Source organism: Amblyomma maculatum, chromosome 6 (genome assembly GCF_055883805.1).
Source record: "Amblyomma maculatum isolate TAMU_Amacu chromosome 6, ASM5588380v1, whole genome shotgun sequence".
In the NCBI taxonomy this organism is placed as follows: domain Eukaryota; kingdom Metazoa; phylum Arthropoda; class Arachnida; order Ixodida; family Ixodidae; genus Amblyomma; species Amblyomma maculatum.
The window spans coordinates 134,859,887-134,981,782 of record NC_139349.1 but is presented as its reverse complement, the minus strand read 5'-3'; the positions used below and the strand labels follow the sequence as shown (position 1 = coordinate 134,981,782).

The 121,896-nt window shown below is 45.6% G+C and overlaps 2 protein-coding genes across 2 annotated transcripts; one reads left to right on the top strand and one right to left on the bottom strand.

Annotated features, from left to right (window-relative positions):
* Positions 1-205: 205 nt before the first annotated feature.
* LOC146186811 (thiamine pyrophosphokinase 1) lies at positions 206-15,256 on the bottom strand. The gene is given in 9 exon segments (XM_084608117.1): positions 206-845; positions 2,327-2,438; positions 3,258-3,407; positions 6,893-6,994; positions 12,317-12,459; positions 12,776-12,856; positions 14,818-14,854; positions 14,856-14,900; positions 15,236-15,256. Coding segments are annotated over 9 exon segments (825 nt in total). The 3' UTR covers positions 206-711.
* Nrx-IV (neurexin-4) lies at positions 15,250-77,346 on the top strand. Its single transcript, XM_084607433.1, has 23 exons — positions 15,250-15,443; positions 16,941-17,030; positions 20,266-20,462; positions 23,053-23,194; positions 28,605-28,808; positions 29,709-29,878; positions 34,316-34,489; positions 36,150-36,308; positions 38,455-38,533; positions 41,027-41,164; positions 44,975-45,113; positions 47,761-47,867; positions 50,757-50,885; positions 53,435-53,638; positions 55,431-55,751; positions 57,997-58,167; positions 62,391-62,612; positions 63,608-63,844; positions 64,818-64,991; positions 67,868-68,001; positions 68,747-68,843; positions 72,409-72,678; positions 73,460-77,346. Exons 1-23 carry the CDS (start codon positions 15,380-15,382, stop codon positions 73,648-73,650), a joined length of 3,813 nt encoding a protein of 1,270 aa, XP_084463559.1. The 5' UTR covers positions 15,250-15,379; the 3' UTR covers positions 73,651-77,346.
* The last annotated feature ends 44,550 nt before the right edge of the window (positions 77,347-121,896 follow it).

Genomic DNA, 121,896 nt, shown 5'->3' with positions numbered 1-121,896 from the left:
GATTAAGCAAGGAGAAAAGGACATAACTGTTGAAAAGAAGCCGCAAGGGCAGTCAGCCAATGGAATCCATTAATGCTGTCACGCAATACCCTTAAGGGTAAAGCTTAAACACCCCCCTCCCCCCCCTTTCTGATTTTTTATATCATGTGCATTGGAACTACTGAATGTTCCATTAGCACAGACACTTTACCGCATTACGAACTACTCCACCACATTTTCAATGAAGTGCACCAAACAGTAAAAATATTCTTTACTTCAAAAAAGTCTAAAAACATGTCTACAAAAGATATATAAATTCTCTAAACTCTTCAACAATAGCAGCTTGCTATACTGTGTAAAACGAAAATGACGTCGCCGGTGAATGGGACATTCGTGCCTTACAGAATGCAACATCACTTTGAAATGCACTCTTTCTGGCACTCCATAGTCCAAACAAGAGGTCCATCAGTATTTACTGTCACTGCCTCTGAGCCATCAAAGGCGTTGGATGTGCTGACTAGCTTGCCAAATCCCATTGCAGAGTTGCTACCACATTTTCAATGAAGTGCACCAAACAGTAAAAATATTCTTTACTTCAAAAACGTCTAAAAACACGTCCACAAAAAATATATAAATTCTCTAAACTCTTCAACAATAGCAGCTTGCTATACTGTGTAAAACGAAAATGACGTCGCCGGTGAATGGGACATTCGTGCCTTACAGAGTGCAACATCACTTTGAAATGCACTCTTTGTGGCACTCCATAGTCCAAACAAGAGGTCCATCAGTATTTACTGTCACTGCCTCTGAGCCATCAAAGGCATTGGATGTGCTGATTAGCTTGCCAAATCCCATTGCGGAGTTGCCTGCATAAAAGGATGTCAACAACAAACGTGTGAAAGAATGGACGCATAAGACTAGTTTGGCATAGCTAACAGTAGATGACGGCACTAGTCATGAGCTCAGCTATCCACAGTTCGCACAGAGAGAGAGAAAAACAAAAGTCAACATAAGCTTAAATTAAATAAAGAAAGCAAATTTCTTGCACACTCATGCACATATACAACTAAAACAGTAATGAGTGACAACAAGTGTAACAAAGGCTCGCTATGAAGATGGTATCGTGGTCTTGTGTTTATATGAAATGCTTTAGTGTGGGCACTATAGCGAAATTGAACACTGAAAGCTATACAGCACAAGACCGATGCTGGTTGTGCTGCCTATCGTCGTTGCATTTGTGAAGCAGCAATGGGGCTAACCCATCTGCTTTCTGCTTGCCGTCAGCTTGCTGCTGCTGTTTGCTGGCTTTTTGCTCATACGTATACTGGAAAAACTTTACATAGTTGCACCTGCTCTCATAGGCAGGTTTTACGGAATTGAGTGATAACTGGATGTGTGCGCTAGTAATCTCGGTGGCTGATTTAGCCTTTCAAAACCCGATTATCTTTCCCAGCGTGCTGAAGAGTGCCACGTTTTATAGCATCCCAGCTCTCAAAATACGTTCAGCTGACAACTCAGCTGATAACAGTGGACTATTTTTCAGCAGAGTTCAGGAATGCTGCACAGACGACGTGAGATTTCATGACTTCATCAGCACAACAGAAAAAGACCCTTCTTTCCCTCTCATCTTCCTTCCTGCCCTCACAGCATGATTGTGTTTCTCTACTGAGAGGTAATGCCCATAATGAGACTTCCATTACCTCAAAACCAATTTTCCTTTTCAACTTCTCAGATTTTTTGTTTTTATTTGTGAATGTAACTAAGCTTGGCGTATGTATATGAGTGCTTAATGACATTATGGCAAAAAACAAAAGCCAGCTTAAGAATGTCTTCTACCTCTTCTGGTTACACAAACCATTAACCTCACATTTCAATAAACTGCTCAGCAATAAAATAAATTCAGTAACACTCACAAAAGTGTATTCATGCACATGAAAACGGCACATTATTGCATCTCCAATGACCGTTTAAAGAGGAAATGCAGGCATACCTGATAACAACAGCATAAAAATGTTTTGCTATTTTGTTTAGCTGATATGTTGATCTGGCCACATTTTTGTTGTTTGGTGCTTGACTCAAAAGTTTGCCTGACCAGACCGGGCGTCATAAAGTCCGGAAACAAAGTTTTTTATGATCATCATCGCCCAGTATTTTTTCTTGACACCTTTGTAGTTTGCGAGATTGTTCCCCTAGAACTTAAGGGCATGTTTATGCATGCACTGCAAACTTGAAGAGCATTTGATCTACTCTGTGGTTCAAAACTACTTCAACTAAGCATAGCCAACGCAAAGCTTTCAGCTGACAGCAGGCATTTCGGTCAGCTGTATGATCAGGAGACTAAACTTACCCAGGTTCCACTTGAGTCCTGTGGTTGTGACACTGTCACAAGGGGCCCCCAAGGGGATGAGACCACACCACGCTCCGGTCAGGTGAGGTGGGGTCAGAATGCGGTGCTGGCCCTGAACAATAGCAGCCATCATATATGTACACACACAGATTTCTTTTATCAACCAATCACGTCAACGTTTGCAGACTGTGCACCAAGCACAGTTTAACATACCACACAACAAAGCTTAATCATATTTAACAAGTCAAGTGCACGGGCATTGCAAATCCCACTAAGGTAATGCTACTAAGGTAACAGATGGTCAAACGTTACTACTTCATGTCAGGGTGGCTTGATCATGCCGTGGTATTTCAGAGTCCTTCCTAACATTACTCATTTTCTTGACTGTCTAAAAAAGTCAACCACTCTTCGAAAAACAATGTTTTCTCCACTGCATTATGTGCACAGTGACGGCTGTGATGTCCCTTGCCAGTCAAGTGACGTGGAAATAATATCTGTGAAGTTAACTATTTGTTTTTGAAAGCTACTAACCATTTCCTTAACTTTACTATTTGCATTAAGTGCCACAGCCATTGCTATGCTACTGCACTGCATCTACTATCATGTGCTACTCCCGAGGGGTGTGAGATAGAAGTAAGCAGGTGCTTTAGCATCTTGTGCAATTTTGTAATACACAGCAAGGATTCCAGACAATGCTTTCTACAAGTTCGCTAAAGCTTGTTCTTTTAGATGATTTTGGACAAAGTCAGATACGTATTTCGGGAAACTTTGAACAACTCTAAAATGGATATTACAAGCGAAATAAACAAATGGTGAAACTTCCTAAGTGATCTGAATAACATAGGTAAGCTGATAACATAACATAAATAACATAAGAGATAACTTAAGCTGGCATGTCCTAAGCAAAATGTGATCTAGAGATTTAGCACACCTTGCCGAGCAGCCAGGTGAGTGAGTTCTCCAAGAACAGGCAGACGGGTGTGCCGTCCAACAGCGGGAGGCTCTCATAAAGCGTGTTGAAAATAGACATCATGTGGTCAACCCGATCGAAACTGCTGCAGACAGCAAGTACCCAGTCGAGCTGCAACAAAAGGGGCCACAGTTAGCAACACCTTTTTGGATTAACCAGTGGAAACTGTGGATTAGAGGTTATACTGCTGCACACAGCAGCAGATGTTTAGGTTAATCTAGAGCGCACTGGGTTCTTCACAGTATGACATCACCAGCGAAGTTACGCTGAGCCTTCAATGTTGAGCAAAAAAGAAAGAAACATGCTGCAAGTGGGAGCTGGACACCCCCATCACCTTGGGGGGACTGCTCAGCTTATCAACTGTCAGTCCGCTAGCATCTCATAACTATGTATTTAGAATATGATACACTGTCACCGGGGTGGCGCAGTGGTTATGGCGCTCGACCACTGTTCCCAAGGATGCGGGATCGAATCCCGGCCTCGGTGGCTGCTTTTCGATGGAGGCAAAAAGCAAGATGCCCGTGTGCTGTGCGATGTCAGTGCATGTTAAAGAACCCCAGGTAGTCGAAATTTCCGGAGTCCTCCACTACGGCGTCCTCATAGCCTGAGCCGCTTTGGGACGTGAAACCCCACGAACCAACAAACCATGATACATTGTGTTGAAAAGGAGCTTTGCTAGATCTCTCGTTGAGCTCAATTTTTAGGATGTGCAACAAGAAAGAGCAAGGAAAACAAAGCGAAACTTCTTGGTGTCAGATGCATAGGTGTCGCTCCTCTCATAAGCACGAATAAAAACGCTGCCCACGCTAATCATTGCAACATACAGCACATACTGTAACTATAAGCCAACAATAAAGCGGGAAATTTTTTTAGGACAGTGGTTTATAAGATAAGTAATGCCACAAATATAGTCTCTCAAAAAGCGTTGTTCATAGCCTGAGTCGCTCTGGGACGTTAAACCCTACAAACCAAACCAAACCAAACCAAATATGAAAGTGCCCCTGAGCAGGAAAAGCCAACTATAGTTGAGTCTATATCCAATCACTGCGTATATAGAACAGCTATAACATCTCCAAAATCCCCCCAAAAAGTATAGCACAAATTTTCGCACTTATTAACTCGTATCTAGCGGAACATTCAATATGCCAAACTGTGCATCGTGCCCTTTTGTCATCAGTACCAGAGCTGTGAAACTGCTTGACGAGATGAATGTTGAATGAGTGTGGCTTTTGATCTCTTGACTCATTTTGCTTGCCAAATTGCTATGATGTGGTGAAGCCCTAAACTCTAGCGATAGCCCTCACCATGCATGCTACATTACCAAAGGCACTGCAGAAGAGAACTGTACGTTAAAAATAATTAGATTGTTTTGATTATAGTGTGCTGGTAACAAGAGTAGACATATTACAACAGGCAATGGATAGTTCCAAAGCATTGCCTCTGCAGCTTTGATGCAAAGGAGGTTAGGCCTATACTCCATCTCATAAGCTAAAGACCTACTCGGCGAAATGTGAGAGTGGGTTAAGTGTGCTCGCCTGTTTATGGTGCATACAGGTATAATGCAGGGGAAAGAGAGTATGAAAAGAAGCTGTTTACGTGCTACCAAACATTGAAGAACATTAGCACTTCTAGAATAGTATTTTGCATGATGTTTCACTGTCCCATCTGCCCTTTCAGTTCATGTAGTATGTGAATAGAAATGCAATGACAACTTTAGCCTAGTGGTGCAGTCCAGGTTTTAGAACAAAAGCCATTTTGACAACAACTTGACATGTTTCTTCAGGTCTATCAGTGGTAAACTTTGCCACCTGAAATAAAAACTAAAGCAAGTTAATCGCTCACAGATTTTGCTGTAAGTGAGATGAGACAAAGTGAAAAGCTTGATGTCCAATTTTTGACCCCTGAACACGTTGAAAAAAAAAAAAAAAAAAAAAAACTAACATGAAGAATTAACTACGAAGCGATAGTTCTAAAAGATTCCGCAGAAAAGCGGTATTCCCTGTGAGACTATTGCAGCAGTTTCTTTAGTGTACTGCTGGCAGACTCCTGCAGCAGAAGCTAGCTAGTCCCTCAGCAATTTAGCTCCACTATAATTTGTTAGTGCAGACGGGAGAAAGGGTATGCCACACTTGCAGCAATTGCCATAGAAAATGAATGGTGACCACAGATTCTGAACTGCATAAAAAAAAAAAAAATGAAATTTGTGGATAGCAAGGCCAAATCTCCACAAATAATAAAAAAAAAGAAGTGTAGCATATTTCTCGAATTATTTTTACTACACATTTTTAATTTTATATTTATGCTTCTTTTTAATTTTAAAAATGCTTTTTTCAGCAAGTTTGCAGAGTGAAATATTTCCACCGTGTCAGGCATAAAGTTAAACAAGGAAATTTGCAGCAATTGAAAGATCATTTAAATGACTACATTCTTGTATATGGTATAGCAAAACTATGGAGGTATTTAATTTAACAATAACTTTTTCCAAGACGCTTCAGAGTCCGTTGTGGTCCTGAAAGAGTTAACAAAAAACCTTCTCAACAAGCCTGCCAGGCCACAAGTCTACAAAATATGAGTTTCTCTGAAGACTACCAAACTATGCCAAGCCTGCACCACTAATATATAACAAAAAGATCAATTCAGTTCAGTCATTTCCGACTCTTCGTGACCATATAAACCATATCATGCCAAGCTTTCTGGTCTCCTATTATCTTTCATATATCACATAGATACACCTGCAATGCCTCAAGGATGCCATCTAACCATCAGGTTCACTGCCTACCCCTTCTCCTTCATCCCTCAATCTTTCTCAGCATCATAGTTTTCTCTAGAGACTCCTCTCTTTGCATCAGATGACCAAAATAGCAGAGTTTCAACTTTAGAATTTGACCTTCCAAAAGAGCAGTCAGGGAAAGTAAAAAAAAGGTACAGCCTCCCAATTTTTTAATTAGCGTACATGACAGCTGCCTTTTCTGTGCTTTGCTGAGTCCTGCTCAGACTTAACTTTATGCAGGTTAGCTCCTTTGTAACATGCCAGAGCACAGAAAAGGTGGCAGTTGCGCACGCTAGTTAAAGATTTGAGCAGCAGTACATTCAATCAGCACAGTCTCCACATCAGTATGTCAGAGTCCAGTGGCTAGCACGCCATACTCTCCACCATGACCAGCACCCAGAAACTAGACCAAATCTTACAAAAAAGGGTGTGACCGGACAACCAACATGATATATGTAGGCTCCAACGGCAGGCTGTCCTACTGCTTCCCTTCCTTTGCTGCCTGCCTTCCCACATAAAATTTGCTCCGATTCTCACTGCCACCGTACACATCATTATTTTGAATTAAGGCACTGATACACTGTTGGCATATGCTAAGGGTTCATATTCCAAGTTTGCGTCTTTATCGAAAGTGTCACTCTCTTCCCGACCTCAAGTCATCTAACTGGTGGAAACACTGGAACTGGATGTCACAACCACTTCTGGCTCCAACATTTCCACCAATCACATGACTTGAGGCTGGGGAGATAGCAACACTTTATATAATGATACAAACTAGGAATACAGACCCATGATGGGCCTAAATAAGCAAAGACGAGAGGCACACCTTCATGGGCGGAGCTTTTGAGCGTGCGTGCTCCCCAAGCACTGCCAGTGCTTTGGTGAAGTCCGTGTGATCTTGGTCTGGTGTGCGAACCACTTTGCTCCCCTGCAAAAACAGCAGATCATCCATGCACGAAAAAGAATGTAAAACTCTCTCAACTTGAACAGCCAGTTTATTCACACTAGCACTTCAGTTCCATCCACCGTTACTAGAACAACCTCGGTTTCACAGCTCCGCCCGGAGAGGTGTCCCCGGTGGCTGCCGTGAGAACTAACGGTGCTGCAGTCAACTCTTGCTCCTTGCTGGGCTCATCGTCTGCTACACGCGGTGCAGAAGCATGGAGTGGCTAGCACACGCGTAGCTTCTGCGTGCGGTCGTTGCACTCTACACGACTACAGTAAAATTATAACTACACTACGACATTTTTGGCTTCCAAGCCATGCATTACCTTGGAGAACACGTTACTGTAATGCAAAATTCATTATTAATGCCATGAAACAAATGTGACAGCGCTGTCGACTTGCTCGCCAGCACTGACGTTCCAGTAACGTTGAAAATGGGTAGTGTTGTCTGCTTTTTGGTTTCATTTCTTTTTATTACGCGATATTGTATGCAGCTCTTTCAGGCAAAAAGGCGTCACCATCACCGTAATCTAGAATTGAGAAAAAATATCCGAAAAATATGCACGTCAGTCTGTATTAAATTATGAGTAGCCATTCACTGTGCAGTGTTCAGTGTGGTGCTATGCAGTTTCGCTTGTTATTTAGCATCCACCTTCTCACCCACCTTCTCATCCAGTTTGAGTCTAGTTTGCAACAGGGATTCAAACTGTAGACATGTGTGCCTCCAATTCTGTGCCATCCACTGCAAACGTAGGGTGTGCGCTGAGAAGATGCTGTGTCTTTCCCCTAAAATCTAACCAAATAAACTTTTAACACTTTGCCAAACTATGCGCCAGCCTCTCGATGCCAAAATTGTCAGAATGAAGAGATGGCGTTAAAGGCGCTATTGCGTCCTCTCTCAAGACGAAGCTTAAGCATTCTCCTATACATAGCTTTTTATAACATCAGGCATCTTCATGCTGGCCTGCATGCTTTGCATCGAGGGGGGGGGGGGGGGGGGGGGGGGGGGCAACGGCGCCTATTAAAATGAATACTTGGAAGTCCGTCATTTCTTCGGGTCACTGAGAAACACTCTCGAGAACTATATAGAAGTTCTCACATCATGTAGTTCATGTAGCGAGGCTCTTTATTTCTTTGCTGGCACATGTTTCAAACGCAAAAGGCATTAGACCAAAGAGAAAACCCCACATAATCGCGCTACCCCGTCGTGTGTTTCGACAGCAACGTCGGAAGAGAACTTGCAAGATTCCAAGAGCCTCTCAGTGTACACGTGCGGACATAAGTGAAAAGAGCATGCTTTTCCGTTGTAATTACAATCGCACCTTCTGTATTGCAAATAAGAAAACATTATTTGTCCAAGTGAAAGCACACTGGCGTCTACTACCGGTTTGCTCGTACGACTGCTAGTTTTAATTACGTTATGCGTGAAAAATTTTAGAAGGAAATAGCGTGCTCCGTTTATTTTTGTTTTTACTGGTATGTAGCATAAATCGGACAGCTAAGCTGCACAAATGGATTTTGATCTGAACCATTTCAAGTGCGTTGCAATACCAGCAATTCGAAGGAAATTTTAATATTTTTGTTATGAGGAAACAGATGAGCAATGAGGGTGAGGAAATTTGCTTGTTGAGAAGACTTTTGTCATTAATGAGCGGTTAAGTGTCATGGCAATGGTTATAAGTTGTACATAAAGTTCTCATATGTGAATTGAGTATTGGTTACATACAAGCTCTTCTGAGGCAGGTCAGTGAAATGAAACTGTGTATGGGGGCTTGCAACTCTGAGCATAATGCTAAGAGAGGAGACAATATAAGAACTGCAAAGAATTCGACAAGCAAGATGATCACAAAAATTAAGACATCTTCAAAATTGAGTATGCGGCATAAAAAACGCATGCTGCGAGCTGCAGCAGCTGACAAGAGAAAGAAAAAAAGATCTCGCAGTTCAACGATAAGCAGCAAGAAAGCTCGGAAAAGGATCTAGATCGGTGCCTGTAAATTCTTTGGAACTTGTAATGGCTGGCACGTCAAGCGCCTGCCTGGACTGAGGTATGATGCCGAATGGCTTCTTAACTGCATGTTTGTGTGGCGGGCAAGCCCAAAAGTGTATAAGCTGAATGAGCTCAAGATGTGCTATCAACCAAGCATATGAGCTTCTAATTCATGCATTGAAGCGCATTCGCTGCAAATATGGTTTTTGTTGTTGAAGCAACACTTAATAACATGCAACAAAAGATTATCAGGGCAAGTTAGGAATGCTAATGCTCATTTCCCACCAAACACAATAAAGGACTATGCTTCCCACTCAAATATTTTCCAAAAGAAGTACTAGAGTGTTCTCCTCTGCATTGCTTGTAATCTCGCAATGTTTGCCTATATTTATAAAATCAAGTTCTGGTTGTTTGATGCCTTTCATTTGCATACGATTTTAGTGTTGTTGACAATATTTCATTTTTGCTCATTTTTTCTTGTTGCGATAATAAATACCTTGCATCCATGCAATTAACTTCTAACGCCCTTTCCGACGCTATAGACACCTTGAATATCGTGTTTTAAAACTGCAGTCCAGTGCTGGTTTGAAATTACATTAATTTCCCCTACAAGCAGTAAAATTCTGTCTTTGCTTCTTTTCTTTGTGTGCAAGGGGCGGAAGGAGGTATCAGACTAAGACTAGGAGCACAACTTGCTGTGATTACTCGCAATAAGTTTCTTGAATAGACTGGTGATTGTTCAGCTATTTCCTTTCGCAGTGTGCACGCCCATTCTCCCCGATTTTTCTTTCAGTAAACTCAATCAATAACTCTTCACATCCGACATTGTTTTGGATGACACAGCAACAAAACTTTTTTTTACATTTCTATGTGCGAGAGTGCTGATATGGAGCTATACCTATATATACCTATACCTGTATAGCTATACCTGTATGCCATAACTCAAACGTAAGACACCAAGAAAAGAGCTTCTGATTAGACGACGACAGAGGCCATTTATCGTAATCTTTGTTCACTACATTGTTTGACACGAGTAGCCAGACTTCATGCACTGCATGAACAGGATGCCCAGGCTAGCAGCTTTCTGCGTGTAATGGAGGCCATCTGCGCAGTGCAGCAGTAAACGTGACACCCACTTGGTTACCTTTCAAGTTTAGAATGCTCCTATGCATTGAAAATTTGACTGATTTGTTTGCATGACAGTCTCTATGCCCTGAAAGAAAACACTACAAAACACAGGCCAGGGAGTAAAGCAAGAAACAGTGCTTGTGAGCAAGCCAATGTCACACTTGTTTTACAGCATCAACAAGTTAATTTCTCACAACATAAACACATTCTAAAAGGCGTGGCTTGGAAGCCAAAGCTCGTAATGTAATTACAATCTTAATGCAGCCATGTAGAGTGAAACGGCAGCACGCAAAAGCTACGTGCGTGCTGGCCACTCCATGCTTCCACGCCATGTGTAGCAGAAGGCGCACCCGGCAAGGTGCAAGGGTTGACTGCAGCGCCGTTAGTGTTCGCAACGCCCACTGGAGCTGTGAGACTGAGTTTGTTCTAGTAACGTTGGTTCCATCAACATCAAGTGCTTTGGAAAAGTTCCCTCTAAAACTGAACTCAAAAAAATTTAAACGAAATTCTAAAAAAATTTGAGCAACCCTTTTAATTGAAATTACCAAGACTTGACTGTAATTTGAGGTTGCTAAAATCCCTGAAACTGATTGCTTGAAATCTACACTAGTGAAGAGTGAGCGAACTCAACCAAAGTCTACAAACTAATTTAACATGACAGCAATACTACACAGTAACCAATGCCATCCACATTTTGTGCTTTAGACGGGCAGGTAGTGACATATCAAAAAAAGAATAGCACCTATTACTATCTTGGTATAAAAGGGCCAAAGGACTGCTACAGGTACTACAGGTAAGTGGAACTGTAGTGCACCTGGGAGCATCATCTTGTAGCTAACCTATACAGCTCATTCGGATGAAAAGGTGTTGCTGCAGCCATTCTTTGAAATTTCGAATTTGAATATATCCGTTAAAAGATGCCTAGTTGGTAATGGCTTGCTGGAATCATTTTGAAAGCAGTAAAAAAACACGATACACGATGTCCCTTGTGTGCTGTGTTCTTTGTGTCCGTGTGTTTTTATCGCTAACAACATGATTCCAGAAATTTAATATGTTTGTCATTCAATAATTCGTATTCGATAAACAGATAATCGGAATGTTTCGAACATTAGAAAATTATTGAGTGCACCAACAATATTCAAATTCACTGCACTTTCATCGCAACGCTTGACCACGCGCGTGGACTGCACTGTGAAGCATCCGCAAAATGCCTCTCGAAGGTGGCATATGGGCGTCCACTTCTGTGACCACAGTATGATGATCCTATTTAGCCTGAAACTTTCACCTAAAAGGAATGTTGAAGGCTACACAGGACATCCCATGTGAACTAAAAGGAAATTGCCGCTGCCCAATAACTGATTCAGAAATGAGCGTTAAATATGTTCGCTATCGAATGGGAATGAACTGCGGCAGGTACAACAGATGTTTTTACACAAGTTATAATGCACCATGAATATCCTTTAATTGTTTGCTAACTTTTTAAAAGGTTGGTTACCGTTAGCATCGAACACATGGTATGTACGTACACTGCTTCAGCTGCACAGTTATCAATTTCAGCACTCCACTGACCCACACCTCAGCTAAATTTCCACCCAGATTCCTGCCCCCTCATCTGCAAGCTCTTTAGCACCGAATTTGCCTAAACACTGCATTCCCAAACACCTTACAGTTTCACTTGTGTCAAGTGAACAGCCTGCTTTGCCACACCTGTGGCTTTGTCGTAACAGTGGAGCATATTTTGTTAGAATGTCCAGTGTATTCTGAGGAATGTGCGCATTACGAACACCTCACAGAATTACTCGCTCAAGTGCGTCTAATACTTGAATGTGCTATGGGACGTAACCTTAGCGAACTTTAGCTTGCCATAGGCAGCAGAGATGCCACATAAACTTTGTATTTGGTTATTTAGGTGACATTTGACTACTAGACATACTCTAATCCTTTTGTACTTTTTATGGCCGTGCACACTCTATGTAGCGAGCTTTGTTAACCTATTCATAAGATACTGTACTTCAATTACCTGAATTTTTATTTATTTTACCTTTTACCATTTCTTGTACCTTTCTCCTTCTGTCTTTTCTCCCAAATTTACTTCCTATAGCACATTTAAATGCCAGCTAAATTCTCTTTTCTCCATTAAAGACCTTCTCTCTCTCTCAAGGCAAAAAAGGGCAAGCCCATACTCACTTTTGACTTGTAGTATTCAAGCGTCTCCTTGGATATTGAGTCAAAATCTCCAGTGATATAGTCAGGAATGAGCTCCTCAGCAGAGGCAGCCATGGCAGTGCGGAAACGGTCGGCTCCTCCATCGATGCAAATTTTCACTAAAGCTGATTAAGAAATGTATGAATCAACAAAACTATTTTCTTTGCTTCAATTAACACAAACATCTTAGAGGAAAAAGAAGCCTCCAAGGTTAAATGGTGGAAACAAATCTGAATGCCAAAATGCCTGCACCATTTGACAACGGTGTAAAAATGTTTTGAAAAGTTGTAACTTTGTTATTGTAACAGCTGTAACTTTTGAGTTACAGCCGCATGTCCTGCCAGTTACTATTATAACCATTATCAAAAGTGAAAGCTAGGCAGGCCAGTGAATCATTAATGGTAAAAAGTCCAAGAAAACTTTGCAAAAATGATGTATTACCTTTATTCCACACTCTCTTCAAGAATGAAGCAGTTTGGCAGCTTAGGGGCTGGTTCAGGACAACGACAGCATTTCGAGAATCTGCAAAGTGTGGCAGAAGCACATACAGACATATTCATCTCAACACTTCAAAATTTGGGACAGACACTTAAACTCTGCATTTAAGGATACTTTATCACATGCCAAAACCAATCATTCCTTAATTTGAGCCTCTATTACCTTAAAAAAAAAGATTTGGAGGACACATAAGTTTTGTCTTAAGTGTACTGCATTTTCATTCTGTGGATTTTTGGCACTGAGCAGAGACTGGCACAGCGTTTGGCAAAGTGTTAAACATCTTCAGTTGGTCTGACTTTTGAGGAAAGGAAGGTGTAGTGCCCGTCTCACTTCTAGGTGGATACCTACACCTACAATGAACGGCATACAATTGGAGGTACATATGCTGATGGTTTGAATCCCTATCAGAAACAAGCCGCTTTGAATAGTAGATAGATACTAAATGATACGCAAAAAGGTATAACACCATCCTGAACACTGCACAAAGTATGACTGCATCAGAATTCTTACATAAGATCTCGTGTGTATTTTCTCCGACACGTTTTTCTCAATTCTGGGGTACAATGGCGACTTTTTGACTGAATGAGCTCTATACACTATCGTGTAATACACTTTAGCATACCATGTTAAGCTACCCCACAATCCTATATGAAATTAGAATTCCGAGTTGGCAGCTCCTGCTAAATTGGCCATATCACGTTTTCGTGTGATGTCACACAACCTTATAACCCATCAGTGCCGAACTGCATGCCAGCTGCTAGCTACCGCCTGACGAGCTTGCTTGCAGTTGTCACAATTGTCCTTTCTTTGTTATTTTTCTTGCTCTTTGTGCGTGTGTCTATTATATTATTATTCTTCTGATTGAGGAAGAAGCAAAAGAACCTTCAGTTGCTAGTCAGAGCTCTATCGTCGCTTTTCTCGTCTAGTGTGTTTGTCTGTGTTTGCACTGTTCTTCACAAGATACTTCCCAACTATCCTGCCAATACATTTTGACGAAACCACCTACCAGCCAGGGCCAAACTTTCGCACACAACGCTGATGCTGGATTTTTGTGGAGAACGGGACCTTCAATTAGAATTATCATGTTAAAAAGAAATATATTCTGTCACTGCGTTGCTCTTACATATAGGTATAAAGGCCTCACAAGACTAACTCAATTTGTGATCAACTTGGCTTTGTTAAAAAAAGTTGAGAAACCCCGTCGTTCTTAAACAAGGCCAAAGATAGTTGAGTTATAGTGCCTAATATATAATAGTATACTAGTATATTTAGGTATATAGCACTTAAAGCTTACGTTGAGTAGGCCAGTGCCGACATCTACGACGATGAAAACAACCTTCATAAACGGCGGCAAAATTACTTATTCAGTGTCACAATAGATGGCGGTACCAGTCCACTCAGCAACTCGGTTTTACGACGCGGTCACTGATGTTGCTTGCTGACCCACGGCCGATATCGAGGCGCGCGCGCGCGTTTTGTTAAGAAAAGACCGCGCGCCGCTGCATTCAATTCAGTCCGGCCGTGGCTGACCATGCTTGCTGAGGAGGTTGAGGCATTGAGACGTTGGGGGCTACACTCCCTCCTCCCATTCCAGAAGGTTGGTCGCGAGCCCGATTACATACATGCTTTCCTTAGCGCCAAAAGCAAAGCAGCGATAATCTTTAAAGGGCATTTGCCGTATGAAACTAAAGCAGGACGCAGGGGATCAGAGGATCTTTTTATAGCCACAGCGTGGGCGCATACATGTACAGGGGTAGTCAAAAGTTCCCAGGCCACACGGTCTACGACAGCCGTCTCAAAATATTTCTGCAGAGCACAAGAAGCATTATTCTAACCTCCGATCTCAAGTGCCAGAATATGCCGACCAGAAACAGAACCTGCGGCCTGGAACCTTTTGACTACCTCTGTACATTAGGTAGAGTACTTGCGGTGCGTTTTTTAAAACTACATTCACACGAACAGCTTCAGAATGAACATTAACTTGCCTGTTCTGAACAGCACAGCTTCGGGGTCCCACACCTTCAGGGCAGCAGTATGCGAAGCCATGCTTCTTGCGACCGGACGGAAACTATGATGAAACAAGCAGCAATATCGCTGTAACGTCCGTGACCGAAAAAAATGAACTAGTAAAGTCCAGGCCTCTTGCTTAATCATGCGGTGTTTGAAATGCCGGCGGCCTCCATCGAAATGAAACCGCACAGCGTCTTAACACAGTGCACCACGCAGAGGGACTGTCATTTAACATCACTGCTGTGGCATGAATCTCTAAAGTGAGCTCAATTGGCTCAATCATCTCGTTGCTTCTCTCAGTTGTCCTAGTTCTCGCGCACATAAAAACATCGTCAAACACATGGGCGCTGCCATCTTGAGCACGTGGTACATGGTGGTACTCGTGACATCTACCTTGGTGGCAGCACCTGACATTCCATTCATATATTTCATCCAGGCCGCGTTGCTGGAATTGGGCGTGAGCCTGTCCGAGTTTAAAAGTTGTTTACTTTCCGAAGTAAAATGTTCAGTTTCTAGTGCGTGTTCAAATCAACAGCCATGGGTCGCCTGCTGCACCCACCTTTAGTGTTTTGTCTCCTTCAAATGATTAGGTTCTGCTTTGGTAAGTGGTTTGCGTATTTTCCGGCTCGCTGTGTGCTACTTTTAGGGCTAACACCTGTTTCGGCTGGTAGACCCACCTGTCTGCTCGCGACGGTGTTTAAAAACGTTTCCTGATCAACTTCGTTCAAAAGCCGTTAGCGCGGCTTAACGAATGATAGTGATTGTGAAACACCATCACTGCATAGTTAGTTGTCTCTACATCTTTATGCGCGTGTTTCTTTTCGCGACAATTGTGCTAACTGCGCGCGGCGGTGCGTTACCTTAGCGGAAGGGCGTCGCATTCTTGGCATCTAACAACGATTCTAACGCGCGATCTTAGTTTCTCTCTCTCTTCAATTACCAGCAGCATGACACGCTTTTATACTAAAACGATCTTGTCGTATGCAATCCGCACCGTAGAGTATTTTAAAATACGTTTGCGGGCAAGTAGTCGACATAGGTAGCGATACTGAGCGACGTCTTGTTGCCGTAGTTTAACAGCAAGCCTTTAATAGCGTTGTAATTTAATAGCGATCCGGTCCTGTGCCCTTAAACCATGTTGGCTGTGAAACTGAAAGTACTTTGCGAACGGGAACAGCATTAAAACCTGCGGATATTTGTGTATTTCTCGTCCATGTACATAAAAGTCGCTCTTTTACATCTACACAAAACGGTGACTGTCACTTAAGGCCACTGACAACAATCAACCATTCCTTGTGGAATAAAACCACGCATTGAGAAAAATTTGAACATCTGTGCTATACGCTGGGACGTCTGGATGGAACCCGAAAAGCAACAATACTTTTCCATTTGCATGAAATGCTAGACGTACTATATATATATCGTTCTTGAAGTTATGTTCAGAAAGAACAACAATTGCAACTTCTCTAGATGCGAAGGGCATCAAAACAAATTGTGCAGCAGTACACTACCGTGCATGCTGTGATGCTATGTAGTGCTGCAAGTCTGGCCAAAACCTAGTGAAGCATTTAGCACCAGGGTTTGGTCCAAAATGGAATGTGGGCTGTGCGGGGTCTGATACAGATGGAACTGCGATGCGAGTAAGCGCTGCATTTCAAAGGAACTCTAGCAACAGTCACATTGTTCCGTCTTGACAGAATGCTAGACACTGTTGTCTCTCAGAGCTGTGAAGAAAGACCCGAAAACCTGCAAGCACTTACCTACTGCTGTGGCGTGGAGTAGGACTTACCTTTTTGAGATACAGCAGACTTGTGTTGCAAAATAGCAACTTAAGTAGGATCTATAGGTGTTGGAGACTCTGCGGCTCTGAAGGTATACAAAGTTTATCATGAGTGCATGGTATTTTTAGAATGCTTGTCACTGACCACTTTCTCACTTGTGACTTCAACTTTGGACGAAGCCAGCGCGCTTTGCTGAGTGCTGTACTTATAGCCCAAGTAAGAGCTGCAGTTGTTGTAGGTTGTGATGGTCTGAGATACTCGCAGTTTATCTTGAGTGTGCAATATTCGTGGGACGCTTATCAGTTCTTTCGTTTCAGGCTGCGATGAACCTCTCCTTGGGTATGCTAAATTATCAGCATCGTCTGAGTTGTCTGCAGACAGGGGTGCAGAAAAGGCTCGCCTTGACAGTAAGTGTTTTCGTGCAGACGTGCAGAGATTTGTTTGCATATTTTTTGTTTTCGGTCGGATGAGGTGGCAAAGTATCTACAATGTGCTGCAGCCTTATTGCATTCCTTACTTTGACTAGGAATTGCACTTCTAACATATGTTGTGTGCATGTGCTGATTTGGTCACTTCATATATAAGAAATGATCTTGATGTGTCTGCTGTTCCTCATTTCTAACTTTAACTGTGAGATTAAGAGGGCTCACCAGTGTGAGTGTCCCTAGAGAATGTGTGTGTACTTTTAGAAGCTCTAGAGTGCCCAAATTTGGTTGGCTTTTCATAGGGTTTGTGACATCGTATTATTTGCGAATTTGCAAAATTTTGTGTGTAGGGAGAGAAGATTGTGCGCAGGTGTTTTTTTACTTGAGCTTTAATTTTTTGTTATAATTTATAGGTAAATGTCAAGGAAAAATCATAGTTTTAGCCATTTGGCTCTTTCTCATCGTTTTCTGAATAAATTACGCTTACTATTGCAATTCCTCAACGTTTCCTCCTTTTTTCTTTCTTTATTTTATGACACAATTTTTATCCATATCAACTGATGGTTTGCGGTTTACAGGCTCTGGAAATGTGTGTATTTTATGCGTGTATTCAAAATTTGCACAAAGTTTTATTTGTATGACGTGGCTCCACCTGGTGACTGGCTATTACGATCATACTAGTGCACTGCACCGCTAACCTCATACTTGGTTGTGTACGCACACAGGATTTTTCAGATCTATATGGGCTTGACTAAACTGAAGTCGTTTTATTGTTTGCTCAGGCTGTGTTGTTGTTCTGTTCTTTATATTTCCCCATTTCTGTCACTGAGCGTGTCCTTTTTTGGGGTTAATTGTCGCAGGGGTTGTCTCGTTATTACATGGGTGCACCTTTTCTACAGAAAGCTGTTCACACCTTTGTCTTCATCCGCTCTTCGATTTCAGTGATCATGTTTCACGCATGACTTGTTGTTTTGCGAGGACGGTTAGGAATAGAAATGCAGAGAAGTGAAACTGAAAATGGGGCGGAATGTCAGCATTAAAAAAATACTAGAATATGCTACTAATACTGGAGTACTAAAGCAGGGAGAGCGAGGGAGGTATGGTTGGAGTTCCTTATTGGCACTCTCTGTATTCTAAATCTGTCTACTGTCCCATTCTTAAAGGGACAGAACACTGGAATTTAGGTCTCGATTTTTTTTCGCCGTAGTAGAAAGATTGATGTCTAAAATATTCGATTTCATAGCTGTTCTGTTAGAAACACTGTAGCGAATTTTTACCGGGAATTTTACGATCAAGGTTCGCACTCGTTTTTATGTAGTCCGATGCTGGAAACCGTGAGCAGTGACCTCAATGACTACTGGTGGTCGACAAAAAAAGACATACCAAACACAAATATAACTTTCATTCGCCAGACAGTAATCAGACATTTTTTGCTAGAGTAACATCCTTTTCAGTTTCACACTCAATGCTGTTCCGGCACAGTAACGCACTCCCTTGTCGACGAAACTTTTAGTGGGCACTGTCAGTGTGGTTCACGGTGGAGGTGAGCTCACCGTGAACCACATTTTGATCTCGTGCACAGAACTTGAACAGTTAAGGAAAAAATATTTTACTCCATTCTATAATGAACGCATCCCATTCCACCCCTGTTTACTATTAGGAGACAACCCGCTTGTTGAAATTTCATCTGTTTTTAGTTTTCTTAAAGAGTTAGGGATTCTAAATCAGCTGTAATTTTCTAAACTTTTCATTTTCACTCATAAAGAAGCTCAGCAACCTAGTCTTTGGCGCATGATGGCCATAGTAGCCTATGTGCCAAAAAACCCAACCCAACCAACCATCATTCACGAAATTGCAAACACTGTGGCGTCATCTAGCGGCAAAACCTGAAAGCATACCTCTTGCGGTGCGAAATTAGGGGTGGTTTTTATTTAAGGACGCACTGGAGAGAGCGCAAAATATAATAAATTATGGCAAGCACTCCTAGTTGAAAAAAGAACAATGTGCAGTTACGAAAATCAGCGATATTTTGCTGACATGTAATCACGTGAGGGTCTTCACTGAAAGCACCAGGGTTTCTACTCTAGATAGCGCCTCGGTTGTTTTTATGCTATTTTCAATGGCAAATTAAAATTGTAAAGCCTCCTTTCTTTGAAATTGTAGTGCTCGATCTGTACTTTATGAAGCAAGATCTTTTTATGTCCACCATAATCTCATGACATATTTTGGCCAGTGTTCTGTCCCTTTAAAAAACATGGCTGCTGACAATGCCCTTTCACTAGGAGCCCTTTCATACTAAGCAGGATGTGATGTTTTGCTAGCTTTGGCAGTCATACCGTACTTTCCGGTGTGTAAGATGCACCTCTCATATTTAGAGGCTTTCAACAAAAAATTTGGTGTATAAGACTCATCCTAGTGTACCCAGATTAGGGGAAGACTTTACTCTACGTGCTTGCATGACCATCGCGAAACACACTTCGCCTGAAAGAAAACTCGTTACTTGCAAATTATAGGAAAAAAAAATGCAACACTCATGCCTGAAAATATGCTCGCACAGTGAGAGAAGGAGAACTTTATTATTGCTCAAATCCTTGTAAAAAAGGCTTCATTGTCGGCCATGCCATAAAAAAATTTGCCGATTTCTCATGCCAGTGCCGAGGCATTCTCTTCGCACTCATAATCACTGCACTGATCAGCAGTGTGCTGTGGCGCTCTTACACACATGACAGTGCACACGCAGGAAGTGGGAAACAAACTGGAAAAGTGAGTCGACTTGCCCTAGCTTGTCTTTGCAGTGTGGAAAGGGCAAGGAAAGCAAATATTACCATCTTTTGGCATTTTATATTACTAATGCTCTAGGTGCCTGTGAAACAACCGTAGGTATTGTAATCGCAGAAGTCGCTACTGCCATTGTTTAATGATAAGGCTCACCCGTGAACGTTGCGTAAAACAAAAAACCGCAGACATGGTTCATGTAATGGTGGGATTTACGCACCTGGAGTGGAATGGAATTTACCTCCTTTTCATGGTGTGTAGGTGCTACCATATGTGGACAGGTGATTCTCAGTTGCCTTAAGTAGACTTCTCAACCTTAGTCCCCTCAGCACAGAAAACTTTGCAGCTCTCCTTCTATGTAATCAGTCACAGGTGCGACCAACCAGCAAATGCTTGGGCTGATGTGCACTGTAACAGAATTGTGTCGGCACTTAATTCACAGGTGGTTCTGCTTGGACGGCCAAGAACTCTGATTTTGAGCAATACCTGATGATCTCACTCAAGTCCAAGAAGACGATCACATCCATTGTTACTGCCGGAAAGCAGTACAGCCCTGAATTTGTTCAAGAATTCAAGATCTACTATGGTGACAATGGAGGTGACTTCACCGAGTACAAAGATAGAGAAGGCAACCCAAAGGTAAGACAGATATAGGGGCCTTTGTCCTCAAATTTTTTGTTTGGTACAGTGCTCAAAAACTTTGTGTGGCCCTGAAAGCTGGATTAGATTTCGTAGACACAATTTCTGCAGCGCAGTTCATATCCTAGCAGTTTGTCTCTAATTACTGAGCAGTTTACCTCACTCTCTGTAGTACAGTATATTTAGACGTGTGAGTGCATTGCATGAAAATTTTAGCCAACTTTTTTTTCACTGTAAAATGTGACTGTACCTAATACCTTCAGTCTTTCGTCACTTCCTAATGATATGAAAATGCCTAGAGGTTTCTGTCCGAAGGTTTCTGTCCAAGGGTTTCTGCTCAAACATTTCTGCATCAAGGTGTGCCAAAATACACGGGCATACTTGACTGATCTCATAGAAGTGACATAAAAGGGGAATTTAGAGATTTTATATGTATATATATACTTTCTTTTTAAGCCTGCTGACAAAGTAGTGATTGTGAACTGTACAGTTGCGGACAGAATAAATTGGACCATGCTTCTACATTAAAGTGCTTCTCTTCCATCCTGTAATAGAAATAAATGTGTTTACTACCGTCACGTGCAAAGACAAAAGAAAATATTACAAGCCTATGCAACAAGAATGCGTTATTTTTTGCAAAATTAACGCGCCAGAAGACACTGACTGCCAAAGCGTGGTCCATATTCTTTTGTCCACAACTGTGCAGGTTATTTGCAGCTGTGGGGGCTTAAATATAATCCATAAATATACAGGAGCTTTAAATGAGGTAAAAGTTGAAATAACATTACATCAGTATAAATCATCGTGGTTAGTTAGGGCGTTTTTCTTTTTTTCTTTTTTTTTTTTTTTTGCCTTTAATGTACTTGCAGTTTTTTTATTCTGCCCATGCCAGTCAGTGTTTTACTCGTCAGGATGTTGTTTAGTGCTGGGAACCTCTTAAACATGTTCTGTTTTAAAGGGTTGCACACAGTTTAGGCCACCTAGAACTTCTTTAAATGTGCATTGACATTGCACAGCGCTTACTTTTATGTTTCGCATCCATCAAAACAAGGCAACCGTGCCAAAGATTGAACTTAGCCTAATAGCCCAATGGTTAGGGCACTGGCTACTAACCTAGAGAACCTGGGATGAGTCCTAGCCACGGCAGCTGCATTTCAATAGAGGCAAAATGTAACAAAAATGCTCTTGTGTGCAATGCAACGTCAGGTAGCCTCAGTTATTCTGGAGCCCTTCACTGCAGCATCCTTCAAAGCCCATGTGTTGTTCAGAACATTAAAAAGCAACCTCGCCAGTTTTTCAACCTCCTCGTATTTTACTTTATGTTGAATCACTTTATGGTCTTATAAAGTGATCTATCACTTTATGTTCTCTTCAGTTTGCTCATCGTTTGCAGGAATTTCACATTGGTTTAATGGTTTGTTGCAGCTTAAATGAATTTTAAAGTTACAGGCAAACTTGTGTGCGTGACGTTACTGGATGCACGGCCATCTGTATTTGCTCTGCGTTTGCTGCAGAACTGCAGTTTGAGCTTGCTTTTGGTCATTTCAGACAAATAATGATTCTGGCTGTAACTTAGAGCCGCTAATTTAGCTAAATCAATGCTCACTAGATAGATTTCGGGGCTGTATCCTGGGCGTCATAGGTCAGTTCATTGTGGCGCTACAGATTGTTCGAAGCCTACTTTCGGTTTTGTTTCCCAGTTTTTGCCTTCTTAAAATACTTTTGTATGAGAGTAGTACAGGCAGAGGCTTTTTTTCTTGTTCTTTTGAACCTCACTATACTTACTCATTTACTTATGTAGAATACTTCTACTTGGCATCTTGAAAATGGAGAAAATTGCATAGTGGGAAAAGAGGTCATATGTAGCATAAAGTGCCTTCCTTGCGTGGATGATTGGAGAGCCATTACAAGAATGTGGTGACAGGTCATTTTTTTTTGTTATACTCACTGTAGCTAGGGATCCCTAGTGCACATACATGTTGTCTTGCCTCTAACACTATAATTTGAATCGTCTGTCCTTTCACAAAGACAAACATTAATAAACTAAAACAAGTTTAGAAAAAGACAGTCAGGTTTATAAACAACTCGAACATCACATATCATTGACTGACTTCCTTAATAGAAGTGGCTAACCCTCTATTCATAACAGAAATTGTACATGCTGGTTAAAATTTTTATTCAGTTAGTATTCATTACATCACTACCATCAATATATTGGTAATACACTAGATTATTGTTCTGTGGTTATAACCATACTAAAGTAATTGTTCTAAATACTCTTCTTTCTTTTTTTTCCAAAGATCATTGCTGATTGGAACAGTCTCGCTGATGATACTGAGATGCAGAAGTCATAGTATTTATTTCAAGAGCACTTGTACTGATTGTTCTTAATTAGCTTTGCTGCATGTCTGCATTCATTATGTCTTGTGTGTGCACGCATTGTTGTATTTTTGTTGAGCTGTGTTTGCACTGGCTACGATCTCATAGATTACAGCGTTCTTAAAAAAAGAAAGAATGCGCACAGTAGTTTTGGGCAAATGTCATGTGCGATGTTATTGCAAGTGTGCCTTTTTTGTTTCCCCTGCAACAGCTGTTCAGAGGAAACAGTGATGGTGATACAGAGGTGCGCAACACGTTCGATGTGCCCATCATAGCCCAGTACATCCGCATCAATCCGACCCGCTGGAGGGACCGCATTTCACTTCGGGCAGAGCTATATGGCTGCGAGTATGGTGAGCGTGCACTGTTCCTTCTCTCGACATCAGATGGTCCTGCAACCTAGAGGTATGGGCAAGGATGTGCTAGATTGCGACCTCAAGGCAGAGCACTGTAAAATTAGGGTATAGGTTAGGACGGCCATTTTGTCTTGTCTCTGCTGTGCTGTGCCACTTTTGTTGAAAACAGTATTTTTTTTTGAACAGCATGCATTTTGTTTGGCATCATGTCTGTCTTGGTCGGTTTGTTTACATTTTTATTTTATTGTTTTTGGCTCTTGTTAGATTAATTGATCTAGCTTGTGGTGCTTCAGTCTTTCACTATACTCAGATACTGATACAGGATTGGCTTCAGTACAGTTAGAGTCTTCCTGTGAGGGCTCGATTAGGCAGAACTTGGGCTATGCGCTGATTATTACTTGTAGAGCTGTGGCTTAATGTTCAAGTGGTCTTCCTGTAGGGGCTCGATTAGGGAGAACTTGGGCTATGCGCTGATTATTACTTGTAGAGTTGTAGCTTAATGTTCAGGTGGGCACAGTTTCAGGAAGTTAAGATGCAATGCGGTAAAGTTAAATTTCTGGGGGTTACAGTACGGTCATTGCCAGGACCGCATCGCTAGCTCAGCCCACATCCTTGGTTGCAAAGAGTAACACACTGAGGAGTGGCCATTGGGCCAAGCTGTTTAGTGGTACCTCTCAATAGTGGCTTTCTTCACAACCATGGGCGACAGCTAACGAGCAATGCAAATAGAGTGGTTTCACATCTACATCTCTGGTTGCTGGTGTGGTTTCATTCTGTTCGCTCGTATTGCTGTTGCTGCTACATCATCTCCCTTTCTGCTGCTGTCACGGAGATGAAATTCCACCCTCCTCTCAGTTGCTCTGAGTGAGGCTAGGAGGTGAAGGGTAGCAGTTAGTGACAGCTGAGCCTAATAGCGTGTTCATTACATTGGGTGTGCAATAGGAATGATGAATTGCAACAAGTATCAAGTGTTTGACAGAGTTAGCCTCTGACCAGAAAAAAATTTTGATGATTGGATATATCAGATACAGTAATGAAGACGAGGAATTTTGTCCAGGTATCTGCCCAGCCATGTGAGACTTAAACGGCAAGAAGGTCTTAGTCTCTATTAAAATAGGAATACAGTCGTGCCTCACTATTATGCACACTTCGGTTCCCTGCCAAAACTGTCCATAAAGTGAGTTGTCCGCATTAACGAATGGCGGAAAAAAAAATATGCAGAAAAAAACCATATGGTTATGGTCAGCCTTTGTTCATAGTTGCGGCCAGTGAAGTTGAAACCAAACACAAACCTTGGAGCTACAAGCATATTACTGCAGTCACCATTATTCTTGAAATAATATGATGCAGCTTTGCACACCCACTCGTGTACAATGCTCATGATAGTGTCTCATGGATAAATGATCTAACTTCTATTACATCTGTTCACATACCACGAACTGGTGCTGCGTATATCAAGATTCAGCCAGCTGAAAGCTGTTATATCCAGCTTTTATGTGGCGCAAGTACCAAAAAGGGCTTTTTTTGCAGCCGTTCATGAAATAAAGGTAAAAGAGAGGTGCATCAACTGGGCAGCTTCTCACTGTAAAGCATGAAACCACAAAAAAAAATGGAGTCATCGCTCAGTCATTTTTCCAAAATGCTGAAAATGGAACATCTGGGTCGGGAAGTAGAAGTTTTGTTCTCATCACTGTCCGTATTAACGCAACAAAATTGTATGGGTCCAATGAGCTCTGCGCTGCGCATGTTCCTTTTATCCATTGTCCAGGCAGCAAGATTCCTTATTAGAGAGATGTAAATGCATTGAAAATGCTTGGTCTATAGAAAAACTGTCTATTAATTTGAGTCATCAATTATAGTGGGGGTCGTATTAATGAGGCCCGACTGCAGCTGCTTAAAAACCCTGCTCTGTTTTTTATGTTCCTAATAGGCAGCTGTTCCTGTAGAGAATTAGAGCTTTTATTCATCAGCTGCTTGATCACAGCGTGAGCTACTGCAGGGAGGGAACGAAAAGATTAAAACCAAGTTTGCATACATTCTCTGATATTTTATCAAGTTTCTTCACGAAACCGACTGCTGGGATCAAGAGCAAGGAGCACCTGTATACAGATTGGAATGCTCCGAGACCCGTTTTCCTGTTTTGTGCTATAAGCACAACCTGGTGACTCCTGTTTGTCCCCTGTCAGTGCTAAGCAGTGATGAAAACAGCCAGAAAGAGGAGTGCACTGAGGTGCAAAAGATGACTGCCATAGTTTGTTCGAACGTGTAAACATAAAGGGCTGCAATTCGACCCATTCTATGTGCTTTTTCATTTTATGTTTTCCTGGGAGCTTGTGCAACAGTGCAACAGAAGTCGTCCGCATACAAGCTCCGTGCTTGGATAGAAGCAGCAGGCTTTATGGGCAGAGAAAGCTGAAGCCAGGAAATGCTAGCACATATTCCAAGTCATGTTTACCATTTGGGTGGGGTGGCGCAGTGGTTACGGCGCTCGACTACTGTTCCCAAGGACGCGGGATTGAATCCCGGCCTCGGCAGCTGCTTTTCGATGGAGGCGAAAAGCAAGGCATCCGTGTGCTGTGCGATGTCAGTGCACGTAAAAAAACCCCAGGTGGTCGAAATTTCCGGAGTCCTCCACTACGGCGTCTCTCATAGCCTGAGTCGGATGTTAAACTCCACAAACCATTTGGGTCAATTTGAATGGAGTGTCAGCGGTGTGAAACAGTAAGACATTGCCTTGCTAATGGCTGTAGTCTGTAATAGCAGTGACACGATGTTAACACTTTCTTGCCCAGGGAAAAAGTGGTAGTTTTTTGTGTGATGTAACTAATTTTCTTTTTTAATTTAGCAGGACATACTTAATACCCAGTCATCCAATATCAAGTTTTAGAAGAACAAATTTTTTTTCCCATGGGAATCGGTCTTAATATCTTTATTTAAGATAATATAGAAAAAGAAAAGATTACACATGAAACACCTTTAACTACAAAGAAAAAAAATTTTAAACATGTTGGTTTTTTGACTCAGCTAACACATAAGCAAAAATTAAAATGTAAATATATATTTCCTGCAGGAGGTCTTGTGCATTATATCAGGAAATATAAGCACTTTATGTAAAAACTGTTTTGAGTTTTGTGGGAAAATGCAATCCGTGGTAAATATCATGCTAGCAAGCAAGGCAATGCCGCGGTCGATACCCAGAGGTCTCATTGCGGAAAACGCAACTCCCCGTGTATCCACCGGCGAATGACATCTCTTGCAAGATGTTGACATGCCGCAGATAAGAACTATGTCATTTAGAATACGCAGGATGTGTTTAAATTAGCTCGCAGCATCTGCGACACAATTTGAAGAAGAAAATGAAACTTATTGGCAGGTGCCTATTGGCATTCCTGATCAGTTTGACATGGTTTCACTGTCAGCATGAAAATCTAGTGCACCAAAGTTGTCTTCTGTGTTCCTGCTGTTGTCGTCATCCATGAACTTGTCCGTAAATGCACCAGACTCTAAGGAAACACACCATTTTCGCATGACATCGAACACCATGATGTAAAAGATAAGTACATGTCACCTGGTCAGATGTTGGAGGAGTTTCAAATTGCTCCGCGGGATGGAAAAATAAAACAGAAAACCAAACCTTACAGAGTAGTTTCTCTATTACCCACCTTATGGTTTTAGCTGTCCAGGAGCATTTGGAGAGCGGGAAAATACAACTTTGAAACCATCAATAGCTTGCTACCTATTGATGGATATAGGTGTGGGTAGGAAAGTGTTAAGGAATTATGTGAACATCTTAAGCATGCAGAATTGTGAATGTGATAGTTCGCCTGGTTGCCATTTTTCACTCCTCTCACTTCAGAAATTGGGAACTTACTTTTACAATTTACCAGCATTAAGTGAGGTTGATTTGACTAGGGTTAATTCATGCAGAGAATGGAATGCAGCGGCACCCAGGTATGACACTCAGGTAGAGTCTAACGAACTAGGAACTGGTATCCAAACTTTTGCCTAGCAAATGGACAGAGAGTTTCAGTAGACCTGCCAACCCCACAGTGCTAAAGCCACTATAGAGAATGCCAAAAAATACCAACATTCAGTGAAAAATACTAAAATGTATCTATTACTCAAAATCTCTTTTGAATGATGGAAAACAGAGCAGTCTAAACTAGAGTTCCGAAAATTCACGTAAGCATAACTTCAGAAAGACGTATTTGAAGTGAAAGGTTGGGAAAGCACTGAGGAGGTTACTGCTTTTGCCTTCTGCAGGAAGTCCTTGTCGAACACCTGATTGTGACAAACTACAGACTCCTTGCATTTGACAATTATCAGTTGTTCTAGTGGTGCACGTCTTCTTGACTTTGCTAAACGCACTTTCACACTCTGCATTACTGTGCGGGAGGGTCGGAATGCCTGACATAACTTCTGAGAGCTTATCATACTTAAAAGTATGCTCAATGTCCTGAAGACTGGCAACAGCGTGCCCTGCTCATCTATGCACTCCTGAATGGTTACTTTTACTTGATCAGAAAAGCCATGAAGAGACACTCTGCTTGAATAGTGGCTTGGTCCACTTCAGAATTAAATTACCCACTAATCTTCTTGTTGGTGTAAACGATACTCGCCGAATCCTTATTCTTCTTTGTACCGAGATTGATCAGAGTTTTCCGACGATCGGCATGTGCAATATTCACATCAAGCGGCAGTAGGTGTAGAAAGCGTACCTTTCGCCTTTGCTATATTTTTGTATGCACAAAAAATCCGTTGAATATTTGGGCATGAACACTTGAAGGTACCTCTTGTAGCCATCTCACAAGCAACTACGCTGCCAACACAGTAAGCCTAATTAACAGCTTGACAGCCTTGACTAGCCAAAAAGTCAACAATTGCGATGACGATGTAGCCATACTTTATTGAACGGGCATGATCTGATTGGAGTAGAGGCGCCAACAAGTGATGTGGCAAACAAATAAGATGCGCCGCGGAGTACACAGCCTGCCATGAGACGGCGCACATGGCACAAAACCAGCTGGGTTCGCGTTTTCGCACGTCTACTCGGTCCAACCCTGCTACCTTTTTTTAGTCAATGCACAAATCAAGAAAAGTCGTAAAATAAGAGTGGGCACTATGATACTCCTAAGAAAGCAGTGAAAATCGAGCACTTTACGATAAAATCATAAAACTGAGCAGGTATGGCATATCTGGCAAGGGTGGGTGGGGCCATTGTCAAAAGTTGTAGGTCGTTGTACTGTTTGTAGAACGCGTTGTGTCATTGGGAATTCTGACATTGGAATTATGTCTTGCACTAAGAAGCATCTAATTTGCATGAATTTTTTATTTTTGAGAAGCGGACGACAGAAGGATGTGTTTCGCACGGGAATGGGACTGAACTGCCCGTGTTTTGGCTGTGCAGAGGCAGAGGCATTGCAGCTGGATGGCCAGAGCTATGTGGTGATGGACCTGAGCCGCCGGCCAGTGACTTCTACAGAGGACACCCTGAGGCTGCGCTTCCGCACCAACCATGCAGATGGTCTCCTTCTGTACAGTCATGGATCGCAGCGCGACCTCTTCACCCTTCAGCTGGTTCATAACCAACTTCTCTTCGCAGTTGACCTTGGTGGGTGGCTGCCTTTTTAAAACGTTTAGTTTCGTAACCTGAACGTGTGTCTATGTTCGAACTTTGTGCATGTCCCCCACTGAAGCAGTGACTAGAGCGCTCTTCTACTTTTATTGTCTCAACAGACATTTTTTGAAATCGAATGTAGAAGAAGTTGAAAAATGTTCTGGCACAGAGAAAAAACGGTTGTTGCAGCCTAAAATGTTTCTATTTCTCCAGGAGAAGCCATAAACGATAAACACAACAAAAAGTTGTGATTGAAAAGCCCACAACATGGGAAAAATTTCCCAAGCTATCATCCCTTGATTAACTAATCTGCACTGCTCTTTCATGTTTGTTTAGTAAAATTTTGTATATGTAACAAATTTCACCTATATCGGAACTGTTTCATGATGTTTACCTGTTTGCTATAGTGAAGTTTGTCTGTAACTCAAACACAAGGCATGTGCAGTGCTTTCTGACTAGTTTCAGCAATGGTGGCACTTTATGTCTCCTCTGCTTAGTGCCTAGCATTGCTTGAGCTTATTTGCCTTTAATGCTAAGTGTTTCAGTAAAGAGCATGAAGAGCTTCACATTCAGTTTGGCACTCTGGTTAGGTTGTTGACATGACTAAGTGTTCACAATTGTTGGTAGTGCAGACAGTGTCATTGTAGTAGGATTAAATGTAACGGGCTGTGTTATACTGAATGTATTCTGTGTAATGAGACACAGTGTCGGAACTCTACACATGATGAGCCTCTTGAGTATAAGCCAGTCCTTTTGTGGGGTATACCAACAGCCTATCTTCAGTGGTGAATTTCATCGAGATAGCAGTATCTTTTCTTGTATCAGGGGACCTGTGTTTTGTGGCCAGAAGCGGGTAAAGCTGCTCTGGATACAGCTACATGTGCTTCATTGCAGGAGGCGAAGGGGTGATCACAGAAGTGTGGTGCGGCAGCCTGCTTGATGACAACCTCTGGCATGACGTACAGATTTCTCGTTTCCGTCGGGAGCTGGTCTTTACCGTCGACCGGGTGGTGATTCGCCAGAGGCTGAGAGGCGACTCCTTCCAGCTGGACTTGAACAGAGAGGCAAGGCATTTCTTAAGCAATATATTCACTGCAGACACGATGGCTTCTTACCGTCGAGTTAGCTATCAGAAAAACGGCATGTGAGGTATGCCGCACTTTCTAAATGGCTACCATTTGCAACTAGGCATAGAAGGGGGGACGCGGGTCTTAAAATCTCGAAAAATGGTCAAAAATGGCAATTTTTAAAAATTGCTGTTTTGAAGTCTTCAATGTCCCGACTATGCCTCTACAAAATATTATAGCTCAATTCCTACTCGAAGTATTAAAAAAACGGCAATTTAGAAACGTCGGTGAGCCGAAATTGAACGCCAAACGCGAAAATTTGCACCATTTTCAAGCCGCCGTAGCTCCGCGCGGCGCGGACCGATAGGCGCCATCTTGGTCTCGTTTGAAAGCTCGTTTCCCGCTCTCTCTCCTGGCGTCTCTCAACACGCTGTAGGTGTTCGCACAGCGGAGCTTTCGGCATCCGTCCGCAAGGGGTGAATCGTCGCGAGACAGCCGCTGATTGGGTAAAGCGCGTGCTCTCCGAGGCGCAGCCCTCTGATTGGCCCTGACGCATGCCTCACCTCCCGCGACCACGTTGCCGACTCTTCGTCGTCTGCTCTTGCCCGCTGGCACGTGATTTTTTGCGCTCCTCTTTGTTTCCTAGCATTTCTCGTTCTGCATTTTTTCTCATCGTTCCTGTAAATATTTTGACTATTAACTCGCTCCTCTTAGCTTCGAAGTTATTGTTTTCGTGTGTATTTGCCTGCCTGGTGTCTCGATGGCACAGGACGCGCGCTTGAAAGCAAGCACGCGAAAAGCAGTCGGCAAAAGGAGACGCGCGTGGAATAAGAAGAGTGCCACATCGAGAACTACAGCTTCGGTGTTGCCGCAAGCTGCAGGGCCGTCGGCAGATGCGGCTGGATTGAACTTGTCGACCACAGTTTTGCCGATGGACGCGGCTGGGCCGACATCGTCGATGTCAGCTTCGTTGGTGGACGCCGCGGCTGGACCGTGCCGATCGGCGTCAACTTCGGTGTTACCGCAAGTGTCTGCGGTTCCAGTGGATGCGCCTGGACTTAGCCCGTCGAAAATATCGACTTTTGATGCTCTGCGAGTCACTTCAAATTCTGTGTCGTCGGAAGCGGCCCAGCCGGCTGAGCTAAGCCTAACGACGACTTCGGCGTTTCCGCACGTCGCTTCAGCGCCGACGGACGCGGCTAAACCGAGCTCGCGTGTTCAACGTTTGGGCACAGTGTTTTTTATGGAGGAGGAGTGCGCGGGACGCGAAAAATGTGCAGATAACGCCAAGACGTCATTGGCGAAGAAGTCCGCGACTTCCCGCAAGTTCGAGCTGATGAACGTCAGCACAGTAAGTGTAGACGACGATCGCGGCACTGAGTATATAATTGTTGATATGAGCATACTGAAGAAGCTGTTTGCATCCACAAGCTGCAGCAAGTGTGGGATGGCCAGTGTTCAACTCGCGAAATGCAGCGGAAGAGAGTATGGCTTAGCTGTGAAGTTAGTGCTCACATGTTCGAATTGCGATTTCGCCGAGCGGCACTTTTCGTCGCCACGAGTGCCCGGGAAATCTAGCATCACACCCTTTGAAGTAAATCTGCGGGCGATGAAAGGCATACAAAGTATAGGGAAGGGAGTGACTGCTCTAGCGGATTTTTGTGCAACAATGAACCTCTCCCACCGAGGACTTCACCACAAAATTTTCAGGGGGCACATGAACACCATGGTGAAAGCTTGCCAGGCAGTTGCTACTGCTACAGAAGCAGCAAGTGTCAAAGTGGTGAAGGACTTTATACAAAGACTTCCTGAACCCAACAGGAAATGTAGACGTGATATTTGATGGCACATGGAAAACGCGTGGCCACAATTCAAATATTGCAGTTGGCTGCATTATAGAACTGTACACTGGCCTTGTACTGGACCATGTTGTGCTTTCGAGGTACTGTCGTGGGTGCCAAGGGGCACCTGATCCCAGTGATGATGGTTACGGTGACTGTGCTGTGAACCACAAGTGTATGAAGAACATTGACTGCAATGCCGGACGAATGGAGACCGAAGCAGCTATGATTTTATTCAATAGGTCCTTGGAAAAAAATGGGTTGCGGTACACAACCATACTTTCGGATGGTGATAGCCGCACATTTCATGCATTGACCCAGGAAGGCGTGTATGGATATATACCCATCGAAAAGAAGGACTGCCTCAATCATGTCCACAAGCGGATGGGGACGGCTCTTCTTCGCAACTTGGTTGAGAAAAAGAAGGCACAAGGGCAATCTCTTGGTGGAAAGGGCAACCTTACCCAAGAAAAGATAAAAAAGATCACCAATTACTATGGGTATGCCTTGCGGAGCCATAGCCACGACGTCGCAGGCATGAAAAAGGCAGTGCAAGCTACGCTGTTGCACCTGACCTCAACAGGTGAAGCCCCAGATCACAGTTGCTGTCCTCAAGGAGTTGATTCATGGTGTGCCTTCAGTCGTGCTTTGGCAAACCAGGTGGAGCCTCCACCACACAAAAACCCTCTGCCAGGCCATGTTCGCATTGCGCTTGAGCCAGTTTTTGCCAGGCTGGGCGACGAGGCCCTTTTGAAGCGCTGCAAAGATGGCATGACACAGAATGCTATCGAGTGCCTGCACTCTGTTATCTGGAGCCAATGCTTTAAAAACACGCATGACTCTTTGCTGGCTGTTCAAAGGGCTGTTGCAGAAGCAGTTTTTCGCTTCAATCAAGGGATGGCAGCAACCAGCAGAGCTGTTGCAGAGCAGCTTGGTTATAGCCCTGGCAGGTGCCTCATTCGTAGGAGCCTTGAAAAAGATAAACAGAGGCTGTGCAGGTCTGATAAGGGTCACACCGATAGTGAAAAGGTGAAGAAGAAGATGGCCAAGAGGCACAGGCCTGACAAAACCCAAGACTACTGCCCAGGACTTATGTGAATGATTTAAGATTCAGAGACTGTAGCAAGTGACTTTCTGAGCATCTTTTTTTTGTCAAGTGCCAATGCCATACATAGATTTTCACCGCCATTACATGAACAGATTTATGTAAATTTGGTGTCATTTTGTTCACCAATAACTGGGCTGCATGCTAAAGCATTAAATCTTTCCATGTGATTGGAAAACAAAAGTGGCACAGTGAGTAAAACTTTGAATGCAGTTTTCTCAGCTTTGTTTATTTGGTAAAAAGCCTTGCCTTACGGAACTTTTCATAATGTTTGCATGCACGGATTTTATTGAACTTGGTATCATTTTTTTCAGTAAAATCTCAGCTACATCCTAAAGCTTTCCGTTTTCGATAAAGTCTGATAGACTAGCAATTAGATCAGATGTAAACTAATTACTCCCACATTGTCTTTTTTCTCCCAACTTTGTTATTCATTCATTACCTATATAATGACTTCTTAAAAATTTCCTTAGCTTTAGGATGTGCAGTAGGCTCTTGGAAATGACAGCATATTTTTAAAACCAGTTTTTTTAACTAAGAAATTGCCGTAATGGCCCGTAAGAAAAGACACTATGTGCAGTACATTATCTTGCCATATTTTCATGTCTAGATGAGGTATTTCAAATCTAAATACATATTTGGATTCACCATTCAAAGATATATCACCATGGCAATTTTCAGCAAGATAGGTTAAGAAATAAAAAAAAAGTTTTTAAGACCCTCATCCCCCCTTAACGACAATACAGAGTGGCGAGGCATCCTTTGGGCCAAAAGGCTACATATGTACGTGCTACAGACCGCAATAGTCAGAGTCCATTGGAAAGCATCGGCCACTTTTTTAGACATTGCGTTAGCACTCTAATGACAAATAGTGGTGCTTTGGGGCCACTGGTTGTGACCTGTGAAAGCACAGGAGGCAGTGTCTACCACTTTTGGGCAAAAAAGCCAGAATCATACATAATTTTCATTATTGAAGAGATGGCACAAAAACTTTGCAGCTGAGGTTTTTTTTTCCCCAATGGTAGTTGCACCATTTAGAATGACCTAAACACTACTGGTTTTAAGCAGCAGTTAGAGGAAAATAATTAATTTTTGAGTGGCCATTTCTGAAAGCTCTAAATTGGCTGGATGTGATGTCTGTCTTTCTGGTGATGACCCCTGCCCACTTAGAGCCATCACCCTCACTGGCTGCATCACCAAATGTATTTGATGCTCTTTGTTGTGCAGTGTGTTGCACTATTTCAGCCCTTTCCCATTGCCCCTTGTTACCAAGCTGTGCTGTTACCATATATGGTAATGAGCTGTTTACCAAACTTGCAGGTTTTTGCTGTATGCTGAAAAGAATTTCAGCCGTGCATGTTCGAAAAAGGTGCAGCTTGCCAACTTGTTGTGACGTAAAAAATTTCCAGCTTCTGTGATGTGTGGTAAAGTGCTTCGGTGGGAGAGCTTTCTTAGTATGCGTCAGTTGTTTCCTTTATTTTCTTCCAGCTCTATGTTGGTGGCATGGCAAACTTCAACCAGGAGGGCATCAAAGTGGCGGCCAATTTCTCTGGCTGCATAGAGAACCTGATGTTGAATGACACCAATGTCATATACGAACTGAAGCGGGATTACGAGAACTACATATACTCCAAGGTTGGCCAGGTCCTTTACAGCTGTAGGGTGAGTGTGCATTCTATTTTTACCATGCAAGTGCTAACGAAGAAAGAATATAAAAGGTGCCCGGACTCGAGACTAGCCATTTTTCGAGCACAACAGAGTACATGCAGTCTTACCAAATGAAAATATGTGCACTGATATGTGCACTGATATGTGCAGGACTTGTACTTGATCACTTTCTTTTTTTTTTCGTTTCAGAAACAGAAGGAAAGAAATTGATGGCGTTTGATTAACTCCCATTCATGTTAAATTAGCTCATGAGATCTGGACGCATCTTGTATGCATGTCTTTTTCTCTGTTTATCCTTGCATCGCTGTTGTGCGTTGATTGCCATGAGGTCGCGCAGAGGTTTTTAAGAACTTTAAATGAATGTTTTTTTTAACTCTTCTCTTGCAATGAGGGTAATGACCATATTTTGTACATTTTGTCACTTTTATTTTCCCTTTTTGTGCATGTTTTCTTCTTTTGTGCAAGGCTACTAGATTTAAAGTCTACGTAACATGCAGAAAGAAGCTAAATAAATGTGCTTTTCATGTACGAGTTTCAGCAATTAATTATGCATTGCAAAAAGAATCTGTAATGCCTAAAACAATATAAAAAAAAAATAACCGTGGGCAAAGAGAATACACTTGTAAAAAATACACTTGTTCCTAGAAAGAAAAAATTGTTTAAATTTTTCTGAAATATACAAAATGTTTGACCTTTTTTCAGTAATTATTTGTGGAAGAAAAAAAAAAAGAACGAAAGTTATCGGTGCAAAATAATAACTAGGCATGCAAAACATGGTCAGTGATGAAAGCGAAACTAACCGGTGCGGTGTTCTAGGCTGGGTTTTGTTGTCGCTGTCTGAAGTGAATTATGGTAATAAAGGCTGCATATTCAGACTTGCTATGGCTTCAGTCACCAGACAGTTTGTAGTCATGACGTTAGCAACACTTTCAAGTGGGCCATTTGTTTTCGACTTTGACACTATGCACCTTCGAAGTGCATTAAAAAAAGAGCTCCTGGAGATTGAAAACAAAACTTCAATTGTCTAATTACAAGCTGAATGACACAGCATGTCTGCAATCAACCTGAAAGGCCAGTAAATTGGTGTACAATGTTATCATTAGCAGGGTGATAGTGTATGTCCTCGGGGCATGTTAAAAAAATACTCCTTGAGAGTAAAAGACAGCTACAATAAAAATGAAAGTTCAGTTGTCTAATTACTCGCCAGATGATGCAGTGTGTTCGTAGCAATGCCGAGTTCTGAAATCGGTGCATGAAGTCATCATTAGCGGGCTAACAAAGCTTAAAGGAAAGAGTTAAAACTTGTTTAATTCGAACCACTGGTTTATTCAAACTGATGCTTTGGACCCAGATGTATAAGAAAAACTTTCCTAATCTTAAACTCTGCATTATTTGAACAAATCTTTAACCACCTTCACACTTTGATTATCAAGAGGCATCCGTGTGAGCAGAAAGAGGAGTTTGTTCGGCTAGTGTTGTATCCAGTGTGGGCAGCTGTAGACAGCAGCACGATGTAAATACAGAGACGTCAGCATACGGTTGCTATATAGGAGTGCGCAGTTTATTGCGTAGCAAAAATGGAAGCAACTAAAAATCAGTGACCTACTAGTCTAAAAGTAACCCTAAAGTGCGCTATGCTCTGTTTTTATTGCAGTTTGAGCAAGTGATCCCGGTAACCTTTGTCGACTCGGCATCCATGCTGCGAGTCCGTGGCTACATGCAGCGCAGCATGAATTGCAGCTTTGACTTCCGCACCTTCAATGAACGAGGCCTTCTGCTTTACAACAAGTTTTCCATTGAGGGCTACGTGAAGGTGAGCATGACTGCATTCTTAGTGTCTACTTTTTCTAGCCTCAAAGCATCTTCTTCAATACACCATTTTACCGAGAGCAAGCAGGAGAGAAGGAAAATACTCTCTAACCAGATTCATTGCGCCGGCCCATTGTTGCCAGTACCGAGTGGGCTGTGCATTCACACGCTTCATGCATACCAGAACGGCCTTGCACCTCAATATATTAATGTTTGAGAGACTTAAATACCTTTATTAGCGCCCATTTTAGTGGTAATGTCATCGGGACGGCAGTGCTTGTTCATGTACTGCACAATCATTCAAAGAAATCGCAAGATGATTGCCGAGAGCGTATGCGGGAAGCATGCAACGACAGTCCAAGTGCGGCTGTAATGTGTCTCTGCTTCACCGCTTTCATGTTTCATCCTGATTTAATTTGCCTGTGAACTTTTTGTGTAAGACAGATAGACTTAGTACCAATGACAGACTTACGAGTCACAATTATGATCTCCATTTTGCTTCCTCCGCCGTAGTAAACACGCACGCCGGGCAGGCCGTGCCTCCCGCAAGCCCTTCTCGCTATACGATGGATCTCTTTCGTCAGCGCCAGAAGAGAGTGCTAAAATCTCCTCTTCACTTAAACAATAAGCCAACAAAAAAAAATTACTTGCAGATTTCTGATCCATATCGTGTTGTTGATAACTGCAATACAAACACGTTTCGCAACACATTGCCATTGGTGCGGCGCGCGGCTCATCGTCTGCACGCTGGCTCCGCTGCTAAGGCGTCAACGAAATTTACATCTTTCTTTTACTTCTACAGTGGGATCGGCAATAAGGCAGTTTCATGAGAGACCATTTACTCTAGCTCTGAGCAATTATAAAGCGTCGTCGGATGTGCCTTCGATGCGAAACAATTTAGGCCTAGTGACGACTAGGGAGTAGCGCTCGGCAAGAGTGCTGTCGTCTGACGCGCCAGTGGGCTGGGCCGCTTTCGTAAGCGCTGCTGTATGTGCTGCGAATTTGTCATCTTCGCTCATGGTGCAGCTGAGAGCACACATTTTTTTATGTTTTGTTCAACAATGCCTAGTGTAAACAAGGCTGCTATACGACGTACGGGACGGGGATACAAAGTTGTTGCGCCGCAGGACAAACACCCATAAAAACGTCGACGGATGGTACTTTAGACACTACTTCTTTTATGTGCTGTTCCTGAACCATGGTTTAACTTGAAAGTATACATTGCTGAAGCAGGACAGCTCGAGCGTATATCGAAATGGGTCGCACTTCACGTTAAATCAATGCGGCGATGACTGGAAAACATCTTTCGTATATTATTTGTATTAAGCGTTTGGTAGCTGCCCATACGGTTCATGCGCTTTGTGTTTGTGTGTACAAATACCATCGCGATTATAAAATGTAATTGAAAATACATGTGTCGTGAAAGACACAACAGACGCATCCTCACAGTTAACTCTGACGAGTTCGGCCTGCGGAAGCGGAGCGTAGTCCTTCGCTGTCACCCCGGTCGCTAGTGTTGTTTCCAACAGCTGCCGCCATGCCAAACGGATGGTATACGGTTCGCTGGCACGCTCAAAAATACCACAAAATAGCACCAAGGTGTCGGATAGCTTTCACGAACACCGTGAAACAGCACTTTTACACTGCTGCATTGCAGCATCAACACGCACAGCACAGCCCAAGATGTTGTCAAGAGGAGCCGGAGCGAACTTTCCCAGTTTGGTTCATACGGGGCGCCACCATCAAACTAAGATGGCTGCGCCCAGGCATCGAAATTAAAATAGTCTCTAGACAGTACTCTAATAGTAGAGAGAAAAACATACTATATATATATCGAGGATTTTAGTAGGGTGAGGATAGCAGCATATTATACAGGACTGTAGGAGCGTGATCATAAAAAATGAAAAATAAACATTCAAGTTTAAGTAAGAAGGAAAGTACCATAAGATCCAATCTGTAGATGTGATTGAGTGAATTGAATTTGTTATTTACTTATCGATACTAAAACCAGGCAAACTCTTTGAAGAGGTTTGGCTTTTGCCTTGGAGAGCAAAAAAAGTTATGCACAATGAAATTTTAATGATATGTGCGTAGCTGCACTTTTCTGGCAACTACGGACGGTGCAAACAGTTTGGAAACTTTGCTTGCAGCTGTTCCTGGAAGCTGGACGTATCCGTGTGGAACTTAACAGTGTAAATACTCCTGTGGTGCTCCTCAGGCCATTTGATCGTGAGTATCACTGAATCACTTCTTGTTGCCTGCCGACATGCTTTAGTGTTTTCACGAATATCCTTTTTGGGGGCCTCTCTCGTGTGTGCTCATCGGCTTTGATTTGTTGATTATACCGTGTTGAAATTTTACGGAGATGGATCAATGCTGTTAAACAGCTGATGGCTGTACTGAGCCTTCAAACTTTTGTTGTGCTGTATTTACATAATTCTGCAGCTTGCTTTAGCAGTGCATTTTCTGGTTTGTAGGACTTTCTTCTTCTTTTGTACTTGCAAATTAGGTGAGGGTGGGACCTTTTTTTTTTTTTTTTTTTTTTTTTTTTTTTTTTTTTTTTTTTTAACATCTTCTAACAAAATGGCTGAGCCTGGCTTTAAACCCATTGCTATGAGCAGTCTGAGATGGACTGCCTTATTCTTCACTTTGTCAATGTTGTACTGTCCCTGTTGCGGCTAGGTCTGTCTGATGGTGCTAGTTAATTTGACAAAGAAGCAACACTTGCTGAAAGTGGCCAAAGAATGAAATATAGATGTAGCACGTACAGGCTGTTGTCACAAGCAAAGTGTTTGCGGGTCTCGCAGTCTTGACCGCACCATCAAAGGTTACACCACAAATTGCAAAAACTGTCTGTGTACTGAGATTTATGTCATGCTTCAGAAACCTTGGAGCCTCTGACTATGGCATGCTTCAAGGCATGTGGTGTTGGTCACATAAAAATTCGCCAGCTCTACTGCGTCATAGTACAGTCGAACCCGAATATATTGAACTCGAAGGGGATCGCGAAATAGTTCGATATATCGATAATTCGATATACAGAAATCGGCTTGACATCTGTCATGACCATGACAATTGATACCATATTTACTCCCGTAATCAGCCTACTTGCTGAATGAACCCACCGTCCACTTTTGACACCGAGAATTAAAAAAAAAAGCGTTAGTCAGTGGCGTGTTCCTTCGCTTCAGCTGTCGCATCCACAGCTCATTTATCGGCAGCGCGTCAAGATGCTGCGCAGTGATAACGTCACGGCGTGTTTATCTTTTGACTATACTTTTGATATTGGCTCCTGTGGTGGCAAGGAGCAAACTTGGCAGAGTGCCCATGATGATTGCACAAGCCTGGTTCAAGTTATCACGCCACACTTGGGGCGGGCAGAGTCCACTGCTACAAAATCATTGGAAAGCGTGATAGCTGCAAATGCCGTTGGAAGCGAACAATGCTAAAAGCCATTGTCATGATTGCAGCTGACTGTGTGCTTTAGTTGATTCATAAATGCAATGATGGACGACTCTCGCAAAAAGAAAATAACTGCCGCTTCTTAACGTCCACAACCGTCATAGCTTACGCTATGCTGTATGTTCAGCACAAGAATGGTAGATTCTCGCAAAAAAAAAAAACAACTAATAAATCTGCCGCTTTCTAATGTACGCAGCTTCCATAGCTTGCGCTACATCACACGTTCAGCACGACGACAAGGATGGACGACCTCCACAAAAAAAGCAGATATGCCGCTTCTTAACGTCCACAGCCACTATAGCTTACGCACGTTCAGCGCGACTACAGCACTACAACACGAGGCGCGCAAAACACATCAGCCGCCGTGCGCAGAGTGTGCAACACACTGGAGAAAGTGTCTGCCACGGGCTGAGCTGGCTTGTCGGTGCATGCATAGTGCATGCTGCTGCGAACGAAGACCGGTAAAGAGAGAGGAAGGGGAGAGATAAAGCTCGGCAGAAGAATGGGCTCACCCTTGTGCTTTTCTAGCATTGTTTTCCCTCTCCCGAACACCACGGCTTCATTGGCTGCGTCTGCTCCGTATCGGCCGTTGGCAAACCGGTTTCCTTTCATTCCTTCACGCACATGGCTTGCAAACGTCACATGCAGCCATGTGGCAAATGATCACCGCAGATGCGCACGCCTTTGGAGAAAGGGCGTGGCACTGACCTAAGACCAGCCGCCGCCGAACTGCTCCCTCTCATTCCTTCCGCGCGTTTATGCGGCAAACGGCCGAGGGTGATGCGATCGTCTTTGGGGCAGTGCATGGTACGGAGTTCGATATGTCGAATGACCGGTGAAATTGAGTTTGATATACGACGCAGCTTTCCTGTACTTTTACATGGGATTTTCAAGGGAATATTCTGTGAGTGCGATATAACCAAAATTCAAATTATCTGGGTTCGATATATCCGGGTTCGACTGTACTTCAAATCTGTTCGTGACACTCATCTATAAGCGTGGATGCGGGAAACTGCATGACATTGTGCAGAATGTTTTTCTAAGTCTGCCAGTGTTCTTTCAGCACTCGGTACGCATACAGCATTTATTTAGATTCTTTTCCGGCCATATCTGCATATTTACAGGTGCACAACAAGCATACAATGAGGCATAGAGAGACATGCTTAGCGCAGTCTCATGTCTTGGCTGAGGATGTGTAAGTGCTTCAAAGAAAGTTGGGAGTAATCTTTCTCTGTGTCCTTGCTCTGGACTGCTTTGCAGAGCTCCTGAATGATGGTCGCTGGCATCGAGTGATGCTGGCTCTTCAGACCAACCGCATTGAGCTGCACCTGGACGGTGTGCCCAGCATCACCACACGTCTCTTCACCGTGGAAACTGGCATCGAATACAAGATTGGAGGTATGCTGCCTGCTATTCCTGTTCCCACACATTTTTGTTCTTTTTGCATTTGCACATGCTATACAAATGGGTGTTTGCTGTGATGATTCAGTAGTATTCTTAATGTAAACATGTACATGTGTGTCTTTATAGGTGGCTTTGGGAATTTCATGAGACTGATAGCAGCAGTACAGTTAATTTTGGTTATGACAAAATTGTATGAAGTCCGCTTTCTTCATTACATCTAGGGTTTTGTTATATGCAATTTTCGCCCAAAGACACGAAAAAACTATGCAGAACAGAAATCAGTATAAGGATTAAATGTAAGGAAAATTACCCTGAGAGTGTTCGCAATAAATCTTGATTACTTGAAGTCATAGAAGTGGGGAGATGTTTCACGATCACAGTAAGGGTGTAGAGTGATGGCAGCAGGAGTCTCCGCCATAGGCTCGCACAGTTTGTCAATGAGAGGGTGGGGAGAAGGAAGTGGCAGAGGCACTAAGGCCACGGCAGAGGAGAGAGCACGGGGTTGTAGCACCGCCGGACTCTTCACCTCGCGTTGCCGGCACGCTCTCCACTGTTCCCGCTACTGACATGCAAGAGCTAACAGCGTTAGATTCTCATAAGAAACTGCGGGACGGTATTGGGCCCACACTGCTCGCCCCGCGCCTTTTTTTTTCTTTGTCTTGCTTTTTTAGCATGAACTACAGTGCAGTCCACTTATAACGCATTTTTTCTGCATGTAGGCTTGCCTATTTACCAGCGATTAGTAAATCGGGTTGAACAACGCTAATCAACCTAAAAAGCACTACACACTTTATTACAGGATACATCAATAGCCATAAATTAACATTCGGAAATTCGTGCTTGCTTGAGCAGCAGTTGCAGCTTGTCAATCGCTGTGAGCATCGCTTCCAGTAGCGTGTACGCCGGCGGTAGTCCTTGTTGCATGCACGAAATCGATTAGCAACTGGTTGAACTGCAGGGCATTCCTAGCCTTGATGATCGTTAAAATCATATAGCGTGAATGCCCGCATTTTTTCGCGAGGCTTCGAACTTTGAAACCCTGCCAGAAATCTCGACGAATCTGCTGTTTCATCTCGAGAGCTGTCGTGCCTTCTACGTGGGTGGCGCCATCTTCCACGGACGCACAATCGGCGATGGCGATACGGCCTCGTCCTTTGCACGGCATCAGACAGCGATTGCGATGATGATAGTGCTCATTTCTCGCTGATTTCGCCACGACAGTTTGTTTTCACTGCATATGTTGAGTTTTCACACCGTTTTCTTCTTAGTATTTTATTTTTATTAAACATTCAGACAAATTCTCGTAGTAAACATCTACCGGGCGGCAATAAAACTATCGTTGTTGTATTTGATTTACTGCTGATAATTGATCATTATATCTGGTTTATTTTTACATTGGACCAATGGGAAAATGAATAAATCTCAATAATTTTATCGTTATAAGCGATATGTCGTTATATCTGGTACCGTTATAAGTGGACTGCACTGTACTGCATTGCCTTATTTCAAAGGTGAAAGCAGTGGAGACTGATGTGTTTGCCACGTAGAAACAGCTTACAGGATGCACAGTAACTTGAGCCAATCACCTGAAGTATACTGTGGTATAAAGGGGAACTTCTTCTCCTGGTAAAACAGTACCAGGCGAATAGGCAGTGACTTTGAGCTACAAGAAATGTTTTCCCAAGACACCTTGTCCCGCAGATTTTTGCTGCCAACCGTATGTATATCACCACGTGATACTTGCCTGCCACCGATAAATAATTTATAATTGAATTTTTTCTTCCACCTGTATGGTTCGGTTTTAACAACTGAGCAGTGGCTGTGGCATCAATATTCCGTTTGGGTCATGTGAGGCATGAAGGAAACTATAATATAGCACATTGCACAACTTCAAGTACACCATAGATTAATTGCTTCTCCCAGCTGAACCGCTATATCCTTGCTGCTCAAATTTAGCACAGAGACGGCATTTGGTTGTCAGTGTTTTTTGTACTAAATTTGTTTGGGTTACTTGCATAATTCGATGAGAAGTCTGATGTTTCTATCGTATGCGGCGGTGGAAAAGCAAGACAAGCAGCTGCCCCAGCGAAGGCACTGGTAGTGCCATCTTGTGCTATTTGCAACTAATCTTGTGCTGTTTGCAGCTACTCTATCACAATTTCTTGACAGAAGGTTGTTGCAAATACAGTAAAACCTCGTTACAAGAGACACTCAAGGGACCCGAAAAACATGTCTCTTGTAAGCAAGATCGCTTGTAACCAAAAATTCTAAAATCACTGTGTTGATCAGTGTACTGCACATCAGTATATAAATGCATTCACGTACATTAACAGGAAATTGTCCAGGAAAGGTTAAAGAAGTTATTCCTACTAGTATGTATTTCTGTGAGTGCAGAGTGTATTCCTTTTCCAATTCTGGAGGTAAAGCACTTCACTTTTTAAGCCTTCCTGTTGCTCTAATACCTTTGAGGCACTTTTACATGCTCGTCACCCTCAGATGCTTACAGGCTCGTCACCCTCAGATGATTCACAAAGAGAAAGACATCAGGATTCTAAGCTTTCATCTTTTGATCAAATTTTAACAGTGAGGAGTTAAAAATGCGGGATGTCATTCATGCATTTTGATTTGCTTCGTAGGTAACAGTAATGCGATGCCGTTTTGACTTTCCAATCATGGGGAAGCACTCCTCATTCCTGACATACACAATAAAAAGGACACTGATATGGAACAGAATTTAGCTAAGGGAATCTGAAGTGCATCATGTACGAGTTGGTACGTTCCAGATGCATTACATGAGCACACCTGGGTTGTGTCTCTTGTAAATAGTGAAGAATTTACTCCAGGGACCTGAAAAAGTTGTCCTTAGTAACCGAGTGTCTCTTGTAACCATGACTCTTGTATGCAATGTTGTTAACATAGCAGACATAGGAAAACCAACCAAACCATTTTCAAATGTCTCTTATAACCGAGTGTCTCTTGTAACGAGATTTAACTTAGTACAAGATGGCGCCATCGGTGCCATCGCTAGGGTAGCGGCTTGTCTTGCTTCTCTGCCGCCGCATAGGATAGAAACATCCGACTTCTTCTGTTCGAATCAGGCAAGTAATCTAAGCAAATTTAGCATAAAACAAATAATGACGATCAAAGGCCGTTTCTGAGCGAAATTGGAGCTGCAAGGATTCAGCCGCTTAGCTGGGAGAAGCAATTTACGACATACAGGTAATTGTGCAACGTGTTGTATGCTAGCCGGTTGTTTAGTCACTGTTATTCCACTTCTTGAGGAAGACTCGAATTAGGGTTGTAGAGAATCTAAATGACAAAGCAGCGAATAAGTTGCTTTTTTTTTTTCTCCCTCATGTGACCTATATGGCGCTTTCAATTTTCAGCCATTGATAGTGATGAGACGAAATTCGATTATAAAGTATTTTTCTGCTGCAAACGAATACTATGTGGTGGTTTGCATATACATAGTACTAATGTCTCGCTTGTTATTGCAAAAGAATAAAGTGTACAACCAAAAATTTGATGTCTGTAATTTAAGGATAAGGAATGGTCGGGGTGTTTTGGTACAGACAGCTGGAAGAGTAAAGACATACACTGAGGAAACAGACGATCTGTTGTAGCTTGTTTTGTGTTCATTAATGGCCTGTAAGAGCTCAAAGTTGTGGCATCTCACTGGAGAACTACAAAACCTATTAATTCGAGGGGAGGTTTGTGTAGTTGCCGAGGGTATTAGTCTATTGCAGAACGGGGTGTGCTGATTTGTCCCCACTGTAAGGTGAACTGTGGGCACCTCTTGTACAGGGGGCGTGTACGGCATGCGAGGCTTCATCGGCTGCATGCGCTACCTGTATGTTGAGGGGCGCTACATCAACGTGCTCACGCTGCCACCCAACGAGGTTGAGGGCCAGGTGCTTCGTGATGCCTGCCAGATGGTGGACCGGTTCGTGCTCCTCTTTCTTTTTCTTCGCTGGCCTGTGTGTGTTGTACTTCTTGACAGCATAGCTATCACTTAAGTAGGCAGCAAAACTGTCGGCTATGACTTTACATAAATGACAGCAGTAATATTTCATTGTGAGCTTCGCCCGCCGGGGTGATTCAGTGGTTAAGGTATTCGACTGCTGTGCCCAAGGATGCGAGATTGAATCCCCGGCCTCGGCGGCTGCTTTTCAATGGAGCCGAAAAGCTACGGTAGGCGCCCGTGTGCTGTGTGATGTCAGTGCTCATTAAGAACCCCAGGTGGCCGAAATTTCCGGAGCCCTCCACTATGACGTCTCTCATAGCCTCAGTCACTTTTGGACGTCGAACCCCATAAACCAAACGAAACCATGATTGTGAGCTTCAGTAGGTGTTGCATATTACTTTGTGGGTAATCAAATATATTGTGTTAGGAGGTGGCAGTGGGTGGTTCTGGATGGTGCACGCTACATGAGTGGACTGCCCTGTGTGTATGTCTGCCTAAGGAAGCATTGCCAATGAGCAGTGGCAAGTTCTGCTCATCATGAATTTACTTCGAGGGGATGGGCAAGCACGTTCTGTTGGTGTTGACACTGGCACAACTGAAACTCTTCCAGCTGGCAATCATAATGGCCACGACAAATCTGCCCAAGCTTTATTGCGAGAAATAGTTGCGGCTCAAAGCGTAAGGAAATGTCGCACTTGCTTATTGCTAGGAGCGTGCGAATATTTGAACCTCAGACAACGAACCATGCGCAACTTAATGATGTGTGAAGAAGTATCAGAACGTGTGCACCACACACCACTGACTGAATGCAGGGCTGATTGAAAATCGATACTGGAAGCCCGAGACTGCAGCAGCGCTTGCTGCAGAGGATCTCAACTGTAATTTAATTTGTCATTATTAAAAAGATATTTCATTCAATTCACGCTTATTTTTTAACATCGAAATTCACTAGCTCCCAGCATTTTGCTGTTTGCACATTTCTAGTTTTTTTTTTCTTTGGCTTTCTTTGTGAGCAGTTCAAACACCCACTTAATTCGAATATTTTCTGCAGTATAACAAATTGAATGGATGAGGTTTCATTGGGGTCATTTACAATGAATCCTGGTAATACATGCACACTGCGTTTGTAGAAGCTTACGTTTCTGTCTAACACCTGCAGTCCCCTACTTCGTGAATATCTTGGTGCAAAGTGCAGTTAAGTGGCAAGGAATTGCATTGCACCACAGTTTTTCAAGTCTGGGTGTTTTTAAACTCCACTGTGAAATCCAGTCATTTCTGGTCATACCAGTCATGAGGGCTACATGTCTTTTTCTAACCACAGTAGAACCTTGCTATAGTAAACTGGGATGTAGTAAGGTGAAACTGATGTCCCAATTTATCTTCCATAGACAATCGTACATTTCCCCCCCTTTACAGTAAAGACAATTTTGGTAAAAATTTGTTATAGTATAGTGCGTCTAGGTGTGGCGACGACTTCCCACGAAATGACACCGTCACACGCATGCTACCTAGGATCGCGAGACAATCTTTTTTCAAGAAAAAAAAAGAAGCAATTAAAAAGTGATGTTTGTTTTTTAATTTCTTTACCACTACGCTTAGTAGCATTCGGGAGAAGCCAACTTTACGTAGTCCTTGGAGCCGTGAGGAAAAGCAGGCAGTGTGTAGGAAAAAAAAAAGTAAAGCTGTTTCTACAAACATGAAAAGAAGGAGGCGCGGTGCGCTCAGAAAGTAATGATTATTGAACAGCGCACCAGAAAGACACAGACAGGAAGACAGCGGTTGTCCCTTCTTCCTGTCTGTGCCCTTCTGTTGTGCTGCTCAATAACCATGGCGAACCAACTAGCCCAGATTTCCACATTACTGAATCAGAAAGTAAAGAAGAGCAATGAAAGTGCAGCGAGAAGTAGAAAAGGAAAGAAACGGCCAAACATGCGCAGCACTGTGCAGCACAAGGCAGCGATGGCGAGAACTGGAGGTGCAAGGGGTGCAGTTTCGTAAACTTTGACATGCTGTACACATTTTTATTGTCTTTTAATAGACAGAAACAGCGGAAGATGATGTTGCGTTTATGCACAGCTTTGGTTTTTGCATGAAATAAAGCTATCATATTCATAACCACGTTGCCCTCATGCTTAAGAGATGCTTCCACAAGATGTAAAAAGAAATCTTGTAACTCAAAAAATGGCCTAAAGAGATGATAATAGGGAGATCAAAGGTATTTTAGAGCAAAGCAACAAAACACGCTCAGTATGTAGCCATTTAATTATCAGACTGCATTTTTTGGACCATGCCATCACCAACAACTTATATAATAAAAATATTTGCCGGTCCTAGTGAATTTACTATAAAGGGTTTCTAATGTATTGGTAGGGCCTTTATAGCTTCTGATCATTTCTTTACGGTTCGAATGTCAGGCGTAGAGGCCTCTTGAGATTCAGGTTTTATGAGCAATTTTAATGATGTGGGTAAAGACCTCAAATTAACTCTTCTCTGTTTTATTGCTTCACCCTTGTTGCTCCAATGGCAAGAAATAAAGTGCAAGGGGGGAAAACACTGCATCACTTCATCCGTTTGTCCCTGTGTTTACAGAGTGGGTTTAATCTCTCTGTCATTGTTCCCTCTGTAGTTGCAGTCCGAATCCCTGTGAGCATGGTGGCATCTGCAAGCAAGACTCTATCGAGTTTGTCTGCAACTGCACTGACACCGGCTATGCGGGGGCCGTCTGCCACGTCTGTAAGTAGTTCAAACTGGCTCAGAAATCAGAATTTTTTTTGTGAATTCCTATTGTAGTTATATATGTGTCTTTATGAAATACATGCGACCAAAAATTCCAGGGAATTACAGTTTTGTATTCATTGTGTTTCATAGCCTGCAGCTTCCCTTAGTTCCTGTTGGTGTTAACAAAAATTTAGTTGAAAACTTTAGGCATTACATTCGATCTTGGATATATCAAACTTGAAAAAGATTGTGAGTAGTTTGTTATATAGATACATAATTCAATATACAAAATGTACTAGTAGATGAGCTTCTTCATAATCTAGAAGCTTGAATACGATGTACCGAAGCTAGCGATACGCTTCCCGTTAGCAATGTGCTGCACACTGGTAATCTGGCGGGCCACCGCTCGCCACAGTGTGGGGATCCACAGGGTAATTACTTGAGCATCTGCATTCCAATCCTCACCTCGCACCAGGCATTGAAAAGAGGATCACACTGGGCATGCCTCCACGTGCCGCTTTTTGGGTGCATGTGCTTGCTCCAAATATTTGACAGCGACAGATCAGGGCGCCAGAACTCGTGCTGCTCGCACCCTGCGCTGCACACCGCAGGGCACAAAGGCCGTTAGTGTTGGGAGTCTCATCAAAGCTGCTGCAGACTGTGCCTTAGGAACAGCCGCTGCTGATCGTAAGAGGCCTAATTCTGTTAGGGGTACTGTTACTGGCATATTCACAAACATGGCTTCACTCAAACCTCCTCACCAAGTGGCCTTCGAGACCTATTTTTCACTCCAGAAACCAACCTTCACTCCTCGAATTGCTACCATCCATCAACCTTCACTAGAATTGCGCTTTGAGGGGAGGATAAAACTGAAGTTTTCTCAAGAATCTAGATATGGCAACAATACTACCTTGAAAGCTCCGCTGCCGCCACTCCGCTTATAAACATGGGGAACATTGCATCATTCGCTTGCTGTGTTGACTTCATTCTTATACCAAGCTTTTGAAAATGGATACACTGAGAATGCACAGAACCACTCTCAAAAGTGACAGTTGATTGAGAGCCTCAACCTGTTCGACCTGGAACTTCTGGCACATTATCGTTTTAAGAGCGTGGCCGTGACTAGCCCTCCGATATTCCTGCCACTGACACCGAGCATGTTTAACCGTGGTTATGTGACAATTCCAGTGCCTTAGTTGATTATCACGCTATGCTGCGTGATAAGGCGCGTTTCAATTCAGGCGCGTTTCAGGCGCGCTTCAATTTGTCACCAGATACCTGAGCAACACTTCGGAGCCTGCCGGTGCAGAGTTGCGGCACACATTTGACAGCTAATAGAGAGCTCACTCTATGGGGTGGTTTCTGCAGATAGTGGCACACTTCCAGGGCAAGGCGTGTTGCATACAGGAAACTGAGCAGGGCACTGAAAAGGGCAATTGGGCTATGTGAACACCTGCATTGCCCAAATCAATGGCTTGCCTATCTCCTCAGGGTATTTACGCCTTTGGAATCTCGGCGCTGTCGAGGGAGCACGTTGGTTTGCTTGTTCTACGACTGGATATTCACGGTTGGCAAAAGGATTGCTTGCTCAAGCACATTTACAATTACGGCTCCTAGCCATCTTGGAAATTGCTAGCTTCATTTTCTTCTGAAGAGTTGAGTTCGTTGGCTCGGGAGCATGCGGTGTAACGCGCTGCGAAGCAGCATGCTTTTTTTCCCTGACTCGCCCCCGAGCTCTCCTACAAGCGCAACAGAAATTTTGCACCAAACTTGAATAAACGCAGTTAGGTCACTAGGTTTCACAGTATTTCTCAATGCCTCTTTCATGTTCTGCGTGAAATGTATGTTGCCAGATGCAAAAGTGTTTCTGGCCATTTTTCACAATTCATGCGGTGAGCAAAACAGGTTTTACTAGTGTTTGAACATCCAGGTTGCTTATGAACATTGTTCAAGAGACTTAGATGGACAGGGAGGCGGAGTTAAGGCAGGGATGTTAACCAGCAGAAGGCTCAACGTGAGAAAATTAGTTTTACGCACAGCGGCATGCAGTTTTTGGGCCGAATTCGGGCCTTAATCTTGCCCCCTTATGCCATTTGCACTGCTTCAAGTGTAAAATTCTAGTGCTTCAAGTGGAGACCCTGTGAGAGGAAATGCCTTGAGGTGTTCTTGAATTCCAGTAGACTCTTTGAGTGGAGGAGCGACTGTTTTCTCCGCTTCATGGAGTGCTGGTGAAGTGTCGGGTCAAGGTGCATCTGTGAATTCGGGCATGAGACCCCCACCATTATTTAAATGGAAGCTGAGATTCCCTGCATTTGTATGTAGGGACTGTTTGACATTTCGACATAGTGAATATTCTGCTGAACAGGAGTTCGATAAACATCAACACCGCACTTGTTCTTTTGCATGGGATTTTCAAGGGGACATTCAGAAAGTTCAATACAAGCAATAATTTTATACTATATCCAGAATCAACTCTGTTATTGATGTGAAGGCACATGTGCAGTCCCTGTTGTCCATTGTACCTTACTCATTCTTTTTGTGCATGCATATAACATTTATTCATGTTTACCACTTTGACTTGAGCACAGGCTTTAAAGTGTTACAGTGATGGCCGAATTTGGTTTATCTTCCACTGACTTATCTTTTGCTGTCAACATTTTTTTTTTAATGGGCGTAACGTTTGGTAGTGGTGTTACTGTGTGGGATGTGGAAGCCCGTTATACCTGGTGGCACGGGCAGAGTCACATTATTTTATGTTTTTTTTTGGGTAGCCTCACCATAATATATGTGTGGGATGTGGGTGGTCACAGTCTGAATGAGAAAGTGCTTGTGATTGTGATTTGTGGTACGTTCTAGGTCGTGATGGTGCTTTTCTTTCTTTCTCGTTTACCCCGAAAACAACAGCACTGCACCCGCTTTCATGTGAGGCTTACCAAATGAAGAAGAAGCCCAATGAGCAAACAGCAAACATGCTCATTGATGTTGATGGCAGTGGGCCTCTGACCCCATTCCCGGTCGAATGTGTCTTTCACCGTGAGTAGCCCTCTCAGAAACTTCTTGCTGTGACACGTGCTGTGGCCAATGCTTTTTTTGGAACTTGGTTCCAGATACAACTGTGCGTGCCTTCCCAGTAGTGGACAGTGCCGAGTGTAGACAGTTTCTAATCTTTCTTGCTACCTTTATTGCGAAAGCATTTATCCAGCCATACCTCTCGTCAGGGTCATCTTGTGTGTGATCGGGGGTGCTTTTGCCATAACAACTGTGACGCCAGCCATTCTCTAGTCACCGAAGCAGCCTTTCACTTGTGCTCCATTTGCTCGTACAGCATCATAATGTGTGAGGCAGAAGATGATACGAGCTGAGAGGCTGGAGCCTGATCGTGATCTAAATCTCGTTAAACTTGCTATTCAACCAAAACATTGTGCCGTTTTTGCACAGCTGTTGGTTCAAGCATGCTTAAATCTCCTAACTTTTTGTTGGGTGGTCAGTACTCATGTAATGTAAGTGGGGGATAGTCAGCTGGCTAGCACTTATAATTGCACTGATTTATGACATCATAGGTCCGTTGTCTCAAACCAGCTGAGTTAGTACCATATGCACCTGATTGTAAAGGGAGAGTGTCTTTCGGCCTTTGTGACACCTCCTTAGAGTGAACATGGCCACAAGACATAACGTAGCACTGAAACTGCAAATAACTACAAGGTTGATCATTTCCTGTATGCGCCCATGGGGCAAAGCATTGATAAGTGCGAGAAAAAGGCAGCATTGAAAGCAAAGCTGCTGCACATACTGGGGGTCCAACCAATGGCAGCAACCTGGGAAGCTTGAATGTCTTGCTGGTCCCGCTAGTCACATGGCACATATTTTGTGGGACCAGCGCGAAACACAGCAGACAAGAAAGAAGGCAGGATGTGCACTCGTCCAGTCTTCTTTCTTGTCCACTGTGTGTCACGCTATTTTCACAAAATGTTATACCAGCTAGCCTGGCTTTTCATGCTATGGTACATATCTCCTGCTCAGTGGGCTCTCCACCTCTCCCACTTCTACAGATAGCAGAGAGTGGAACTGGTAAGGTCTGTATGCACGTGTGCCTTGCTGTAGTTTCAGCGCTGGATGGGCCCGGAAGCGACTGATGGCAGTGTCAAAAACTGGCTTGATCAGACGCATATGGATTGTATGAATTTGTCGTAACGTGTTGATCCATGTCTGGTGGGTGATGCCTGAGATATTGTCACGAGCTTACACAACACAACAATATTTTTTCTCATGTGCACAGCAAGATCGGAAAGCTATGCTGTGATGAAGCTGGTGTACTCGCAGTAAGAGCACTCTTCGATTGCCAGTTGTTTTGCCTGGCTGCTGTCAATTCTTCAGCCACATTTAGCTTGCCTGTTCGACACATGTGGCAAATGAATGAAGTGAAAAGGACACTAAAAGCTTGTAACAGCTAAAGTGGTAGCATTTAAAAAAAAAAAAAGAAAGAACAAATTGGAGTGTGAATTTTGACAGCACTAGCCATGATGGTATAGGAAGGCATATTTGAAATACTCGGGTATTTTACTGTAGTTTGCTGCTTGAATAGCTTAGGCTGTTTTCCTTTTCTCAGCTGGTAAGTAATTTCATTTCTGCTTTTGTGTGATGAATGCAGGTACAGTAAAAGCCTGCTATTGTAAATTTGCATATAGGAAAATTTGTGAATGTTATGCGCAGAAAGGACGACACGAAGACAGTAGACGGTAGTAGTGTTGTCCTTTTTGTGCATAACATTTCATGGCATTACAAGATTCAAGCCAACTAGCATGGCAAGAACTCTTGCTGAAGAAAAAAACAAGTTTAGTAATGGATACTCTTGCCCCATTTCGCCTTCCATATATGATATAATTTTTTTTTTATGTAGTGAAGGCATCTGTAAAGAGACTGACCACTGTCCAATGTGTCGCACAATATGATGGAGTGCATAGTAAAGTTCTTGCCTCATGTTGTAAGATCCAATCACTGCAGTGCCAAAGAAATCAGGATATATGATCTTAATTTGGCATTAGAAACCGCATAAAACAAATTATCAAACTGTGTCATTTTCTATAAATCCCCCTTCATGACCACTTCTCGGTAGTGTATTACTAATTATTTGTTAAGGGCACAGCATTTTCCTTTTTTCCTTGCAGATGTGTTCATCATTTTATTGCTGTTTATGCTCTCTCCAATGCAGTCTTCAATGAAAAGCAACGCTTCCTTCGCATTGCTGATGTAGTACCTCTAGTTTTTTTTTCCCTAAATGGTGCCATACCATTTTGCAAGGGGTGTGGGCATGGAAACTCAAATGAATGCCACTCTGTTAAAAATAATTGCTGTCTAGACTAGTTTTTGTTACATCACTCTTGCTACCATGCAATTGTTGTCACGTGCAGTGGCATAATTGGCAGTGACTGTTTCTTTTTAGCTGCCATATTCCGGAGGTTTCTAGTCAAGTTCTCGAAATATCACACTCAGATAAGGCATGTGCGTGATATTTCTCTCTCTTCGGTTGATCTCTTCAGTTGGTGAGCATGTTGACTTTTGTTTCTTTTTTTCTCGTGATGCAGCCGACAACCGCACGGACACCCTGGTGCACCACCAGAATGAGCAGTCAACTCTCGTCAAGGGTTTCCGAGAACCAGGCAGCTTTATTCAGGACATTGTGTACGATGCCCCCATGGAGCAGATGGTGCAGCTGGTGAACCGATCAATGCTTTGCCGTCAACGGCTCATCTACGAATGCTTCAACGCGCGCCTGTTCGACACAAGTGGTGAGTGATGGCAAAAGGAGGATGACTTTGGCCATTACAGGCTTATAAATCAAACCTGCAAACCGTGAGTTTTCTGTTTGCGGAGTCTTTTACAAGGAAGTGAATAGTGTTTTTTCTTATTGGAAGGAAAGAAAAAACAGCTCTTTGTTCATGTCTGCCCTTCATTGTGTTCCATTCCTGCACTGTTTTTCCTACCTTCTGCTATGCACCAGCGGGCCCAAATTTTTACTTCGTTGAGGTATTATCGAAGGAATTCTTGACTTTAGTGATGTAAAAGGACACTAAAAACTTATAGGCCAGCTGAAGGGGTAACATTTAAAAATAGCAACAAGCGTGAATTTTGCACACTTTTTGTACAGTTTGGCATCTTCAGGGTTGCTTGAAAACCCTTGTGAGCAAATTCTGTTTTCATCATCTCATTAATGCATTGGCTTCCATGGCCGGCGATCCGCTGGCCACTCAGATGGTTCGAAAGATGGCTGTTTTTGACAATGTTTCATAGATTATAGCACAATTTAAATTAAGCTGCTGTTTGCTTGATATATTTTCCACTGGATGGGCATAGTTGTCCTTTTCTGAAAAAGGGGAGGATGGGGGATATTTTTGAAGCGAAAGCTTCACTACGTCATGAGCCAAAGTCAACGTGGCAGGCTTAAATGGTTTACCCCCACTTGACCTTTGAAGGCAGATAGAGCATCATGTGTTCCCTCGTGTAGTTGACGGCGTCCTGAACTCCATAGTCTCAGCAATTCACTGCAGAACCATGTCTGCCCATGTCTAAACCTAAGTCTAAGCAAAGCAAAACCAAGCAAATAACGCTTTTGCTTTGCTTAAGTAGGTTTAACAGGTTTAAACATCAGCCTTTTATTATATTTATTTGTTTATTTATATATATTTTTTTCAAATAGCCAGAAAGTGTGTTCCTGTCTCGTTCAAATCACGAGACCATGGAGATATCTTAATTTGATAGCGTAGCAAGTTTTTGAACGTCTTTTCGACAGTGACACCAATAATGACATCCATGGGGATAAGGATACTCCCTTTGAAGCTGAGAAAAGCAAAATGTGGGCATGGGCAATAATGACAAGGTCTAGTTCTTGGCAAAATTTAGGCTTTTTTTTTTACATTTCACATGCCTGTATGCTTCAAGGCATTTTATTTAACAAGTATTTTAATGAAGGAGGTAATTGTGAATGCAATAAACCAAGGTTTGTTCTTCTGAGACTTTTGTCAGAATTTATGGCTGGTTTTATAGGCGCAGTACACAACCAACGGCAGAGAAATTGTGGCGCGGAAACCAAGGGGTTAAGACAAGATTGAGCACAAAGCGTGCACCTGCCGCTCAGTTAGACTCAGAGTTGAGCTGCACTAACCTCCAAGCAATATAGGCTTGGTAGGACCACGTTAGCAAGTTAAGTGCTTCTTTATTAGCTGCATTCTGATTGACAGGCAGTGGTCTGTTTTACAACAGCTTCAGCTGCTTCACTGCTTTAGCTGCACCTGTTAGATAGTTTTGTTTTTACGCTGAACTGCTCTCTGGGATGCAGTATTGGTGCCTGTGTCTGGAGCTTAGTTTAAATGTGCGACTGTGTGTTGTGCTTTAAGTGAGTCCTAATTTATGTTCTTGTCTTTGCTTATTTAGTCTTCTGTAGGGAAAGTCAGCAAGTGCTTTCATCAATAGCTGTTTTAGACTAGTCCCCCTTCATGAGCCTTTAGAATCCTTTTTGGCTGGCTGAAACGAAGCGTCGGTGAAGCTCGTTTATTGTAAACAACCTTTGTCAATATGGCACAGTGCAAGACACCGGCCCGGACACTTTCTCGCCTTACGGCTGGTGGGTGAGTCGGAGCAACCAGCGCATGGACTACTGGGGCGGTTCCATTCCGGGCTCTCGGAAATGCCGCTGTGGCCTGTATGGCACGTGTCATGACCGCCAGCGCTGGTGCAACTGTGATGCGGCTGTCGAGGAGTGGCTGACAGATGGGGGCGAGCTCACTGACCGAGACTACCTGCCCGTGCGGCAGCTGCGGTTTGGTGACACTGGATCGGCATCCTTGCTTGAGGATCGCAAGCAGGGGCGCTACACCCTTGGCCCACTGGAATGCCAGGGAGATGGTGAGTGATGAGTGCAAAGTGTTGTGTGCACCCAAAGTAAGGATGCTAGCCACTCTGTCATGGGGAAACAATAACTATGATGCACTGTGAATCATGCAATATAGCACTGCACTATTCCTTTGAGCGATGACCGTTCTTATGTAAGCCATGCGAAAGACTGAGTGCGCATGAGCTGAGTAAGGACAGGCTGCATAAATTTATATACTTTACTGTCACCCTTTTAAAATGAAAACTTTGCTAGCCTCATTATGCAAAAATCCGGTCACCGCTGTGTGAAAATGGTATCCCTAGAGGGCTTCAGGTGTCCACAGAAACAAATGTGACAGATACTGTGCCTTTCCTTTCTTGTGAACCAATTATAATATTAAGGGAAAGGCTTTTCTAGGCTCATGGTGAAAATCTGGTGTTGGTGAGATTTGTCCTTGGTGAGATTTGTCCTTGAGGTGTGTCAGCAGGATTTCGTGAGTGACAGACACTGCGCCTTTCCTTTCCTGTAAACCAATTATAGAATGCCGGTGAACTTTGATGTGTTCAACGGAACGCTGGTTGTGTTCTGCAAGGAGCTAGCAATGTGCTATATGCAAGAGCAACACTCGGGCTTTCGCTGTCTCCACTGCTGATTCTGCCGTACTCTCGGAACTTTTAGCTTCTTTATATTTAGCAGTCCTACAGGTTATCCATGTTTTGTTCTGAACACATCTTGTTGCTAGAAGAAAGCAAGTCTGCACACATATCTGGTTAAAAATTCACAGTTCATCTCATTGTGGAAAATAGATGTAATTGGAGGAAATGCATATCATGCTAAAGGGTGCTTCATTTTTGCCTTAGCACTGCCCACTGTCCCCTCCTCTGACAGTACACTTTAGGTCTCCAGTAAGAAGCTAGTTAGTTTAGCCCCTTTCCAGTTTTATAAAAGTTTTAGTTTACCTTTGTGTTGGAGCTTTTGAGGTGTCCACCATATGCCATATTTACACGGATACAGTGAGCTTCTTTTTTCCTTAGATTATTGGTTTCAGAATGCATCTCACATTAAATGGAACTGAGGCACGAATATTCGTCGGTGCTCAAGGTATTTACAACATGCTTCACCACTATTTCCTCAAAGCTCACAGGTGGAGCCAGCTTTTCTACAGCCACATAGCACACACTGGTCAAGGGGAGGGTGGAAACCAACTTGAAAGGCGGCATGGTTCGTTGAGAAAAAGATAAGAGGCAGTGAATGAGTCAGGCGCAGGACTAGGCAGCACGAAACAGGTGGCAGCAGTGGCACCACAGCGCTGACAGTGGCCACTACTGTGCAGGCGACTCTGTTCAATAATGCTTTGGAGGATTTGCTGTACTTGACTCTGTGCACTTTCTGAATGGTTGCCTCTTAAATAGTGATAATAATGATGTGCCTATTGCTGCCGTGTTTTTGTGTGCCTTCTCCATTCTTTCTGAGCCTTTAACTGTAATTAATCTTGGCCTTTGTTTCGAGCTTGCGTCATTTTGAAAGTGTTGTTCTCACCCTCGCTTCATTAGTGAAATGCCACCACTCGCTGTCGCAACTGAGCTGGCATTCATTTATCGCATTTTCACCAACCAGGTGAGATAAAAAACGACACTTCTCAAAGCAACACAAACTCGTAACACAGGCAGTGACTAGGTCAAAGTTGAGTGATACCTGCTTTTTTTTTTTTTTTTTTTTCTTTTTTCCCATGAGGTCTCAACCACCTCCTTTACGTTACATTCCTGGTTACATCATATATGTTTAAACATGGGAGTTTTCCTTCTTTTATGTTTTGCACCATTAAACCTGCACAGGAAGACACTTGTTGATGCACGTGCTGCTCTAGCGCTATTTTGTTTAGCTTTGCCTCTGGCTTTGCACCATATTCTTCCCGCTGGAACTGCAACATTAGGTGCTAAAATTCGTGCTTTAAGAACTCTTATTTGTAGTACAAGTGTAGTTTTCTTAATGTTTGCCAGCGTGTGTTGGGTCATAACCTTATCACCGACATTAGTGGCATGTGTTCAGTCTGAGCCGCAGAAAACTCGCATTTGGTGCACTTTGCAATGTGACTGGAAACAGTAGCTAGCTTTCTCATCAGAGAAGATCACGCTAAAGGATGCTTTATTTTTTGTAGGCAGCTGCAGCAAGGGGCGCTGCTGCTGAGTGCTTTCAGAAGGTTGTACTTGTGAGAGGGCAGTGCACTTGGCGTTTCATACTCGGTGACTTGGTGTCTGCTTTGGTATCTCGTTGCAGCTCTTTTTGATGACGTGGTGACGTTCCGTTTCACGGATGCCACCATTGAGGTGCCGCACCTGAACCTGCGCCACTCTTGGGACGTGTACTTCCACTTCAAGACAACTGCAGAGAATGGGGTTTTCTTTCACAGCAAGGGACCCACCGACTATGTCAAGCTGGTCCTCATTGGTACGACTCTGTTCCTGCCTTTGGTGGCTATGCAGCGATTCTTTGCATTCTTTTCCTTTTTTTCTGTTTCGAGTGAGGCTGTCAGCAGCACTTTATTGTTCAGTATTCTCTTTTCATTGTCACAAGGGTGCAGCCAAGGTGGGCTTTGTGTTTTTAAACGGGAATCGAATTATGTCGAAAATGAGATGCCATTTAAAAAAATATGCTTTGCATAACTGGCACGAAGAAACAAGGACAAACAGACAAGAGAGGCCAAGTGCTAATGTTTCTTTACTGCAGTTGTGAAACTTGCCTCAAGAACCACCAACTAGCTCTAGCAAAAGTGTTCCTAAATACCATAGTCTAAGAAAAATTGGCAGAATTCGAAAGAAAAGCACTACTAGTCGACTGAATGGAAATCCAGGCTGAAAATAACTTCTTACACCCTAGATTGGTGTTCAGGGATGTTGATCTTTTGCATGCATTTATCATGGTAGGCTGTTAAAAGGGCATAATGTCTAATAATGGCTAATACATGATGGGTAATGTAGCCTCACTGCAGAGGGAAACAAATGTCTCTACCCTTGTTCATATTCTATCAGCGATTGCCCTCTGAACCCCTTGTGACAGAACTGGTAAAGTAAGTGCAAATTATTTATTTATCACGTACTGTGGACCAAACATGTTCCAAGCAGGAGAGGCACATTAAAGAACAAAGTGAAAAAAACTACCATGCCTATGCATTGGTATAGACTACTGTGCATTGGTATAGACAAAGCACATGCTAAAAATGGACAAAGCATACGTATACAGTTAAAGCTCATTAATTTGAACTTCACGGGACCAGAAAAATAAAATTTGAATTATCAAGTGACCTAAAAAAATGTTTATTTCGAAACAAAATTGGGCATAGATTGTCTGCTTCTTAAACGAGAACAGTACGACAAGAACTATTATTTGCATTCTCACCAATGCTTTATTGAGTTAAAGAGGAAGAAGCAGTGTAAAAGAACTTTACAAAAATGGTAAGCGCCTTTTCGTCATCCTTCATGGTGTGAAAACGGTAGCGGCGATGCCCTAAGCAGCCTGTGTCATGTCGGGCTTCACCACACGATGTGCTGAATGGCATTTCATGAGTTCATACATTAGGAGCAGCGGAGGACCCTCATGGATGCAAGCACGGAAAACTTCTAGTACTGACAGTGACCGTCCAAAACACCACGCAACTGCGATGCGTTAGCTGGCTGATGTGGGGCCAATAGCCCACATGACCATGGGCTGGCGTAAACAGTGCAAGGCCCATAAAAGTGAAACCGAAGTTAAAGTAGTTGGCCTATTATTGGAAATGTGGCTGCCCATGTTTAATTGCGCTTGCTGTCATGCACATATCAGAGGTGCACAGTCAACTCAACAACATGTAGTTCAAGTTCGAGGAGTGCTGTTTTGATGATCACAGCACCAATTGTATCTGGATGCAGTCGGTCTGGTGCGAGGCCTGTACAGTGTCCAGCCAACGCAATAGCCTTACGTGGGTGTTGGCTGGGATCGCGCCGACAGTAAGGCTTGACCTGGATTAACAGGGGCCGAATAAGTGAGCTTTCAGTTGAAAGTCTCGGGGGTCACACAGAACAGATAGCAAGTAGTTGCCGCTACGGCTGTCAACCCCTGCCCTCCAGCACCATTTGGCTCTATCCATACTTTCATGATTTTACTTGATTTTGTCTTCTCTCCCCATTTTGGAGGCGCATAGTCCCGTTACTGTGCCGTCCTATTGCAGGGCATTTCTTTGCCCATGCGTTGAGTGCCAGGCCTCCTAGATGAGGCAATGTGTACATTTTGAATTATCCATGACGGAATGAACTTGCGTTCAAATTAATGGGCTTTTTGTACATAGGCTTTTATAGAGCTTAGCTGAACCAAGTAATTCAGTTCGAATTATCCAGAAATACGAATCATTGAGGTTTGAATTAATGAGCTTTCACATACTGTAAAATCTCGGTGATGCGAATCCGGATGATACGAATTCACGAAACCCTGCCAGATTGCATTATGTAAAATTTCGAATGGCCCGAGCACTCCCGCGCCACTATGGATAAGAACGCACGAACTGCAACCGCAACCTTGAGCACTACGCACTGCCTGCACATTGTTGACTCCACGATCGCCAGCCGCGCTGTATGTGTGCATTACGGGCAGTTCTCAGTGACCCGTGGCCCGCACTTCGCCGACGTCGCGATTTTCTGTCGGGCTCACGCCACAAAAAGCTTTCAGCAGCGTGTGGCCGACAAACCGGAGACGTCGCAACTGCCGCAGCTGGCGGCGGCGTACGCTGCGGGTGTGCACGGACCGGACATCGCTGGCTTGGTGATCGCGATCCGCGAGCAGTTTGTGACGCTCCGTGGCCCGCATGTTGGCATCTCCAGTCATGCTGTTCGCGCCGCAAGAAGTACGTTGAGGTGGTCGGACTACACATCGCCAGCATCGCGATCGTTCTCCACGCCGCGAAAGGTTTGCAGCGGCGCACGGCCGTGAGTAGTAGCTGGCGATGATGGGAGCGCACGGGCTGCACATCGTAGACTTCGCGACTGCTAGTCGCATTGTATGCATCGCGAGCAGTCTGCAGCGCTACGCGGCTTGCACCTCACCATCTCTCTTTTTTTTTCGTGCTGTACACGCCACGAGAAGTCCGCGGAGGCACGCGGCCCGTGCGTTGCCAGCGTCATGATCACCTGTCTCGCTGTGTGCGCCGCGAGTGGCAAGCTGTGACTGTGCGACCATAATAAACCTTCTCGGACGTAAACAGAGATGCGCGACTGCCTTTCCTATGCTTCTGCATACTTATTTTCATTTGTTTTGATGATACGAATGTTTTGATGATACAAACCTTTTCTCGTCCCCGTAAGATTCGTATCACCGAGCTTCTACTATAGAACTAAATGGAATTTCACTGTATTTTGAGAGGACATGGTGTGGCTCTGTGCAAGAGCATAGGAAGCCCATTGAAGCATTTTTTATGACATTGTGTCTCTGTCACACTCGATGAGGTGATGGCTTCCGGGGTAAAAATTGTTGACCCCAAAATTGTTGCGCAAGTGTAGGGATGACTGTCTTCTGCGTTCGAATGCATGTGAGAAGTTTTAGCCATCGGTTGCAGGCCAAGCCATCAACCTACGGGTGTCTGTGGGAGGAGATCACACTATGCATGCCTATAGCATGGCTGTCTGCGGGGATCAGCTGTGCTATCACTTTGTCACACGTAGTTCTTGTTTTAATGTTGAGTGTCCGAAGTTATTTCATGTGCACATAAAACCTTGGTTTTGATGCTGACAGTCACCGGCAATGAGGAAAGCAGCCGAAGGGTTGGTTGGAAGGTGTCATGGCTGTGCACAGATCTGTTCTTTGCTCTTTTCTTTTTAAAAAGTAGCTGCAAGCTACCTTTTCACCTATTAGTATTTTGCACTGTAGGCAGCTTTGCACCTTTTACTGATCAGTGGACATTATCATAGAGACCATTATCATAGTGGACATTATCATGATTATAGTGGCAAACCCGAGGGCAGTAAAGGTGACCTTTCGATTCACGTTAAACGCTAGCAGCATACATCAGCACAAATGCGTAACTGTTGTAGCCAAGGGATTGCCAAGGAATTTGCATTAAAAACTGCGAAAATATTTCAGAGTTGCCTTGTTCAGACTAGGAGACAGTGGCAGCCAGAGTTGAGCACTGACAGTAGATTTGGATAGAGAGGTGTGCTGCCTCTTTCAGTGGTGGAAATGTACTTTTTCTTGTACACGGATGCAAATAACCACTACCCTGTTTCCAGCTTGTGCAGACATAAATCTAGTGTAGCAGCATCCAGTAGTACTGACTTGAACTTTATTGTACAGCACCTCTATCACATAGAATGGTCCAGGGTATACATACTTAGTCGCTTGGATGTCACTTTGCATTTCCAGTAACAAACTATGTGCACTTTGTAGGCCTATAAAATAGTTGGTTAGTGTCATCAGCCAAAATTTGTTTAATTGCAAACCGTTAACTTGTCACATCTGCGAGCACACTTTTCTTTCGTTCAGAATCAACTTTTGCCTTCATGCAAAGGCCACCTGTGCTTCTGTTCACTTTTAAACTATGCCCACCTCTGTCTGTGCATGTTTATATCATACACCAACCAAATGCTGCCAAACACCACTTTTCAATTGTAAGCTTGGCACATAACTGTCTCCCCTGTTACGTGTTGCAGGGGGTGATCAAATCCAGCTGCTGTATGAGACTGCTGGCGGAGGCCCCCAAGGGGTGAGCGTTGAGACGTCGTACAAGTTGAGCAACAATGAGTGGCACTCGGTGCACGTAGAGCGCAACCGAAAGGAGGCGCGCATCGTGGTTGACGGTAGCCAAAGTGCCGAGGTGCGCGAGAAGCCCGACCGGTCGCACCCCCTCCACCTGCCAGGCCACCTTGTCATCGGTAAGCGCCAGCTGCTGCGGCTAGCAATGTCTTTCTCCTGCCACTTTCCAATCTGCGTGGAATTCAGGCACAGTATGTGGTTGCAATTCAAATGAGTCCCACAGTTGTGTGTTCTTCACTCAACAAATGGGTTGCAGGTCCTTCCACTGTGACTTTTCTTGCTGAAACTGGGCCGAGTCGGACTTGTTGAAACCCAGTAAGCAGCGCGAGACAATCTTGAGGAAAAGTACATTCATTTTACCGTTTCTTGTTTGCAAGTTTCCGTCACCTTGCACTTTTTAATGAGATGGACTTTGAACTTGAGCTCAATATGACAATCGACAATTCTTAGTGTCATGTAATGGCTTCTGGTGCACGATTGGCTTTCTAACTGTGCTTCTCCCTTTGTTCCAACCTGTTCAGTTTAGTCCCATGTCTGCAAATACATGCGTAGATCTTTATGTGCTGTCGAGGCTACTCCTCTATTTGTTGCCTGTATCTGTCAGCTTGCCTATTTGATTGTTTACAAATACCTCGCAGTGTCGTGCCAGAAAGGCATACAAAAGTGGGCGCATAAAAAGAGTGTTGTTGATTTAATTGTACTTTCTTGGTTATGTCTCATGAAATTAAACAAATGGTGATGAGTGAAAAGGCGTTAGAAGAAGTGCATAGCAATAATTACATGGTAACGTACACAAATGTTGTTACAAAGAAGTGTTTATCAAAGATGAGATTGCAAGCATAGATGTGGTTATCACAGAATTACAGGACACCAGTAACATGGAAGGTTGTCTACAGAATGTAGCAGAAATATCTTCCCAAGTGTGTGAGACCACGGGTGTTGGTAATGTCATGGGAAAGATCATTCTTTAATAAGTTCTGCAAATTGCGGAGATACATACTCCAGCTTGTGTAGCTGAACCCAATGTGTCTACCCGGAGGCTAGTGTTGGCAGTCGAAACATTTTTTTCCTCGGGCAGTTTCTTGTAGCTGTAGTGTGTTTGTTGTGTGGGCAGGTGCAACGGTGGAGTACAAGGAGGGGTATGTGGGCTGCCTGCGGGGCTTCATGGCCAATGGGGAGCCTGTCCACCTCCAGCAGCGTGCGGCCCCAGGGCTGTACGGACTGTCCCTGGGCTGTGTGGGCAAGTGCGCCTCCAACCCGTGCCTCAACGGAGGTACCTGCCTTGAGGGCTACTCTGGCTACACGTGCGACTGCCAGTGGACACCTTTCAAGGGACCCATCTGCGCAGACGGTAGGAGACACCCAGAGGGCGGGATTTTTTTTTTTTTGCTGTCCTGGTGGGGCCGGAATTGCTCGCACTGTTATGTTCCTTTTTGAAATGACAGTTATGCACAGTAATTTTCCTTAAAAGTCTTAGAAATAGTTTTGTTATTTATTTCCCTAATTTTATAAAGCCTTACAGAATTGTTCAGTTTTTCTGCTGATTTCAATTATGCAAAACATTTTCTTCTTGTGCAGTTAGTTTAGAAAATTATTGCTATTGTCTGTTTAAACAGTAGGGAAAAACGTGCTCATCATAAATTTATTTTGCATATACAGGCAGGTGCTATGAAGTGTAAGGAATGCAATGTTCGAAACAGCCTCATAGCACCTTCCCTTCTGTGGCATGGGCAAACAAATGTGCACACGGAGAGCCACAGCCTGCAGTACACTTTTGTGGCACATTGGTCACAAAGTTCCGTAGGGCATATCTTCCTGAAATTTTATGAGTGCTTTATTCTGGAACAGCAATATATGGAGACCAGAACCAGGCAGTGATTGAACCCAATTCCTTCCAGAGAAAAAGTTTGCAACAATGTTGTAAAGTGCAGTTGCATGCATAACGGGGCACTAAATATTGTTGCTGTGTTAGCTTGAACTGAAGGCAATAGACCTACTAAACAAAATAACTTTTTTTTAGGCAATTCTACCAATCACTAGCATATTGAAAGGATTTTCCACCAAGAACACTTTTTTTCATAAAGGCTGGCTCTGGTCCAGTGCACTTTTTATTTCTTCGATTCTCGGTGAGAGTATGGTGGCCGAGTAAGGAAGAGCAGAAATGATATGCAGCAAGATGCCATGCAAAAGCATTCTCAGTCAAACCCTGCTGTGCAGGGTGCTCTGCCTGTGAATTTGTGTGTGTAGTTGTTGCAAGCTGATGCCAAACACCAGAAGTTGGAAGCATGGCTGTAAGTGCAACGATTGTTGTGTTTTCCCTGCAGAGATCGGTGTCAACTTGCGATCCGACTACTTTGTGCGGTATGACTTTGAGACAACCCTGTCCACCCTGGAGGAGTACATTCGGGTGGGCTTCACCACCACAGAGCACCACGGCATGATCTTTGGAATGTCATCGAGGACTGGGGAGTACCTGAACCTCATGATGTCAACCAGCGGTGTGTTTCAGAGAAATCTTCTCAACTTTGTATATTTTCTGAAATTTTTGTACAAAACCCTTACTTCTTTTAAACTTGAACTCTTTATTTCAGCACGATAATGGCAACTATGTAATTTTTTAGTTTTATGCAGCATGGACAGCACGGTTTTGCACAGTGGTCCGATCTTTTATTTTACCAGGTTCACTTATTTCAGAAATGTTCTTAAAGATGACTTCACAAAGGGCAGCTCACTTGAAGTTTTCCTTCATTGTGGGAGAAGAAATAGAACTTTAGCATTATAAGTTGTTTTATAGTGAAGCCCTAATCATTAATTTTTTTGTACACCTTTTCATCGGGCAAAGGAGATGTTGACGCGCCTCCTCTCTGGACTGCAGAAAAATCTGTTCCGTTGTGGCTTCCACCGTGCTAGCACCAGGCGCAAAATGCAGTCCAGCGAGTAGTGTGGCGGCGCCCAGCAAACAATTATTGAAAATGTGTATAAGACAGTGAAAGCAAGAAAGCAATGATTAGACAGGTTGCAAGCTATATTTTGACAGCAGGCACCAAAGTATAAAATCACTACAGTCGAACCCGGATATATCGAACTCGGAGGGGATCGCGAAATAGTTCGATATATCGATAATTCGATATACAGAAATCGGCTTGGGATGGCACTTACGATGCGAAAAAACGATACCGTATTTGTCGCGTAATCAACCCACTCGCATAATGAACCCACCCTCCACTTTGGCACCCGAGAATTTGAAAAAAAAAAGAAGATGCGTTAAGGCTAGCTCGCTCACATGCAAGCGACAAGCGGCAGCGACAGAGCGAAAATTTTCAAACTTGTTGGAACTGCGTCCCTCTCGCCGCTCGAGCCACCGCGGCAGCTCAAAACAAGGTTTCTGTGTTGCATGTCGATGGCGCGCGTCAGTCCGTTTCGGTCGTCTCATCCGCAGCTCACTGGCAGCGTGCCAAGATGCTGCGCAGCGATAACGTCAGGGCACGTTTATCTTTTTATAGCTCCTGCGGTGGCGGGGAGCGTGCCCGTGATGGCTTGATTGCACAAGCCTGGTTCGATTTATCACGCCGCGCTTGGGGCGGGCGTCATGATCACAGCAGCTGACCGCGTGCTTTCACTGATTCATACATGCAAGGATAAACGATAAAAAAAAAAAAAAATAAAATAAACAATCCGCAAAAAAAAAAAAAATTCCTGCCGCTTTTTAACGTCCGCAGCCGCCATATCTTACGCTACGCCGCGCGTACAGCCCAACGATAGGAAAGAATGACTCTCGCAAAAAAAAAAAAAAAAAGAAACGGAGAGCTGGCGCTTCTTAACATCCGCAGGCGCCATAGCCACGTCCGCCGCCGCGCCGCCGCACGTAGAGGGTTCGCAACACACGCTGGAGAAAGCGTCCGACGGCTGTCTGAAAACGGGCTGAGCTGGCTTGGCGCATGCGTTGCGCGTGCTGAAGGAGAGAGATAGCTCAGCAAAAGAATGGGCACACCCACGCACATGGCTTGCAAACGTCGTGTTGGCGCGCGGGAAACAACTGCAGATGCGCGCGGCGCTGCCCAGACCAGCCGTCGCCGAACTGTCCCCTCTCATTCCTTCCGCGCGTGGCTTGAAAACGTCACGCGGCAAACGGCCAAGGGTAATGCGACCGTCTTTGGGGAAGGCACGCTTTCCAGTGCGTGGTGCGGAGTTCGATATATCGAACGACCGGTGAAATTGAGTTCGATATATGACGTGGCTTTCCTATACTTTTACATGGGATTTTCAAGGGGATATTTCGTGAGTTCGATATAACCAAAATGCGATATATCCGGGTTCGATATAACCGGGTTCGACTGTATAAGGTATAAGGTCAAAATATTTACTGTCAAAACACCTCATTTCGTGCATGTTGGCTAACTAGACTGACAACTGTATTTGATTAATAGACTGCTGTAGCAGTCATTATTTGCCTTAAATTACCAAAAAGAGCTTGAAGTATATAATACATCTTCATCATCGGGACTACAAAGAATGTTGGAATTAACCGAACACAGCTAAAAAATCACGCCAAGGCAGGAAGTTTTATGCGAAGGTGGGCTTCGTCTGCAAGCTCTGCCTCTGGGTGGCATTTTGTGCTAGTTGTTCTGTCTGGAGCTGGTGCGCTACGGCATATCAACTGTCAGCATCGCTTTGCAGTGCCACTTAGTGGCTCTAAGGGGCTATCATTTCATTGGTTCGTGGCGATTTTGGGGTCAGGAATTTTTGCATCACACTCCAAATCTTCAATTTAAATGGCCCAGTGCAGGGCATCTCTTCGAATTAACAGGTTAAATTTACATAAGAAATTACGGGACTGCATAAGTTCTTCAGATTAGCCAGGATATTCAATTAATATTGTTTAAATTATAGAATTTTTACTTACTTTCGTTTGGTTGTGGCAAACAAAGAGCAGTTGTGTGTGTGTGTAACTCACGGCATCGTGCATGCAAGGTTGGTCACAGAAATCGCAGTGATTCTGGATGTGAAGTAGAAAAAGCAAAAATTAATTTCTACCAAAATGAAATTCCACCCAGCTGAAAAATATGCCACAAAAAAAAAGACTATAAGGAATCTATTGTGAAAGATTTAGTCAAATGATTGGAGGTGCAAAAAACAATGCTGGAGTTGTCCTTTGAGGATCTTTTCTCTCAGTGTGCCTTGTGAACTTCCCTGTGGCCACTTGTGTGGACAGCGTGCACCACCTTCTGCATTTTAATACTTCGGTGTTGTTGTATCATTAGGGCTTTTATAAAGTCCTAGCAAGGAACTTGTGAGCTGTATGAGATATCAGTGTAACCTCAATTGCAGGCATTCTAATCTGTTGATCGATGAATTCGATTCCTTCTTTTCCCAGGTCACTTGAGGCTAGTCTTTGACTTTGGATTTGAGCGGCAGGAGATCATCATCAAGAATGAGAACTTTGCTTTGGGTCAAATTCACGATGTCCAGATCAAGCGTACCCACAATGGGGAAAGGCTGACCATATTTGTGAGTTGCATGTGTTCACTTTGCTTCCTTTGTTGTGGTGCACAATTTTATGCCAACTGACATCTCCAAAGCTAACGCTTGCAAAGAGATGCACAGTGCAGCTTCTGATACGACCTGAACAGAGCTTTTATGACTTGCTGTTCTGACTAATCAGCATCATTTCGCTGATTATAAAGTGCTATGTAGAGAGATCTCAGTGCTCGGCCTTCTCAATCACTAAGCTTAGAATAGTGTTATTTTGTTTGCTCATTTGTGTGCCTGGTGGTACATGATTGAAGATGGTGATTCATGGTTTTGTGTTTGCTGCTGGGAAGTATGTGTAGCTGCATTTGAACCTGATAATAACTAAGTAAAATTTTAAGAAAAAATGAAGGACACTTAAGCTCAGTCTTTGAAGGTATGGCACTGATGTTAATGGCTCCCCCTGTGAATCCCCATTCATGCACAGCCTTTGTCAAAAGTTTAGAGCCCAGAGGGTTTGCTTTTAAGCGACATATTATGAGTTCTTTAACAGTCATGGAATTTCTAGCCATTGGAGAGGGTAGGGCGAAAAATCTTCTTGCCTTCAGCAATTTCAGAAACCTAGGATTGCATTACGAGCCACATAGTATGGCTCAGAAGTAGACCCCTGGGCTCAACTTTTGACAAAGGGTGTACATGCACTTTGCTGCTCGCTTAACCTTAATCTGTTTTCTTGTCATGTGTATGGCCTTTCTATAGCTGTCTATTCATCTCTCATCCTTAGGTGGATAACTATGAGCCCCAGGTGCACACGTTTAACATCCGAGGCAAGGCTGATGCACAGTTCAACGACCTGCTGAGCATCTATGTGGGGCGAAACGGTGAGATGCTTTCCTGCTGCCACAGTCGCTCTGCTGCTGCTCAAATTTCCATTTTGTTTGTTGATTTGCACTTCATATTACGTCATGCCGATTCCTCTCGCAAAAGCATATAGCTTTTAGTCCAGTTTCTGCATGTGGTTGCATCTGGTCTGTGTGGACATCAAGCATTGAGTCTTCTCTTTCAGTGGCAAATTGCACAGCCTACTTCAGCTTCCACTCTCTTGGCATTATTTTTTGTTAACGCACACAGCTTGGAAGACGTTTTTACATAAGCTGAATTGTTCATCCGAATGTGCAGAATGTCCCTGCTCACTTTTAAGTGGCAGCAGTATTGAAAGAGATACATCTCTTGCATCACCCAGTCTTTACCTGAAAACTGTGTGAAAAAAAAAATTGGTGCAGGTTTAGGCATGGCTTGAACCTATTTACAAGCGCGAAAGAAAGTCACGTTCCTGTGTGTTGATGTTAATGTTCTAGCATGAAACATACATTTTTTTTTAAGAATGGAAAGGCGCAGTATCTTTCTTAACTCAGTGGACACCTTGACTGGTTACTTGGCCAGCACATTTCAAGGTCATTTTCCCATTGCAAAGGCACAGTATCTCTCATTTCTTGTTGGATACCTGACTAAGGTTGTTCTGCGCGTGAAGATTTCTCCCACTTTAACCCACAAGCCCTTCAGCGTCATTTGTAATGTAAAGGTAGGGTGCATTATCTCTCACACTTCTGTGCGGACACCTGAACTGGGCTGTGATGCAAGTGAGGAAAGTGGGAAGAGAGAAAGAGGAGCCTTAATGGAGGGCTCTGGAGTAATTTCGGCCACCTGGGGATCTTTAACAAGCACTGACACCGCACTGAATATGGGTGCCTTTGCTTTCCTCTGGATTCGATCCAGAAGGTGCAGGTTTAAGCATGGCTGGAGCTTAGTTGTAGGACCGAAAGCAAGTCAGCATTCGTGTTTATTCACGTTAGTGTTCCAGTATGCAGAACATGGCGCAGCGAGGCTACGGAATCGGCAGCGGTGTACCTGTTGCTCGGCGCATGTTCAGTAGCGGCTCCGGCTCTACAAGGCGACCTTGGCTTGACATGGTTTAGTGAAGAAAGGTTCTTGTTAGTTGTTGTCAAGTTCGACCTTGAAACCTTCTTACTTAAGGGGAAAAAAAAGCATTGCTGAATATTGCGATTCATGCTGCAGAGTACCATATTTATTTGAATGTAACGCGAGGGCTTACTTTGCATATTGCCCAATGGGAAAAAATAAAACCACGAACGTAACGCGAGATGCACGCTTGAAACAGTACCTTTAATGGACATCATGGCTCTTGCAGTCACATCATAAACACTCATTTGTCGTCATCGTCAGAGGCTGAGTTCTTGGCAACTGAGTTTTTCTTGTCACTGTTGTCCTCCCAAACGATGTCGTCGGAAGCCTTTGCAGTCAGGCTCACATTTTAAAATCACTTACTGTTGCATTCGCCACCCACGTATGGTAGATTAGTTAATGTCTAGCCGTTGAGCTGCCGCAGAATTTCCTATTTCTTCTGCTATCAGAATAGCTTTCCTTTTGAAGCGAGCGTCGTACTGTTCACGGCGTGTTGGTATCGTGCGAAATGCGATAACGGAAGTAACCACACTAATCCACTGCCAAAGAAAAGACAAGCGCGTGATAAAGGTGACAACGTGGTTCTGAGCCTATGAGGGAAAAGCGAAATGTTTTAGCTTTGGTTGGATTGGGATTTGGCTGATTTAACTTCCCTGGTACCCATGTTGCCAACATATGTCGTAAAATCACGGAAACCGAAACAGAGTCAACCGAGTGGTAACAGATTCATTATGGCAGCACCTTGGTGCTGCTTTTGGCCAACTGAATCACAGTATTCGATTATAACGCGAGGGTAGACTTTGCGAGTAAAAAATTATAAAAAAAAACTCGTGTTACATTAGAGTAAATACGATATGTGTTAGCGTTAATGTCCCTCCTGAACGAAACAGCTTTCTGCTGCCGCTGACAGGTTCAGACAGTGTGAATTGGCGGTGTGATTCAGCTTGTCTATTAACCGTGTGACACTGCCCCTGTGACCATGTGATGCTTCACTCTCGTGATCCAATCGAAGAATCGTAGTTAGTGTTACACCTAGTACTCTTTCTTCACTCTCGCCGTTTATCACCTCCCAGCCTTTTTTATCTTCCCTTTCTGACTTTCCTTCCCTCTCTCCTGTCTTGAAAGAGGGGCCGAGGGGATTTTGCTTTTTTCGACTTTACCCACCACCAATTGCCTCCCATTCTCTCCTCCCTGTCCCAATCCCGCGTCTTTTCTGAATGTGGTGAGGGGACATCTTTCTCTCCACTTTTCCACCTCCCATGGAACAAAGAACAAAATGCCAAACTTCGTTTTGTGAAGCTCAGCTTTGGGGAATAGAATTTCTGCAAGCACAGGGACGTTTAACAAAATAACGTTGTACAGCCTTCACATTGGAAGCATACATTGCAGTCATAGTCATACATTGCAGTCATACATTGCAGTCATACAGTCATACATTGCAGTCATAAATCAGTTTACCTATTTTTTTTTTAGTGTCCAAGATATGCAGCTAATTTTTTCACTTTATCTCAAAACATAGCTGCTCGCAACATCTGATCCTTTTTCTCAGGAACTGCAAGAGCTACACACATTTTAGGCCATTGTTAAACCTTCATAAGCAAGTGTCCATTGAATTATGATTATATACAGATTACTGCAGATAATTTGGTTTTACAGCATGTGTATTGCCCATATTGGCTTGAAAATTTGGTGGGTGCACTAAGAACAAAAATTAAAAGCAATCTATTGCAACCTGTACAAATGCAAGTGGAAATGCGTTCCAGGACAGCAAAGAGGAAGTCTGGCATGCTCAGTATAGAGTTTGAATGCAAGCTGTGTGTGCTAGTAGTGCTGTGCAGCAACATCATTTCACATTGTAACAATATTTTTATTAAACAGTATTTTTTTTTTATTATTGATTTGTTTTATTGAACCGTAAAGAGAACACTGAGAGTTGGTTTTAATGGTACCTACATGAATGTTCACAGGTCCCAAAAGGGTCGCAAATATAGCTTGAAATACATATATTTCCTTAAAAAAAAGTTTCTAAATGGGGAAGCCACTGCTTTTATAGTGTGTTTTCCAACCAGATTGTTCGGAACCTCTGGATTGCCTGTACTTATTGCCACTGTACACGTGTTTGCATTACAAATGCCCTTGGATGCTTCTTCTTGGTCTTTCTGTTATTTCTTTGGGTAATATTGTTGTCATGGCAACATAGCATGCCATGTGTTTACCTACTGGAACATTACCACTGTAGCTAGTTGGCCCTCAGTGTCAAACTTTGGATCTGCAGCAGTGCACGTTATGTCCTCACATTAATTTTGATACCATACGTTGGATGCAAAGCAGTGCCTGACACGGAGTGACTGCAATGCTGACTTGTGCCTAGAGCACTTTCATACGAAAGGGATTAGCTGGACTACACGCTTCCTGAAGGCAGTTCTTTTTGTACTCATCCTCCTGTTTCGCTGCTGCTCGCAGAGTCGATGGGCACAGGCGAAGGCTTCGTGGGCTGCATCTCACGGGTGCAGTTTGATGACCACATGCCACTGAGGCGCTACTTCCAGGAGAGTCGGCGCAGCAACGTGCATGCCTACCCCGAGGGGGCCGTGCGCGAAGACACGTGTGGCATCGAACCAGTCACGTACGCACCCCCGGAGGATGAGACTCGACCACCACCTACACTGCCGCCGGGCGTCTACATGGAGCCCTGGGCAGTCTCATCGTACGCAGACTCAGCCATATTGGGCGGTGAGTTATTCAATCCTGTGCAGTGCCTTCTGCTCCTGCACAGCTTGATAACTGGTTGGAACGGCTAGATATTAATGTTAATTGAACGAGTGTAGTGATGCTTGTGGAAGACACACACATAAAAGGGAAATGCTGTTAATGAGTGCAAAAGTGATTCATTTTGGCCTCATTGAATCGGGAACAGGTAGCCAGAGAGTGAACAGAGTTTAGCAGAAGGGATACCTTGGGGTCAAAGAAGGACAGTAATTGTGTTCATTCAGCCGAACAGTGGGACTTTGGCATGCAGGCTTTCCTGCTTTGAAGAGTACCTTGTCATTGTGGCAGCAATGAAGGGAAAGAGGTAGTTAATATATTTACCGTGTGGCATTATGTGTTGCTTTCATGGTGATTTCACGGCAGAGGTTCAGCAGGTCTTAAGATAAGCTCTACACACATGCTCATCTTATTGTTATCTCAAGATGAATGTATACCAACCTGCTCTGTTGTTGCCTTGGTTCAGGCACGTGTGTGGTGACATGATTGAGAGGGACCTGCACTGCAGAAAAGAATGCAGAGTGATTGCTTTGCGTGGGAACGTCACTGGTTATCTTTATAATTAGTGGGCTGTTTGATGAGCATTTTAATATTGGTAAGTTCTAGAAAACTTGTGCTGTCTTTATACAGCCACAGAAGTGTTGCTGTTTATCATGTCCATTTCAGTACATAGAGGCATATTGCTCATTTTGCACTGTTAACATGTTCAGTTTTTTCGTCTTGACCTCTTTTGATCACTGTTTTGCAGGTGTGCTGGCTGTGATCCTAGCGGCCATTGTGCTGATGGCCATCATCTTGGGCCGCTATGTGTCACGCCACAAAGGCGAGTACCTTACCTACGAAGACACTGGTGCCAAGGACGCTCCAGACGCTGACACTGCTGTGGTGCATGGTGTGAGAGGCCACGACGTCGCCAAGAAGCGTGAATGGTTCATCTGACGCGCCAGTGCTTGGGCAGCTTATGTCACCACTTCCACTGCCAGACGACCACCATGCCCTGTTGCAGCACGTTGCGTCCTGAAGGGGAGCTGCCTCTTTACACACATTCCCAGGACTGCTTCTCCGGTGCAGAGCCAAGGCTTCGCCGCCCACAAGGTCATGAGTTCAACTCCCGACTACAGCAGCAGATTTTCAGTGGCAGTGAAAGGCTCGAGTACCCATGAGCCCTCAATATGCACACACGCTGGGAGTGCACCAGTGGTGGCTGACACGAACCCGCAGCCAATTTTCGCTGTGTCATTCGCGTGCTGTTATTGACACTTTTCATTGGGAACATTGACATTCTCTTTCAGACTATCTTGGATTAGTAACGTACTGTTTGTCCCAAGATAATGTAGGCCCTCCACCAGGAGAAATTTCTGTGGTGCACTGTACACACCAGAACTGCATCGCGGTCCGCGATGAAAAGTGTCGTTCTTTTTCTTGTTGGACATTTGCACGATCAACCTAGTTGTGCTGAGTTATTCGGGCACTGTTAAAGATCTTAGGCAAGCTTTTAACCGCAATGTTAGTGTAGTTGGCAAGCTGTTTATGACCTACTTTTGGGTGAAACCCTTGTAGGAAAATCGCAGAAGAGGATCATATTAGGATTCTGTGCAAATGTCATGTAGTAACATGGTTTCCATGTGTCCGTGGTGTTAAGTGCGGACTTCCAGAGCCCAAAATACTTTAGTCTGTTTGTATTCATGCCGAGTGATTGTGAGTACAAGAGGACCATAGACACAAAATGGTAAAGACTGAAGTTTATGCAAAGCTGTTTTATATGTATCTGGACGTCGTACTTTGTGAGCATTCCTCCAGGTACAGCCTTGGTGCATTCCTAGGGAGGCTTAGCTCTTCCATAAGGTTGCACATTTGGGAGGTGTTTCTATGCTTTTTTTTTATCTCTCTTTAGCTGTAATTACATTCAGGGTGAAGCATTTACAATTTGAAAATTCATTTGGAGCCATGATTCATAGTCCTATATCATTGACACTTGTGACGTAAAAAAATATGGTTCACAATGCACCAACACTGGGCAGATGTGCATATTTATGTACGTGGTCTGTTACATCCAATGTTGAATTAACTCTTTACTAACTTCATACTGATTGTATTTCTTGACATCCATCATACTTTTTTAACTGACTGCAGTGTTATGCATGAACTGTGAAGATTATTTTTACAGCTGTACTGTAATTGGTGCATGAGAACTGCCTTTTAATATTTATTTTACTTTAAAGATCTGAGCTTTTTTCTTTTTTCTTTCCCTTGCCTCATTTGTTGAAACATTCGTGCGAATCTCGGAGCTCTGTGATATTTGGGTTGTGAGCGCCATGGTGATGGACACAAATTGAGTGCGATTAATACAGGTGGAGTGAGCAAATAACTCCAGAGTGCAACCAAAATGGAATGTGTTGCCTCTGTGTCAATGTAATGTGGATGTCAGGTTGACTACCAGCTCTCTGTTTCGATTCTCCTCAGAGGTCTCAAGGAAAATGGTCTGTCACCCTGCTAGTGAATATCATAAGCTTATCTGTGAATTCTAACATAACACTGCGATAATGCTGGCAGCTTTGTTTTGGTGAGACAAGCATGTGCATATTGCGAATGGAATAGCAGGCACTTCTCATTTTTTTCTCTTTGTATGCTGTGTGCTGCCTTTCGAGGTGCTTATACAGGTGCGACAGCGACAGTACCCGGTTATGTCCCAGTGCATTTGTTTTTTTGGCGTAGTATTATAGCCAAGTTGTGAATGCGATTATTTCGTTAGTGTGAATGTCTTTCATTCTTGCTTTTAGCTATAGGACACGGAGAATTCAGCATAGTTTTAACTTGTTTTACAGGACATGGGCAGTTTTGCCTGTCTTCTTGGTAGCTTACGATTTTCTGTTGTGGATATATCACTGCCAAATGGAGAATACTGTGCAGTCGGGGGTCTGCTTCTATTGAGAGAGGCGACAATACTTGCTCAAGCTGCCTACCACCTTTGCTGCACTGTTACCTGTCAGGTTAAATCACTTTGACTGCACCTTAACTGTAGATAGTGCATGTTCTTCATGTTCATGGTTCTTTTTTTTTTTTTCAATGGAAGGCATGCTAATGGCAGTAAGGCATGGGAAGCACTAAGTGAAATGATGTGCCTCAGAGGGTGCATTCCCACACACGGCTTTCCACTATCGTAGTTCAGTAATACAGCCAGGCACCGTACCAGAGGCTACTGGAACTCTCTTGGTATGTGCAACCTATTAATTTCTTGATGTACGATTCTTACCCTCATTAGAGCATGCTTGCAGTCGGTTCTAACTGTTGCTGCACTCCATTCCAACTTGTCCTTCACACTTGGCATTAAGATATGTGCATATCATTTTACCTTGAAAGATTTCAGTGGATTGCCTTGGAATTTGTAATGACATTATAACCATGTAAAAATATGCAGGTTTACTGTATTGTTCTTTTTACTCTTCTGAGCAAAAATTTGAGGTGTTGTTGGGTGTGGGAAAAAAATAACTTTATTCCGTATAGGCTAGCAGTGGAGGCCAAGCCACTGAAGACCACATCATGTTGTTGTTGTTTTGTTTTTTTTCTGTTTCTGGCTGTGATAGGCCTGCCATTAGCATTGACATACATGCACACAGTTGAATTTCGTGTTAGGTTTTCTTTTTTTGGCCTATAATGAAAAACTGAGATGTGGCTGTCTTAAAAAAAAGTTGGTGGGGAAAAGATTGCAGCTTAATAGTATGTGTCCCGGTTTAGCGATTGTCATTATGTACAGTTTCAGAAATTCCATGCATTCATCATTACAGTGCGCATAATTTGGAATTTCAGAATATTTCTCTTTGTACATTTGCTGCTTGTTCTAGTGTTTCTCATGTCAGCTGTATTGCATCGGTAAGTTCGTTAAGCTGTGACTGAAATGCAAGGAACTAAAAATATTGTGCTGTAAATGTTTACCTGTGGATGCCAGAGCAGTTCCAGCTTTGCAGCCCTTTGCTACTAATTATGGTGCATGCATACAGATGGCATTCCCATACTTCTTTCACTGAGTGCAATGCATGCACTCGAGGAAAAGGCATCACAGATCTTAAACCTTTGAACATTCCACTTGTTATCTTTCAGATTAATGGAGCCTGTACTGTTGTGTTACTTGTTAATTCTTGTAGTGTGCTTTTACATTGTCCCTACACACAACCTTCTTGAAGAACACATTTTAGAAACTGCTAATTAATATTCATGGTGCTGCATGTTCACAAATGCAGTAATTTTCGCAGTAGGGGCCGACTTTTGCTACTGAGCTTGAGTGGTTTCACAGTACAGGTAGCACATGTTTGGTAATCTCAGAAAGCAGCTAGGTCTGAGTGAGCAGTGAACCACTATGTCAAATATTGCCCTGTTGTTTAGGTACAGTGAACTGTAATAGCTGCTGACTATGAGGTTATTCCCCATTTTTGTTTTTTGACTGGAACCAAATAGGCGTTTTCAGTAGATGGATGTGTTTGGGATCAGCTACAGTGACCGTGAGAGACACAGTATTTTGAATCCGTCCATACCAGATGAACTCTCTGTGTTAGTGTGTGTGTTGTTATACACTAGCAGGCCCTATTGTGCACACTGTTTTTACTGGGTCTGAAATAATAAAAAACAAGGATTGGTGAATATATGTTGCAAGTAATTTACTCACTGCTTTGGCACAACCATCTCAGCATCCCTAGCAAATTCTTCTATGGCGTTTTGCACAAATGGTGGCTGTTGTGTTGCCATCAGGAACTGGGTTGGATATAACTGGGCTTCTGTAGCCCATGGATGGTCGTCACTGCAATAATGCACGTGTGCACGATTGTTGCTTTTACCAAGACAAGGACCATCTTGATGATGTTCATTTCCTGCACAGAGAACACTGACCTAACCATGCTTCTATCACTACAGGGATGTTGTCATCATTTAATTCGCATCAAACTCTGCCAAGGGACTGGCACTGTTAGATAAAATGTCAACAATATGTGCTTAGGCACCAAAGTATGAACTGAAATGTTTCAAGGGAACATGTATCAGCCGATTAGGGGACAGTGTGCTATTACGAAATGCTCAGACAGTGTCAGTGTTAGTGGACATGCCTCTTTCTTGCCAAAAAGGGCTAATTATTAGCAGTTCTTCGAAGTCCCAGAAATGAGTGTGTGGGTTCACTGAAAGTGGTGTCATTTATTTTATGCTGTACAGAGTTGCAGCTCGTTTTTTACTTTTTCTTGCTGTATTGTAGTAATTTGAGCTGTTTGAGTGAGGCAGAAAGGTTTGTGATTGGCTGGGACAGGTGGGGCAAAACGATGAATATGTACTGATGGCGCGACGGCTCCATTTTGCGGCTGAGGCAAAAATCTTTTGGCTTCAGGACTTTTGACCAAAGCTGTACCAAAGCGCTTTATGAAGGTTCGGTGACAGGCCATATTGATTGGTAGTGCTTCAGTGAAACACATTAGTAACATTTTATAATCGACTTTTTGCTGTTTAATGAGTGCTGGGTGATTGATAGAGCTGTCCATCAGTGACAGGCATCAGTTTTCAGTGTAGAAAATGCAGCTGTATTCGGTGCTGTTGTATAACGAATTTCGGCCATTCCGGCGCATCAAAGGAAGTCCGGGCGTTTGTGGAGTGCATGCAGCAATGCACCCATACATGTCCCTGCAGCGCACGCTTCACATAACCTAGCCAACCCCATCCACTGTTTCAACCTTTCAGCTTGGATCTGACAGGAGTCATCTCGCATGTGCTGGCGAGTGTACACGAAGTTCCGCAAATGTGCGGATTTGATTTGGCGCCACAAGGAGGCCGAATTGGTTGTGCCACATCATCAAGCCTAAAAACACATTTGCAGTTTTAAAACCTGGTCACCAACTACAAATCAATAACAGCCAAGTACCAACTGTAATAGGTGAAAGCTTAGGAGTCAAACAGCTTACTATAGTTAGATTCTCCCGTTATTTCTTTTAGCAATTTTTAACACGTTTATAAATTCTGCTACAATGTTGTAAAAAGTCATCACGGCAGAAAACTATTCTGAAGTTACCGCGCCGTGCGAGTTTTGGTTGCCAAACCAAATGTACTGAGCAGTACATATACGTAATGCACAAGCCGATGACTGCCAGTGTCAGTGGCTTTTATAGTCTTATCAGAAATTCGACATAAGTGCAACACGTACGTTTCATAAAGTTTTCAATGCAGCATTGCACGAAATAATCACAATAGAACAAGTGTTTTCACGTTTGCCGTATAATCGTATCCTGATTACAAAACTATTAATCACCGTTATATTTGACAAAAACGCGAATCGCATGCGGCGTTGCTGCATCCGCACCGCAGACTGCCTGCCGCCGTTACTCGAGCGGCGCGGGCGGCGACTGGCGCCTCATGAGGACCGCGAGCCAGCGGCGCGTGCGGGCGGCCAGGGAGCCCGGCGGCTGGTCGTCGGCGAGTTGGCGCAGCGTAGGTGAGCGCGGCGCCGGCGGACCGTGCGGAAGCAACATCATAGCGGCGTCAGCGCTCGCCGCGTCCGAATGCTGGCGCAGTCGCTCCGCGCCCTCTTCCTCCTCTTCATCCTCCGAGTCGTCCTCGTCTGGGGAGGCGTGTCGGTAGTGCAGCTCGGCGCTGGAGGCATCCCACGTGCACGTGGTCGTGTTGTCCAGCGACGACTCGGCCGCGTTCTCCACGGGCGCTGCGCAAGCCGATCGAATCGGGCAACGGCACCTGTGTTAGCTGAGAGTGTGCCTAGAACATATTTTGAAGGAATAATTAAGGTGTATAAGCTAGGCGCCTGTGTACTAATACAATGTCTGAATGTTAAGGAACCACAGGTGGTCGAAAATTCCGGAGCCTTCCACTGCGGCATCATCGCTCATAGCGTGAGTCGCTCTGCGACGTTAAAGCCTAGAAACCGAACCAATTATAATTACAACGGACAGAGGCCACATTCATGCTGTTTCGTGCACCTTATAAAGGAAAAAGGTGGGGCACGTGTCAGACCCTGTAGCCACACGTACTTGGATCTTGAATTCTGTTCATGACTGTCGGTATAGTTGCGCACAGTGCAAATGCGTCTAAAATCTTGCGCATTCCGTATAAATTCCTTGGATGCGACTCTGTGCGACAATGAGGAGGAGGAAGAACATTTATTTCCGCCGAATATGGCGCGGCAGCCACCTACGGGTCCGCACGCAGGTGACCGGGGAGGCAGTCTGTCGCACCGCGGCCAGAGGACACCTGGCCCCGTCTAGACCTTCAGCCTCGGCCGCCAGGCGGACGGCGAATCGATGAATTTTTTCGTCGGAGCTTCTTAGCGTGGTCTCCCATTCATCGCTAGTTTTAATCGCGTTGCGCCCTGGGGCACGAACGCATCTCCATATTATGTGATCTAATATTGCCACGTGGCCGCAAAATTTACAAATTTCGGTTTCTGCACCGTCCCTCTTCCGCCCTCTGGCACCCGTCCAACTCCTCCACAGGGGCGAAAAGAAATTTCGAGCTTAGAGTCTTCTCCAGTCGTATGATTCCTTTTTACTCAGGGATCTATCCGGTGGCGGATATATCCTCCGGTCTTTCTTCAGGTTGTCGGTTACATCCCTAAACGTACCAATACATTCTTTGCTTTTAGATGTTGTGGAGGCATCCGCAGCACCCCGAGGTAGCGAGGAGCGGGCGAGCATGTGGGCAGCCTCGTTGCCGGCGAGACCGGCGTGTGCTGGGGTCCAGATTATGGTCACGCTTTCGGCGAGAGACGACTCGTTCAGAATTTTTGTAGCACGATTGCTGACTCTACCCTTGCTAAAATTCCTATCTGCGATAGCAAAGCGGTGTGCGACAATGAACTTCTGCTGTTGCGATTTGGAACCTGTTGCACATAACTGGCCACGCGTTCGAACTTGTGCTCACCGTGAAAGTGGCCGTGTGCATTTGGAATATGTCTACTTAGGACAGGTAGTAACCGCTGTTACGACCAAGCATCCGCATTTGCGCGCTCTATTGTTCGCCTGTGGGCATGGATAAGTGCTGTGAATATGTGGTGATGGTCCAATGGCTCTAAGTGAGCCTGTTTCCAGGAATCCTGTTTTGTAAGCCTGTTTTGCTTTGTGGACACTCTGCAAATGCCAAATTGACCCTGCCAAGAGAACGTCTGGAAAAACACAAAGAAACGTCCCCCTGCGGGAAATGCAGGAAGTGCTTTCTTTCTTTTGTTCACCCTTCCAGTCGATAAGCCCTATCGTCCAGTGAGGAATGCCTACTTTCCAAAGGAGACGACAGAGTGACATGTCCGCTGACGTGCAGGACAAGAAAGGAGCATGACGCATACAGCCATTAAGTGATTTCCCAGGAATGCAGGAAAGATTTGCAATTGTCGAAAACGGACAATGCTGGGAGCGGATGCGGCGCCACGTGCACTCGGGTTTCTGAGAAGTAAAACCACTTGTCAGAACCAGCCTGTGGTTTCTTTGCTGAAGAATAGAAATGTACCTCCTCTCCTCGCCGTTCCCAAGCTTTTCCCGCCAACAAGTGATCACGCCCAACGAATGAATGCCGGACCAGTCAGTGCTTCAGACCATCAGTGCAGTGATGTGTTCGATTGGATGCCGATACCTGAGGGGCGTGCCCTGGATTTGGTTGGTCAGCATCTTCAGAGAGGGGCTGGACATAGGGGGTTTTAAGGACGCTGCAGAGCACGAAATGTCGCTCTGGGCCCTGGGTAAACGGCTCATCCAGTCGCTTCGCGCTATGAACTCTTAACGCTTGCCATTTTGCTGATGTACCCTTCTTTTTCGTGTAAATAATCTTGTAAATAAGTTTCTCAAAGTGCCATTAAACCTGCTTGTACATATTTCACCAACTTCGAAGATTCAGTCCTTCTTCAACCCCGAGTCTCTGCACGCTACCAAGTGAAGGCCGGGTCGACTTAGCCCCAGCGTCACGACAACTGGTGACCAGCGTTGGGATCTGAATCTACAAGCCACAACATCTGATGACTGGAGGTGGGGCTGGATCTACAAGCTACAACATCTGGTGATTCGAGGTGGATCAGAATCTACAAGCCACAACATCTTGTGATCGGAGGTGGCATCTCAAGCAACAAGCAGGAGCAACAATCGGCCAACAAGAGGGCAGCTCGGAACATCGATCGCATGTGTGGGTGAGTGCTTGGCTTTTCTTCTGATGTGGACCAGGTTCTAGAACAGGGTTAGATTTTAGAACTGGTAAAAAGTGTTGAAACGCCTTTAGGTTTGGTAGTTTGCACTGTTGTTTTGGAAGTAGCCGACACTCGGAGCGATCATGGACCTACAAAAGCTGCAGAAACCGGACCTGTTGCTATTGTGTGAGGAATTGGGAATTGATACAAGTGGTTTGGCACGAAAACCTTTGATTATAAAGGCAATCACAGATTTGGGAGCCGATGATGAGGAGCTCAGTGAAGCATGGAACCTCATCGCCCAAAAAAAGGAGGAGCAGCTCAGACAGCAGAAAGAGCGAGAAAAAGAAGAAAAGAGGCGTGAGCGCGAACTTGAGATGGAAAAAGAGGAAAGGGAGCGCGAACGTGAGAGGGAAAAAGAGGAAAGGGAGCGCGAACGTGAGAGGGAAAGAGAGGAAAAGAAGCTAGACATTGAGCTCCGGAAATTAGAACTAGAGTTGAGCAAGAGGTCGGGCGATTGTCCCCAGCTAGCGGTACCTCGTCTCAACAAGGAGGCAGATTTCAAGATGTCAAAGTACATGCAGCCATATGTGATATCAGGGGATATCGGTCTGTATCTGGCTAACTTTGAGCGAACCTGCGAAAAACTGTCCTTCCAGCGAGACACTTGGTCTCAGAGATTATTGACGGTTCTGCCCTGCGAGGCAGCGGAGGTTGTCGCGCGGCTAAGCAAGGAGGACGCGGACAACTACGAGAAGGTCAAAGCTTGCCTTCTGAGAAAGTATAGGCTTAGCGCCGAGGCGTTCAGACAACGTTTTCGGAACGCTACTAAGTCCAGGGACGAGAGTTACCCTGAATTCCTGTACAATTTAAGAGTAAATTTGGGCGAGTGGCTAAAGAGCACAGATTCCTACAGTGATAGGGACGCTGTAGTCGAGCGAATTCTTTTGGAGCAGTTTTATAACTGCCTTCCAGAAAAAGAAAAAAAATTGGTTACTGGACCGAGGCGAAATTAAGTCGGCAACTGAAGCTGCCGAACTCATTGAGGAGTATGCTTCGCGCCGACAATTCAGCAACCCAGCAGTGGATAGGCCCCGCAATCCCAAATTCAGAGTGAATAACCATCAGAAAAGGCACTTTGCTAGATTTGCAAACGAAGAAAGGAAGGCTTCTTCAGGCAAACGCCCTAGAAAGGACGGCAGTGACAAAAGTGGGGAAGTGACCAACGCGCAGAACACAAAGAAAAAGCTTGAGGCTAGGAAGCCGCTCACATGCTTTAGGTGTAATGAGCAGGGTCACATTGCCGTCAACTGCCGGAAAGAAAAGATTGCTTTCTCGTATGTCAGTGACTGCGATGAAAATATGCAGCTTTTAGAACCCTACCTGCATGACCTAGTAGTCAACGGGAAGCCTTGCAAGGTACTGCGCGATTCGGCCGCAACGATGGATGTTGTCCATCCGGCGTATGTGTCGCCTTCCGACTATACAGGACAGTGTACGTGGATCCGCCAGGTAGTGGAGGAACAGAGTGTGTGCTTGCCGATCGCGAACGTGGTCATCGAGGGCCCTTTCGGCGAATTAACAACCGAGGCTGCCGTTTCAGGAAAGCTTCCTAAGTGCTATCCGTATTTGTTCTCCAACAAATCGGACATGCTACTGCGAAAGAGGGGCATCCTTTTCGGAGACAGTGTTGTGCAAGCATTAACACGTTCAAAGGCGCGAGAACTAGCTACACTGCTCAATCCAGAAAAATCCACAGTGGAGGAAACGGCAGTTAAAACAGTGGTCGATGTAGAAGATAGCGGGCCAGAAAACTTTGAGAGCGAGGCATCTCAGATATGTCAACTTGAAAGTGAGCTTGATGAGACGCGGAATGAGGACGTTCTTGAGAGTAACCTCTTGCCGCCAGTGTCTAGTAATCTCACGAGACTTCTAAGTGGAACCCGAGAGGACTTAGCTATGGAGCAAGCCAATGATCCCAAGAATAAGCTCGAAGTACAGTTGGAAGGACCTGCTAAAGTCGTTGCAGAGCTTTCTGACACTAACTACGCAGTGAAAATCCCCGATAGGCGTAAAGAAGTGCGCATTTATCATTGCAATCTTATGAAGCCTTATGTGCAGAGGGAAGCCGTGGTAAATCTAACGTTAAACCTTCCCGAGGAGATGGGGGACAACTTGATTTGCCTCAGCGGAAAAGGAAGCAACGCTCAGGAGCTTCTCAAAAAGACGGAGCAGAGAGGAGAACTAAAGAAATCCCAGCTGTCCGATCTGGGCGAAATAATAACAGAGTTTGAGGCCTGCTTCGTGGACAGGCCAGGCAGGACTGATTTGACTGAGCACGATATTGAGCTGACTTCAGACGTGCCAGTGCGATCAAGGTGCTACCGATTTTCTCCAAGGCAAAGAGAAATTCTGGATAGGGAAGTAACTCGCATGCTGGAATTAGGAGTAATAAAACCCTCGGAAAGCGATTATGCTTCGCCTATGATCTTAGTAGAAGCTCCAGGTAAAGACCCTAGGCCTGTGGTAGACTACCGAAAGCTAAATTCTCTCACCAGGGATCAAGTGTATCCTATTCCGAATATTGAGGAGAGAGTAGAACAGGTCAGTAGAGCGGCATATGTGACTACGCTGGACCTTACTCGAGGATACTGGCAAGTACCGCTCACTGAACGCGCCAGCAGATACGCGGCTTTCGTCACTCCGACGGGCAGCTACCAGCCAACAATGATGAGTTTCGGGCTCAAAAATGCTCCATTTTGTTTTTCCCGACTCATGGATAGGGTTTTAAAGGGGTGTGAAACATTCGCGGTGCCTTATTTGGACGACATTGCGGTTTTTTCCGACTCATGGGCGGACCATATGGTACATCTAAGAGCTGCACTGAGCCTTTTGCGTCAAGCTGGACTAACCGTAAAGGCCGAGAAATGTTGCCTGGCAAGGGCGACCGTGGACTACTTGGGTCACAATGTAGGTCAAGGTTTCAGGAAACCCAGCGAGATTAAGATTTCTGCGGTAGCAGACTACCCGCGGCCGAGCACGAAGACGGAAATTCGAGCATTCCTGGGTCTGACTGGATACTAAAATCACTACATCCCTAACTATTCAGCTTTGGCTAGCCCTCTGACCGACGCTCTCCGCAAGACAGAACCGACAAATGTAGTCTGGGACGAACAAAAGGAAGCCTCCTTCGTAAACCTGAAGGCTGTGCTGATTAGCCGTCCGGTATTGCGAGCTCCAGACTATGGCCGAGAATTCACGGTCCAGTGTGATGCCAGTGATCGAGGGTTAGGTGCTGTTCTCTGCCAGAGAGATGACGACGGTAATGAGCACCCCGTGCTCTACTTGAGCAGAAAGCTGAGTTCTAGAGAGAGGGCTTATTGCGCGTCAGAGAAAGAGTGCGCTTGCATTGTATGGGCCATTCAAAAATTGCAGTGCTATCTTGGAGGGGCCAAATTCATCGTAGAGACGGACCATTGTCCCCTGGCTTGGCTGCAAACTGCGACATCGAAGAACAGTCGCCTTCTTAGGTGGAGCTTGATTTTACAGCAGTACAATTTTGAAATAAGATACAAAAAGGGGAAGTTAAATGGGAATGCGGACGCGCTTAGCCGCTGTTTCTAAGCAGTCCGAGGTGTTCCTCACCATGTATCCAAATTGATAATCAGGTTTTTATTTTTTTTTTCGTGCGCTTGTATATGTGTGACTATGTAAAGCAGCACGTTTGGTTTTCTAGGAATACGTGGGTCCCGAACGTCTTGAGAGTGGGCTTTTCTCGAACAACAATGGCAGTTTTCTTTTAACCTGGTCTCTTCAGACGGGAGCCGAGTGCTTGCTTCGACATGTGGTTGAGTTTCAGACAGCTCGAGCAATTTGGCCTACAACAATCGAGACAACGCGACAAGCAACAGCGAGCTTCAAGCGTTCACGTGCAGGCCATTAAGTCGTCTCTTCATGCAGCAGCTGGGACTGCTGCCCTCCGAGACTCTTCTGGCGGGGGAGGAGGCTGTTACGACCAAGCATCCGCATTTGCGCGCTCTATTGTTCGCCTGTGGGCATGGATAAGTGCTGTGAATATGTGGTGATGGTCCAATGGCTCTAAGTGAGCCTGTTTCCAGGAATCCTGTTTTGTAAGCCTGTTTTGCTTTGTGGACACTCTGCAAATGCCAAATTGACCCTGCCAAGAGAACGTCTGGAAAAACACAAAGAAACGTCCCCCTGCGGGAAATGCAGGAAGTGCTTTCTTTCTTTTGTTCACCCTTCCAGTCGATAAGCCCTATCGTCCAGTGAGGAATGCCTACTTTCCAAAGGAGACGACAGAGTGACATGTCCGCTGACGTGCAGGACAAGAAAGGAGCATGACGCATACAGCCATTAAGTGATTTCCCAGGAATGCAGGAAAGATTTGCAATTGTCGAAAACGGACAATGCTGGGAGCGGATGCGGCGCCACGTGCACTCGGGTTTCTGAGAAGTAAAACCACTTGTCAGAACCAGCCTGTGGTTTCTTTGCTGAAGAATAGAAATGTACCTCCTCTCCTCGCCGTTCCCAAGCTTTTCCCGCCAACAAGTGATCACGCCCAACGAATGAATGCCGGACCAGTCAGTGCTTCAGACCATCAGTGCAGTGATGTGTTCGATTGGATGCCGATACCTGAGGGGCGTGCCCTGGATTTGGTTGGTCAGCATCTTCAGAGAGGGGCTGGACATAGGGGGTTTTAAGGACGCTGCAGAGCACGAAATGTCGCTCTGGGCCCTGGGTAAACGGCTCATCCAGTCGCTTCGCGCTATGAACTCTTAACGCTTGCCATTTTGCTGATGTACCCTTCTTTTTCGTGTAAATAATCTTGTAAATAAGTTTCTCAAAGTGCCATTAAACCTGCTTGTACATATTTCACCAACTTCGAAGATTCAGTCCTTCTTCAACCCCGAGTCTCTGCACGCTACCAAGTGAAGGCCGGGTCGACTTAGCCCCAGCGTCACGACACCGCAGATCCGGACCATGAAAAGGAAATAAGAAGAATAAGATTGGGATGGAGCGCATTTGGCAAGCACTCGAAAATTATGACTAGCAGCTTACCGGTATCGCTCAAGAGGAAAGTATACAGCAGCTGCATCTTACCTGTACTCACCTATGGGGCGGGAACGTGGAGGCTAACCAAGAGAGTTCTACTTAAGTTGAGGACAACCCAGAGGGCTATGGAACAAAAATGGTAGGGGTAACATTAAGAGATAGAAAGCGTGCAGAGTGGATCAGAAAAATAACTCAAGTTGCTGACATTCTATTGGAAATCAAGAAGAAATGGGCAGGGCATATAGTGCGGAGAGGATAACCAATGGTCGCTTAGGGTAACAAACTGGATTCCAAGGGAAGGAAAGCGTAGCAGGGGGCGGCAGAAAGTTAGGTGGGCGGATGAGATTGAGAAGTTCGCAGGGGTCCAGTGGATGCAGCTAGCACAGAACCGGGTTAATTGGAGAAATATGGGAGAGGCCTTCGCCCTGAAGTGGGTATAATCAGGCTGCTGATGATGATGACAGTATGGATGCAGCGCATGAGGATGATCAAAGCATAACGCGAATGGCATGTGGACGTAGCTTTTAGGCCGACTACAGCCCAGGGACATATCCCGTAATTGTCCCACATTCTAATGGTAATCCGCAAGACGTCCCGCGAGCTCCTAGCAATTGTTCTAAACCTAAGGGTGGATCTCCTTGGGATGTTTCGATTACTTCCCCTTAACAGGATGTGGGGATATACAAGAATACCCTGTCCCCATTATAACAGCCGTGCGTAATTATCACGGAAGATTACGCGCGCTGTTAGGGAGGACCGTGAAGAGAGGACACACTGGCCACCCCCACTAGCTGTCTCCTTGTCTGGTGTTTGCACAACGGCAACAAAGTAAACCATCATAAATGTTATTACCGGGAGAGCTCAGGAGCTCACGCTGCTACTGTGATTTTGGTAATTTTCTGCGAGAGCAGGAGGTCACACGACTCCACCGCTCTACAGCAGGGTGACGGGCGGGCGCTGGTGTGATGGGCATTCTAGTAGTGTTATGACTTTATCATGCTCCACGGGAGGGCGAACAACGTAGCGTTTACTTTTGGGCGTGATAGTTGAAGGCATGAGAAGTAACACTAATATCATTTCTGCCGTGCCCGTTAGCCAGTGCGTCGAGATAGCTCGCAGCAGGCAGCTTCAGAGAAGAGGCGGACTACCCGGCTTTTCTGAGTGCAAGGGGTAACAATTTAATTGCACATCAGTGCAGTGGGGAGCGTATGTCGAAGGGAGCTATAGGATGACCAGTGGTAGGATCCTTATTTCGTTTTTAAGGCGAAAACCCTTAATGCCTCATCGTCAGCAGGATGTCAGACTTTCGAGAGTGCACCATAGTGGGCATTGGTAAACAGTAATTAACCAATTGCAAGGTAGTTAACGGGTTAATTGGTTGATTAGTAATGAGTAACATGATAGTTAAGTAATTAGATAGTTTACTAATTAGCTAATTAGTAATAGTAATTAAGTAGAAGCGAAACTTCTGAAGCGCAGTCAGCAGTGCCTCACGACTGAAGCTGTACCAAGCACCACGATTATGTCAACCTTCACTACTACTAGACTAATGGCTAACTATAGTCACTAACCAGTACTAACTAATGATTAATTAGTCACTATGACTAGTTATAATTAGTCATTATGCATGACTAAATAGGCATGAGTAATAACAGATGACTAGCTATGACGCCATCAATCGTTGAGATGCAAGCAAATCGGAGAATTCGAGATCAAAGTGGAAGGAATGTCCATACCAAAGGTTGACCAAATGCTAATCCTAGGGCTATATATTCAAGGGAACGGATACAACAACGGGATACTACAGTGAACTAGAATAGGGATACTAAAGAAACTAGAAGGTTACGCCATTGGTTACGCCACACGAGTCCTAGGCACATTCAGGAGATCAACATTGAAGGACCGAGGCTTGAAAGAAAGAAGCTTGATCAAACTTGCGCAGGCATATGTGATAAGCCGCATAATCTACGCTACGCCATATTTAAACCTCAGGGCAGAGGGAAAAAAAATAGAAGCACTCATTAGACGATGCATATAGAGGGCCCTGGGCCTACCAATGAGTACATCCACAGAGAAGCTCCTCACAATGGGGGTACACAATACGTGGGAAGAAACAGCAGAGGCAGTCAGAGTGTCGCAACTCGAAAGGCTAAGCCAGACAACTACAGGAAGAGCCATTTTAAATGTGGTAGGCCTGCAGACAGAAAGAGGGATGCAACTGAAGTCGAGCATCCCACAGATATACCGAAATAACCTATACCCCCCCCCCCCCTTTCTCGAAAGATGCACCCAATATACAACGCGGAAAGGAGGCAAAAAAGAGCAGAAGCACTCAACAAGCGCTTCGAGCCACTGGACAGTAAGACAGTTGCATATACGTAGATGCGGCGAGTGGGAAGTCGGGTGTGGCGGTAGCCTCGGTAGTCGACGACCGAGGTGCCCTAGTATTGGCAGCTACTATCCGAAGCCGCAACTCCGAAACAGCTGAAGTTGCAATAGCGCTCGTTTGCGTAGGAGCGGAAGCCAAATTCATAATTATAGCGATAACAAAACAGCTATCTACAATTACGCAAAGGTCAGAATTGCACCGTAAGCGGTGAGAATCCTGACCAGACAACAGCTGAATAGAAAGGTCAGCTCAATATGGACTCCAGCGCATGCGTCTGGTAACGAGGCGGCTCGCGAGTTACCCCGAGCTCTCTACTTCCGGGTAACCGCGGAGCCGCCTGATTGCCAGAACATGGACGAAATTCTATTAAATTATACCAAAATAGTCCAAAATTATAGAAAAAAGCAGAAAGCTAGTGCCACCACCGGATAAGCGTCTGAGGAACAAAGAGGCGACCGCATGGCGGCGTCTACAGGCAGGGAATTACATAACCCGATCTGGGCCTATCACATCCAGAAAGATGAGAAACAGGACGATAAATGTAAGGAATGTGGGGAGTTACAGCTTGCCAAACAGAATCCCACGGGCTTATATGGAATCGCCCAGGCCGAGCCCCTTCCCAAGAGCTAAGTCCCGTAAATGACGGACACCCACGCCGGGGACCGCTCCTGTACCAGTTTACGTCTGGTCATCGTCGAGCTGTCAAAACTCATCCTGTCAGCTCTTGCAACCCCGCGTGGCGGACCTATCCACTACTGCCACCGCGTTGGTCGTGTTGCGGGTCGCACCCACGTGCTCGGGCAGGCGGGGTCGCAACACCCATGGTGCACTTCCATGACGTGCACCCCTGCCAGATGCCATCGCGTCCCTGACTTCGGTAACGCTCTTCGTGCCACGCTCCAAGCGAGAGCTCGATTCTAACAAGTTTTGGTAAACGTCTTGGTTTTGACGGCGGCCCCGTTGCTAAACTCTGCAGGACCTACCGCCTACGTACCGGAAGCGCGATATGGAGGCTTCATCCCCCACCCCTCTGGTCTCACAGCGGCACTACAGATAGACTCTCAAAGGGTGCTTGCACCAGTTCTGCTTTCGCTTCGTCTTCACTCTCTTAGCCTACTGAGACCACCGGAGGACATCAGAGTTTCCCAGGACGGCCCTGGTTTCCTTGAGGAGGAGTGAAGACAGTCTCTAACAGCGCCCCCATGCATCCTCGCGGAGTGGGTTACACAGGGTTGCCCCTACCCCTGATGACTTTAGTCAGTGGAGGTTCCCCTGCGGCGTCCTTAAATAGAGACTTATACCCCAGTCACACGGGCAAGTTTAGTGACACTTTCACGAAGTGCACTTACATAGGAAGAGTGACACTTTCGGTGCTCACTGTCACACGGCAGAATCAAGTGTCATTTTAAAATGACGGCAGTGCCGATGCGGATGCGGCAGCGCTATGCGGAAAATAATTAGTTTTCACGAAAATACCTCAAAATTCAATTTTATTGCAAGCACAATTACCCGAAGGTAATATTCAGTTTATTTGTGCATTTGAGTACATGGTTTTCACTTAAAAAGCATCTCGATGTAGCACGCGCTTTTCGCTACATGCATGGTTACTGCTGTTTACATGCAAAACCGGCCTCACGCTGCTAACTGCGGTTTAGATAGTGAACGTAGCAATTGCGACTTTGATTTGCATCGTTAACCGAGAAAATGCCGGTAGCGCCTATGTATGGAAAGGAGTCACTGGTGTTCGAGCGCGAAAAGTGCACGAGTTGTATGATTCAGAGCAGCGTGCATTTTTTCACACGAAATCATGTCCGACGGCGCTTCTAAGCAGCCTAATATGTCCAGCGGCGCAGCACCCACGCGCGGCAGCCTCGTCACGTCTTCACAGCGTTTGCTTGGCGTGTAGGTACGCAACGTCGAAAAAGGTCCAATTTCCGCAGCATCACGAAAGTAGGCGAGAAGTTCGCAGCGTTCACAGTACCGGATGCTTCGGCTGTAGTGCCGCCCGTGAGCGCCGCGAACGGCAAAGTGCGCGGGGCAAGTGCGCTCCTCCGTGGTCGTCGCTAGGCCTATAGTTTGCTTCGCATTGAGTAGTGGGTGGCGCTTTCATATGGCCAGCTTAATAGGATATATGGCCCACTTGTGGCACTGCCTTGAGAGAAATGAGAATAATGAGAAAAATGTGCAATTCAAACCGACGATGCCTTAGGAGCGTAGCTAGCGTATGCGTGTACTATAAGGGTGAGCTGTGCCGCGCCGCCGGCGACGATGGCTATGAAGTTGAGTGCAGAAATTTTCTTGTATCGCAGCAATTACTCCTGCTAGCGACTCGGTACGTGTCAACGATCGCCCAAAAGTATTAATTTCTGACATTTCTTTACTCCAGGGATTATTATTTATGGGAAAAACAAATTCTCGCACACTTTTCTGACGCCGGTGACAGCGGGGCCGGGTGCACCGTAAAGGTGCTGGCTTGACGCTGGCGGCTTGCGGGAGCAAAAGCGGTACTGTCTTCGGCCGGCGCTTGAGCGAAATGCTGCCGTGTCAAGTGGCGACTTTCTAGAGATTGGGTATACAAATAACTCCAACTTCGTTACTGTAGCTTGAGATACCGCATACCATCGAAGTGCAGCAGCAGACGAACGCCTTCGCCTTAGCGCAAGCACTGAGAGCGAGGGTAGCTATTCAAGTGTACGCATCGTTTTTAGTTGGTGACAGCTTAAATCTCTTGCCTATTAATAGAAACGCTCATGAAATTACGACAAACATTTTAAAACATTGTAATTGTCAAAAAATCTATGAGTAATATGAAGTGTCCTGCTGTCGAGACTACACACTCGCCTGCCGGACAAAGTGTAGTGTGTTCCCCAAACTCACTTTGCGCTGAGTGTGTTCGGCAGCGAGTGTCATTAAAGTTCATCGAGTGACACGATGCGAATGACACTAAAGGCGAGTGCACTCGTTGAAACTTGCTCGTCGTTGAAACTAAACTTGCTCGTCTGACCGCGGTATTAGGCGGCACAGCACATCCCTGGACTGCACCGGCGGGTGAACTGACGTATTTTCCGGTACAGGGAGTGGTCACCTCCAACTCCAGCGGCTTTAACCTTGGGTCACAGGGAATTGGGAGCTCCCCAGCCTTATCCCAAATCTTGTTTCTTGATAGGGGCATCATCGGTAAAGATTGTAGTTTTCGACGGGCTCAGAGAGCCAACTGAAACCTCGGAGATTGGTTTCAGTTGGCTGTCTGAGCATTCACCAGCGTGGCCTCTCTCGATTACAGGAGCGCGCAACTGTTCCCAGCCTTATTGCTCCACGGCCACCGGAGGCCATCAGCGTTTCCCAGGACGGCCCTGGTTTCCCGGAGGAGGGGTGAAGACAGTATCTAACGGCACCCCCATACATCCTCGCTGTCTGGGTTACGCCGGATTGCCCCCACCCCTGATGACTTTAGTCAGCAGGGGTTCCCCTGCGGCGTCCTCATATAGAGACTTAGCCGACACAGCCCATCCCTGAACTGCACAGGCGAGTGAACGGACTCTTATTTGCCGCTATGATGAGTGGCCCCCTCCAACTCCAGCGGCTTCCACCTTGGATTACAGGGAGTCGGGAGCCTCCCAGCCTTATCACTAGTCCCGTTTCTTGATAGGGACATCATCGGTAAAGGCTGTAGATTTCGATGGGCCCCACCGTAGCAGTTCATAAGCCCGAGAACCTATCCCACTTTAGTGGGATAGACTTCATCAGAATGCACCAATCTCCGAGGTTCCAGTCGGCCGTCTGAGCATCCACCAGCGTTGCCTCACTTAATTACAGGTGTGTGTAATTGCTCCTTGCCTTATTCCTTAACCCGCCGGGGTGGTGCAGTGGTAAGACACCCGGCTGCTGTCCGGAATACCCGGGTTCGAACCCGACCTCGGCGGCTGCGTTTCGATGGAGGCGAAACGAAGAGGCGTCCGTGTGCTGTGCGATGTCAGTGCACGTTAAAGATCCCCAGGCGGTCGAAATTACTCCGTAGCCCTCCACAACGGCTCCACTTTCTCTCTTTCCACTTTGACTCCCACCTTCCTCCCTTCCCTTACGGCGCGGTTTAATTTCGACCACCTGGGGATCGTTAAAGATCCCCAGGTGGTCGAAATTACTCCGTAGCCCTCCACTACGGCTCCTCTTTCTCTCTTTCCACTTTCACTCCCATCTTCCTCCCTTCCCTTACGGCGCGGTTGAGGTGTCCACAGAAAAACAAGTGAGGCAGTTACCGCGCCTTTCCGTTCCTATAAATAAATAAATCAGGTACAAGTGCGACCGATACTGCGCCTTTCCCTTCCTGTGAATCATTATTATTATTATTTATTATTATTAATAATTATTATTATTATTCCTTAAGGCTTCATCGCCAATGGTTGCACCCCGCTCGGTTACAAGAGGACGCGGACCCTCCCAGTGACCAACCAAAAGTAAATCCACCCATCATCGAAAAAAACTGCCATAGTTTGCTCAATGACAAATGACTGCCACCAGGCTGACCTGTCCTTCTTCAACAGGCCACAGTTGAGTCCTCTCCGCTTCCGCGGAGGGCTCTCGGGTGCCAGCTCACCCGTGTTGAAGTCCCGCTACAGCCATCCTGTGGCTTGGATGTATGAACCCGCGCCAGACATGGGCCTGACTATGGAAGAAGACATGAAACACACCTTCCGTCCCAAAGAAAACAGCTCGCGAAACAGAATCCCCTGGGCTTACATGGAATCGCCCAGGCCGAGCCCCTTCCCAGGAGCTAGGTCCCTAAATGACGGACACCCACGCCGGAGACCGCTCCTGTACCAGTTTATATCTGGTCATCATCGAGCTGTCAAAAATCATCCTGCCAGCTCTCCCACCGCCCCTGGCGGACCTTTTCACTACTGCCACCGTGTTGGTCGAGTTGTGGGTCGCACCCACGTGCTCGGGCAGGCGGGATCGCACCACCCGTGGTGTACTTCCATGACGTGCACCGCTGCCAGATGCCTTCGCGTCCCCGACTTCGGTAACTCTCTTCGTGCCGCGCTCCAAGCGAGAGCCCGATTCTACCAAGTTTTGGTAAACGTCTTAATTTTGACGCCGGCCCCGTTGCTAAACTCTGCAGGACCTACCGCCTACGTACCGGAAGCGCAAGTGGAGGCTTCATCGCCCACCGCTCTGGTCTCCCAGCGGTACTACTGATAGACTCTAAAGGTGCTTGCACAAGTTCTGCTTTCGCTTCGTCTTCACTATTTTAGCGTCTAAGACGCCCGCAGGCCATCAGCGCTTCACAGGACGGCCCTGTTTGCCCGGAGGAGGAGTGAGGACAGTCTCTAACAGCGCCCCCATGCATCCTCGCGGGCTGGCGTACGCAGGGTTGCCCCTACCCCTGATGACTGTAGTCCCCAAGGGTTCCCCTGCGGCGTCCTTACATAGAGACTTAGCCGACACAGCCCATCCCTGGACTGCACCGGCGGGTGAACTGACCTTTATTTGTCGCTACGTGGAGTGGTCCCCTCCAACTCCAGCCGCTTCCATTTTGGATTACACGGCGTCGGGAGCTCCCCAGCCTTATCCATAGTCCCGTTTCTTGATAGGGACATACATCATTGGTAAAGGCTGTAGCTTTCGATGGGCCCCGCCGTAGCCATTCATAAGCACGAGAATCTATTCCACTTTAGTGGGATAGACTTCTTCAGCGTGCACCAATCTCCAAGGTTCCAGTCGGCTGTCTGAGCATTAACAGGCTTGGCCTCACTCGATTACAAGAGCGCACAACTGCCCCCAGCTTTATTCCTCCAGGCTTCATCGCTATGGTTGCACACCGCACGGTTACAGGAGGACGCGGCCCCTCCCAGTGACCAACCAAAAGTCAATCCACCCATCATCGAAAAAACTGCCGTAGTTTGCTCAATGACAAATGACTGCCACCAGCTGACCAGTCCCTCTTCAACAGGCCACAACTAAGTCCTCTCCGCTTCCGTGCAGGGCTGTCGGGTGCCAGCTCACCCGTGTTGTAGTCCCGCTCCAGCCATCCTGTGGCTTGAATTTACGCGCCCGCGCTAGACATGAGCCCGGCTGTGCGAGGAAGACGTATGCAACACACTTTCTGTCCCAAGAAGAGTTACAGCTCGCTAAACAGAATCCCCCGGGCGTACATGGAATCGCCCACACCAAGTCCCTTCCCAAAAGCTAAGTACCATAAATGATGGGCACCTACGCCAGAGACTGCTCCTGTACCAGTTTACTTCTGGCCATCGTCGAGCTATCAAAACTCATCCTGTCAGCTCTCCCACCGCGCGTGGCGGACCTGTCCACTATACTGCCACCGCGTTTGTCGTGTTGTGGGTCGCACTCACGTGCTCGGGCAGGCGGAGTCGCAACACCCGTGGTGCACTTCCATGACGTGCGCCCCTGCCAGACACGTTCGCGTCCCTGAGTGGCAACACCCGGTTCCGGCGTCTCGAGGTCACGTGAGATAACGACACTTCGAAACGACGCAAACGCGTCGTCATCGAAGTGTTGCTATCTCACGTGACCTCAAGTGATCTGATTGGTCGAAAAGCCGGTACCAGTATACGGAACCAGAAGAGATGGCAACATCATGTTCCGGCGTTTCCACCAATCAGATGACTCGAGGTGGGGAGACAGAGACACTTTCGATAACGACGCAAACTCGGAATACGGGCTCTGGTTTGTCCCGGCTCATACGTCTGCTGAGGAGGACATGGACAGCGTCCGCGTTCAGCATCGCAGCTGGCATCCTTGGAAAACAAACTAACGAGTCAAACGAGCTAAACCTACCGGTCTGTTCATTTGTGGCCTACAGCATTATCACCGCCACATAACAGCTACTTGCGAGCATTCATCCCTCACAAGCATGTACTTTTTTTACTCGGGTAATGACTACTCTAGAACATCACTCATTCTAATTTGTAAGCTGTCACATCATATGAAAGACCACACTACATAGATTAGGTTGTCGTGTATGATTCGGAAATGAGGGTCCTTCTGACTCTGTTCGTATTACACCCTAAATCGTTTTCTAGCACAGTTGAGTTACCTTTTATACTTGCATGTCTTCAATGTTTGAGCCGTTTTGCCATCCTATATAACGATAATTTATATAACGCTGCAACCAATTTTGAATTGCACCGCTCGACGTGTTATGCCAAAGCATCTGACCAGTCCTGATTTTCTCAGAACCCCTTCGACGCCGGTGCCTCTGCATTCTTCGTTAATTGGAAGCCTTGGCGCTGTAGCAAAAAAATTGCGAGATCACTGCAGAATCTACACTGGAGAAATGCGTAAGCCTGAGCGTTACTGTGTTGTCCGCGAGATGCGTCAGCGGCATTCCGCGAGTGGCAGATACTGCGCCTTTCCTTTCCTGTAAACCAATTATAGAACTGCGGTGAACTCTGATGCGTTCAACGGAACGCTGTCTGTGTTTGTCAAAGGGCACGCGATGTACCGTGCGCAGCAGCAACGCTCAGGCTTTCGCATTTCTGCACTGCAGTTTCTGCAGTGCCCTCGGAATTTTTCAGATTGCGGTTGGTTAATTATCTCTCTTTACACACTTTCGAACCCTTCCCACTCATTTGTGCACGAAAATGACGCCTTTCCCGTTCTTTCACGTTTAAACATTGCTAATTTTCCGCCACCAGAAGTTAGGGCTACGTCACCGGAAGTATAGTGCCACGTCACCCACTTTGAACGTCAACATTACCCTTCACGGCTATTTCGACGTCTGAATGACTTAATTGGCTGTAATTATTTAACTAATTACCTACATCAACCATTTTGTCACTTGACCACCTTTCCTTGATGTTCTGTCTAATAGTGCAATTCTTTTTCCGATCTACCGACCAGAGCGCCGACAATGTCGTCCACGTGAAACTCGCGTACATAGCCATACAATACTTCCGGATTAATAACATCAATTGCTTGTGTGCGCATTTTTTAGCATGTGCGCGTGCGCATGATTTGTGAAGCCTCCTAGGACTTGTTCTGAGCAGGTCGGCGTAGAGTAGCGCTTTGCGTGCTGGGCTGGAGAACTGAAGAATGAGGGTTCGAGTGCTTGCGTGGACACAATTAGCTTATTTTCCATTTCCGTCTCGTGAGGACAAGTTGCGGTGACAACTCGTGTACACTGCACTCAAGAAGCAAGAAACGCTTTCGCGCGATAGAGTCCTCTGTGCTTACTTTGCTATCAGCGTATGTTGGCTCCATTTGTCGAGTTTATATGAATTTATTTCTGGTTTACTATACGTTTTAACATGCATACCTGAGTGCTAGCCGAGAGCCGGTATGCCCGCACAATATGCACACCGTCGTGTCAGTATTCGATTTCGCCCCGCCATCAGGTGGCTTTCGGTAGTCTAGCGCAGACTTCCTAGACGCGGAGCAAGTAATCCACGGACGGCAGCATCGCAGTTGGGTGCTATCTTGCGATGAGTTGTTTTGAAGCGAAAAAGCTTCACTACGAGGGTCGGATCCGAGCTTAGCGTATGCCGTGACCGAGTGACGCCACAGCCAAGGCCAGCTGCGCAGCTCCCTCGTCTAGCTCTGCCGGCTTAGGAGGGGAGGGAGGTGGTGAAGGGTGGCTGTTCCTGGCCTTAAAGGCCCACTGTCCACCCTCCGGTCGAAAATATTTTCTTCCCCGGTGACTGTGAGACTTCGCCCCTAGAACGCAAGGCCGCAAAATGTTTTTGAAAGGAGTAACTAATAACGCAGTTACAGCCACCGCAATCACCCGATTCTATCATGCCTCTCTCCTTCCGTTCCCTCGCAAAGGTTTTTCACTCTCCTGCCCGAGGTCGTCTAGCCTCCGCAATACAAATTCCCCTTCCTCCTCCGCGTTTGGCGGGAGGTGGGGCGTGGCTCTCCGCGAGCGCGAAAAAAAAACGGTCGAGGGAGCGCGCGCCGCTGGATTGTCTGGTCGTGGCGAGGGAAAAGCGCGCTGCGAGCGGTAGACACCCATCCTTCTCCCGTCAGTCAGCGAGACGGACCAATGGACATCGTTCCCGGTACGTACGTCATTGCTGTGGCCCGTCGGGCCAGCGCAGGAAACGGGGAAGCTGGCTTCCCAGAGGAGAACATGAGAGAGCGTTGAATTGTATTTTCGATGCTTTGCGGCGCGCGTGTCACTGTAGCATTTTGCACAGACTATCTCCGGTACCTGATCGAAACACTGGGCTCCTTTACTTAAAAGGGCCTTCCCTGGACAGTGGCCCTTGGGACGGTAGGCCAACGCCGCTTGCGGTGAGGGCTAGCCAGCCACCGACTTTTATCTGTTGTAGGCCGTCATTGCACCCGCCACTGCTTCGGTGGTGGACGACGGCTGTTGTTGCGGCGCGCGTCTTTCTCTCCCTTTTCTTTTTCTTTCTTCTCTATTTTCCCTTCTGTCCGCACGAGGCGGCGGAGGTGGCTCAGCTAGAGCCAGTAGCAGGCCCGTGCATTTCCTTTTCCTTCTTCCTACAGCTACAACAACTCCCACCTTCATCCCTTCCCTTACGGCGCGGTTCAGGTGTCCACATATCAAGTGTGACAGATACTGCGCCTTTCTTTTCCTGTGAACCAATTATTATTATTATTATTAAGAGGTGTGCGACTCCTCCTCATTAAAAAAAAGTTAATCTCCATCCGGGAATCGAAGCTTAATCCCTCGGATCCCTAGCCGAGCGCTCTACCGTAGTGCCACGCCCCAGGTCGTGAAACGCTCTTCATAATTCCGCTTGAAGACTAAAATAGTTAAGTCACTCAATTAGGCTGACGGCAAGGATGTGGTCACCCATCTGCCGTCAGCTATGAGGACCAAACGGGAACAAGTGTGCTCCAACACCGCCGGGCGGCGCTTCTTGCCTTCCGCGAGTCAGATGCTGCGCCTTTCCTTTCTTGTAAACGAGTTATAGAACGCCAGTGAAAGACACACTCGACATGGAAGCCAAGGAGAGTTTAGCTGCTGGCGAACAGCGTAGAAGACTGGAGAAATCAACATCTGATCTCGAGGTGGTCACATGCTTTTCGTTACGTATAGAGCTTATTCACATGGCATCATTGCAGCTGTACTGGCAACCATGGCACGAACAACGCAACATCTGAGAGGGTGAAAGAGAGAGAGGAGGCCTACCGCGAATCATGACACGGCGTCGGTGAAATTGGAAGGGTTTGACGGCGTTCCAAACGGCGTCTCAAGTATCCGACAAATGAGTGGCGCGCAGCAGAGAGGACGCTGGTAGACCAGCGCCGACGCGTCGGAAGCATGCTTTTAGTTTCGAACCGCCCAACGTTATGGCGTATCCGCAAGACAGGTTTGCAACGGCCGCCTGCTAAACCTGATAACGAATAGGGTCTATATCCAGGGATAGCAGAGCTGTCATCTCATTTTTTAAAGGCGAAAGCCTTTATTGCCTCATCGTTGTCGACAAAAGATTGTCAGCAAAGGTGCCACGCTTTCGAGAGCGAGAGTTGAAATAAACCGTATCTCCACCGGTAATCGAACCTCCATCCCTTGGATTCTTATCGTGAAACGTAATAATTCCGCTTGTCTACCGTGAGGATGAGAGCAGGATTCCTCCAGTGACAGATACTGCATGGACAGATGGCTCCGTGGATGGCGGACGGCATCAAAGGTGCCAGCAAAGACGAGGCGTCTTTTAACGAAACAACCTTTACTACAACATCGAGAAGATACGGGCAAAGAAGCTGACTTTGAGAGAATACAGACACGTTCACACAGCTGGTGTCTAGCGTCGTGCCAACGGCGCGTCAAAGTAGTCTCTAACTCAGCGGAGTCGGCCGCTGCTTTTTATAGGTTAGGTTTTCCCGTTCACAGGGAAAGGGTAAACCCTCACAGGAAATGGAGCGCCCAACGTGTCTGGGCAAGATGGGATGACTCAATCGCAAGTGGTCCGAACGCATCTCCTCCACCTCCTGCAGACGGGCGAGGGCGACGCTCTCTCCCTCGAGCTCCAGGCTTGGCCGGCGTTTGCACACACACGCACGCACACACATTTGGCGCGTGGCAGGATCACGTTGAGACTTGTCGGCGGGAGGAAGCGTTGCGCGGCCGATGAACTGCGCCGAAATGGCCGATCCGCTCGCGGTTCTGCCTGTTGCTATGCGGTGGCCGCGTCAGCTGCCCCACTTGTCGGTGGAGAAACGTAACAGACTGCCCCGCCGGGGAAGGGAGATCCCGAAGGGCAGGGGACTGCATCCGCTGTCTGGGATCGGGATGTTGCTGCTAGCCGGGGTCGTCCGACTACTTCTCTTGAGCCAGTCAGCCTGAAGAAGTCCTTGGCAAGTCCGGTTTCCAAGGCACTCTGCAACTTGCCTTCAGGAGAGTTCTGACAACCCACAACGTCACAACCACGCTAAAAACTCAACCGTTCAGCCAGCAAGCACGGCACAATCTTCACTAAGTTATGCCAGACTATTTCCCTCTTATGCCCCCATCTATATTAAAGGGCAGCTCAGCAGCACTTGGAACGCGTCCACAAATTTGAAAAACGCTATTTTAAAAACATCAATTCAAACAAGATAATGAATATAAATGTTCAAAACCCTATGTCAGGAAGAAAAACACCAACTAGTGAATAAAGGCTTCTTTTCACGTTATGGGCTCCGACTTAAGCCATTGGCGTTACCGTTGAGATCACCCTTTTCACTATAACTTCGGCTGTCCGTTTCACGGAACAACCGTACCTTCCTGTTTCTGTGCAAAGAAACGCATGAGCATGAGTCGCTCACTTTTCTAAACAACCTATCCCTCTCCTTACGGGTTGCGCACCAGTCACGCATTTTCTCGGCACGGGCGCATTTGTGCCTTCGGGATAGTCGCTTTCTTTTTCGCGAAAGCTTCAACTTGTTCCATTTTTTCTCCCGCCTGCCTTTCCGTTTTTTCTGCGGCAGCACTGGAACACAGGCTTTCTGCTTTCTTTTTGCAATCGTTTGAGTTTGCTCGCCTTACGATGGCAGCATTCTTTCTCGCGTCTGCCTTTACGCTTTTTTCTACGGCAGCACTGAAACACAGGCTTTCTGATTTCTTTTCGCAACCGTATGCGTTTGCTCTCCTTACGATGGCTGCATTCTTTCTCGCGCCTGCCCTTCCGCGTTTTTCGTCGGCAGCACTGGAATACTAGCCTTCTGCTTCCTTTCTGAGCCATCTCTGACAAGCTAGCGGTCAACGTTCTAGCGGTAACCGGAGCTAATGGGACACCGGTGTCGTCTGAGTGGTCAAAGTTTGGTGCCGCGTCTGCATCGCGGCCAGCACCGCATGACTCACCTCCAGACAAGTCCGAACAACAACTGCTCACGCCAGCCTTCAAGCTAGGCATTTCCTCTGGCGGCGCCGCGGCTGCATCGCATGACTCACTTTCAGTCAAATCCGAACAACCGCTCATGTCAGCCCTCAAGCTAGGCATTTCCCCTGGCGGCTCGCCACTCACGTCACACGGGTCCTCCGATGAGCCGCATTGCTCAGCGCTAACCGGAACAAGATCAAGCTCCTGCGACAGCTGGGGCGCTTCGGATAGCGTGAGGGTCATAAGTGCCACGTCCGCGTTCGCACTGGGGTTGCTTTCGCGAATACAACCTAGCGTGGTATTGGGACACGAACGATTCTGACTCTCCTCTGGTCGTGCACTGTCGCCTTTGCAAGTCTCGCTCTCTACAGCGTCGGTCTGCCCTGGCTGATCGCAACTCGCGGGCTGCGCAGTTTCCCTGATCGGCACTTCGTTTTTCTGCGTGCCCTGCTCTACGACACAGCTGATTTCGGAGACCGCAATTTTTTTATCTCCTAGCTCGTTTTCATCTCCGTCGCGCTCTACACAAGCTTCTGCATTTAACTCGAGAGGCGGTTCAGTTACTACCAGTTCCCCACACTCATTTGATGGAACTGTATCTCCAACAGCTACTTGGGTCGGCATGCAGTTCACCTCGCTTAACGGCGTCACTTCAGACTTCTCGCCGATTAAGCCTGTGCTAACCGTCTCAGCTAGTGGCTCGACCAAGGTAACAGGATACTCTTCTGCTCGAGGCTCGGTCGGCTCACTACTGTGGTGACGTTGCTCGGCCGCTTTCCCAAACTGTTTCTCACACTCCGGTGCAAGTTCGATTTGCTCCGGAACTTCCGCGTCATTCGCTTACAGCGGCTTTCAACTGATAGGCCAAATCAAAGTATGCCGTGTTACAATGTTTCTCGCTCTCATATCTTTTCCGAAGATCCTGAGGTGTTATCTGATATCGTATCAGCAATGACTCTTTTAGTGCATCGTAATTTTTCAAGCGGTCGCCAACCAATCGCTTGATTTCTTCCGACGCTTCAGCGGAGAGAAGAGCTACCAACTTCTGCGCCCAACCATCTCGCTCGAAACTTTTACTTCTGCAGACATTCTCGAAGTCTGCCAAATACTCGGCCACATCCTCGGCAATGAGGAACGGTGGCGGACCATCTCGCGATATTGAACCGTTACACTGAATGGCATTGAAAGCTTTAATCCTTTCCACGCTCCTTCTATGTGCTGAAATCTCCAGCTGCATCAATTTCCTACGTTCACGCATCTCTTTCTCGTGACGTTCTCTACGTTCACGTTCCACTTTCTCGTGACGTTCTCTACGTTCACGAATCTCTTTCTCGTGACGTTCCCTACGCTCACGATCCTTTTGACGTTCGTCAATGATCTCGAGGCATTCCGAAAGCTCGTCATCTTCAGCTTCCAACGCAAGAATAGCCTTTAACACTTCTGGTTTTCTGAGTTTGTCTGACAAATTCAGACCCAACTCCTCCGCAAGCTCCAACAATTTCTGTTTGCGCAACGACTTCAAATCCAAATTAATGGCTGTTCCGGAGCAATCCCGTGACAGCTGCCACTTTGCGCGAGCGGAACATAGAAATAGCCGAGGAAACTGCGATCGCGTTAGCTTGCGTCGGAACGGAAGCGAAGTTTGTCATCAGTGACAGCAAAACTGCCATACAAAATTTTAGCAAGGGCAGGATCTCGCCCTTAGCAGCCAGAATCCTAGGCCAGAAAAAGTTGGATAGGAAAATTCAACTAATTTGGACTCCTGCGCACGAAGCCGTCCCCGGCAACGAGGCGGCCCACAAGCTGGCTCGAGGTCTCTACCGCCGAGCCGCTACAGGGCCACTTGATGACCGAGGAAGCGGAGAGCGCTTGCTAAAATATGGGGAGATCACGCAGCACTACAGATTGGATCGTAGACTGGTACCCCCACCAGACCCGAAATTAAACAGCAGACAAGCAGTGGCGTGGAGGCGACTGCAAACTTATACATATCCGCACCCGGTTATGGCGAACCACATGTTCCCTGAGGCTAGGAGTGATAAGTGCAATCTTTGTGGGGCGAGAGGGACCCTCGACCACATAATATGGGAATGCCCGTATTCTCCCGGGAGGACGAACAATATAGGCTGTAGAGACACCTGGGAGACCCTGCTGCGCAGCCGGACCCTGAGCTCCAGTTCCTACTCGTCCAACTGGCTGAAGAGGCTGCTGGGACCCAAGACCTCCCGGCCTGCCTTTGAGGCGGCGGCACCCGCCCCTTGACCTGCGTGTCGGAGGGTGGGTAGATCACCTTATCTGTTGGACATTAAAGTTTAGTCCATCCATCTCCGCTCTTCCCACCAGATGTTGCACCTCGGTCAGGCCTGGCTCGTTTCACCGACCACGGTCACTGCTTGGTCGTCCTCGTCTCTCCGCTTTCCGCTGTTCACCAGTTGTTGGACGACGGTATCGCCTGGCTCGTCCCTCCAACCGCGCTTACGGCTTGGTCGTCCCACCGCTGCCTACCAGTTGTTAAGTTTGGGGTCGCGTGCGCCTGGGTAGGGCTTTAGGTAGCGTACTGCTGCCAGCAGTTATTACGTGCGGCGCGCGGCCCCTCGGTAGCGTTGGCCTGGCGGCTCCGTGGACGGCGGACGGCATCAAAGGTGCCAGCAAAGACGAGGCGTCTTTTAACGAAACAACCTTTACTACAACATCGTGCAAGAACGGGCAGACAAGCTGACCCGGAGATATTACAGACACTCTCACACAGCTGGTGTCTAGCGTCGTGCCAACGGCGCGTCAAAATAGTCTCTATCTCAGCGGAGTCGGCCGCTGCTTTTTATAGGTATTCCCGTTCACAGGGAAAGGGTAAACCCTCACAGGAAATGGAGCGCCCAACGTGTCTGGGCAAGATGGGATGACTCAATCGCAAGTGGTCCGAACGCATCTCCTCCACCTCCTGCAGACGGGCGAGGGCGGCGCACTCTCCCACGAGCTCCAGGCTTGGCCGGCGTTTGCACACACACGCACGCACACACATTTGGCGCGTGGCAGGATCACGTTGAGGCTCGCCCGCGGGAGGAAGTGTTGCGCGGCCGATGAACGGCGCCGAAATGGCCGATCTGCTCGCGGTTCTGCCTGTTGCTATGCGGTGACCGCGTCAGCTGTCCCACTTCTCGGGGGAGAAACGTAACAATGGCCATTACCGCGACATTTCAAGCTGACACTCTCCTCATCTATGCCTCTCTTCGCACCACCGAATCAATCATTGAGAAGAAGCAGTTGTCGTTCTGGCCGCTGCAACTAAGGCGCAACTACCATCACGTCAGATTCCCACACGGCCTACCGCAACCATCTTCGCGGACGCATCGGTGCCGCCAACCGCCGAATCCTCGTCGCTAACGCTCCGAAAAAGATCAGTGTGATCTGGATTCTGGGACGCCAGTCGATGCCTGGCAATGAAGCTGCCCATCGACACGCTCGCGCGCTCCTTCCCCGAGCCTTCATCTCCCGGATCATACGTATGCCTCCCCGATCCTTACATACACAGAGCTGCTTGGACACTACAGGCTGTCTCGCCGTACGCTACCATCCCCCTCACCCCCCCCCCTGTCTAGTCAAGAAGCATCAACTTACAGCCGCCTGCAAACTAATACCTTTGTTACACCATTTTTCCCAAACCTCTGGTACCTCTCTCTTTATTTCCTTGACTGCCCACATTGCGGTGAGCGGGCAACGCTCTACCCCTTCTCTAAGTCCACTCCCCCACCCCTGCATGGAAGATTGGGAGGCTGCCCTGCAGGACCCTTGCCAGAAGCACCAGCGATAGCTGGCTCGCTGTTACTGCAGCCCCGGCCAACGGGACCCTGGACTGAGGGTCCCCCCCCCCCCTCCAGCTGACTAAATAAAGATGTTTGGTCCTCCTCCTCCTCCGCGGACTGATTTATTTATAAAAAAAATCTGATTTATTTATAGGAAGGGAAAGGCGCGGTAACTGTCCCACTTGTTTTCTGTGGACACCTCAACCGCGCCGTAAGGGAAGGGAGGAAGATGGGAGTGAAAGTGGAAAGAGAGAAAGGGAAGCCGTAGTGGAGGGCTACGGAGTAATTTCGACCACCTGGGGATCTTTAACGTGCGCTGACATCGCACAGCACGCGGACGCCTCTTCGTTTCGCCTCCATCGAAACGCAGCCGCCGAGGTCGGGTTCGAACCCGGGTACTCCGGCACAGTAGTCGGGCGTCTTACCACTGCACCACCCCGGCGCGGCGTCCTCCGCGGACACGTGCATCACGCCTTACGTGCATCACGCCTTAAAGGAAGAGAGGAAGGTGGGAGTGAAAGAAGAAAGAGAGAGAGAGAGGTAAAGCTGCCGTAGTGGAGGTCTACGACCCATCGCGCTATAATGGCTTTCGCCTCATCGCCCGTAATCCAAAGTGCCTTCTAGAATTTTCAGCTGGAGAGGAAGTCTAGGCCCCTTGTTTTCTCGTAGGCACGTGCCCTTACAGTGATCAATATTTTGCCATTGGCTCTATTTCCTCTTTTCCTTGGCGCACATTATTTAAGAAAGCCTCATGCACTCACATGTGGGCGACCTTGCCGGGGCGTCGTGCCAGTATCTGTGGGCCCTGACGGCGGCCACGGGCCTACGGGCGGACGCGTCGACGCGCAGTCCCAGCGCGAGCAGCGCCGCCAGTGCGGACACCTCGTCGTCGCCCACACGCTGGCGGAAGTGCTTGTGCAGGTAGCGGCGTAGGCAGACGGCGCTCGTGAAGCGGCTCGTGACGTACTCGGCCAGCAGCGAAAGGCGCTCGGCCATGCTGCGCTCGCGGCTCTTGCTCAGCACCAGAAATTTGCGCACCTGCGCACAAAGCGCGTGTTTAAAACATTCGGGCCATTTTTTAAACCTACACCAGTGCAGCAAAAATTTATTGTAGGTATAGATTTGCTACACTGGTGTAGCTGGCGTAGGTTAAACAAATGGCTCTACTGTTTTTAGCAGAACTCGGAGTCCGCACGGTCGCCTTGCACACACTAGACGTCGCGGCTAAGTCTACTAGCTATGACAGCTGTACCTTCGACCCTCATGAGCCCGTATTCTGAGTTTGCGTCGTAATTATCGCCTTGATCTGATTTGTTGTAACACGGGAACCGGAAGGGGTGGCAACCGAACTGACACCCGGTCAAGCAGATGAATCGAAGTCAGGGCTAAAACGACACTTCTGAAAACGACGCAAACTCGCATAATACAGGCCCTGAAAACATGCGTCGTTCGTGGCAGTTGGAGTAGCAGCAAATGGACTGGGGAAAGCAAACGAGTGCGTGCGGCACCGACTATTCACTAATACAATGATGTGCCAGGGCAGTACTCAAACACTTTGATTCCGCGTTCACTGTCAAGTTTGCTGTGGGGAGGTGGCTAACATCTACTACATGTGGTGGACTTGCCTGCGCAACTCAGCTGTCTCCCTTCACCCCAATCTCCATCAGAGAAAAATAGGAGGTCGCCCATCTTAGTTTATCGCACATTCAAGCCCACATGCACAGGGAAAGAGAGCTAAGCTGGCGGCTTCAACCAATGGTGTTCGGAATAGGGGCTCCACCGATTGCGGAGCTCTTTAAAAGAGTCTCAATTCTTTAGTTTGGCTAAATAAAGGCTTTTCACCGCCATCACCAACGGTACACAAGTCCTGAATAGAAAGAAAAGCTAGGTGAAGTTAGTGGGGTAGGCTAAACGCATGTACACAGGATGGCGCCGGTGAGGCGGGGCAACAGGAAGAAACCCTGTACTGGTGAGGAGAAATACGCGCCTGGGGAGTCCCAGAGCGAAAGGAGTACTAAATGCGTGAATAAAACATACCCAAGGTTAGCGCATCACCAAAAACGCGTAAACATTTCAAACCTTTACTGTGAAAGCATTACTATATTGCCGCGATCTATTCAAATTTCTATTTGTTCTTTTTCGACAGCCACCGGCTTGCAGTCTTATCATTGTGAATCTAGTGCGCGTATCAGTTCTGTATTCTTTGTTTGTTCATGATTGTTTTCGCGAGACGCGGCTTTATAATTTCCTTTGTTGTGGCAGATGATTCGAGATATATCTCGGAGGATTCCAGCCACGCCTTGCATTTCTACAATGTTCTAGGTTATGCTAGTCACTGTTCGCAGTTTTACCTGGATGTTTCTTCCCCGCTTTTAAATTCAGCGCTGATGAGTGAAACAGGCGTTCTTGATTCTACGACCGACGAGCTCGTTTGCTATTATCGCCGCTGCCGATTTGCTTAGTTCTTTTGCTGGCGCAAGTCAGCCCAATATAAAGTTTCAGTAAAGTATGTGCAATGCCAGTGTCTTGATTTGTGGCTACTGGGCTTATCACTACTACGTGACGTCTGGTGGAGGTGCTGTTCTCCGGTCTACCTCTTCAAGCAAAGACCTCAGCATCGTTCCTGTCGCCCTGGGGGACCATCCTACAGGTCACCGAGCCAGCCGCCGACTTCAAGGGCTCCCACCCGAACACGGTTGCTGCCGGATCCCGTTTGACCACGGAAGAAGGTCCCAACGTCGATAATGGCTCAGGCTGCAGTACCGGTTGTCATACAGCAGCCCCGGCAGCCACCCCTCCCTTTTTCAACGGCAACCCAGGACAAGATTCAGAGGACTGGCTAGAGCAGTATGAACGAGTTGCCGCCTTCAACAATTGGGGCGACGGCTTGAAACTCCGAAACGTGTTCCTCGCTCTTGACGGAACAGCGCGGACGGGGTATGAAAACCACGAGTCTTCGCTAACGAGGTGGGAGAACTCACGAAGGAAGTGCCGAAACAGTTCGCGAGCGTGGTGAGGAAAGAAAGAGCGGAGCTCCTTCTGCAGTCGAAAGCCCAACTCCCCAACGAGCCGGTCCACGCCTACGTTGGGGAAATGAAACGCCTCTTCCGTCGTGCCAACTCAAATATGACTGAAGGTGAGAAAAATACATTTTTGATGCGAGGCGTGAAAGAATCCCTTTTTGCATGCCCACCCCAAACCGCGAACGAATTTAAAAGGGAAGCGTCGTCAGTAGAACGGACCCTCGACGCCCGGGCTCGACAACACAACCGCCCATCACAATTCAGCGTATAGCTCCTCTAGAAGCAGCGACCACCACCGATGATTTAAGGTTTTATACTCGAAGTCGTCCGGGAAGAGCTTAGCCGGCTGCTACCATCGCCTCAACAGCCCCAAGTAGCGACGCTTACGGACATTGTTCACGAACAGGTGCAAAATGCGCTTGGTACGCCAGCCCAGACGGCCGCTCCAGAGCAACCACCAGCCGTGAGCTACGCCAGCATGCTACGCTGCTTACCTCCACGACGTGCGACGCCAAGCCCCCGTCGCTTCCGTAATGTTTCCGAACGCCGCCCCTTGGCCCCTGCCCGCCAAGCCTACGAGCAGCAAGGCACCCGTGCGCTGTGCGATGTCGGTGCACGTTAAAGAACTCCAGGTGGTCGAAATTTCCGAATTCCTCCACTACGGCGTCTCTCATAGCCTGAGTCGCTTTGGGACGTTAAACCCCACAAACCAAACCAAACCAAACCAAACCTACGAGCAGCGCCGAAGTCCCATAAAATGCGACGCCTGGAGGAGCTCCAACAACCGCCCACTATGCTTTAATTGAGGTGAGGCTGGTCATATTCTTCGGCATTGCTCGTACAGACGCATCGGTCTGAGTGGCTTCGCTATCGACGCCCCACGACCCCGTCCTAGCGAGCGACCACAGGAAATCGACGAGAGAGGAGAGCACGCGTCGCCAAGTCATCAGTCACGCTCCCCATCACCAGGTCCCGCTTTGCGTCGCCGGTCCAGAACTACGTGCGAGGAAGGTCCTCTAGCCCGCGCAGGGAAACTAAAGAGAGCAATTAACCTTTGGAGATGAAATTGCTATATGGCGAACTAACCAAGATCCTCCGCCGCCGACGACGAGGATGATGGCATTACGCCGACGCTCCGTACGGAAATGCCCTCGACGATCACGCGCCCAGGCTCTAAATTGACACCGCCGCTACGTACGACGACAGCATCGACGCCAACGGGACCAGAGTGCAAGCCGACACCGCCGCCAAGCGAAGTGACAACGGTGTATCCCGGCCGTGACCTCAATGAACGACGGAGCCGAAATCTGACAAAGCCCACGTGCAATGCGAGGACGCGAACAATTAGCGGCCTTGAGGTTGCTGTTGACGGTCGCAGTCACTGTCCTAGTAGACACCGGAGAGTGACAATCATTCATCAGTGGACCGTTTGCCTCCCAGCTCAGGAAAGTAACGACCGCTTGGGATGGCCCACTGATCCCTACCGTATACGGGCAACCTATTACGCCGTCAGGACGGTGCATCGCAGGAGTGACAGTGAATAGACGCACTTATCCTGCCAACTTTGTGATCCTGAAGCGGTGCTCCCGCGACGTGATTCTGGGCATGGTTTTGGTTTGGTTTGTGGGGTTTAACGTCCCAAAGCAACTCAGGCTATGAGAGACGCCGTAGTGGAGGACTCCGGAAATTTCGACCACCTGGGGTTCTTTAACGTGCACTGACATCGCACAGCACACGGGCGCCTTGCTTTTTGCCTCCATCGAAAAGCTGCCGCCGAGGCCGGGATTCGATCCCACGTCTTTGGGAACAGTAGTCGAGCGCCGTAACCACTGTGCCACCCCGGTGGGGTTGATTCTGGGCATGGATTTTCTAAACAAGCATCAGGCGATAATCGATCTTCGCTCAAAACTGATCAAGCTGTCGACGGACAACGCCATACCTTCCAAAACGACATCGACATATCACATCGCTATAAACGTCCTCGAAAAGATTTAACGACATCAAGCCTCGTCGCCTGCGTGGGCAACGCAGACATAGAAAGCGCCGAAGGCGTCTTCAAAGGAAGCGCCCAGCTTATTTTGGAAAGAGGGCTTGGCATCGCAAGAAGAAGAAAAGAAGGAGGTCGGGTGGAAATATGTCTGCACAGCTGGAGACAAGGTGCTGGCTGGACGAGATGAAACTGCGTCTATCCTGTATATTTCCAAGATTGAAGATGTAGACAAAATGGAATACATAGCTGCAGAACCTGAGTAATACATATATGAATAAGAAAAATGGATACCCTGAACAGCATTGAGTGTCGCTATTACGATTTTAAAGACTTTAATGACACCTACTTTGGTTTTACCAGATACCTGTCTGTATTGCATATAAACGTCCGTAGCATGAGGAATAAGCACGACAGTACTATATATGAATTACTTGAACACACTAAATGCCGTTTTGACGTACTGTTTGTTTCGGTTTGGTTTGGTTTGTGGGGTTTAACGTCCCAAAGCAACTCAGGCTATGAGAGACGCCGTAGTGGAGGACTCCGGAAATTTCGACCACCTGTGGTTCTTTAACGTGCACTGACATCGCACAGCACACGAGCGCCTTGCTTTTCGCCTCCATCGAAAAGCTGCCGGAAAACTGTTATCAGAACACGAAAGTCCAGTGCAGCTGAAGGGCTATGTCTGTTATTTAAGAAACAGAACCATCGGTCGTGGTGGTGGCATAGCCTCGTATGTTATTCTTGCTTCTGCTGCTTGTTGTGAGCATTGTGTCGGGTGCTTGGGCCCCGTCAGGCAGAGTTCATCTGCCTTTTGCCCTCTGTATTCGAGACTGTCTGAATAAAAATCAAATCAAATCATATAAAATACAGCATAAAGCATGAAGCTCTTTCAGAATTCTAACTGATAAATCAAAATGTAGAATGTCTTTTAATTCATTACAACCTTGGCTCAGTAGCCGTGCTTTATAGACCACCCCGTGGGAGTAAAACCCGTTTGTTGTTTTTTATGGAAAACCTCTTATTTACCTAAATACGTCCGGTGAAAACTTCGAAATATTAATTGACATGAATATAAATATGTTAGCTAATGATACATATCCATGACAACTCAACACCATAATACATTCCTAGGCATGTTGAAATGTTATCAATCAGGCGATACGTATGACTGAACACAGTTCAACACTGATTGACTTGTGCTTCACCAATGTGCATCCTCCTGCCTCCTCGGCCGGGGTTCTTTCTGCAGATATAAGCGGTCACCTTCCTGTTTTCTGCTTCTTACCACTTTCTGAACGAATAGCTAATAAAACTATTCACTATTATCGCCACATAAATGGTAATTCTCTAGAATATTTTCACTCACTGATCATCGATGTCAACTGGGGAATGATACTAAATGAGCCTAACTAAAATGAAGCATACAATTTATTTTTTTCTTACTTTTTTACTTGCTATGACAAAGCTTTCCCTACGAAAACTATATAACTAGACAGCCTAATAAACGAATAGGGAAGCCTTGGATAAATCCTGTACTCTGCAAGAAAATACAATATAAAAATAAAATGTACCAATCATTTGTAAAAACTCGCGATGTAAATGAACGTGTCCAATTTAATAAATATCGAAGTCAAGTTAGCACTGAAATAAAACCTGCGAAACTTCTTTACTATGAGCAACCATTTAAACGGGTTTCTAACAACCCGAGGAAAATGTGGAATGAAGTTAGAAGCCTAACGGGAAAGGATGTGCAAGCAAAAACTTTGATGTTACATCAACTGATCTTAGTCTCGGTCTTACGCAATTAGTTGTTGCATTAAATTACCATTTTATAAATTGTGGAAGTTATTCCTGTAGGGATTATCAAGGCACATCTGCACTTGTTTTGCCAAATACTAGCTTCGCCAACTATATAATATTGTCCCCAACCTCGCCAGATGAAGTAAAGGTAATAATAGATAAACTAAAAACAAACTCGGCCGCTGGATTTGACGATATTAATTAGCCCGTAAAGCATGTATCCGACATCCTTTAACCAGCTTTAGCTCACATTATCAATCGTATGCTTGAAACAGGAGTGTTCCCTGATAAACTTAAAATAGCCAGAGTGTGTCCAATCCATAAAGGAGGAAGTGATAATTCTCTAAGTAACTACAGACCCATATATGTGCTTCCAATTTTTTCGAAAGTGTTTGAAACTATTATAATTGAACGGGTAACAAGTTTTGTTGATAAATATAATATAATGAGAGTTGCTCAGTATGGATTTGAAAAAACAACAACAAAAAGACAAGTCGTCCGAGCATGAACTACGAATATCAAACAAGAAATATTACAAAACATTGAAAAGCGTTTATATACAATAAGTTTATTTTTAGATCTGAGGAAAGCTTTCGATTGCGTTAATCGTGATGTCCTTCTTTCTAAGCTTTACACCTATGGAATACGTGGAAATGCCCACAACCTCTTAAAGAATTGCTTGAATAATAGATACCAGTATGCATCATCTAATAACCAGTCGTCGCCAAGATTAAAAATTGTAAACGGTGTTCCATAGGGATCAATATTGGGACCTTTATTATTTAACCTATATATTAATGATCTTCCCTCTATAACTTCACACCCCAAATCATTATGTATGCAGACGATACAAACATATTCTTCTCCAACACATCATTATCAGTCTTCCCTTATAAAAGTGGTCTGTAGACGGTCTATAGACTTTTTATAGATACTATAGCCAGCCTAGAAGATGACATCAACGATTACCTAGGCCATCTCTATGATTGGTTGCACACAAATAAGCTGCAACTAAATACCGATAAAACAAAATATGTAATTTTTAAGCCAATAAGCAAGCCACTCTGTAATGATATAACAATCATGCTCCGCTGCAAAAGATTACACGAGGTAAAAGAGCAAAAATTGTTAGGCGTTTGGTTTCGAAATTACATGTCATGGAATGCACATGTCCATAAACTAGCTGGAGAATTAAGTAGAGCTGTCGGATGCATACATAGAATTAGCGAACTTATTCCTGTATGGTTGAAGAAAACATTGTATAGCACACTTGTCCTTTCTAAAATTTTATACTGTGCACTAGTATGGGGAACAATTACTGCCAGCAATTATAACCTGTTGTTAGTATTAATAAAAAAGATATTAAGAATATTTGAGAACTATCATGATAAGCCACGCGATCTTCCTACTGAGCATCTATTTAATAAACATACAATACTTCCAGCCACACAGATATACTACTAGAAATTAAACAACAGTAAGATATACTTAACCACTTCAGGTCAAACTACGTCTAAGTACTCACTGCGTAAAAAGCAAAAAAGAATACCAGTAACTAGAACCAACTACGGCCGACAGACCTTAAATTTTCAGATACCGCATTTATTAAACATCGTGTCAGGTAAACTCGATTTTCAACATCCCAGATTTAAACAATATGTCAAATTATCTTTGATAAACCACCCCATCTCTTTTCCTTAAGCGTGCCATCCACCAAGACTATAATGACTAATGTTTATGTTATTTATTTATTGATACTGCAATCCGAGTGTTGGGATTTTAGCAGGGTGGGAATAAAAACTAAGCAGTTTAACAAAACAAGCAAAAATAAACAATAATTACAGCGCAAGTTGAAGCTCTGTATATGTGTACATTTAATATTTTTTGTGCAACATGAGATATTATGCTGTTTAATTTTTATATGTATGTACGTATACATATACATGCTTATTTATTTATTATTTTTATGTGCCACTATGTACATTTGAATGTATATGATTTCACCCTACCGAGCCAAGCAGTCCACATTTGGCATCAATAAAAGGCAGACAAAACCGGCTTCGCACTCTTCTCAAAAGCTTTTCTTCAGCTTCGGTGGTGCGGCAACTCCATTGGCAAATCATCGCATCACCACAGACGAACACGTCCGGCTGCTACGTCAAAGTCCCTACCATGTATCGCCACGAGAACGCCAGGCCATACGCTATCAATTTGAGGAAATGCTTCGTGATGATGTGAACCAGCCATCGAAGAGCCCCTGGGTGGCATCAGTCGTTTCGGCGAAAAAGAAAGACGGCACACTTCGCTTCTGCGTTGATTACCGTCGCTTGAACAACGTCACGAAGAAGGATGTCTGCCCGGCCTTCACATCGACGACACTCTAGACCGTCTCTGAAACACTATAGGTATTTCTCGTCTACGGACATGAATAGCGGGTACTGGCAAATTGAGGTCGACGAAAGAGACCGCGAGAAGACGGCATTCATAACACCAGACGGCCTCTTAGAATTCAAGGTAATGCCATTTGGCCTGTGCTCCGCACCAGCCACGTTCCAACGTGTAATGGATACTGTCCTGGCTGGCTTGAAGTGGCAGCTTTGTTTGGTGTTACGAAGCAGCGGTAAAGCGCTCGGCTGGGGATCCAGTTAAGGAACGGAGGCTCAATTCCCGGATGGAGACTGATTTTTTCTTTTTTTTCTTTTGTTGTCTACAGTGAGTATGATAGCGGGATTCCGCGAGTGGCAGACTGCGATTTGCGCGCAATTTGAAAGTACCAAAGACATCAAAAAGTTAGTAGTGGTTTAACTCTGGTTAACCCTAGTTGAATTGCGATAGCAAGGCGGAAGCGTCTTTTGCCTGCTACATTATTACCCTATCACGTCCTATCAGTGTAGATGCTACATTATTAACGACACTTAAGTTTATCCTTTAAGAGTATGACGGGAGAGCGTGGGTGGTGGTGGTGAGTTCCGATACCGCTCGCAGGCGTCCAAGGAGCCCGATGTCAAGCTAAGGGGCAGGGGTTAGTAGAGGAAGCGGTTTGCCGCTTCGGCTGCCAGACGGGCAATGTAGGCCTGTGTCGCCGGGTCTTCGCTATGAAGCGCGATCTCCCATGCTTCTGCGTCCTTGAATAAATTGTAGCCCGGGGAGTGGCTGCAGTTCCAGATGATATGATTTTGAGTTCCTATGTCATTAAAGAATCTGCAGAATTGGTCCTCCGGATTACCCGTTTGAGTGAGGTATCTCCATCTGGGAGACATGTGGTTCTTGGCTTGCAGACGGCGCCAGGTGACTGCCTCTGCGGACGTGAGGGACCTATCTGAGGGTGGATATTTCCGACGTCCCAACTTGTAGTGCTCCTTTCGACCTTTAAGTTAGGTTGAGCGTCTAACTTATGGCGTCTAACTTGCTTTTGTCTGCTTTTTGATGTTAAGGAATGGAGTAGCAGATCTGACTCAAGATGGGCCAGGCTCAACTTTTTCTATTCCTTTAGCCCTCTGCCCCTGGCCAGATTCTCCTAATGATGCTTACCACTTGGTTTGCGTGCGCGTCTATCTTAGCTATAGTGGTGGGGTTATTTCTTGTTTTGCTTATGAGCATGCCCAGAATTGGGATCTCATCTACTTGCGCAATTTCTTTCCCGTTCAATTCTATCGAGATTCGGGAAGGAGATATGCGTTGGCTGTTCTCGTCCGAGGCCTGTCCGAGGCCTGATGATTAGAAGTTCCGACTTCGTCGGGGAGCAGCTCAGCCCTTTACTTTCGGCATGGAGGTCTATGATGTCGGCTGCTCGCTGGAGCCTTTCCTCGATAGACGCATCCCTGCCCTCATTGTGCCAAACGTTGACGTCGTCTGCGTTGACGCTCGTTTTTAGTCCTTTGTTTCAAGCTAGTTGCCACCGAATTTTTATCTGTTGTAGGCCGTCATTGCACCCGCCACCGCTTCGGTGGTGGACGATGGCTGTTGCGACGCGCGTCTTTCTCTCCATAGTATTTTTCTTACTTCTAGGTGGTAGAGGGACGCCGCAAGGATCAGTAATGTCACAATTTCTCTTCAATCTCTCCCTCATAAAGCTTCCACCCCGACTGGAAGCCATTCCTGGGCTGAGACATACATTCTACGCAGATGACATCACATCTGGACCACCAACGGGAATGACGGTCAGGTAGAGGAAATGTTGCAACTCGCGGTAGACACTATCGCAGAGCTAGCAGGTCATTCAGGCCTATCATGCTCGCATCGAAAATCAGAGCTACTGGTCATCAGACCCAAACCCAGGGGTCCCGGTTCCAGGAGCCAAGCGCCCCCAACCCCGCTTAACGTGTGCGTGGGGGGACTTCCAATCAAGGAGGTGCAGTCAATAAAGATCTTAGGGCTATATCTACAAGCTAACAGGAAAAACAAAGAAACCCTGCAAAAGCTGAAAATATCAGTTAATATGTCAATTAGGCTAATCAGAAGAATTGCCAACCGTAGGAGAGTGGTCAAAGAAAAAGACCTCTGTAGGATAGTGCAGGCGTTTGTCCTGAACAGGATGGTGTATGCGCTACCATACCTAAAACTAGATGCTGCGGAGAAAGGCAAAGCCGAGACAATAATTAAGGCAAGCATACAAAGAAGCCCTGGGGCTGCCGAACTACACATCGACAGAAAGACTCATGGGACTGGGAATACATAATACACTAGAGGAGCTCAAGGAGGCTCACCTCACAATGCAAAAAGAACGGCTTAAGCGCACTAAGGCAGGCAGAGCCATACTGGAGCGCCTAGGTGTAGGCGTAGAACTTCCACCCGAGGACACGAAAACACAGCTACCCAAACTCCTTCGCAAGCGACTGACGATCAAACCGCTACCAAAGAATATGCACCCTTTTTACCACGAAGGAAGGAGGAAAGCTAGGGCAACAGCTCTACACGAAAAATACGCAACGAGCGAAGGAGCTGTCTATGTTGACGCGGCAGAATACGCAACAAGAGGAGCGTTCGCACTGGCGGTGGTGGACGTGCACGGGCGGCTGCAGGCATCAGGGTCGGTAGGGACAAAATCTTCGGAAACCGCAGAAGAGGCAGCTGTAGCACTAGCCATAGCTAGCACCGACGCGGATACAATCTTCTCCGATTCTAAATGTGCTGTCCGTAGCTTTGCGGGGGGCAGAATCTGAACTGCAGCGCAGAAAATACTGAAACTGACCAGGCAACTATACAGAGAAATTGAGGTGATATGGGTGCCGGCTCACTCGGGGAATCCGGGAAATGAGGCGGCCCACAACATGGCTCGAGGTTTCGTCAACCGAGTCGGTGGGTCCTTCGTATCCACGGGTTACTCAAAGGAGGGGCTGGCATCTTTTCACATTATCACAAGTCATTACAGATTGGAACGGCACAAATTACCGCCACCTGACAAAACGTTGGATAAGGCACAGGAGACCGCTTGGAGGAGACTCCAGACGAGATCCTTTCTTAGCCCTTACCTATTAGCAAAAATGTACCCGGATGACTTTAACCCCGCGTGCAGGTTCTGTGGCGAAACAGCCACGTATTATTACATACTATAGCAATGTAAAGAAGAACCTCCACCGGAAGATCTAGTACAAATTCCTTCTCTTGAGCGATGGGTGGCCGTTCTGGTCAGCTCGGACCCGGGCATTCAAGCCTTGGCCACCGAGTGGGCCACTAAGGTCGCCGCAAGCCATGGACTAGAGGTCATCTAGAGCGGACCGTCCGCATCTGCATTTTGACGAATAAATGTTTTCCAATCCAATCTATTTTCTCTTCTGTCAGCGCGAGGCAGCAGAGGTGGCTCAGCTACAGAGCCAGTAGCAGGCCCGTGCATTTTCTTTTCGTTCTTCCTACAGCTGCAACAACAACGGCTTTCGCCTTAATACAACAGTGAAAAGGGGTCTCTAACGCAAAAGGTAAAGGCCCCTAGGTTGCCAGCCCTGGAAGGCTGGGAGCAGCCACCCGCCTCCACGTTGGCAGTGTACGTCGAAATTACTCCGAAGCCCTCCACTGCGGCACCTCTTTCTCTCTTTCTGCTTTCACTCCCCCCTTCTTCCTTTACCTAGCGGCGCGGGTTAGCGTCCACGTAGAAGTAAAATCGAATTTAAATTTCAACTTCGTAATGCCTCACGTGTTATGATCCTAATCGTGCACTACAGTCAAAATAGTAAAATATCTAATTCACAAAGAAGATGGTCGAAATGGATCGGAGAATTACAGACCTATTTTTATTTTGTCGATTTTGTCTAAGGTCATAAATCAAGGTATCAATACTCGTCTACTAAATTTCTGTGAGAAAAACAACGTTACAGAGGATCGGAAGTATGGTTTCCGAAAACACAGAGTGCAGAGATGGCTTCGGTAAATGTAACGGATGAAACATCGATGAGCAGTCTTATACAGTAGGAGTATTTCCAGATTTCAATAAGGCATTTGATTTCATTAAACACAATATTTTATTACAAAAGGTATCTCGATCATTATGAAATTATAGAAATAGCACTTCAACTTATATATAGCTATTTCACGAGAACAATTCAGTATACATATGTCAACCAAGCTAAATCAAACATGGTAACACAAGGTATGGCGTGCCCCAGGGATCCAAACTTTTCCCGTTGCTATTTGTTTTATGCATAACCTCATCTACGTTCCTCGTAAATTTTTCATAACCTTATACGCACAACACTAACGTATTGTTTTTGTATGAAAGACAAACAAGTTATAAATAAACGCAAATATTTGGCTAACAGATCCCTCCCAATTACTCCAGATGAATTAAGTTCAACTTTATACATAGAAAACGGAGCACACAATATTTCGCCCCAAGAACAAGTCTACTGAAAGAGAAATAGTAATGCGATTCTAGGGTGGCATACTTGAACAAGTAGCTTCTCACAAATTCATTGGTGTTTTTTTTTTTTTTTTTCAAGAGAACCTAACTTGGACTCATCATGTGGACAACCTCCAATCAGAGATTTCGCGGGCCGCGCTTATATCTAAACTGCGGAAACTTTTGCCTCCTTGGTAAAAAATAAAAATCCCGCTGTACTTTACACTTAACTACTCTCGAATCCATTACCTCCTGCTTGAGTAGGCAATAACTACAAAGTAAATGTAGACAGCTTACACATCTTACAAAAGAAAGGTCTTGGCATTACTGAACACGCAAATTAATTATGCCACTCTGCTTAGAATTTTCGTAAGTATTAAGTACTAAATATTTATGATATTATAAAACACCGTATAGTATTAAACGTTTTAAAATAAATTCAGTCTGACTCTGCTACCTTTTTCCAGAAATACCTTCAAAAGGAACATCAGTGCAATAAGCGGCACAAAATTTGCAGAAAGAGAAAAGGCATGCAGAAACTATGGCAGACAGAATAGTACTGGTATTTTCACCATGCTCAAGGAAAGTTAGCTGCAAACGTTAAGTAAGAATACTTTTGCGTATCTATTTTCACTCCAAGAAACTTAGTTGGAGCTCTGCTGTATGCTTTACTCTATCTATATTTTTTTATCATGTTTCCTTTTCTCTTCACGAAAATGCGGTTGTATAAACTTTGGTATTTCCTGATGTGACTTTTCATCGAATTTGCGTAATAACTTTGCATTTAAGTATTCTGCTTCTTTTTTTTTATTGTACGCTGAGATACCAGATGCTGCGCCAAACAAAACGGGGTTCGGGGATGACCCTTTTCAGGCTTGTCTATGTCTTTTTTCCAGCCCCCAAGGGAGCGGTATATCATGTTAACTATTCACACCCTCAAGACAACGACAAGCCCTCACTGCCAAATGCCAGGGGCACCCTGAGCAACCTTCAGATTGGTTTAGCACTTTAGCTAAGCGGGCTACATTAATTCACACAGATATTTGTAGTCTTGGCTCGAACGCGTATTCAGCGCGTGCATTCAAATAAACGTGCGTTATTGAATCGACCTTTTTTGCAGATTCATGAAGAAACAGCGACCTGTAAGAGAAATCTGGACTTTCAGCTGCGTTCGTAATATCCTATTAATGCTGACAGACCCGATTTCTTGTCAGGGCTGACGAGAGCTCACCTTCCATCGCCAGTGGCAGGTCAGCGCTTCGGCCACCAGCGTGCATAGCGCCCAGGTGTCGACGCGGTCAGCCTGAACGTCGCCGCTGGGGGGCAGCCCGATGCGCGATGCAATGACGTCGGGCGGCGCGAACACGCTGTCAACCCGCACGTCGGAGGGCGGCACCAGCCGGCTGGGCTGCAGGCTCGCCAGGCCACCCAACACTGCACGATCAGCCTGCCAGTGCGACGATGTGACGCGTCCCTCTGAGGTCTGGGGAATACGCTTCTTGGTTGGTTCATTAATGCGTTATTTTTTTAATGCTAATGTCTGCCGAATTCTTGCCCCATGCGTGGTGTTAGCAGAAAGTCAACAGAAAATGTGAGCGGAAAAAGTCATTCGCCCGGAAAACGAAATCTGTCTTCACCGGGAATCGAAGCACTATCCCTCCGATTCCCCAGTCTAGCGCGCAAACCACTACGCCACGCCGGGATCATGAGAAAATGCTCATAATTCTAGTGCAGCGTCAAGGTGATAGTAGCGATGACAATGATGCTGCAGGTTAATGATAGTAATAATGATGATACAAGTGATGACAATGACATTGCAGTTAGTGATAATGGTAATGACAATAGTAGCGATAGTGAAAATTTGGATTTAATTTTCTTGTGCAGCTGTAATCTTCTCTTGAGGTTACCTTAGCTCGCAGGTATCGGTTTGACGACACTGATGGGATTACCCTGTCTTGCAACATTAGTCGTTGCTGTGATGATGGTGATATGATGTGATATAGTGATGGCAATGACAGTGCACTTGGTTGATGATGGTAGTAGTGATAGTGGTGGTGATAGTAGCGATGGCGATGCAGTTAATATGAACTCTCCTGTAAAGTGGCTTTTGCCATTTTCGCTTTTAATCAGGCTACTCCCAAAAGAGCTAGATAAGTTAGATATGGGAATGGAACAACGGTTGGTTCTAAACCCATTTAACTCACTCATTCGAAGAAGCCCGAAGTTCTCTTGCCATCTCAGCCATGTCATAGTGTCTCCTGATGTTCCATACCCCGCCGACTAATCAACGCCCGACTATGTCATCTGCTATGACGATCACCTCCTATGTCCATGATTTTTCGGTCAACGTCGACATCAATGCTAACGCCACAGCCGGATACCTGCACGTAGTACATATGATTGCTGTTGTATGAAGGTCTGCTCAAACCGAGTCAGGACTCATTCACCGCATTCAGTGCGCGAAGACGCAGAGACTAGGGTTCACAGAGCAGCGGGTGACTTTGCGCGTAAGGCGGCCCAAGAGACCACACCGGGCGTCTTACTCCTATCAACTATTATAGGGTGAATGACGTAATCGTGCCCATTAGGAAAACATGAGTGTTCCCTGTGCTACTGGAATTCGAACAGACCACCGACCTCGTCCACATCGTGAACACGGTCTACAGGAGGCCGCTCAATGAAAGAGTAAACGGCTCAATCTCTCGCTTGGGAATGCAGTTTGATCGACTTCTGCCATATTTATTCCAAGAATGTCGGGAGTCTGTACGAGGCCTTTTCGCATGCGTCGATGCCCATGTGGCCTGAAGTGCTTTATTGAACGAATTCACCTAAAT

Coding starts and splice junctions, on each gene's coding strand:
- Nrx-IV (XM_084607433.1), top strand. CDS start 15,380: ATGGGTCGCCTGCTGCACCCACCTTTAGTGTTTTGTCTCCTTCAAATG. Junction 17,031..20,265: donor AGAAAAGGCTCGCCTTGACA/GTAAGTGTTTTC, acceptor CTTAATTCACAG/GTGGTTCTGCTTGGACGGCC. Junction 62,613..63,607: donor GCCAGGCCACCTTGTCATCG/GTAAGCGCCAGC, acceptor TTGTGTGGGCAG/GTGCAACGGTGGAGTACAAG.